The sequence below is a fragment of the Schistocerca piceifrons genome, chromosome X, assembly GCF_021461385.2.
Source record: "Schistocerca piceifrons isolate TAMUIC-IGC-003096 chromosome X, iqSchPice1.1, whole genome shotgun sequence".
NCBI lineage: Eukaryota > Metazoa > Arthropoda > Insecta > Orthoptera > Acrididae > Schistocerca > Schistocerca piceifrons.
In genome coordinates, this window is record NC_060149.1 from 844891902 (window position 1) to 845036080 (window position 144179).

Sequence of the window (144179 nt, forward strand, 5' to 3'; positions counted from 1 at the left end):
ATCACACGCATCCATGCCCAAACAAGATCCGAACCTGCGACCGTAGCCGTCGCTCGGCTCCAGACTGTAGCGCACGGCCTGCGAGAGTGGAAACTGTCATCAAGGCTAAGGGTGGGACAACACCATACTGAATTCCAGCATTGCCGATAGAGGGCCCCACGAACTTGTAATTAATTTTCAGCCAGGTGTCCAGATACTTTTGAACACATCGTGTAAGAAGGGTGAAAGAACGCACCCGAAAAATTACCTGCTAATACCGATTTGCTGCAGAACTCTTGAACATATTCTGAGTTCGAATACGATAAATGTTCTTGTGAGAGAAAAGCTTCTGTCAGCACATCAGCATTTACTTGAATGCATCACTCGTGCAATACTTAGCAGTTCTTTTCTCACATGATATCCTGTGAACCATGGATGAAGGGCCACTGGCAAATTCTATGTTCATAGACTGTTGGAAAGCATTTGACACGGTGCCCTATTGTATACTGTTAATGAAGATTCGAGCATGTGGAATAGGTTCCCAGATATGTGAGTGGCTCAAAAAATTTTAAGCAAAACAGCCCAGTACAAGGTGTTCGTTAGTGAGTGCTCATCAGAAATAAGTGTATCTTCAGGAATGCCCCAGGGAAAAACCATAGGGCATGGGGCAAATATGTAGCAGTATTTGAGAGAATTATGAACACCTTGAGACATGAATCTACGGGATTTTCTCCAGAGGAAATCCTGTTGGATGATAGAAATAAAAGTTTAGTGGAAGAGATAATCAAATTCCCCCCATGGATTGACTTTAGTATTGGTGTGAAAAAAGATCGTTTGCGAGAAGTAATGAAGCTAAAAGCCGATGCTCGCATACGTCGTCATGAAGCTGAAGCGCGTTTTGCTAAGTTTGCAATCGGAGACTTAGTACTTGTAAAAGCTCATGAGAAATCGAGCGAGATAGACAATGAAATCTCTAAATTTAAGTTTGTTTATTGTATGATAGCTCGGCTCTCAATCTCTGTGTACATCTGTCATCTGATGGACTGGATGGTCGGCAGTCTACGCCTATTTCCTGATGACGCAGTGGTGTACGGGAATATGCCACCGTTGAATGATTGTATGAGGCTACCAAAAGACTTAAACAGTATTTCTGTTCGGTTTGATGAATGACAGCTTGCGCTAAATGTAAAGGAATATAACTGAACGCAGATGAGTGCGAAAACAATATCTGGATGTTCGAATACAGCATTAGTAGCGTCCTGATTGACAGATGTTCAAATGTGTGTTAAATCTTATCGGACTTAGCTGCCAAGGTCATCAGTCCCTAAGCTTACACACTACTTGACCTAAATTATCCTAAGGACAAACACACACACACCCATGCCCGAGGGAGGACGCGAACCTCCGCCGGGACCAGCCGCACAGTCCATGACTGCAGCGCCCATACCGCTCGGCTAGTCCCGCGCGGCCCTGATTGACGCAATTGTGTCGATGAAATATCTACGCATATCACTGCAAATCGGTATGAAATGGAACAAGCATGTAAGGACGGTAGCAGGGAAGAGGAATCGTCGATTTCAGTTAATTGGGAGAGCTTTAGGAAAGCGTAAATCGACTATAAAGAAGACCACAAACAAAACACTAGTGCGACCTATTCTTGAATGTTTCTTGGGTGTTTGAGATCCCTAGCAGGTCAAATTAAAAGAAGACATTTAAATAATTCATAGACGTACTGACAGATCTATTATTGGTAGGTTCAATCAATATACAAGTGTTACAGGGAATACGAGGTTGAGTCAAATGAAAACCTTAAATTTGCAAAAACAAATCGAAATTTCGCACCGTTATCCTGTAAGTTGGTAATCATGCTACAAACAGCGTGCAGAATGGCCTGTAGGTGGCAGCATAGTGCAGATGCATACATACCGTCGCGGTATCAGTATGAAGATGGCCGTCCCACTTGCGACTTGCACCAGGGAAGAACAGCGTTCTGTTATTCGGGTTTTGCGTAGTGAACGTGTGAAACCTATTGAAATTCATCGACGAATGAGGGTTCAGTACGGTGATGCATGTTTGTCACAGCAGCAAGTCTACGAATGGAGTAGGAAGTTCGCAAATGGTGTGACTTCAGTGGAAAATGCTCCTCGTCCATGTCAGGCACAACGAGTTGGGACTCCACAGAACATTGCAGCAGTTGAAGACATAGTGAAGGAAAACCGCCGAGTGACACTGAATGACATTGCAGCATGTTTACAGATTAGTCATGGGTCAGCACACCACATTGTGCATGATGTGCTCCAGTTTCACAAAGTGTCTGCAAGATGGGTGCCACGGCAGCTGAGTCCTGAAATGAGAGAACGTAGTGTTGATGCTTGTGAAGAACTTCTTCGGCACTTTGAACGAGAAGGTGGTGGCTTCCTAGTAAGAATCGTTACTGGGGACGAAACCTGAGTTCACTTCCACCAACCGGAAACGAAGAGAGCGAGCAAGAAATGTCGCCATTCCTCATCACCAAACCAAAGAAGTTTCGAACAGAACCAGCAGCAAGGAATGTTATGCTGACTCTCTTTTGGGACGAAAAAGGTGTCATTTTGGAGCATTACATGCCTAGAGGGACCACTGTCACCAGATCTCCTAAAAAATCATCTGCAGCCTGCAATCAAAACAAAGCGACGTGTATTGCTGTCAGCCGATGTCCTTTTGCAGCATGACAATGCAAGGCCTGCCAGTACAACAGTTGCAACAATCTCAGACCTGCATTTTGAGTGCTTCCTCATGCACCATACTCACCAGACCTTGCCCCAAGCGATTTCCATATGTCTGGACCATTCAAAGACGCAATGGGAGGAAAGAAGTTCCGTTCTGATGAAGAGGTACGCCACGCGGTGTATGAGTGGTTGCGCGGACTACCAAAAGAAATTTTTTCTAAAGGAATTTATGCACTTTGTAAGCGCTGGAGGACTTGCGTTGAGCGTGGGTGAGATTATGTTGAAAAGTGATACAGCTTTGTACCACTTCTGCACAGTAAATAACATTTCAAAAAAATATTAAAGGTTTTCATTTGACTCACCCTCGTAGAAATGCGTTGTGAACTCTTAGTGATGTTAATATCTACAAAATTTTTCAACCTTGATGATGAGTTGAATTTAATTGTGGCGTGGCTCTAATCAGTTCTATCCCCAAAGTGAGGCATAGCTAGCCGGCCGGAGTGGCCGAGCGGTTCTAGGCGCTACGGTCTGGAACCGTGCGACCGCTACGGTCGCAGGTTCGAATCCTGCCTCGGGCATGGATGTGTGTGATGTCCTTAGGTTAGTTAGCCAGTGATGTCAAACGATCACTTCATTATCTTCGTTCAGTTTTAACAGCAAACTCTGGAGGTGAACCATAGAATTACAACGTACTGTACATTCTAGCCAAAAGTAACCGAAAGGGTATTTTAAACATTCAATGTAAGAAAAGGTTTCATACAGTACAGTTACGATCAGTTCCTGTGTATTTCCCACGATTACTGTTATTATGAAGGAAGTAAAAAGTGAACTGTAACACTGAAATGTAGCATTTCCGAATCAATTTCCATATAACACATTTTATTCCGCTAAGTGTATGAAATGTTTCCTTCATTTTTGGCTATACCTTTCTGTTACACTCTGTATTACGATCTCCACCTGAAAAGTCTCTGTAGCGTTAGGCACATCCAAAAAAATGTCCAAATGTGTGTGAAATCTTATGGGACTCAACTGCTAAGATCATCAGTCCCTTATCCTAAGGACAAACACACACACCCATGCCCGAGGGAGGACTCGAACCTCCGTCGGGACCAGCCGCACAGTTCATGACTGCAGCGCCTTAGACCTAGGCACATCCAATACTTATCATGTACTCCACCCTTTTCTCCTCTACGTATAGCTTTTTTCTGTACGGAAATTAAGTTCACTTCAAAATGAAATTTTCATCAGCACATCTCACAGCCGCGGAAACATTAGAGTAACAGTTTGGTAACGTTCAGTCTCGGTGTAACACTTTCCGTTTACAAGAGTGTATTATTTGGTTAGATGTGACTTGTGTAACATGAGGGTTTACGGCAAGCTGATTGCGAACTAAGTGGGCTGCACTGTTATGGGGAATGAGAGACAACCGTCTATAGAAGGATGCTCATTCTGAGACCTTACCCAGTGGGATTTATTAAGCGCGAGAAGGAAAACAGAAGACACAGCATTAAGGATAGTGCTTTGCTCGTTTCATATAAGGCTCGAAATACCAGTATCCAGAATCCCCTGTTCGCAAACATCTCTAGCAGCCGCTCCGAGTCCACATTTCGTGAATGCCTCCGAAAGAGACGCCCCACTGCTCGGCGACAGCAGAAGAAAAAACATTTCGGCCGAAATGAAAGTCTGAAAACTTCTGGGCTGCGGGATGGGGCAGGCGCTACACGAGACAAGGGCGGTGCGCAGCAGTACTCGTATTCCTTAGGCGGGACGGGACTCCTCGTGGCGGGTGACAATACGGCAGGTGAATCAGGGAGGCGGCTCGGCGTCTACCTGCCGTGAGTCAGCCGTGCTAATGCTCGCCTATTGCTAGCGGCCGTAACGATGCGTCACTTTACGAGCGGCGGCGCCGCTGGCGGCGTTTATTGTACGACTCTACTTCGCCTTCTGGCCCGGTCGCGAATGTTGCCGCTGCTAAGCACCTCCCTCATTACTCCGCCTGCGAGGATTTACACAAACAAAAATTTTCGCCCGGGGTTTAAGTTATTTGAAGACTCCCTGTCGGCAAATGTGTGGGGTTTTCTGCTGCCGTGCTTGAGGACTCGTAAAAGACTGTGTGGGGGTGAGAAATCGCTTTAAAAGCTGCTGGGCCCTGCCGCCAAGGCTGCTTGGCATCCTAGCCTGCCTTGCTCAGACATCTCTGAGGATAAATTACGCTCGCGTTTTCCAGCGCGAGTGCAACATAATTTTAAGTAGTGGGCGAGCAGTGAACAGAACTTAAGAGAGATCAAGTCTTCGGCCACAAGTTTACTATAAGAAAGAAATGTCCCCAATTACTGTACGTTATGTAGTAAAAATAAGAAAGAGATTGTTCGTGGACGATAGATCGATACTGTGGGTTGACAGCCATCTTTAGAAACAGATATCAACGAGCCGCCTGTGCGCCGCAAAAGTCATGTGCTCTCTGGAGTCCCCACGATTTAGTCCTTGGTTCATTGGATTTCTTCCTGTGTATCAATTATATTCCATACATACAAGTTGACGAAATCTAATTTTATCGAAATTCCATCCGCTAGAAGCAGTAGCACCACGCGCACAAAACCTTTGTCTTAAAATAAACCCTAAGACTTCACAGGTCATCCACATTCCACAACGGAAGATTATCTACGGAGTAATGCGTAAAACAGTTCCTCTTTTACTTCTTGTTGGTATCCATTTATTGTTCTGATCTTCTGTCCAAAGAGTGGTTTGATGCTCTAAGAGCTAGTATATCCAGTGCAGGCTTCTTCGTCCCTCAGTAACTACTGCAGGCTTTACCAGTTTGGAAAGACTTTTTGTATTCATGTCTTGTTCTTCTACGCGGCTTGCCCGACACACTCCACTTCATTGCGAAACTGACAATAGTTAGTGGTTCGGGAAGTGTTCTATCAGTCGACCCCTTCGTTTAGTCACGTTGTACCATAAATCTCTTTTCTTCCATTCAGTACCTCTTCGTTAGTTACTCGATAGGCCCATCCAATCTTCAGCAGTCTTCTGCAGTACCAAGTTTAGAAATCTTCTAATCTCTTATTGTCTGAACTGTTCATCGTCCACGTTTCACTTCCGTATAAGACTACACTCCAGACAAAATTCTCCCGAAAAAACTTCAAACACTCAAATTTACATTTGATGTCAACAAAATACCATTTTTTGAAAATATTTCCATTTAAGATCAAGCTTATCCATTACAGATGTTTTAGAATCCATGTCTGCACATCACTTTTTTAAAATAGTTATTTATTATTCCATGATCCGTTTTTCGAACCTTATCAGTCTCACCTCCAGATGGTTTTCCGGAAACTACACCTACATTTCAAGCATAATACTGGGTTTTGGCTTGCGACAGTATGGACGGATTTTTTTTGTTAATATCTATTGTGATGGCCACTTGGCACCACATCACACACTTTTACACAGTAAGTATGCGTATACACTGTGGTAGCGAAACTTTGTCAGCATCCAGAATGTGCTATACAACCGTTACTTGATGAGGTGGCAAGTGGCCATCACAATGGAAGCGAAAAAACCCGCCCATACTATCGCAAGCCAGCACCCCGCATTTTGCTTGAAATAGATATGTAACTTCCGGAAAACCATCTGAAGCTGAGCATGAAAAGCTTTTCAAACTGCTTCATGGAACAACAAATAATTATTCCATAAAAGGTGACGCGTTGCAGTTTTATGTATTTACATTGCTACCATTTGCACTGTTAAAAAGCCAGCAAACTGTCTTCGCATTATCTTGGATGGGCATCTAACTTAGGACTAACAATCAGTTGCACCACGCACGTAATCTTTCTCTTGCTTACATTTCATCTAGAAATTTTTTAAAGAGGAGATAAAGCTTTATCTCTTATCATCGCCGTAGTTTCCCTCTCAGCGTATTTCAGCTGTTTTCCTTCTGTCCAACAGGGAACCCATGTCTCTGGCACACTATGAATTATCCATCCCTTTCTGTTTCTCTTTTCCTCCTTCCATCTCATCTGACAAGCTTCTCGCTCTTCCTCTGACCAGTCAAATTCTTCTCCATATTGAGTCCTTATGTTTTGCTGCCATACACTTCCGTTAGATGATCATATTCACGGTCGACGAGAATGTAATGAGAAAAATGTGTAACACAATATTAATAAAAAAACATTTCTTGAATTACAAATATTCTTTATATTTCATTATTATTGGCATTATTTTTGTTATTAGTAACTCTATACGCTGCCCAGTCATATCATGTGACCACCAATCACAGCCGACCTGTGTGGCCGAGCGGTTCTAGGCGCTTTAGTCTGGAACCGCGCGAACGCAACGGTCGCAGGTTCGAATCCTGCCTCGGGCATGGATGTGTGTGATATCCTTAGGTTAGTTAGATTTAAGTAGTTGTAAGTTCTAGGGGACTGATGACCTCAGATGTTAAGTCCCATAGTGCTCAGAGCCATTTTTGCAGCTGATGTTCACCCTTATCACCCATGGTTGACCAAGTAACCTTGACGCCAGTTTTGGATATCGTCGTTTTGGCATGCACGGCATACATTAAATACGGTGACATGTGAACAGTTTACAGATTTAGCCGCTTCTGAAATGCTTGCACCATTTTCCCGGAAGCTAATGGTTCAAATGGCTCTGAGCACTATAGGACTTAACTTCTGAGGTCATCAGTCCCCTAGAACTTAGAACTACTTAAACCTAACTAACCTAAGGACATCACACACATCCATGCCCGAGGAAGGATTCGAACCTGCGACCGTAGTTGTCGCGCGGTTCCAGACTGTAGCGCCAAGAACCGCTGGGCCACTACGGCCGGCCCAGAAAGCTAGCCGGCCGAAGTGGCCGTGCGGTTAAAGGAGCTGCAGTCTGGAACCGCAAGACCGCTACGGTCGCAGCTTCGAATCCTGCCTCGGGCATGGATGTTTGTGATGTCCTTAGGTTAGTTAGGTTTAACTAGTTCTAACTTCTATGGGACTAATGATCTCAGCAGTTGAGTCCCATAGTGCTCAGAGCCATTTGAACCATTTGCACCCGAAAGCTATTGATCATGCCCTTTTCGACGTGAGGGTTGGTTCAAATGGCTCTGAGCACTATGGGACTTAACATCTATGGTCATGAGTCCCCTAGAACTTAGAACTAATTAAACCTAACTAACCTAAGGACATCACACACATCCATGCCCGAGGCAGGATTCGAACCTGCGACCGTAGCAGTTGCGCGGTTCCGGACTGAGCGCCTAGAACCGCTAGACCACCGCGGCCGGCCGACGTGAGGGAAACCACTGCGTTTTCACATTACGATAACGACAGCATATTTTTCGGCTTCCACCCGACACGCGTCATTCATCCTCCACTGCTGGTGCTACCACTGCCGTCTGCGAATGGTTATTTCACACTAATGTGACTGGACCGTGTATATTGGTCATGCACCGTATTTACCACAATGTTGATTCACTAAGGATGTCTGATCAGATGAAAGAACGCGAAAAAGTGCCTTAATCTTGAAAGACGAAATGAATGCATAAATAAATGAAGCGACGGACTCAAATCTGAGCGTAGTTTAATAAACAGTGATTTTTACCTATGTAACACAGAAATAATAGCTCCAATACCACTTAATCGGAAGATACGAATCATACTGCCAATCGAGGTTTCCTGAAGTACGCTTTTGGCGCTAGTAACTGTACACTCTACAGCTTCCCGTGCTGAAGTTCGGACTGAGGAAGGCTGGGTAAATAAATATTCGCAGAATTTACAGTAGGCGATCTGGGGAAAGCGTAAATCTGGATGCCCGGACGGAGACTTGAACCACCATCCATCTGAATGCGTGACGAAAGTCTTACCATCGTGCCACATCGTTCCGTTGACTGCGACGAAACATTTTATAGACAGATATTTGGAAAGTCTGGCTACTTATGGAGCTGCCCATATATGAAAAGTGTGATCAGTAGAACGCAGGTGTAGGGAAGAAGGAGTAAAGTACAACCAATTTGGAATCACGTGACGCTTTAATGAGCGTTGGTTTGATATAACACCTACCCTGGGAATACTGGAAATTACAAAAAAAGAAAAAGAAAAATTAATGACAGGATCCCTAGGCTTGATCGTTGGCTGGTCGAGTTTTATAAATTGGAAAACAAAATTAGATAATACAATATTAGAGTAAACGCATAAAGTGTCGAGTGTAATGTTTCGATAAGTTGTAGAAGCGATTATCTAGAGTAAGTTAGTTAATATCAACAAGTTCGTCTTTACGAACAGTTTCTTGATTCAATAGTACACATTATCAAACTACTGCTTGTTCCCCAATAGAACTGGGATTAGAGTTGCCAGATTTTGTAAAATAAAAAAAAGTCAAACTGACCATTCATTATTTGTGCAAATTATTTGTGCTAAACTAAAAAATTCATATATATCGCACAAGAAGCTACATAGCTCTTCTATATAATTAATTGAGGGCACATAATATTACTATTGTGGAAGTACACATATAAAGAACACAAAAAGTAAATGTATCTTTTTCAAGGACTAGTCAGTCAGATTCAGATTGATTCTAATTTATTTCGCTGCACTTCTGACACTTTTTAATAATTGAATAACACTTTCGTGGAAGAGTTTGTGATGGATCTTCTTCCCCAGCAAACGTTTTTAATTTCAAACTGATTTTCTAGTAAAGACTAAGGGATTAAGAACACACCCCGAACCACACTTGAATCAGACTGGAGACAATAGAGCAAGTAATGTAAATTACTATCGTTCGTTGTTGTTTCGATCTGGAAGCTCAGGCGCTGCCAACATTCAAGAAATTCAACATAACTAAAGAAATTACAACAAAGTCATCTTACAAAAATATAAATTTTGAAGTTGTACAATGGACGTTCAATAACCAAAGCAACACATTTTTTTGTTAAAGCAGATGGGTTTCATTCAGGATTACAATACACCATATTATTCCCCACTCACTTGGCTATCGTATTTTGTAATACAATATCCGTTCAATGAAACAGCCTTATGCTACCTTACTGTGAAGGTCTGTATGCTTGCGACGAAACATATTATAGACAGATATTTGGAAAGTCTGCCTATTGATGTCGAAACCACGTTTTGCTCCATCAATAACCGAAATTGGCCGAGAAAAAATGCGTTGCAGTACTTATTGAACACCTCTCCTATTTATTCCATAATATATAATCTATAACAGACGTCAGTAAAAAAAACAAAAAAAAACGAGAATTATTCACTCTGGGTGAAAAATAAACTGAGGAAGAAAATTTGGGTGAAGAAACGTTAGAATCCCTGCATAATGAATCGTGTGGTAACCGAAGCTGATGTATACAGACTGTCTACTTGCCCTTCCTTGCCGGCCGGGATGGCCGAGCGTTTCTAGGCGCTACAGTCTGGAACCGCGCGACCGCTGCGGTCGCAGGTTCGAATCCTCCCTCGGGCATGGATGTGTGTGACGTCCTTAGGTTAGTTAGGTTGAAGTAGTTCTAAGTTCTAGGGTACCGATGACCTTAGAAGTTAAGTCCCACAGTGCTCAGAGCCATTTGAGCCATTTTTTGCCGTTCCTTTGGTTACTGTCTATGACTGAGTTGGATTCTGGAGGAAGGAGGTTTCCTTCAGCCTGGAGCTAATTTTCTCTAGTCATCCTAAATGGGCTCTGGCTAGAACCTCCATTCCTGGCTTACAGGGAGAGTTTTTCACCATTACGGCCGTTGTTCCATTTCCTGTTGCAGAAAAAACTTTTGAAGTCCCCAAGGAGGCAGCACGTTACAGAAGCGTTCTAAGTAGTAGAAGGAAATTGCCAACGAGAATGCCTACATGCTACTCCAGATTTTCATTGAATGCACTTTCTAAAGGTTAAATAAATTCGTGGAGTGTTTTGTATCTCGCTCACTCGATGAGTCTGTCGGCAGCCCTTGTGGGGTTGCGGTGGCAGTTGTTGGTCCTCCGGGGCTGTGTTCGTGTTTTAACGTAGTTATCAATTCGGAAATTCGGAAGTCTGGAGTTTGCGACCTTTCGTGATCAACGAGGTTACATTTTCAGTACAAAAATCAAAGAAAGTATTCGAAATCCCGTTCCTGTGTGCGGACGTCGAATTCTGCTTAGCCAATTTCTTGTTTACCTTGACAGTGTTACGGATTAGTAAGCTCGGTAAAAAGAGGTGTCACAGCAGAGCGTGGATTAAAACTCTGGAGCAGTACGTCACGTAATTTATGAACCACATTGTCATGTGTACGTGAATTCTGGCTGCGCGCGAGTCTGATTTGGTGCGACGCTTCGTAAGCTCCTGGGAATGTACCAAAGGTACATTACAGGGTTTTTACAGCTCGCGCTTTAAAGGTACATGGCTTCTTTTTTCCGCTCCAGGTGATGGTGCTATCGTAAATTTAGCGACGGTGTTTTGGTAATGCTTGCCTGCTTGCTGAAGAACTGATATTCAAACGATTTTCCTGTCGGTTTCTACGGATTTTCAGTACTGGACTGGTTTCATTTAATAACTCTCATAAGAACATACCTGAAATCTACACAAGTGCGGACTATATACACTTGCTAGGGCAGAGTTCGTTCCTAAATTGTTTGCTGCAAAGCAAGTGAGAGTAGCACGCTTCCAGCTGCTCGAACGATGCCTCGACAAGAACGTTTAAGCAGTAGGGATATAGGTGGCAACGTTATTACCAGATCGCTGTTACACTATTAGTAGCATGCGATGCACTATTACCCGATTCAGTGTTAAATCCGTGTCATTTTACCGCCAGCAAAGTCTCCAAGCAAGGTTCATAACCTAGCACACAAAATTTTCTCAATGGCTCCACATTATTCTTGTTTAATTCCAATGATACGTTTAGTGATTTTTCTATTCTCTCGCTGCCAAATTTAAAATATTTTAATTGGTGTTACTTGTTTCGCAGAAACCAGATTTCTAAACGAATTGTTGGTATAAATTTTCAGTTTCTTAACTAAATCGATGTGAAAAGTGGTTTGACTGGTAACTTAAAGATATGTTTCATTTATTTGACCTTCGGGTCGGTCTGAATACCTGCGTTTCTTCAAAGAAACATTGTCAGGATTATTGGAACGCTTGAAAGGTTATAACAAGCTAAAATTGAAAGCTGGATTTGTACTCGGATCCCGTTATCTGCCTATAGTGGGCAGTACATTACTATCAAGGTTTACGAGCACTCCCAATGGACCAGCTCAATTTATTAATTTAGCACAAGCTCCTCTTCATATTTCCATACCAGCAATTGGACTATAAATTCGTTTGGATACTTCTTAAATGATGAAGTTGCTCTGTAGTATTAGAGGAACGTATGGAGTGAAATTACAGAACACAGCAACAAGATTGAATTATCGCTTTGTCTGAGACTCACACATTTTGAGAAAGCTTTTGACTCAAATAAATAAAGACTGTTCTGACAGGCTTAGACAAACGAATCATTAAATTAATCAATGTTAGTACGCTGTAAGGGACGACCAAAAATTTCCGTCCGAAGGGAACAATAACCCGTTGCTTCCATGTCAATGCTTATACACCCTTCTCCGAGGCGCGCTGTGTTGCATATACGCTGCAGCATTGCCCTCAGACTGAAAACTCTTCATCGACCCTGATAAAACGTGTACAGGCTGTATAACTGTGTCACATATTGCTACAGGAATTAGTACTAGCCAAAACCAATAGTTATAGTTCGGAAACGAATACCTGTTGAGATATGGGCCATTTTAATTGTGACGTATCGTGTGTCCTATACCACAAATTTCTTTATTGTGAAGAATTCGACAGTAAAACTCATATTAGGTCTTGATTTTTTGAAATATTACTGTGTTGTGCTATGCTTGAAGAAGAGGTTTGCACTGGTGAATTTGGAGGACGAAAAGATCAAATTAATATTCATGATGATACGGAACGAAAAGGAATAGTTGAAAGGAGCAGTAAGCTAGTTAGCCGGGAGATTGTGAGGGGGTTCAAATAGGTGATTTTATAACAGATGTGATCCCAGCTTCGATCGGAAGGAGTCATAAAATAGGTGACGTAGAGGATGACAAAGATGACAAAGAATGGGAAAATCTGTGGACCAGGGAAACGGAAGTGAAAGAGACAGAATACGGAGGATGCAATGCAGTAGAACAGAATTGTCTGCCATTTAATATTATTTTTAACTTGAGAGGATTCGTAGATGCATTGTTAAACACACCAGAAGTGGAAAATGAAATGAGCGAAAATGAGGAAGTTTCAGACACTGGAAAACGTTCAAATGTGCTACTGATAGGGACGGGAAGAAGAAGAAGAGCAACGAAGTGGAAGTATACGAGTATAGCGATTGTGGAGACGACCTTTTGGGGAACCTGTTCGACCGGATTAATTAGACAGTCAATACAAACCGAGAATTTTCAGTAAGGTGAAGGAACTTTGTGAGGTCGCTCTAAGCAAATGGTTTGTGTTGTCAATAAACCAGGAGCACATGGGAAAGGTTGGCTAAAGAGGAGATCGAATAAGAGAATTGTAGATTACTCACCTGTTACGCGTAAATATCACCAAGGTATGGTAAAATTATCACATTAGATGATAAGCACAAAAGCTGAGAACAGGAAGGAAAATCAGGGAGGACCGATAAGAGAGAAAATGGTTCAAATGGCTCCAAGCACTAAGGGACTTAACATCTGAAGTCATAAGTCACCTAGACTTAGAAATACTTAAACTTAACTAACCTAAGGAGATCACACACATCCATGCCCGAGGCAGGATTCGAGCCTGCGACCGTAGCAGCACCGCAGTTCCGGACTGAAGCGCCTAGAACCGCTCGATCACAGTAACCGGCAATGAGAGAGATTATGATTAATGTGAGCGAAAATGTTTTGCTACTATCACAGAAGCGGTCTAAAAAGAGCAGATATCTGGCCAACAAGTTCTTTTACGTGCTACATGGGCCTTACCGTGTACAAAAAATTGTTCATCACTACATCGTCGACTCAGAAACTTTACGAAGCCATAAATCAATCGTAAAATACCACATTTAGCATTAAAAATGTTTAAAGAATGAGAAGATTTGTACAAATGAGTAGAGACGTGACATACAGACTCAGGTCTCTTATAAGAAGATGTATTAATGACATAAAGTAGTTCCTGGCAAAAGTAAAATAGTTATGAGGTTGTGAAAAAGGGTTTTTGTATGCAACAAGACCAATTTTCTTGAGGAGAAGTCTTGATCACTTTGCAGGAAGTGCCGAGAAAAGAAGCATTACACAGATCAATGGCTATAGTTGCCCAATGATGCAGAAGTGCATATTGGTTGGAACTTAATTGTTTATATGTTCGCCAGATGTGACGGAGTGCTGGGCAAGAAGCCATGGAGCTTTTCGATTTGAATTTATGTGAATGATGATAAGAGTTTGAGTGTAGCAGACTTGAAGGAACATTGCGCTGTGGGGATATACCAGACGTGAAAGAAAGCTGAGTTTTGAGGATACAGTTGATGAGTAAAACAATTTACCTATTTAAATGCGTATTTACTAGTTTTATGAGAGTATGATGTGGTAATGTTTTGTGTATCTCCATGTACTGCTGACAGGATAGGCAGCTGAACTTTCGGATGAAGAGCACACATAAGAAAAGGAATAAGAGATTATAAGAGAATAAACTTGGCATGGCCTAGGAAGTAGGAAATCATTCAGCTACTATCAAAGATAGACAGACAACAAACCACTGTGACTGTGAAACAATATAATCAATGGCAAGGGTAAGAGTAAACTACCGAAAGAAACAACATGTAACATAAGAGATATTTGTGTTGCAATTTTCAAGTATGAATCGAGAACCATATTATGCTCGTGATTATGTTTCAGATCAGCTATAGCCATAATTTAGAAAAAGAAAATGAATTCGTAATGTGGGAGGTGATGAAACAACGCGAAATCTAACTATTCGGATGAAGCAAAGGAGAATAAACAGAAGACAGGCAATATAGTTAGATGTTAGAATGTGTAGGGTGGCCACAGCACGTTTGGGTTACAAGTAAACTATTGCCAGTGTGCTGGAAATTGCGAGTTGTCTGCTAGGTATCGGTAGACATCTCTGGGATAACCAGTAGCAAAGACGGGATAGGCAAAATAATGTGAACGGTGGTAGTAATGGGATGGTTGTCTCTGACGGTGAACAATGCAGGTAAGGTACGTATCGCGTTGGACTGTGCGTGTTCAGTACGGACTAGGCATCAGTGCAGTTTGTTTAAGAGTAGTGCAAACTTCGTATTTGCATTCAGAGACCGAGGTTGACGTGCAATGGAAGACTTAACAGATTTCCATAAAGAGCAGAGTGTGGGGGCCCAATTACTTGGAGAATCAGTAACCAAGACAGCCAACTTATTGAATGTTTCAAGAGCAATTATTTCAACACAAAACATGGAAAGACATCATTCTGTAAACATAATAGTGGGCGCAAATCAAAACTGAATGACACAGATAGTCCTACGCTAACACGAATTGCTACAACCAAAACAGAGCAGTGTAAAATATGGTGTCAGGAGCATGAATCCTGGACGGATGATGAGTGGAAACACATCATATGGTCCGATGAGTCAACGTTTTCGTTACTTCCAATATCAGACCGGGTTTACGTCTGGAGAACGGCGAAAGATGCCTATAATCCAGATTGCTTGATTCCAGCGGTTAAGCATGAAGGAGGAAGTTTGATGGTGTGGGCAGCCATATCATGGTATTCGGCTAATCTCATCATTACCCTCAAAGGTACTGTTACAGCCAACGATTATGTGAACATTTTAGGCGATTAGGTGCACCCGATGATTCAGATGCTGTGCGCAACAATGATGCTGTATTTCAGAACGATAATGCGCCCATTCACACAGTCAGGACAGTACAATCGTGCTATGAGGAGCATGAAACTCAATTGCAGCGTCTTCCCTCGCCAGCACAGTCCCCGGACTTAAACATTATCGAACCCTTGTGGGCGTACTGGAGAGCCGATTCTGGGGCATATTTCTACCTTTCTCGTCACCACAGGAGTTAGATATGGTTCTGATCGAAGAGTGGCATAACATACCACTGCAGACTATATAATCATTATATGCCAGTAATCCAAGAAGAATAGCAGCTGTATTACGGGCAAATGGGGGTTCAACCCCTTATTAATGAACCAATCCCATTGTAATTACAGTATTCACATTATTTTGCCTATCCCTTGTATGTGAATATAAATAACTGCAAGTAACTCACTAAAGGAGAGGATAAACCCCATTTGAGCTCCCAACTGAAGAACAAATGACTCTCTTGTTAAGAAAATGAAAAGATATGTTTGAAAATATTAAGTAAGTGTAATGTAATAATCACGGACGTACATAATGGAGGTGTTTAGGGGGGGCCTGGACACCCTCCTTACCTAACACAAAAAGCACCAATATTAACCAAAAATTCCCACTTTTTGAAAGCCAATCTCACAAAATAATAGTCATGCACTGCGCTTTTGACATAGCAACACACCGTGGAGGTACGATGCGACAAACCATAGCTGCGCACTCAAGCGGAGTGTGCCTGCTCCCGACACACACTAAGCGCGCAATGGTCTGATCTGTCACTTTGCTCTGTGTAGTCAACAAATAACAGCGAAAGTTCTCGCCGTAATATGTAAAGCAAGCTTAAAATAAGCGTTGTGTTTGCAAACACTATGAAATGGGCAAGTCAGAATCATTTTTAGGTTTCCTTTTTCTAAAAAGTGTGACCGTACCGTAATGAACTGGCTCTGCGTGGTACGAAAACCCGTCTTGAAGAAGCAGCGGGAGCGAACCCTTTTAGAAAACTAAGGATCAAGCGAAAACCGATTAGTCTCTCATTTACCATTGAGAAAAGGGTTATTTAACCCTGACTCGTAATTTTATAACGAAAACTTATTTCTCCATTATCTTTTCATCTGTAGTTTACAGGACTTTTTTTCAGTGGCAATGACTAATATTTGGAATGATATGCAGAATAGTAAAGTTTCGTTCGTTTCGTGTTTATAGTTTGGTTGCGGAAAACAGGCATACCATCGGGTTTTTGTATTACAGATAAGGACACACGAGTTCAGGCTTTAATTTTGTGTGTGTGTGTGTGTGTGTGTGTGTGTGTGTGTGTGTGTGTGTGTGTGTGCGTGTGTCGATGAGTATCAGCTCATTAGACCCTAATTATTATAAGCTAAGTAGCGAACCAATAGGCCTATCACTAAGTGAGTTACATTAATATATTTTCTTGTTCACTTCTGCGTTAGGATGAATGCGACGATTTGGTTTCAAGTTCAATAACTATTTATTTACTTATTTATGAATTCTCTGGTTTTTTAGCACCTTCGCTACAACTGCTCAATTTAAAACTGTTGAAATGTGTTGGTTCGGTGTTAATTAAATTTTAGTAGGTTATAGGCACATGTATTGGTAGCGTAAATCTCAACTTACAAAACTGGTCAATCGCCCAAAAAAAGTATTTATAACTTCCCTAAAGCAACTCTTTCTCATCCCACTTTAGCGGAAAGGGCGGGTCTGTTATGAAGCTCTCTTTCGTGGTAATCTAAAACTATAACCATCGCTACAGTAGAGCAAGACACCGAGTTTATAAAGAGTAATACTGAACAGTGGTTGTATAATGTTGGACCGTGTTGAAGCAGCTCCGTGTTTGCTGCACCAGAGGGGCTGAACCAAAATGTTGATTGTCTGTCATAAAGTTACAGAAACTTTTACGTTAAGTTATAGTCAGTCCAGCTTTTCTTTGCACATAAGCTGTGCGGTTTGCGGAGAGGGAAGATTCAGCAACTAACTACTGTGACAGAAATGATGCACGGCAGTAACAAAGCTTCTTTACGGTACGTTACGACAAACATGTTCACACGTCGTAGTTATTTCAGTGAATGTGAAATATAATTAAATTAAGGCCCAAGCACAAAATCAAACAATAAGTAGTTCACTCCATAATGGCTACTACAGCACTATTAAGTGTAGACTGGCAGCACTAGCACTCATCACAAAAACTTCCGAATTCTATCGGCGAGTTCCGAGCAGTGTTACGGTGCTCGGGACACAAGAAAAGTTAGGTAGACTATATCTACCGTATTGCTGGTAGATGGTACCACCGTTTAATCTTAAGCAATCTAGAAAGTAACTGTACGGATATCGCGTCGTTATCCAACTACGTTCTCTCTATAACGTGTGTTTTGAAGTATAGGAATTTCCAGCTTTGGTAGTACGAAGTTGTAAAAATTAAAACATCATGATAAACTGATGTTTAAAGAACAAAAAAGTATGACTGAACGTAACCCAGGAGTGAATAAATGAGTAAGAGAAGTAGAGACAAAGGTGGAAAAATGGGCCCCTGCTGGTATTATGGGCCCCCTACATATTTGGAAGTACAGGCCACTAATTCTAGCGGAGAGCACATGAACTACTAGAACTAGTTGCCAAACTTCACTGTAGAGTGCGCAGACGTAGTAACTGTCATGGTTTGTGAGTAGTTGTGCTGTGAATTGTTTCGCTGTCATCAAAAGTTTGAAAGGTTAGTGTTTACTTGAATAAAACTCAAATTTCTAACATATTATTAGCAAAACTAAGGTAAGGTACGTATTTGGCTTGTTGATGGGATGCCGTTTTACATTAATTAACGTCGGTTGCGAACCAAACTAATCGTAGGCAAAATCGTTTTTTCCAAGATGGCGAGGGTGGATATATGGGCCCCTTTTGCTGCTGGTATTATGGGCCCCGTAAAATCAATCAGCTTTTATGGGACCATTTACAAATATTTCTAATCTTTATGTTTCAGATGCCTCGAAGACATCTTGTACCCCCCAAAAAATCGAAACGGCAATCGTGGGACAAAGCAAATATGGCAAATGCTATTGCAGCTTTTAAAGAAAGAAAATGGGGTTAAAAAAAGCGGTTTAAGTGTACTGTGTCCGTCGTTCTACGCTCCAAAGGCTTTCACGAATCGATAAACCGGTCGAAGAAATAGTTAATATTAAATTGGGCCGTTCACCGGTTTTACCACAGGGACTTGAGGATGAACTGGTTAAATATCTTCTCATTATGGAATCCAAATTCTACGGCCTTACCACAAATGACGTCAGGCGCATGGCCTACCAGCTTTGCACAAGAAATAAAATCCCTCATCCATTTGTAAAGGGCGAAGTTGCTGGTCGGGCTTTTTTTTTTTTTTTTTTTTTTTGACCATTTTATGTCATGGCACAAAAATATTCTGTCTATTTTGAAGCCATCCGCAACTTCTATTTCACGTGCTAATGGGTTTAATAAACAAGCTGTCGACAATTTCTTCAATTTATTTGAAGCTGCGTTCAGTAGCTACAAATATCCTGCGGACAGAGTATTTAATGTGGACGAGTCAGGCCTTAGTGTCGTTCAAAGCAAAATTTCTCGTGTCATCGGCCTGAGGGGAAAAAGGCAAGTTGGTGCATTATCTGCGGCTGAAAGAGGATCACTTGTAACGTGTGTGTTCTGCATGAGCGCGTCTGGTACTTTCGTCCCACCAATGCTAATTTTCCCCAGGAAAAATATGACGGATACGCTGATGAAAGGGGCTCCGCCTGGCTCTATGGTTCAAATGGCTCTGAGCACTATGGGACTTAACTACTGGGGTCATCAGTCCCCTAGAACTTAGAACTACTTAAGCCTAACTAACCTAAGGACATCACACACATCCATGCCCGAGGTAGGATTCGAACCTGCGACCGTAGCAGTCGCGCGGTTCCGGACTGCGCGCCTAGAACCGCTAGACCACCGAGGCCGGCACCTGGCTCTATAGGAAGGTGTCATCCCTCTGGTTGGATTCAGAGCACCCTTTTCACTGATTGGTTAATCGATATTATCTCCAAAACAAAGCCATCAAAAGATGATCCTATTTTGCTTATTTTAGATGGCCACCATACCCACACAAAGAATATTGACGTAATTGACATAGCTCGTGAACACCACGTTACAATAGTTAGCTTGCCTCCGCACACTACACACAAGCTGCAACCACTAGATAGGAGCTTCATGGGACCCCTTAAGAATCATTATAGTGACTACGTAAGGCAATGGATGCTGCACAACAATAGGCCTCTTGGACCATACGATATTGCTGAGCTACTTGGGAATGCATTCCTGAAATGTCAAACAGCTGAAAAAGCCATTTCAGGGTTCAGAGTCACAGGAATTTTTCCTGTAAATCGAAAAGTGTTTAATGATATTGACTTTGCTCCCTCTGAAGATATTGACGTTCAAAGTATGACTGTGGATGCTCTGAAAGCCAGTAAAGGCGAACTCCTAAGGACAAGCCTTCAAGTCAATCAACTCAAGGCATTCATCCTGGCACATCATCGACATTAACTACACCATCTGCAAGAGACTTGGCAGAAGATGGGCCCTCAAGGTGGTCTTCCCAACAACTTTTTGGTCATGTTTCTCCTCATTGCCGATACCAAGACCAAAAAGAAAATTTACAAACAAAGGCCCTAAACCCATTACTTGTGCTGTTGTAACTTCTTCTCCTTATAAACGTGCTCTAGAAGAGGCAGAAGAAAATAAAAATAAGAAAACTGAGAAGAAACAAGATGGAGAAGAAGAGAGTAGTACAATGAAGAAAGGTGGCAATGAAAAACAATCAAATTCTAGAACAAGTAGAAGAAATAAGTTAGTGTATGAACATGAATCAGATGAAGAAGGTGAAGAGGAAAGTGTAGGTTTTGATTCGGGAGAATCTCTCCCAGACATTGAAGTTGGTGTTTCTGTCCCTGATGGTGACGACGCTGTATGTCTATTTTGTGAAGGGGTTTTTTCAAAGGACACAAAAGGTGATCTTTGGGTCCAGTGTATAGCCTGTGAGATGTGGGCTCACAATGAATGCGCTGGATGCGAAAAAGATGCTTATGTGTGTGACTATTGTAAATAGACTAGGCGTAGGCTGTGAAAATCATCCCACCAGTAGACGACTTAACAATGTTCAGAGTGAGTCTTTCTTTCATTATATACAAAAATTAAATAAAATTATTTTTTTCAAATTTTTGTTTCTTTTTATTTCAAACTACCTTGCGGCCCATATTACCAGCACAAATTCTTGACGCAACAAAATGCAGACTATCAGGAAAAAAATAAAATTTTGTTTCAAATATTAAAAAGTTGAACCAAAACATATCGTAAGTATTGCAGAACATACTAGAGAAATGTTTTATGCTAATTTCAGGCGATTATAATAAAAATAAAAGGTGTTATATAAAAAAAACGAAGTGGGGGCCCATTTATCCACCTTTACCTATATTAATGCTTTGTATTTTAAAGTCAATAAATGTGAATATGAATTAAGACAAGAATGGAGATTGTAATACTAATTTTAAAAGAATAATGAATGAGCTCATAAGACGGTACGCTAAATGAATACAGTGCGTTTAAGAAAATAAAATTCACCTTTCTTGCCAGCCAGAAAAGGATCAACCGTGTGGTGGCTTATTAGATTGATAAAGAATATGATAAATGATGCCAAATATGACACACAATTTCAATTACCTCTTTGAAAAAATTCTTTCATGCACTTACGCTGCAACGAGTTTTGAGTATAACTGCAGCCGAATAAATTTATAAAGAAAAGGATGGGGTAATGTTATAGGACTGTATTTCCAAATTGTCCCATAACTTACGTAAAACAAGAAAGAAAGAGTCAAATCGGAATAAGTTAGTCTCCACCGAATAATGAAATTTTAATCAGTACCACTGATTGCCAATACTTAACTATTTAGATTACAATTTCCTATGTTAAATTGTATGCACACCTAACTGAGAAGGCACTGTAAGAACAGGGTGGACTCCGCGGAGAACGAGAGAGGTGTTATAGGGCCATAAACTGCAGTTTGTCAGTCCCCCAGTTCTATTTCCCCCAGCTCTATTCCCAGAATCGTCCCTCACCAACCATGCTATGGGAAACGCCAAACAGGTATAGGGTAGGGAACAAAAGCTGAAAGATAGCTGCCCTGTACACAAGCGTGTGAAATCACACAGTGCAGATTACATTTCCAGGATTTTTGGGACAACGAAGTCTGTATTTCGCAAGCTGTATGGTTACGAGATGAGTACCGCTTGATGGTGGAGTCCCAGAAGAACTGTCATTGTGGATACAAACAGTGAGCTGTCAAAACTCGCCGAAAAACGCAGGCTGTTATAATAACGTCTTAGAAAACAGAAATTTTAGAACTACTTTGAAGATCGTAGCATGCTGACACCTCTCCCAGTTGCTGCCAGACTGAATGTTTAAGGAAATCTAGAAATGCAAATAATTTAGAAGTGGGGGTATGGCGTGAGCCTGTGATTACAGAGGTCTTACCGTAACAGTCAGTGCACGAAAACAGCCCGTGTGAGGGAGTAAGTTAAACACACTTGAGAGCAGCAAGACTAACAGGTTTTTAGCGGGTTAACCATCTAAACCAGGAATAAGATATGAGCAGCGTCTTGTATGTTACACACATCAAAAAACGTTTTGCAACTCCCCGGTTCCCAGAACTCCTGAAGATAAACGTTGACTGTGGGTATTGTATCACAGACAAGGTCCCTTTGACTGTTCAGAGATCTCACTAAACCCGCCCAAAGAAGTAAACAACGTTGCATGAGCAGCGCCTATTAGCGATCAGTTCCAGACGTTCCACCAGGACGGAGGTACACGGCTCGTGTTGTCTGTAGTTCAGCCATGCCTAGACGGTCAATACCGCGGTTCGATCGCGTCCACCTTGTGCCAGGAAGGGCTCTCAACAAAGGAAGTGTCCAGGCGTCTCGGAGTGAACCAAAGCGATGTTGTTCGTTCATGGGGGAGATACAGCGAGACAGAAACTATCGATAACATGCCTCGCTAAGGCCGCCGAAGGGCTACTACTGCAGTGAATGACCTCTACTTGGGCATTATGGCTCGGAGGAACCCTGACAGCAACGCCACCATGTTGAATAATGCTTTTCCTACAGCCGCAGGACGTCGTGTTACAACTCAAACTGTGCGCAATAGGCTGCATGATGCGCAACTTCACTACCGACGTCCATGGCAAGGTCCATCTTTGCAACCACGACACCATGCAGCGCGGTATACATGGGTCCAAAACATGACGAATGGACCGCTCAGGATTAGCATCATGTTCTCTTCAACGATGAGTGTCGCAGATGCCTTCAACCAGACAATCGTCGGAGACGTGTTTGAAGTCTACCCGATCAGGCTGAACGCGTTACCAGTAGACACACTGTCCAGCGAGTCAGCGAGGTGGAGGTTCCCTGCTGTTTTAGGGTGGCATTATGTGGTGCCGACGTTCCAGAACTCTCGGAACCAAGGTTGTGGTGTCACCGCCAGACACCACACTTGCTAGGTGGTAGCCTTTAAATCGGCCGCGGTCCGTTAGTATACGTCGGACCCGCGTGTCGCCACTATCAGTGATTGCAGACCGAGCGCCGCCACACGGCAGGTCTAGAGAGACTTCCTAGCACTCGCCCCAGTTGTACAGCCGACTTTGTTAGCGATGGTTCACTGACAAATTACGCTCTCATTTGCCGAGACGATAGTTAGCATAGCCTTCAGCTACGTAATTTGCTACGACCTAGCAAAGCGCCTTTACCAGTTACTATTAATGCTGTAAAACATGTACCGTCAAGAGCGATGTTCACCATTTACGGATTAAAGTTAAGTATTCCAACAGCTACGTCCTTTTTTGCTAAAGTCTAACTTCCTTGTCCTGTTCCAGAGCTCACGCCAGCCTGCGTGAGCTAAAACGCGTGCCTTTCGGCTTCCTCTCATAGTGGGATGGCTCTCTTGCCAATCCACAACAGAGGTGATACAAAACTTTTTTTGATGTGTGTATATTCCTACTGGTTGGCATTCACGAGAATTATTCTTCAACAAATCAAAATTATGCGACACTGAAAAATTCAAAGCGGAGAGTTTTCCATTTCGGAAATGCTCTGCAGTGAGTTACTTCTTGGGTAGAACTTTTCTCAGGCTGCAGTCTTGATAGGCCGTCTTCTCCACGGCGGACTTCCTGTACTAGACGACTTCTCCAGGCTTGTCTGGGACAAGAGGCTCCCATACGACTTTGATGAACTTAGACACAGACCTGAAGAGTTGTTGATAGATGCAGCCATTCCAGCCTCCACTTTCAGCTTATTAATAGGGTGAGATCCATGTGCAGAAGTGAATCGAACTGTATGAAACGACAAAATCATTTGTAATGATGAAACTTCCTGGCAGATTAAAACTGTGTGCCCGACCGAGACTCGAACTCGGGACCTTTGCCTTCCGCGGGCAAGTGCTCTACCATCTGAGCTACCAAAGCACGAGTCACGCCCGGTACTCACAGCTTTACTTCTGCCAGTACCTCGTCTCCTACCTTCGAAACTTTACAGAAGCTTTCCTGCGAACCTTGCAGAAACATCCCCTAGGCTGTGGCTAAGCCATGTCTCCACAATATGCTTTCTTTCAAGAGTGCTAGTTCTGCAAGGTTCGCAGGAGAGCTTCTGTAAAGTTTGGAAGGTAGGAGACGAGATACTGGCAGAATTAAAGCTGTGAGGACCGGGCGTGAGTCGTGCTTCGGTAGCTCAGATGGTAGAGCACTTGCCCAAGAAAGGCAAAGGTCCCGAGTTCGAGTCTCGGTCGGGCACACAGTTTTAATCTGCCAGGAAGTTTCATATCAGCGCACACTCCGCTGCAGAGTGAAAATCTCATTCTGGATTTGTAATGATGTTCAGTAATTTGAATCTTCATTCTGAAGACTTGTTTGCTGCGAAAGTTCAACATATTTCCAACTCCAGCTCTAGATACACATATCCTTCTGTTGTGTTTTCTATCTCTATGCACTATCCTTTGGCAATCATAGTACGGTTTCTCTGAATGCAAATGTTTTGTACGGATACGTGTTCCCCTGAATCGCATTCCAGATCCCTTGTCCAGTTTCGCCAAGGCATTAGCTTATTGCTTTCAATGAGTGTTAAACTATTTTGTATGAAACGAATTACGTATACGTAATAAACTGAGTTTTCTGAGATCTTTGTTTAATTTCTTAGTCTGATGAATTACTTTACTATTGTTTTTATGGGTGATGATTTACTTCTGGCAGATATAAAGGACAAAATTAAGATATTTAATTAAAGTTTCCACTTGAGATACTACACCCATGCAATAGGCTGGACTAAATAAAATCTGTAGGCTTATACCATCTACAGTGAAGGTAACAAAAATACCCATAGATCTATCATGGAGTATCTTTGACATCCATCTGTTGTAAACTCTTATAACATGTCCTAAGATCAAACATAATGAGGTATCTCAAACAGAGATGTGTACTCCATGCCAGCCAGCATGGATAGAAAAACATTGGGCATGGAAAACGCAACTCACGGTTTTCTCACTAGGTGTCCTGGAAACAATGGTTTAAGACAACCAGGTAAATTCAGTATTCCACACGAACGCTTATTAATGAAACTGCGATCATATGAAGTATGAAATCGAATTTGCGACTGGTCTGATGATATTTTGGTTGGAAGAAAGCAGCATAACCTCTTCAACGGAAAGTGATTGACAGTTGTAAAAGTAACTTCAGGTGTGCCCAGGGAATAACGTTGGGTCACTTGCTGTTCATCTTGTATATAAATGATCTCACCGACAACATTAAAAATAACAACAGAATTGTGGCACATGATTTATTTATCACTATAGAAGTATGGTGTGAAAAAATTTGTAGGATATACAGTTGGTTTTTCGTAATATTTCAGAAGAAGAAATTTTGCCAAGTTGCTCTAAATGTTCAATTATAAAAGTGTGTACATCAAAAGACGAAGAAATTAGCTTCTAGAGACTTCAGTGTCGATTAGTCAAAATCGGTATCAATTAAGTCGTCCGCGACTCGTGGTCTAGTGGCAAGTGTTGCTGCCTCTGGATCACGGGGACCCGGGATCGATTCCCGGCTGTATTGGGAATTTTCTCTGCCCGGAGACTGGGTGTTTGTGTTGTCCTCATCATTTCATCATCATCATCATTCGTGACAGTGGCTAAATTGGACTGAGTAAAAAAATAGGACTGTGTGAAAAACTTGAACGTTGTACGGGCGCTGATGACCGCGCAGTTGAACGCCCAACAAAACCAGACATAATCATCATCAATTAAGTCACTCAAATATCTGGGTGTAACGATTTGTAGGTATAGGAAATGGTGTGATCACATAGGCAATGTCTGAGGTTAAGTGGCTGGGAGGCGTGAGTTCATTGGCAAATTGTGCTGAGTCAGCAAAAGAGGCTGCTTAAAAAACACTAGTATGACCCATCCCAGAATACCGCTGAAGTGTGTGATCCATACCAAATAGGACTAAAAGGAGATACCGAACGTATACAAAGAAGTATCGCTGTTATTGTCATATCTTTGTTTCATGCATAAGGGAGTGATATAGAGATGCTGAGGTACTTGAACTGGAAGACGCGTGAATATAGACGCCGTTATGCCACAAAATGCTACCTACAAAATTCCGAGGACCATTGAGTAAGGAATCTACTAATATTACAACACCATCGCGAGAAAAAGACTACACTAATTACAGTGTGTACACAGACGTTTAAGCAAGCTTTTTATTCCCGCATACTAAACTAGAATGGAATGGGGAGAAGACCTAATAAAGGATGCAATAGGTTGTACAATCTGCCACACACTTCGCAGAGATCTGTACAGTATAGACATAAAAGCAGAAAGACCGTTCCATACCTTTATAACAAGAGATTTTAATGTCTCTAACAACCAGTGGTATATAATAAGATTGTTTTCATAAATAAGTGAGAACGTAAAATTACCAGATTTCGAGTTCGATAACAACCAAACGACGCAGTAATTCAATTTGAAACTAGAATACTCGAAGAAAGGCACGATGAAATATAGGAGTTTCTTCTTTACACAGATTGTGTATAATGTATTAGTGAGTTTAAAATGACAGAATTTTGTACTCGGAGCCAGGGTTGGTACAGCTGCGACGTACCCGCGCTATGATTAGCTGGTGGCTGATTAGGCGCTAGCCGCTGCCGGCTCAATGGGCTGCGCCTGCCAGTGCAATTCATCACTGCACAGCCCCTGCGGCCGGCCACCTGTAGGACAGTACAGCTCGCTGGCTTGCCTGCCACAGGTGCGGCTCTGCGCCGACACAATCTCCGAGATGGATGTCCCGGCGCAAACAAGGGCTCGGCTGCCTCCCCATCCTCCCCGTCTGGCCCCAGGGCTCAAGTAAAAACACTTTCGTAGATGACGGCAGCACTTCCTCGTCATGCACGGCGTGGGACAAACGTGACAGTTTAAATAAAATGATGCAGGTATAAGTTGCTTTTCACTTTGTCGTTAGAGTGATTGGTAATAAAACATCGTCCGTATGTTTACACACAAAGATACACAGATCAAATAAAGAAGGAAAATTACTGTCTTAAAAGTCGGTTGTTTGTTGGTAAGAGATCACTTCGCATTTTGGTCGTTAGCAGTAAAGGATATACAGAATGTTTAAAAAAAAAAGTGAAATATTCCAGCAGGAGGTAGTATCGATCGAAACTAGAAGAAAAGTTTCTATAGTGATATACGTGGAGACAGTTACGTGTCGTGTTGTGGGCTGTTGCACATGTGGCAAGCAATGCGTGCAATTCCATGGGGCAAAAATGGCTCAAATGGCTCTGAGCACTATGGGACTTAACATCTGAGGGCATCAGTCCTCTGGAACTTAGAACTACTTAAACCTAACTAACCTAAGGACATCACACACATCCATACCCGAGGCAGCAGCGCGGTTCCGGACTGAAGTGCCTAGATCCACTCGGCCACCGCGGCTGGCAACTCGATGGTGTAGGGGAATTCACAGTAGATGGAACAGTAAAATTCCAGAATACGCGCCTGCGGACACATGCATATTCTCGCACAGCCATGAAGGTGAGGCATCAGAATCTCCACAGTATCGATGTATGGACAGCGCCGGCCGGAGTGGCCGTGCGGTTCTAGGCGCTACAGTCTGGGGCCGCGAGACCGCTACGGTCGCAGGTTCGAATCCTGCCTCGGGCATGGATGTGTATGATGTCCTTAGGTTAGTTAGGTTTAAGTAGTTCTAAGTTCTAGGGGACTGATGACCTCAGAAGAGTCCCATAGTGCTCAGAGCCATTTTTTTTAATGTATGGACAGGAATTGTCAGTAACTGATTCATGGGCCATACACTTTACCAAACAAATTTACGGAACTGTGTATCACAGAGTTCATCGCGATGAACAACGATGCCCTTGGTGAAAGGTAACGACGGTGGTTTATGCACCACTCTGTCCAGTGCGACAGTACCACACCGCAACGTTTCGTGGGAGGTCTGGTGAGGAGATCGGGTAGCTGGCTGCTGAGACATTTAAACGTATTGGCGTGAGCCAAACCCGTCGATAATGTGCAAATGTTAAAGGGGCGTGTGACCAATTTATGTGACACATTCTGAATGGAGTCGGGTGTACTTGAAAAAAGAGCCTGATTTACTGCGAAAAAGGAATGAAGGGTGTGTCAGGATCTGTGGTAACCATATACTTCGCTACTTATAGAGTCTACTTCTACGTAACAGGCAGACGGAAATAAGAGGACAGATTAGCTCATATCTCAACGGAAGTGGTTTCAAGACATATCATTAAATAAAAAATTTTTCTGGTTTTGACCAATATTACCTCCTGGAGGGATATGTTACATTTTTCTTAAACGCTTCCTATCCAGCTTGAGACGTCCTCAGTCAGAAAATCACTAATACTTCAAAACATTTCAAGAGTTCTAAATGTGCTTTTTGAAAAGTAGAGTTTTTTTCTGTAAGTGTAGGACTCGCAACTCTCTTCATCAGTCGACGCAGAAAAGCAAGTACAGTTATTCTTCCTCAGTGAAACGATATGCTTATTTCAAGGGCATTCGACAACTTGTGGAACGAGGTTCAGAGTTTTGGATCATACGATCTACACATTCACAATGGCTCTGAGCACTATGGGACTTAACAGCTGTGGTCATCAGTCCCCTAGAACTTAGAACTACTTAAACCTAACTAACCTAAGGACATCACACACATCCATGCCCGAGGCAGGATTCGAACCTGCGACCGTAGCAGTCGCGCGGTTCCGGACTGAGCGCCTAGAACCGCTAGACCACCGCGGCCGGCTTAGACGTAGGAAAATACGGAAAAAATACAGGGTGAACCACCTGAAACTTGCTCTGCATATATTGCGGAAATGGACGGGGCTGTTGATGTGCTGTTTTCGCAGAATGGATTGGTAATCAAGGTCTCATATTGTTAGCCAATAAACAGATCGTAATAATACTTAGACAGCGTATTTTTTGGCAAACTAACAATTTTTTAAACTGAACATTGCCTATTGACATTGACAGACTAAAAGGAGGGTAAATTAAAATGTTAGCGGTGTTTTTTACAATAGTCCAGTGTGAGTCGTTTACGAGACATGGTATTGTGCTAGGCTTCCACACCGACACTTGTTTGTGCCATTCAGCCTGCGTAGTTGCTTGGTGTGATGTTCTTATATTTGCATGCAGTGTGCTTTTGTGTTCCTTAAGTGCATTGCGACTTGCTAGTCAGTTAGTGTGTGAGTCCATGCTGTAGGTCGTAAGTGGACGATGGGTAATACCAATCCAGAAAAACCCGACCTTCTCATGCTGCATGGAGAGTGTAGGAAGAATGCAGATCGTTCTTGTACGGTATATGCGGCAAGATATCCTAATAGATGTCAACCATCTCGGAAATTATTTATGAATCTCTTCAACCAGTCTTATTCCTGTTACACAGTGTGTAAGCCTCAACTAAATCTCTGAAGTGAAACTTCCTGGCGGATTAAAACTGTGTGCCCGACCGAGACTCGAACTCGGGACCTTTGCCTTTCGCGGGCAAGTGCTCTACCATATGAGCTACCGAAGCACGACTCACGCCCGATACTCACAGCTTTACGTCTGCCAGTATCTCGTCTCCTACCTTCCAAACTTTACAGAAGCTCTCCTGCGAACCTTGCAGAACTAGCACTCCTGAAAGAAAGGATACTTGCGGAGACATGGCTTAGCCACAGCCTGGGGGATGTTTCCAGAATGAGATTTTCACACAATACTTTTTAGCGGAACGCAGTCTGATTTTCAATAATCCCTACAAAAGAATGGCTCTGACTAGCAATAACCTATACCTTTCATGAATCACTTACCTCACAAAAATCTTCGTTACTCGACCTACTGCAATACAGCGAGCGCCAATACTGCTAGCTAAATAGAAGATTCTAACTACTGAAGGCACTAACTACTGATAGGCATAGTTAGCAAATGAAAGATTATGATGGAGAACAAACAATATATCTACCTTAATAGCGTTCAAAAGTCATAATATATATATATATATATATAATTTTGTGACATCCAATTAAAAAAATTTCCTATTTCTGACGTCCAGATCGTCCGCTCAAAACTCTGGCATCTCTCTCTCCACATCCACCATTGCTGGCTGTTCACATCCAACTGCCCAACACTACAATAGCGAATATTCTAACAATGCAAACCAGCCACAGACTGCACACAGCACAGTCAGTGATTATCATACAGAGCGCTACGTGGCGTTACCATCATAAAAACCTAAACAGCCTACTGAAACCAGGGGAACAATTGACCATGTCATTAGCCGTAGCTAAGTTACGATGGCGTGATGAAAAGTATTGCTTCCGAATTGTTTGTTCTGATCCCGATTTCGACTGAGGTATTAGTCGTTATGCAATATTACTCGGTCGACTTTCCCACTTTACTGACTCAAGTTGTAACCCTCTGTTGCCAGAGCGCTCCGAATTGTAGCGTGTAACATGACGGCGTTTCACATATTGTAACATCATCAGTGTGTGAGAAACGTCGTGCAGTAACATCACAGAAAACTGAAAGCACAAATTCGAAGAGTTCGTCCACACACAGAGCACCCCCTCCTTCACGAGCGCTGCCATATCTGCAGTAATCCGACGCGTTGGGTTCACTGTTATCGATCACCCTCCAAACTGACCCGACTTGGCGCCATACGATTTTCATCTGTCTCCAAAAGGTAAAGAACACCTTCGAGGACATCACTTTGATAGTGATGAAGCGGTGCAAGCAGAGGTGATGTGGCTCCGCGGAAAAAGCCAAACATTCCATAGTGACGATATCAAGAAACTGGTCTCTCGTAGGGGAGAAATGTGATCGTCGCCAGGGTAGTTATGCTGAGAAATAAATATCTAGACATTAGGAATAAATGTGTAGAATGTTAACTACGTCTGTTTTGTTTAAAAAGGCTTAAGAGTTTCCACTTCAAAATCCGGAGGCATTACTTTGCAGCACCACATTGTGATCCGTTTTTGTTTGTTTCAGGTTCCATTGACCCCACCGTACAAATTGAAAAACGTAGCACTATCTTGTCGCCCCGCCTTTCCGTGTCAACACTACCATCTACCGCATGCGGATTTTTCTATGCATGAAACTGAGAAACCCGTTTGCACACGTCGTGCAGGCGGTTCTCTGTTCGTTCTACCCTACCAAACAATGCTGCCTTTTTCATCCCGTCACCTTCCTCTTTTTGTTGCTCCGCTGTGGCGGCGCTTAAGGTGTTTCAGTTCGCATGTACCTGTGATTTTATTTTTTCGAATGAAGTATGTTCCTCTTCCAGACGAATAACTATATTTGCAGTTTCCTGAATCCATGATTCTCATTTCTTTGATGTATCGGTAGATACCTCTTTAAGGGGGGTTGGACGCGAAACGGGCCGACTTGGAGCAGGAGAGGCACCACAGGACATTTTAATTTACAGTGTCTATACTTTCACAAATAAATTCATAAAACTTTGTTAACATGACCAGGAAGGATTCAGGATTCATACTCAAAGCAGAGGAAATTCAAAAACATAACAAAACAAATTTTTTTTACATGTGAAATTTCATCATTTTTTCACTTGGTATTGGCTGCATTTGTTGCTGTGGGTACACTTTTCTTCATAAGAAAGAGAGGTTCTTCGACGAATTTTGCACAGCGTACAAACCATACTTACAGGTGTATGATGCTCAAGAATTTCCCAAATCTGTTAAAAACTGTGGTAAAAATTGAGATAATTAAGTATAAAATTCGAGTTTTCTCTAAATACGAAGTTTAAAACGTAACAGCCCGTTCATTTTTCGATACATTAAATAAATTCTAGAGTTTCATACACATGTAATTATGGTTTGTAAGCTGTGGAAAATTCATCAAAGAATCTTTCTTACTTATGAAGAAAAGTGTACCTATAGCAAAAAATGTAGCCAACAGTAAGCGAAAAAAATCATGAAATTTCACATTTAAAAAATATTATTTTTTCGTGTTTTTGAACTTCCACTGCTATGAGTGTGAATCCTGAATCCTTCCTGGTCATGCTGACAAAGCTTTATGAATTTATTTGTAAAAGCATAGACAGTGCAAATTACAATGTCCTGTGGTGCCTCTCCTTCTCGAAGTAGGCCCGTTTGACGTCCTATCGCCCTTAATGCACTCTAACACTTCCTAACGAAATAAGTCATTTTGATCAACAATCTCTTGACAAATAATAATATATTTTTTGTCAGTTTCTTCCTGCTCTAAGATTTTCATATTTCCTAAGTGTTCACTTAACTTTAGTGCATCCTGTTTTATTTGAGCTCTTTCTTCCCTACACTAGCGAATATCCTCTTCTAATCTAGAATACGTATTCGCCGTCTGAGTACTTAGACTACTTAACTCGGTTTTTGTATCAACCATCTGCTGATTAATTTGAGTTTTCAGACTATTAATCTGTTTATCGAGCTGACTACTTAATCGAATATTCTAATCGTCTACTTTCTGATTAAGTTCAGTTTCAAACAAATAGAGTCAATTACGAAACTAATTAAAATCAGTTTCCATGCCTGCGTTGTAATTCCCTATTTCCTGATTCAGTTCAGTTTCTAAACTGCAAAATCAGCTTTTAAACTACTAAGATCAGTTTCCATGCCAGCATTCGGCTGCCTATTTTCTGATTTAGATGTGTATTCGAACCTACATCCTGACTACCAAGGGGACCGCGCCTACACGTCATCACCGATTTCGTCCAATAATAGCAGTTTTGAAACTGTCTGATCAAATTTTTTACATGACCATAAAAATATACAACGCAGTGGCCCACCAGCTGCATGCATTTGGAGTGAATTATTTGAGTACTGTGCGACAGTAATCCTTCTTAATCTCTAAAAGTCTCGTCGTATAATAACAGTGGATTTGTTTGTCCTGCCCACAAGTGAGTTAACAGAGAAAATTTGTTCTCCTGCACGTAATCTTCATCACAACCGTCAAAAAGTTTTTGTAGAAGGCTGATAGAAGTTTCCCAGATTTGGATGGAATAATGACGACATTCCTATGTTTTGCTGCGTACTCATGCACCGTAGTTTGAATCTTCGGCCCAAAAGAATCAGTGTTCTCATGTAGGCACACGTAGGCAGTAATTTTCTAGGAACGTTTATAGTATATTGCGCTGTATAGGAGTGGGTAAATTTGTTCATGTCATGTCATTTCACGAGAATTATTACTGCACCCCGATGGTCCAGGGTTCGAATATAGGTCGATTGGTACTGGCAGCCTGAAAAGAGAACATACCGATGTAAACATTTTATTGTACGTCAGATCTAAAAGTGTATTTCGATTGATGTGACGAATGTTAATCGTCGACTTTTATGTTTCATCGGACTTTTTAATTACAATCCCTTCTTAGAACGTTATTTGCAGAGTCTTTGTGGACACTGTAACTACAGTCCTTTCTTGGGAATTTATTTGCAATTTTCGTTTACCTTTCTTTTCATGCTTTTTATGAAAATACAAATAAACAGAAATAAATAAATAAAGCCAGTAAATGAACTGAGGATTATTTCGGTTTATTAGTAGTGCAATTAACTTAAAAAAGAATTTTTTCCATCGAGTCTCGAACCAACGACCCTTGGATTACCTTTGTCTACTCTCTCTGCTACGACGTTCCTTGCCTAGGACCCACACTAACATAAAGGACATGTCGCGTCCGACCCGTACCAAACATGCTGTTGTTTCTTGCTAAACACTCAGCCATCTGAAGCGCCCACTTCTCTCACATTCACTTCTGGCTATACCATCTATGTATCATAAATTTAAAAGAAATTGGTAGTGACGAGTGGGAGCGATCCCCTTATAAGTTGGGTTTTTAGGTAAGTAATCTGTTGTATCACTAATGTAATTTTTTTTCTTATGGGACCAAACTGCTTAGGTAATCGGTCACTGATGTAATCACCAAAGGAAAGTCCTCCTCTTCAATCCTTTCTTCTGGCGTGATTGCTAATGTAGTCGCTGGCGAATGTGGGACACTTCTCCGTACCATTTCTAAATGAGTTCGACTGAGCGCAAGTCAATGGCTATCGCAGAATCTAATCGTCGCTCTCACGTTCTAACGGGTGTGCTCTTGCGGTTCTGAGCCAATAGGCGCAGTCATGACCACCATGCTCAGCGTTACAGTCCCTGTTTCCGATGTATAAATGTAACAGGAATTCATCTTTCAGTTAATCAGCCTTTCACTGAACTAAGTATTTGATTTAATCTTTTTGACCGTCTTCGGATTCCTGTTACACAGGGTGTAAGCCACAACTAAACGTGTGAAGTTTTCTGATAAGGAATTAGCAGATTCGGACGTCGAGAGACTGTTTTGAGTAAAAGCACTTTCGATTGCACTGGTAAAAATGTTAACTTCACCGAAAATTGTCAGGAATAAAGCCTATCTCGGGTATGGGCAGCGCAGTAAATTATATGTTGCTGAACTGCCAGATTTTTCGTAAATCACAAATAACCAACAAATATTTTACATTTTCTGCGGTAAACAGCAATCAAAAGATGAAAATAATCTCAGTAAATTCTTGAAAAATAAGTGATCACTGTATGCTTCTTAAATGAGAAGTCGAATAAAATTAATTTTCACTTCCCGTGGTCGCTATTAACACGTAGTATTCACACATAGATCTTGACAGTACCACGGTAGCAAGCATACTGTTAAATAATCTCTTTACATGTTAGTCAGATAACACAATGATATTGATTTATTTTTCAATTACAATTATATTTGTAAGTAATTCAGTTGCGGGCAGAGAGCAGCAGAGCATTAACAGACGTCGGCAGACTTCACCGCGCTGATCGTAGGTTAGTGCGTGGCAGTGGTCGGCCTATTATCTGTGGAGAAAGCGACGAAGGCGCTGCCGTCGGCGTATCGCGGTATTCTTTCTCACGATGAGAAACAAACAGAAACATAGATTTACGCACAAAAATTATCAATCAACATATTTAAATAAGAAACAAACTCAGAATCCGATAACTTAATAGTTATCGCGCCATTGTCTTATTTCGTTACCTGGGCGGTAAATATCCTGGTGTTGCTGACGCTAAATTTTTCGTATAACATTGTACAGGTTCAGTTTTGTAATACACTGTTTCTCAAATATGTTGATAGACGAAAAGCTACCTGTGTTAACAAAACTACAAAATAATCTTTTTAGTACTATCATGAACCGAAAATCTTGTTTTAATATCTTGAAACTGTTATCAAACATTATGGTTGCTCACGTTACGCGGAATAATATCCAGTCAACTTTTGTACGAAATCTCGAGCACAAAACATCACTTTATAGGAATAGATATTGCACTTGATGTCATTAGATGACTGTAAAGCCAAAGAGCAAAGGAAGAGGGAAGTAATCTACGTTTTTCTAACTGCATGTAACACAGCGTCAAAAGAAATATAACAGCTACGGAAGATGCCCTCAATGACTGTGATTAACCAGCAGTCAATTGTCAATACCCGTCTCCTATTATCGTGCATATGAAAAATTGTACATGGGTTTTTTGATTACTGGAAACCTAAAAAAGCCAGTTAGAACGGATATAAGGAAGTAAGATTAGTATTAGTCGACGATAATTTCACCAGAGACAGAGGACAGGCTTGGATTGGTGAAAAATTATAAAGGAAATCAGCCGATTCTTTTCAATAGAACCAACCCGTCATTTACCTTAAGCGAATTTCACAAAGCAGGGAAAAACCTGTATCTGAATGGCAGGGCGGGGATTTGAACCGGCGTCCTCCACAATGCGACTTCAAAGTCTGACCTCTTCGGTTGCGTTTATTTCCTACTGATCTTTCTTACACCATACTTTTAAAATTCTGCACACGCATAAGTCTAAGACATTACAAAGGAAGTGTTATGTCCACTTTTCACGAAATATCCTGTCAAACTATGAGTGGTTGTGCCATCTGGTATGAACTGGTGCATATAATGCTTGTAGGACATCTTGGAATGATCAGAAAGATAACTGACCTTCCTCCATAAACGCCCTGACGATGCGTGCAGTACGATGTATGGTCTCCTTAAATGCTCTGCGACCACCCCATCTATAAACCAATGGGAAACGGCGGCTGACGGCAACCAGCGAAAAGAATGTGATTAGAAGACTCGACAGAAGTTTCCTGGCGAGTTTATTTATATACAGGGTGAGTCACCTAACGTTACCGCTGGATATATTTCGTAAACCACATCAAATGCTGACGAACCGATTCCACAGACCGAACGTGAGGAGAGGGGCTAGTGTAATTGGTTAATACAAACCATACAAAAATGCATGGAAGTATGTTTTTTAACACAAACCTACGTCTTTTTTAAATGGAACCACGTTAGTTTTATTATCACATCTAAACATATAAACAAATACGTAATCAGTGCCGTTTGTTGCATTGTAAAATGTAAATTACATCCGGAGATATTGTAACCTAAAGTTGACGCTTGAGCACCACTCCTCCGCTGTTCGATCGTGTGTATCGGAGAGCACTGCAACATACATCGCGTTTCTACAGAATGATCTGCCAACGTTGCTCAAAAATGTCCCACTGGTAACGCGTCGACGTATGTGGTATCAGCATGATGGTGCACCTGCACATTCCGCAATTAACAGCAGGCTGACTCTTGACAGGATGTTCGACGGGCGTTTCATAGGACGTGGAGGACGCATAAATTGGCCAGCCCGTTCTCATGATCTTACACCTCTGGACTTCTTTCTGTGGGGTACGTTAAAGGAGAATGTGTACCGTGATGTGCCTACAACCCCAGAGGATATGAAACAACGTATTGTGGCAGCCTGCGGCGACATTACACCAGATGTACTGCGGCGTGTACGACATTCATTACGCCAGAGATTGCAATTGTGTGCAGCAAATGATGACCACCACATCGAACATCTATTGGCCTGACATGTCGGGACACACTCTATCCCACTGCGTAACTGAAAACGGAAACCACATGTGTACGTGTACCTCACCCCTCATGGTAATGTACATGTGCGTCAGTGAAAAAGACCAATAAAAAGGTGTTAGCATGTGGACGTAATGTGCTGTTCCAGTGTCTTCTGTACCTAAGGTCCATCACCTTTCCCTTTGGATCCCTATGTAATTCGGTGCTCTTAGATACACACGATCGAACAGCGGAGGAGTGGTACTCAAGCGTCACTTTAGGTTACAATATCTCCGGATGTAATTAACATTTTACAATGCAACAAACGGCACTGATTACGTATTTGTTTGTATGTTCAGATGTGCTAACAAAACTAACGGGGTTCCATTTAAAAAAAACGTAGGATGTGTTAAAAAACATACTTCCGTGCATTTTTTTTATGGTTTGTATTAACCAATTACACTAGCCCCTATCCTCACATTCGGTCTTTGGAATCGGTTCTTCAGTATTTGATGTGGTTTACGAAATATATCCAGCGGTAACGTTAGGTGACTCACCCTGTATTTCTTCTCTTTTTATGATTCTGTATCTCAATCAGTAAAAGCGGAACCCTTATACGACCACTTTGTTGTCTGTCCCTCTGTTTTTAAGTCTGTTAAGAAACCTTTTTCTCAGGAACGGATTGAGGTATGAAGCTGAAATTTATGTCAAATTCTAAAGGTTACGGTCCCTCGATGGCGAATTAAATTTAAACTTCGAAGTTGATGCAGTCAAAAGACAGGTCATTTATGTCACATATTTTGATATTCGCAAACTCACTCATAAAAACGTATGGATGAACTATCTTCAAGCTGAAATTTATATCAAATACTAAAGATTGCGGTCCATGCAGTCAAAAGATACGGCCATTAATGTCACGTATTTTGATATTCGCAGACTCGCTCATAAAAACCTTTAGATGAAGTATTTATACATATAATTAAGTTCTGATGGAACCCTCAGAGTCCAGACCCTACTGGCAGTTGTCAGGTTTTTTCTTCTTTAGTTACTATTTCCTATGTTATCCAAAGTATTTAAATTTGTAGGTATGTAAGAGATGCACGTGTGTATTTTATGTTGTGTGGTGTTCATTGGCGCAATGTGAAAGGTGGTTTTGGCGGACGAACTGGGCGGCTACTTGGTGGGAACGATAGGCAGTTAGTGGCTAGCCGTTGCACGGTACACGTCGACGGTGCCAAGGGAGGCAACTGGAAGCCGCTTTGCAAGGAATTTTGCCTCGGATGTGGATCTGGCTGTTGCATGGTACTCTCTGCAATAAGGAATGGCTCTAACACATGAAAAATCCGTCGCCAAGAAGAAATTGTATAGAGCATTCAAACATCAAGAGCCGTGAGTACAGTTAGCTTCCACGTCGCTTGCCACCACTACTTCGCCACCGCTCCATCAACGTCATGCATACAGATATGTATCAGACCATGGACCAGTTAATTTGTGTGAGTGTTTTTAATAATAATCCAAGTTCTATAAACCTGTGTTTAGTACCATAACTTTTATCCTGATCATGAACCTAAGCAGGATCCCCCTCCTAAGTGTTTATAAAACCGAGTATCCTGTTTCAAATGCACTATTATTGTTTATTTACCTTTGTCATATGTGCAAGGATTATTAAAAACGAAGCTGGTTAGAATTTTACTAAAATACTCTCGATTTATTGCAAAGTATCGTTTTGCAAAAATTCAGTGCCAGACTGTGTAAATATTACTGTCTAAAATACCTGCTTCACAGGTGATGTAAAAAGGCAAACAAGTTTCACCCATTTTAAACTAAATTTAGCTTTTATTACTATCATGAACGAATTTTTGAAGTTAATTGAGCTCAGTGTTGAATAATTTGCCTTGAAAAGTAAAAACATAGACTATTCCAAGTGAAGCTAAGAATTAAATTTAGTTGAATTGAATTTTGCTGCTGAAATAATCATATAGTTTGACTAGTGATGCAATATCAGTTTATGGGTCCCCACCACATTGTTCTCATATTGGAAAGATAATTGGAATATTACTGCTACTAAGGAAATCTGATACATTTCTATAAATAGGAGTATAAACAGTGTAATTGTGGTATTATTTATTTTTATTTGTGGTATTTGTATGTCAGTTAAGCCAGAACCCCCTCTGGCCAACCAAGCGAGGTGGCGCAGTGGTTAGACACTGGACTCGCATTCGAGGGGACGACGGTTCAATCCCGCGTCCGGCCATCCTGATTTAGGTTTTCCGTTATTTCCCTAAATCGCTCCAGGCAAATGCCGGGATGGTTCCTTTCAAAGGTCACGGCCGACTTCCTTCCCCGTCCTTCCCTAATCCGATGAGACCGATGACCTCGCTGTCTGGTCTCCTACCTCAAACCAACCAACCAACCCTCTGGCAAATTTTAGTTCTGCACTTCTTGTAGTAACATTTCAGAACTGATTCAAGTAAGAACCCTGAGTGTAGCTCTTATTAGTGTGAGTCTGGTACAAATTTTGCTTTCTATCATTACTAGTACGTGCAGTATTGGTGACTGCTGCTACACTCAGCTCAGAGTGCCCTGTGTCCATTTGTATCCTGTGTGCTATTCAAAGAGAATATTAATGAAAGGAACTTCAATAACTGATATTCAATTTTCTTAAACTTATATTTCCAAATTAATGTGCCTAATTAGGCTGGCGACCGTTTCTTTTTTTCATTCACATATGCATTTCATTTTCATTAAACCCCAAAGTTAGAGCCAGTTTAGTTTTTCTCTTAATTGCAATATATTCAAACTTACAGTCCGATACCTTTATCCGTTAGACACACACGAGGTCAGAATTTCAAAATCCTCTCACAGGGTAACATTATCTTGAGTAACGCCAGGCTAGTGTTATACACTACCTCAGCTCTCCTAACCATTCACGAGACAGTCCTTAGCTTTCAAAGCAGATGTCAATTCAAAATGTATTTGCCGAGCAAACCGGACAAATATGGGCTAAGGATAACTTCTTTATGTGACACGAAGACATATTAATTTTATGGAAGCAAAGAAAATAAACTTCAGATAAAGATGTTTGATTCATACACACATGTGACGAAATTGTACGATTATATTTATGGAACCAACAGGAAGGTTATGATGGACAACTGGTTTGCTTCTTGTGAAGTAGCTGAAAAACATTTGTCAATGGCTAGTACCTTACGTAAAAACAAAACAGAAATCCCAGAATCCCTGCTTGAGACCACGAATAAGCCAGTTTCTTCGTCTGCATCCATTAACAGGGAAGAAAACTAGTTAGAGTCATATATTCCAAAAGTATAAAACAATAAAACTATTGTTCTGATGCATCAGGTAGGTGAAGCAGATAAGGAGGCAAAGAAATCGAACATAGTACATTTCTACAATAATAACAATGGGGGTCGATGTATTTGGTTCACTATGCCACAGTAAGACCATATCACAAACAAAAAGATGCAGCCCTATGCGATATGTGTATGGTCTTCTAGATGCGTCAGGGATAAAGGGCTATGTACTGTATTTTCTAAAGTCATTGGCGTTTGGGCATGTCGAAGGAGAAATTAATGACAGACTCACGAAAACTAATTACCGAAAGTCCTTCACATAATAGTGGAACAGATTTTGACACATTTTGGGAAAGATATTCCAGGATCAGCAACACAATCAGAACCAATGTAAAAAAAAGTCTTGTTTTCTTTGCAATCGAAAAGAAGAGCGGAACAGTTCCTTTAAATGCTGCGTCTGTTCGAAACCAATGTTCAAGGCACATCGGAAAAACATTTGTCTAAGTTAGTACGACAATCTGGTTTGATAATGTTTTATGTATTCAAAATTTCATCGGACTTCGAATGAATTTTTAAAATCTTTATTTCCTCTTACATAATGAACTATTTTTTATTGCTAGTTCTTAGCTTCACATTTTTTACCAATACACACATTATTTGTCATACTCTGCGAAAACATACTTATTTGTTTCAATGATTCTTCTGATGTTTTATCATATGTTCTACTGCGTTTCGAAATGTTGTAATAAAAAGGTCAACATAATGCGAAAGATAAGTACAATCTCATATTTCCATAGTTGGCAACAATGATGTAATAAAATACATTGACACTTTAATTATTATTGACTTTGTTATATTGTAAAGCATTAACAATGTTTTGTTATAAATGTTGCATATTCCTTGTTTATTGGTTTATATTACTCAAGAATCTTTATTTTAACAGAAATAATTTAGAAAAAAGCCACCACATTTTTACCCCACCTTGCTACTAATGTCCCAGAATTTGAATCTTTTTATTCTAGGGTTAATAGCTGCGACGATAGCGTATATTTCGTGATGCGTTAAAAGACAAAATATTTTGCAACCAGTAATAAACTAACGGCATGCCACAAAAACAATTTTAGTTACCAAAAACTATCATATTTCATTAAATTTCGCATGTGTCGATGTCCGACATCAGCAATAGACGGTAACGAGACGTCGGCAAAATCGTTAAATAAACGTCGGACCAAGCACTCGGGACACAAACCAAAAGGCAATACACAGAGCTAAGTATTTATTTTAAACCCTATTTTCATCATATGATGTACAAATAAATGCATAAATCTTAAATATAAGTAATTTACAAATTTTCAATGACAATGTGTTGCACTGTGTTATTCAACAAACGCCTAACATGTTGGCTGTCTTAGAATCTTGTTTACACAGGGCACCTTCTCAGGCAGCATTCCTTCCTTGATGGGACAGAACAAAGCGTTGTATATGTTGTGTATAGATGAAAGTCTTAACAAGTTAGGATCTCTATAGTATATAAACACACATAAAATAGAAAGACCATTTGGAAGAACCTGGCAAATTAAAACAATAGGATTCTGTCTGCAGCCTCGACCTCTGACTGTCTCAATTCGTGTCCCAGCTAGCCATACTGTTAGTAGATTTACAGCGTACACTCCAGTGCAAAGAGAGAGCTCCGTATGGAAAACTCGGCGTGTTTTCCAATCATCTAACGACCATTAAGTTTTGGAAGAACTTTGTTCTTACTAGCGATGGACGTATATTTTTTTCTTTTGATAAATTATTATCTTTTACCTGTACTTATCGAAATAATATGGAAAACCGTTCGACCAGGTCATCGAAGTTAGCTCGAATGCTACTGTAAAAGCTGAAGTGTACTTCACTATGGCAAGGCATACTGATCAGGAATTTTCAAAGGAAGCTCGTTTTTTGGATTATTATGTCTCATATTCCTCCTTTGCATCGTGATTAAGGACTATCAGATATTGCTAAATTAAATTTAGGTCGAAACCGCAAATCTCTCCTCAGTAAGACGATTATAAATGACATGATATGTCTTATGCCACCTGAATTCTTCCTCCGTCAGCAATGACATGCTATTTCAACGGGACCTTCTCCCTCGTCTGAACCTGCCCAACCCTTCTCCTAACTTTCCGATGGTCGCAGTGGTTTGAGTTGCTGTTGACCTCTGAAGTGATTGCTGTTTACTGTGTGTCAACAAGCACAAAACCAACAGTAATCACTTGAGAAGTCAACAGCAGGTCAAACGAAAGCGAGCACCTGGAGGGACGAGCGGCCGTCTTGCATGGTGAGGATTTCTTTTCCTTTCTGAACAACAAAATACGTAAATTAGACTGCCGCGTCGGTTTTAGTACAGTGTTTAAGGTTTTGTTTGTGAGTGTTTTCAGTTTTCACGTAAAGATCTAAATTCATTATCCATGCTCCTTAATACATTACGACTGGATTTTATTTTGCCACAATATCATTCTGTATTTATCATCAGTCTACTTAATTTCTGGTTGACATGTAACATTATATGACAGAGTACTGGAAGGATAGGCGATTCGGCAGCGTTTTCCGGTGAGATGAAAGTATCTTCACTCTCATTTTTTACAATAAGGGCCTGCTTGAATCTGCTTCACTATATAAAATATAATGGATAAAGCTATGTAATTTTCATGAAATTCACTGATCCGTATTATCATGAGGCACACATTTTGCCTCTGATAGCGAGCACTCCATCATTTACCGATGTACGTCGTTATTAGTAAATTTAATTCCGTCGTTTGCGTTCATACTCAAAGCATTTCATGCAAATGGTTCAAATGGCTCTGAGCACTATGCGACTTAACTTCTGAGGTCATCAGTCGCCTAGAACTGAGAACTAATAAAACCTAACTAACCTAACGACATCACACACCTCCATGCCCGAGGCAGGATTCAAACCTGCGACCGTAGCGGTCGCTCGGCTCCAGACTGTAGCGCCTAGAACCGCACGGCCACTCCGGCCGGCGCATTTCATGCAAATTACGACGTTATCCTATTAGCTAAGTGACAGTAGGTTAGCAAAAAATGTAAGTGATGAAAAGTTCGAAAGCTATTTTAAGAAGCACGTGTTACAAAGCACAGTATACATCCTTAATTACTGTTTGCATTACAACCCCGAAGAATGCTCGTTGTTAATGTGGGTGTTATAGAATCATTACTCCTAGAACGTTCTAGATGACCAAACGTAAATTTGAAATTTCATTCCTTTCTGTGCCCAAGTGGAGAAATATTATTCTATAAATATGTATTATCTGCTGCAATATTTTTGCCTAATAATGTGACAGAATTTTTCACGATTCATCTAAAAAAGCAATCCATGAACAAATAAATTTGATATAGCTTCTTTTATATCTACTCTGCGCCCCTATCTTACACACAAGGTCAACTTCTCCGTGGAATTAATCTTTTTTAATGTGACGTAAGCGAAGAAGAGACGAAAAGGAATCCAGAGGTGTCCAGTCACCACCATCAATGGAGCGCGAAGCCTTGACGATGGCAGTCACTCGTGTTGACGAAACGCTGGAGAAATCGTCAAACAAGAGAGACAGAACCCGAGACAGAAGGCAGTGTGAAATTTGTCAACAAGTGGCCACGAAAGCCTTAACAATTTTGTACTCCTCCTATTACTCATACAATCAGGTAGTTGTACGCGCTGCTAAGAATCTGATAACTCCAGGATGAACGTCGGCTTTGCGGATAATTTAGTAGGTAATGAGGTAGCTGATGTGGACGGGAAGGAGCTGAACCGAATTAGGAGGTAAAGACAAAGGACGGCAGGGAGCAGGGGATGACGGCGAGCGGCCAGGTGCTAGCTCTGAGCTCTGGGAGAAGGGGAGCGTTTGCTGCGCTCAGGTGCGGCTATCGGCTGGGAAGATCCCCCGCCAGCATCCCCTCGGCCGCAGCCCTTCGCCCTCGCAGGTAGCTTGTTACTCGTCATTACTATGTTAATGGTGAGCCGCTGCGGTTCCGGGGTCGCCCAGTTTCGCAGGTGGCTCTCCCCTCCCCGGCACAGGTGCCCACCCGATAGCAAGCGAAATACGTTCAGGCCTGTTTGTGTAAGACACAAAGCGGATTTGCGTTGTGATGATAAAAAAGGAGGAAGAATATCGCTGGTATACGAGGAAATCGGAGACAATTCTCTCCTGCTCCAGTTGAATTGGTGAAGATATTGCCACCTTCGGGAATGGTATTGCACCCGCACATTTTGGGTCACCTCACACTTTTCGTTATTTAGCGTCAACTGCCACCTGCCACACCATACAGCAATCTTTTCTAAATCGCTTTGCAACTGATACTGGTCTTCGGATGACTTTACTGGACGGTAAATTACAGCATCATCTGCGAACAACCTAAGAAAACTGCTCAGATTGTCACCCAGGTCATTTATATAGATCAGGAACAGCAGAGGTCCCAGGACGCTTCCCTGGGGAACACCTGATATCACTTCAGTTTTACTCGATGATTTGCCGTCTATTACTACGAACTGCGACCTTCCTGACAGGAAATCACGAATCCAGTCGCACAACTGAGACGATACCCCATAGGCCCACAGCTTGATTAGAAGTAGCTTGTAAGGAACGGCGTCAAAAGCTTTCCGGAAATCTAGAAATACGGAATCAACTTGAGATCCCCTGCCGATAGCGGCCATTACTTCGTGCGAATAAAGAGCTAGCTGCGTTGCACAAGAACGATGTTTTCTGAAACCATACTGACTACGTATCAATAGATCGTTCCCTTCGAGGTGATTCATAATGTTTGAATACAGTATATGCTCCAAAACCCTACTGCAAACCGACGTCAATGATATAGGTCTGTAGTTCGATGCATTACTCCTACTACCCTTCTTAAACACTGGTGCGATCTGCGCAATTTTCCAATCTGTAGGTACAGATCTATCGGTGAACGAAAGGTTGTATATGATTGCTAAGTAGGGAGCTATTGTATCAGCGTACTCTGAAATGAACCTAATGGGTATACAATCTGGACCTGAAGACTTGCCCGTATCAAGCGATTTGAGTTGCTTCGCAACCCCTAAGGTATCTACTTTTAAGAAACTCATGCTAGCAGCTGTTCGTGTTTCAAATTCTGGAATATTCCATTCGTCTTCCCTGGTGAAGAAATTTTGGAAAACTGCGTTCAATAACTCCGCTTTAGCGGCACAGTCGTCGGTAACAGTACCATCGCCACTGCGCAGCGAAGGTATTGACTGCGTCTTGCCGCTTGTGTACTTTAAATACGACCAGAATTTCTTCGGATTTTCTACCAAATTTCGAGACAGTGCGAAAATATTTCGTTGATCCCAACCTACATAGGTAGTGTGGTGTCACCGCCAGACACCACACTTGCTAGGTGGTAGCCTTTAAATCGGCCGCGGTCCGTTAGTATACGTCGGACCCGCGTGTCGCCAATATCAGTGATTGCAGACCGAGCGCCGCCACACGGCAGGTCTAGAGAGACTTCCTAGCACTCGCCCCAGTTGTACAGCCGACTTTGCTAGGAAAGGTTCACTGACAATTACGCTCTAATTTGCCGAAACGATAGTTAGCATAGCCTTCAGCTACGTCATTTGCTACGACCTAGCAAGGCGCCATTACCAGTGTATATTGAAATGGAGATTATATCTGTACAAGAGCGATGTACACCGATTATGGATTAAAGTTAAGTATTACAAGATTTTCGTACTTTATTGCAATTCTCAAGACATTGTCCTGTTCCAGACCTCACGCCGGTCTGCGTGTATTTAAACGCGTGCATTTCGGCCTCCTCTAGCAACACGGTGTTGGCTCTTCTGCCAACACTTCAGGTAGGAATGATAATCAAAATAAAATAAGAGAAATCAGAGCTCGAACAGAAAGGTTTAGGTGTTCGTTTTTCCCGCGCGCTGTTCGGGAGTGGAATGGTAGGGAGATAGTATGGTTGTGGTTCGATGAACCCTCTGCCAAGCACTTAAATGTGAATTGCAGAGTAATCATGTAGATGTAGATTGTGTAGGAGATAATCAGACATTACATATTGGAACAGTGACCAACATAACCAGAAAAAGATACATGCTTTAGTCTGTCGCAATTTTATTTGGTCTGATGACTATCGGTTTTGGTACCAGGTAACATCATCGGGCCAACCTACTATTAAAAACACTACACTATATATTTAAAATATTCCTTAGGAATCATGGATCAGTGTTGTGGAGTTTCGCGGTCTTCTCCTAATACTAAGAGCTATCGATGTAGTCTCCCATGAGTACCACGAATACACTTTGCATACGAGGAGTGATAATGATGGCCGTGGCACGCTGCTGAACTGCTACACGATGTAGAGGAAGCGCGACGCGGCTGCTCCGAGAGCGTCTTCCTACAGATGGCCGCTGTTGGGGAAACTGGAAATGCGGACAAAGATTGTCAACTGACGGTTTTTTAGTAATGGTTCAAATGGCTCTGAGCACTATGGGACTTAACTTCTGAGGTCATCAGTCCCATAGAACTTAGAACTACTTAAACCTAACTAACCTAAGGACATCACACACATCCATGCCCGAGGCAGGATTCGAACCTGCGACCGTAGCGGTCGCGCGGTTCCAGACTCTAGCGCCTAGAACCGCTCGACAACTCCGGCCGGCTTTTGAGTAATACATAGCCCCTTTGCGTCACTTCTCTCTATGGATGCTGGATACATTTGCTATATAAATAATTTTAGCACTCAGTAAATAATACTATTAAGTTTGATTAGAACAGTTCTCAGTCAGATCAATATTTTATAGTGTAACGCACTGTATGAAATCCATGGATGAACGTGTAATAACTTAAATGTGCATTCTACTGTTAATATTTTATTATAGAGGTGATTATTTAACTTATTATGTTTTATTATTTATGTCGTTACCTTTGATGTTTTATGCTACTTTATTTTTAGATATAGTTTATACCGTGACTTTCTTAAAAGGTGAAAACAACCTGTGTTCATAGGGGTCAGTCTCATCACTTCTGGCGAAAAATTTGGTCTTTTTAAAGCGTACCATCGACCTTAACGTTTAGCATAACGAGATTTACGTCAGTGGGCCAATCTTAGAGGCTGGCTTATTTTAAGGTTTCACTTTGTACCGTATGTTAGGTATTATATGTATTTTCTGAACGTTTCGTACAGAATGCTTGAAATGAGCAGTGTGATGTTTATGATCGTAAGATAACCTGATGATCCTACTTGGTAACGAAACAGGCAGTCATTAGACGCAATAAAAGCGCAGTTACACACTAAAGCAAATAATTTTTTTTCTAATCAGTTATTACCTTTGATACTAATAGAAACACGGAGAAAGAATATATGTGAGTACAAAGGAAATACAAAATAATTGTTATAGACACTTCACTACAATACTGTAGTTATGGAATTTGAAATATTCTACGTAAAATTTATTACATGAGACTGATCTACAACCGCATCCTGGGATGACACAATGAGTCGTACGTGTTCTCAGTATACATATTCGAAACCCGTAAATTATTACGTTCTTGTTGGAAAACAAGAGTCTCTCATAAACCTTCACGGATTCAGAAAAAACCAATCACGTGGAGCACATTATCTTCTAGTCATACTTGACATACTACAAACAATAAATGTCGGTCAACAGGTCGTTTCCGTTTTGCTAGATATCCGAAAGACATCCGACACTCTACCACATCGTGGACTACTAGTGAAGATGCGATGAGGCGGGTTATCGTCGTAGATATGTGGTTGGCTTGATCATTATTTGACTGGCAGAATCTAGTACGTTACAATGGAAGGTGAATGTAAAATAATGCCCGTAACAGAAAAAGAATATTTTACTACAACGTGAGTGATGTACATCTTGACAATGTCAAGCTATATAAATACGTAAAGATAGCGACGTGAAATGTTCAATATCAGTATTAGGAAATGTGAATGGAAAACTTCGGCATTGGAAGGGTTCTGGGTAAACGCATTGGATCTGTAGAGGAAACTGCATACAAGAGGCTAGTGCGGTCAATAATCTAAAGATTAGAGTTTGTATCAAGTAAGGATGACAACAGATTTGGAACGAATTCAAAGGCACACCTCTAAGGTAGTGTAATAAGAATGCTCATGGAACTTAAATGGAAGTCTTTGAAAGAAATACGAGGTAGTTCTAACGAAACGCTGTTGGGTAAATCGTGTATTATAGAAAGACATTTATGCTGAGACCATTGTATACCTCGTTTGAGGGACGTGAGAATAACGTAAAATAGATTACAGAGGTCAGCGTACGATTAGATAAGAAAATCGATAATATTGGTACACAACGTCATGCGCTAGAAAGTGGCTTGCGGAGTATATTTGAAGATATTGATGTACTTCGAAAGAACAGGACATAAATTTCATCCCAGAAAGAACATTATGTTCTTTCTTTACTTTACATCAGAATACATCATTCAACACGAAAATGGATGATTTCATCCCGGAGGGCTCTTAAATTCTAATATCCCTTCTTAACTTTCTTGCCATCCTTCATCACGCACACACACTAGAAGAGGGATCGTTAATTCTGACAACTTTGTAAAATATCTTGCAACGTGACCACGGCACAGGGTGACGGCTGTCTTTTCCAAATGGCCGTAACGGACCATGAAGCTTTGCCCACACTGAAAACGTCTGTTTTAATGATAGTTTAGGTTAAGATGCATGATGAAGAACTGGGAAGTCTCGAAGTCTTTCCGTGATAGCCAGGAAACCTTAAACGTGGCTAGAGTCTAGAGTCAAAACAAATGTGTAGTACACATATGGGACTCACTTTTCCTTCTTTACATCTTTATAGTATTTCTTTTCATTACGTTCTACTTAATCGTATATGTTACGTTATGACGAGCATCTTCTATTGCTGCAATCATTTTCGTGGTCATAAATCGTACTAGGATAGGTTTAATGGTGAATTACATTGTATGTTAAACGTTCTGCAATAGAGACCCAAAAGGAAAGACAACAATTATTAAATAGGCACCACTAACGTAATTATGGTTGGAGTACTGGCTCAGCTTAGGTTTACAGTTGGGTAGAAACCACGGGTACTCTTGTGAAGAAACAGTCCAGTACACGCTAGAACTGATCTAAGGATACCGTATGAAATCAAAAAGAGCGTGATTTGAATTGAAATCACAGTGTTTTGAAGTTCAAGTCCATTCTTCTAATAGTTCAGAAATTTCGGCAGAAAAAGCTGATGTAACCACAAACGTACACATAGATGTCTGTAGGTGATTCATGTGCTGAATATTACGTTTTGAGTTACTTTAGTGACTGCCGAACGAGGAAGCAACTTACTAATAAAACACTGCTTTCATTTTACAAAAAATAATGGCTTAAGTTTTAGTCTGCCCATGCAATGTGATTTTTTACAAATTAGTTCAGAAAAATTTTAATTCTATTCTTCCAAGTCCATGGTAGATAATGTTCCTGACGACTGTTGAAACTGATTAGGAAGTCCTTCCTGATTATCTTGACTGAGTGACAATATGTTCATTCATTGTGAAATTATTTATTCCTATTTATGCATTTCTGAAGTGTTTTCCAGAGAAGACAATGCTCCTCGCCAGTAGACATCTAAAGTTACTAAGAAAGTACGCATGACAGAGGATTTGACGGCTGGAAATCAATAATTACAGCAATCAGTCACTTTAATAGTTTTATTATGCAATCACGACAAACGTCGATATAACCAAATTTGCTACCACTCGACTTACGGTGTACACTTATAAGTCGCGTTTGTCAAAAAGGACGGTGGTTCATTTCTACGAATAGTGAAACATTTGCTGGCATGTAACTTCTCTAAAAGCGCAGTGAATGAATATGAAAGTGGCTGGTGACTTCCAGTAATGAAACATTTCCCATAGTCGCAGTTTTTCACCATCATACCCAGAAATATACGGCTAACGCAATAATTTTTCGTGGTGGTTGGTTTGATATACTAATTTTAGACACCTGGTTGTATGGAACTGCACTTCCTGCTTGCGGAGCCAAAGATTGATGGCATAATCTTTGTCGAAATGTGTGGCCGAAAGATCGACGCGAACTAAATTTGTGTCTACTATTAATGTGTCCACACGACATTACACCCTTTGATACGATTTCTCTTACGGCTACGAGTGCCCGAAAGCAGCTGAGTAAACGCGTGCGTTTTGCTGTTTGTGTTAATTCAAATAACGTTGAAACATGCCTACGAATGTGAGAAGCCTCTGAAAGGAGAGGCGAATTTTCATACGACATCTGGGCTAGGTGCACTGAAGCGATGTTATATCGCAGCATAGACTTATGGAACGCGAAAACTTACGTGTTTAGCGGTAAGTTTGGCATTGTCTGAATATGGTACGTCGTACCAAATCGTCAAAAACGTACATTTTAGTGTATATAATGGGGTGCGAAATTTCAAACGAAGGCTTAAGGAGCGTATCCACTCATAATTAACCTTACAAGGGAGGAGGAAGCCTCACGAGACCACAGAACTGAGTTGTATCCGACGCTAAGCGAATGCAAAACTTGACAAGTACGGGAAATTTCATGCTTTACCACCCATCTCGTTGGAATATAACGCTGTAGGGCGCAGTAGTTTGAGATGGGATACGAACGCAAAGACAATCTTTTGACAAAAATCTGAATTCAAATGAACGTTAAAGCTACAGTAAGACAACAGTGATAAGGCAAGTGAAAGAAAACAGTTCGCACTTAACAAACTGCAGAAAGAAAATTGTAAATCGGAAGTAGAATTCGATTCACCGATATTAACATAGCCGCGACGGTATTTAAGGGAACAAAAACTTCATCTGTAAAGCACCGTCAGCGTAGCAAGTAGTCACTCGAACTACGGTTAATTTGATAATAATATAAAAATGATGTGCAAATCACTATAGACGTGTAGAATAGCAATGGTTAACCTCAGTCGAGTAACTTCACATGACGAGTTTCAGGAATTACAGTAGTACTTGGGTACACCAGACATCGACTTTTTCCAAGAAGTAGCAGCTCCTGCAATCCTACAGTCCTGAACAGTGGGTGTCGGTAATGAAGCACGAACTTCCATCTTACATAAACGTGACATTCTGTGCACTCCAAACGCCATCTACCTGTCTAAGAGTGGAGCAACACGGAGACTTCGAGATTTACGAAAAATCTAAATCTATGGCCAAACAAGACAGATGGAATTTTCATAAATGGGAAATTACAGAGGTTTTTAGTAATTTTCGAACGCCGATGAATGTGGGACTCGATTTTAACTGCGTTTTAGCCAGTAAGGAGCAAATTTCGAAAATTGCTGTGAACAATTGTGAAATGGTGTCTCTAGTGACGTTCCAGGCCGTCATCGATGTAGATGGTCGTCACATTGAACAACGTGTGCAATATGAAATGCAGACATGGTACGCAATTAATAAAGGTTGCCCTCTCGCTTTGAAATGTGTTTATTTCAATGGTTTACTCGTTGTTTATCTTCCCGTGTCCTTACAAATGTTCCTAAAAGATTCATTGTCATACGATTACACATTTCTCGTGGGGTCCTCTCAACTAGAGAAAGTTTGATTAACCTTTGCCCAATGCAGTGGAAAAAAAGAAGAAAAGAAACCGCACCACGAAGGAATTATACGAATGGATCGAAGTATTCTGTAAATGTTATGTACTTCTACAGACAGACAAATGATTAAAATTTCAGAAAAAAAACTGGATGATTTATACACGAGGAAGATCTTCACAAACTGTGCAAGTCAATAACGCAGTTCCCTACAGCCAGCTATGGATTTTGACGATCTAATGCGACAACTGGATTGAATATGAGGTGATATGTGTCAGGAGAAATCCAACAACTCTCTCAATACGCACCAAGCCGAATAATTGCTTGCGTAAGGACAAGAGGTGGACCAACGCGTTATTCACTTGTTTAGTTTGTAAGGTTCTTTCCCTTGAATAAATTATCCAGTTTTTCTGAAATTGCAATGAATTATTTGTCTGTACATGTACATAAAATTTACTGATTTCCGTCACATTTGGATTATTCCTTCGTAGAACGCCGTATTTTTTTCTTTTTGCGTATAGAAGGACCTTGTGACAAAAGTGATGAGACAGTGTACGCCGAGCCCTAATCTGCATGAACCACACGGAATGTAACATTTTATTAAAGGTTTACACGGTCATGGTGCCTGCTCGTTTATCTTCACTCGAAAAACTCTATTGTAAATACAGCTTTCGGAGCTGTGATAGGCACCTAAGGAATCACGTGTAATATAAGCCTCAAGTATAGAACGTAGGCTAAATAACACAAAACCAAAATAGTCAACATGTGAAAACGTTTCGCGAAGCAGGTGAATTAGTGGGAAAAACAACAAAAGAGTACTATTCTTAGCTTTACGTCAAATTTAAGAAGATGCCGCGCACATCCCGCAGAGCTTAACATTAATCTGTTTGGAGGCAAAAGGAACTAGTATTGCAGCCGGCCGCGGTGGCCATGCGGTTCTAGGCGCTTCAGTCCGGAACCGCGGGACTGCTACGGTCGCAGGTTCGAATCCTGCCTCGGGCATGGATATGTGTGATGTCCTTAGGTAAGTTAGGTTTAAGTAGTTCTAAGTTCTAGGGGACTGATGACCTAAGATGTTAAGTCCCATAGTGCTCAGAGCCATTTGAACTAGTATTACGCGGCTGCCAGAGACATGGCAGGCTCCTTCTAGCAGTCAGCTTCTATCTGTTGCACTCTACGGGTATATTAGCTTGCGTATTTTGTATACATTAATATCTTTATTATTGTATTATAAGAGTTAAGAATTTTAAAAAAATACCATTGTTTAGGGAATTTTCAATGCAATGAGTCACCTTCGTTTGAGAAATGATAGGGCTTGTATCCATAATGCAGTAAATAAAAATAGAAATATATATTTAAGTATACCTAACAGAATTTCGTACTGCTTCCAGTTACGCTAAGCAGATGGATAGGAAGTATTACATACAGCCTTATTTTACCATAATATATGTTAACTTTAATGTCTCACCTAAGGGCGCTGAAGCATGGATGAATGAGTTTTAGAGGATGGACCTACAATATACACGTACATAAATAGTCCCATTCTCAGACAATGAGCGTCGGTGGAGCAGAAGCGGGAATCCTGCACCGTCGCTCGTAGTGGAGGTGGTCTGCCGCTGCCTTCCTCCGATCTGTTACGAAGTATCAAGTGAGTATCGGTGTGTGAAGTGTGTTTGTAGAGTATAGTGTTGGGTTTTGTATTGTTAAGGATGAAGTGAAGGGAGAGGGTGAAACCCGGTGCCGGCAGAAAGCCTTCTCATCTCGATGAGCCCCTAGGAGGCCGAGAAATTTAAAGTCACCATCCGACGGACGGATCACGACAACAGTGTCCCACGGTCTCACGTCATGAACCGCTGAGGAGGGGTTTGAAATTTAATACAGAACATTGGCGAAAGGACTGAATCAAAGATGTTACGCCACCATCACTCCTTCCGTCACCGACTAAACATTGCCAGTAAAAAATTCATCCACCACCAAGATTTGAACCGGTTTACTCTGAGTCGAGCTAGGGAGGCGGGGACCTAGAATATCAGTGCAAAAATTACTTAAACCCTTTACAGCACGCTTTCAAAAACGCTCCGAGAAGTAAAGTATTTTACCAGTACAAATTGACAATAAATACAGATATCTCTTTCGAGAAGGTCTGAGAGCAATCAGTAACTAGTTGCTGACTGGTCCCGTATACCGGAGAGATGTACCAACGGAATAACAGCGCGGTATTCGAAAACGCTGCAAGCTCGTCTATTACGGATTTCAGAGCTATGATGCTTTTAATCGTGTATTGTAGGTTATGTACTCGAGCTTTGAAAAGTAGAGTTCGAAACGTCTCTCCACACATTTTCGGTCCCCATCACCGTAGTGCCATCCTACGTCTATCTCTGATGGAAGTTTTGGCCACTTAAAGGGGATTGTCGCCTTAGCACTGAACGATGACATTCTCTTAGACACAGTTATTGTTGACTTTGAAAAGACCTATACTGTGTAAGCTATAGTAATGCATCGTTCCGTTCAACATTATGTAGCATTACACCAGGATGAAACGTAGCCAATCCTTTGCCAGTTACGTATCTATCCAAAGATCTATTAGACGGGACTGCCCACTGTCAGAGCCCCTTATGAGATGCTTCCACCAACACTATAGTGGAATTCGTGTTCAGTTTTGTGAAGCTAGTACTGCAAGTATATGCAGACGACTCCACTGTCATTCTCACACGTGAAGAACGTATTGCAGTGGCTAAGCAGATGCGAAAGGCTTTCTGCGTTAATAAATTCATGCGGACAAGAATCAACACATTACAGCAGTCTATCCTACAACTAAAAAGACGGAAGAGCTTATTTTATCTGCCGCATTGTGGTACATCTGGAATACGAACACTCTTAAAGTACCCTTCAAGACCACTGTAACCCCATTACCGAAAGATGAACTATCGTCGCGCAGTACAGATCAGTATGCTAAAGTATACCTATGCCGTACTTATAAACACTTAGTGTAAAACATTATAACGATAACCAAATGATTTTATCAAAGATTCATACCTCTGGATACACAGCCGTCCGTCATACCGTCATGTGTGCGGGACGTTCAACCAGTAATGCAACACATTTTTTTCCGGAACCAGGTTGATTCCATTCATGATTCCAGTACACCATATTATTCCCCGCTCTCTCAGCTACAAACCCCTATTTTTCAATAAAACCTCCGTTCAATGCGACGGTCTTACGTCGCCTTACTAATAGGGCCAGTATGCCCTGCAGGGTTTCACTCTACTGGTCAACGTCAGAGCCAGCGTCTTGGTGCATCAATGATCTCATCATCCACGTACTGCTTCCCGCGGAGTGCATCCTCTATCGGACCAAACAGACGGAAGTCTAAAGTTGCGAGATCTTGGGTTTAGAGCGGATGAGGAAGATAGTCCACTGAAGATTTGTGACCTCTACTTTGGTGTGCAGACTTGTGTGAGGCCTTGCGTTGTCGTGGAATAGGAGAAGATCGTTTGCGTTTTTGTGGTGACGAACACGCTACAGTCGTGTCTTCAGTTTCCTGAGGATACCGGAATACACTTAAGAGTTGATCCTTGCACAATGAGGCAGAGTATTAAAAAATAATAATCCCTTCAGAGTCCCTGACTTTACCGGGTCAGGATGCGACTCCCGTCTTCTTCTTCCGAGAAGAGGTGCTGTGGCGCGACTGAGTGGATTGCCATTTTGTTTCTCGGTAGAAACATCTGTGACGACATTCGGCAAAAAAAATTTATCACGATCAGTCCCGCAACGCGCTAGAAATTCTGCACAGATGGTCCTTCGTTGCTCTTTATGGTCTTCTGTTAGGTGGTGCGGAACGTAGTGGGGGTCCAAATGGTTCAAATGGCTCTGAGCACTATGGAACTCAACATCTGAGGTCATCAGTACCTTAGAACTTAGAACTATTTAAGCCCAACCAACCTAAGGACACACACATCCATGCCCGAGGAAGGATTCGAACCTGCACGCCGTAGCGGTCGCGCGGTCCCAGACTGAAGCGCCTAGAACCGCTCTGCAGCCGGCGTAGTGGGTGTATACGTTTGAGTACCCCTACTGGTGGACGAGACTGTCAGCACATCAAACAGAGGTGTCTAGTTGAGCAGCGACGTGTTTGATTGTGACCCGTAAATCACCTCGAATGAGAGTGGCCGCATGTTGCAACATTGTAGGGGTCACAGCTGTGTGCGGCCAGCCAGCAGGCCGGAGATCGAACAGGTTTTCAGAATCTTACGATGATGACAAACTCCTCGCCCAACGACTCACCGTGCTTTTGTTCACTCCCATGTCTCCGCAGACATTCTGCAAACGCCTATGAAGATCTGTGATGCTCTGGTTTTCCGCCGAAAGACAGCTCTCACCATTTTGAAGGTTATGTATAACTCCACTACATATCGGAACACAATGAAACTACAGGGGGCAGAAGCGGGAATATTCCACGATGTCCCACAAGTTCCACATTTTTCAACCGAAACTGGCCGAGAAAAAAACGTATTGAAGAAGGAGAAAAGCACCCGCTTGCTTTTGGAGCCAAATCCATTTGAGAGAAGTGTCAGGTCATGGCAACGACTGTTAACCCTGTTGCCTGAGTGTATCAGTACAAAAAATGGAAATGCCCAGCGAAAGGTGACCAGAACAGACACAACCGCGCCCTACGCATTTCCACTGGTCATCCGGCTGCTCTCGTATGTCATATACCGTTATCCCTTCCTAATCTCCAGCTCAATAGCTATGTATCGATCGTCTAACAAATTACATATTATGTGATTGCGACTCTCATCTAGACGTCCAGAATTATGATGTCCATCTCGCAGAAAAACACTGACAAATTCAAATGAAACTGTTTCTGAATCTACAATTTTCTACGACGTACCTTGGTCTTTATACACCAGGGTAGTCAGAACCAGTCTAAAAAGCTTGTAAGGATGTTTTAGGGCTGGTTTTGCTGAGAAATAATTGTTAAGAAGAAAATTCGGTACCCTGTATCGTTTCCGATTTAATTAGCATTGAAGTCAACCAATCAGGTCGTTGATGCTCAAATGGAGTAGCCTGCCAGAAACGGTGTTGCCAAACGTGCTTTTCGTTTGCTTTCCTCAAAGCGAATAAGAGAGGGTAACAAAAACTGGACATGGCTCAGCAGCAAGGCTCGAACCAGAGCGAACGACTGAGGAGATTCGCCCATTATCTTCTACGCTATGAGAAAAAGTGAGAATATTTGTGTCTGGCAGGCTCGCTGAAGTGACATACGCGGTGCGCTATAATTCACTTCCTGTTGCGCAAGCGTATACTGATATCGCGCGGCAGCAGGATGTTGTGGGCTTGATAACAGCAGCTGCATGAATAACGTTTGTCACCAGGCGGCGTCAGTTGCCGAGCAGCCGCACGAGCAGCAGTATGGAGCCACAGAGATGCCGCGTTGCTACAGGAGGAGCAGGCGTTCAAGCCACACAATTTATAAAGCTGTAGACAACATTGACACTAATGTTCATAATGTTAGTGGGCAGGTGTTTTTGCATGGCCCTTCCGTTTTTCTAATTAAATTGGAAACTGCGGAACGTATCGAATATTTTCCTTAACATTTATTGTCGGCACAATCTACCCTGCATCACCTTTCTAAGATTTTCAGACTGTTTCTGACTCCCCTGTATATTTGTGAGAAGGCAGTTATTATTTTGTTGCTACAATTGTTTGCCTTATTTATCTCATGCTAGGAAGCTAGCGTTGAGTACGATGCGACGCTGAATTAAGTGCGCCGCGCGGGATTAGCCGAGTGGTCTGAGGCACTGCAGTCATGGACTGTGCGGTCGATCCCGGCGGAGGTTCGAGACATCCCTCGGGCATGGGTGTTTGTGTTTGCCCGTAGGATGATTTAGATTAAGTAGTGTGTAAGCTTAGGAACTGATGACCTTAGCAGTTAAGTCCCATACCATTTCACCCACAGTTTTGTCTTTGAATTAAGTGCGGTTGGACACCATTGCTAAGAAGACAAACTTCTCAGGAAGACCATTATTTCGCTCAATTTACTCTCGAAATGCTAGTGTCGATTAAGGCAAAATAGAGGAAACCACGCAAGAATCGTATGTGCTTGCTGTACTAATTATCTTACACCCCAGGTGTAATTTTTAGGAGGTTATCCAAGTTCGTTTAGGAAAACGCCTTGCTGGTCACCTATCTTCGCTTCAAAAAACAGGGTATATAACTAGCTAAAATATGGAAACACACAGAACCTAGTTTGCACGATTCACAGACCGATATTACACATGATTTTTCTCCTTAAATGATGACTATGGTATCCGGCCACAAAGCGAATACAAATGAGGGCCAAATCATGAAATATCGGAACCAAACAAAACACGAACCCGGGTCATGGGAGAAGCGCAACTAGAAGAAGATGAAGAATAAGAAGAGGAAGAAGGAAACAAGATTTGCTGTACTTTGGTTTCTTCTATTCGCGTAGCCGGCCTCGCGGTTTTAGGCGCTTCAGTCTGGAACCCCGCGACCGCTACGGTCGCAGGTTCGAATCCTGCCTCGGGCACAGATGTGTGTGATGTCCGTAGGTTAGTTAGGTTTAAGTAGTTCTGAGTTCTAGGGAACTTATGACCTCAGATGTTAAGTCCCATAGTGCTCAGGGCCATTTGAACCAATTTTTTTTTCTATTCGCGTATGGGACGAGAGAAAAACACCTTTCTAGCAGTGGACCTGCACTGCAATTTTTCAGTAAGTACGAAGTATTTCTGTGAATATTATTAGTTGATCTGTGTGTCTTATAGGCCGACTAATCATGAAAATATATGCGACGCAAAATTTGAATACGTTGTTCTTAGCTATTTTTATAGACGTTTGTCAGTAATTTATTATTTATGTGACGCAGAATCGTTTGTAGCGGCAAGCAGATGTTCGTCCAGGAGGCGAGACTGGCAGCGACAGCTGTGACTAAGTTAGCAGCGGTGTGTCATGACTACACGTGCGACCGCATCGTAAAAACTTCCGTTACGCGTCGCTACTAGTGGCTGAGGCGGCAGGTAAAATTAGCTAACTGACGGAGACGACAGCCGATACTAGCGAGCGGCAGGTTGCCTCTGCGGGCTCGCATCGTGTACTTATTTCACTGGCTGTCTGCATTGTTTAAGGAAAACATATGAGGAGTCCTTATTTCTGGCTGCCACAACACTCGTGTACTTATTTCACTGTCTGTCTGCATGTTTAAAGAAAATATATAAAGAGGTCTTATTTCTGGATGCCACAACACTCGTGGCAGCACGATGTAAAAATTAAACACAGAAAGAAAAATAAGGAATACGTGTCATTTTGGAATAGATTATTAGTGACGGGAATGTTCTAAAACAATGTTAACAGGATGTCTTCCACATCACTGTTTGCTCATAGTGCCATATTACACTACTGGCCATTAAAATTGCTACACCACAAAGGTGACGTGCTAGAGACGCGAAATTTAAGTGACAGGAAGAAGATGCTGAGATATGCAAACAATTAGCTGTCCAGAGCATTCACACAAGGTTGGCGCCGGTCGCGACACCTACAACGTGCTGACACGAGGAAAGTTTCCAACCGATTTCTCATACACAAACAGCAGTGGACCGGCGTTGCCTGATGAAACGTTGTTGTGATGCCTCGTGTAAGGAGGAGAAATGCGTACCATCACGTTTCCGACGTCGATAATGGTCGGATTGTAGTCTATCGCGATTCCGGTTTATCGTATCGCGACATTGCTGCCCGCGTTGGTCGAGATCCAATGGCTGTTAGCAGAATATGGAATCGGTGGGTTTAGGAGGGTAATACGGAACGCCGTGCTGGATCCAAACGGCCTCGTATCACTAGCAGTCGAGATGACAGCCATCTTCTCCGCATGGCTGTAACGGATCGTGTAGCCACGTCTCGATCCCTGAGTCAACAGATGGGGACGTTTGCAAGACAAAAACCATCTGCACGAACAGTTCGACGACTTTTACAGCAGCATGGACTATCACCTCGGAGACCATGTCTGCGGTTACCCTTGACGCTGCATCACAGACAAGAGCGCCAGCGATGGTGTACTCATTGACGAACCTGTGTGCACGAATGGCAAAACGTTGTTTTTTCGGATAAATCCAGGTTCTGTTTACAGCATCATGATGGTCACATCCGTGTGTTTGGATACATCGTGGTGAACGCACATTGGAAGCGTGTATTCGTCATCGCCATACTGGCGTATAAACCGGCGTGATGGTATGGGGTGCCATTGGTTACACGTCTCGGTCACCTCTTGTTCGCATTGACGGCACTTTGAACAGTGGACGTTACATTTATTTATTTATTTAGTTATTGTTCCGTGGGACCAAATTAAGGAGAAGTCTCCATGGTCATGTAACGAGTCAATACATGAAATTATAACGCGATATTAGAAACATTTCAGATGTGTTAGGAACCGTGGCTCTATTCTTCATTCGATCCCTGCGAAACCCTACATTTCAGCAGGATAATGCACGACTGCACGTTGCAGGCCCTGTACGGGCCTTTCTGGATATAGCAAATGTTCGACTTCTGCCCTGGCCATCACATTCTCGAGATCTCTCACCAACTGATAACGTCTGGTCAATGGTGGCCGAGCAACTGGCTCGTCACAATACGCCTGTCTCTATTCTTGATGAACTGTGGTATCGTGTTGAAGCAGCATGGGCAGCTGTACCTGTACACGCCATCCAAGCTCTGTTTGACTCAATGACCAGACGTATCAAGGCCGTTATTACGGCCAGAGATGGTTGTTCTGGGTACTGATTTCTCAGGATCTATGCACCCAAATTGCGTGAAAATGTAATCACATGTCAGTTCTAGTATAATATATTTGTCCAATGAATACCCGTTTATTATCTGCATTTCTTCTTGGTGTAGCAATTTTAATGGCCAGTAGTGTAGTACAGAGGGGTCACACTATGAAGGAAACTAATGTAATAGTTTCTAGTTTTCTGCTCTGTAGTAATTTTATAATATTTCTCAGCAAACCAAAACATTACAGAAAGCTGACTCTAGGATCTTCAGATTAATATTGTATCTTGGAGAAGCTGAGCCAGTAAATACTTTTTATGTATAAAACACAAAAAATTACTACGACTTTTAATCTCTTCTTAGTTCGGTCAGCTGCTGATCGAGACTTCTCAAGCTTGGAGCTGGCTCTAGATGTTTGCTACTGCGAAAAAGGCACGTCCTGAAATGAAGAAGGAAATTTCACTGTTGCTTCGTCATGCGTAATTAGCACATAATTACCTTTTGTAAAGAAAACCGGAACTCAGATTGACAGGGGTGGAAGAGTAAAAAATGCGTCTTTGTTGAAAGAAAAATCGCAGCATTTACCTGACGTTTCTTAGTGAAATACTGAGTATACTATTTTAGGGACGGTGATCTAAGTAATAATCTATTTTGTGACTATTGTGCTGCTAGTTAGAACTGTTGTGACTTGGCAATACAGCCAAGCCACTATGAGAGGAAGCCGAAAGGCACGCGTTTAAGCTCACGCAGGCTGGCGTGAGGTCTGGAACAGTTAGAGGAATAGAGACTAGCAAAAAAGGTACGTAGCTTCTGGAATACTTAACTTTAATCCATAATTGGTGAACATCGGTCTGACGGTACATGCATCACAAGATAAATAGCAAATCATAATGGGGCCTTGCTAGGTCGTAGCAAATAACGTAGCTGAAGGCTATGCTAACTATCGTCTCGGCAAATGAGAGCGTAATTTGTCAGTGAACCATCGCTAGCAAAGTCGGCTGTACAACTGGGGCGAGTGCTAGGAAGTCTCTCTAGACCTGCCGTGTGGCGGCGCTCGGTCTGCAATCACTGATAGTGGCGACACGCGGGTCCGACGGGCTAACGGACCGCGGCCGATTTAAAGGCTACCACCTAGCAAGTGTGGTGTCTGGCGGTGACACCACAAGAACAGAGTTACTTCATGCATCGCACTACTTTGGTTACACGGTTTTCAAAGAAACTGGGAGGGGGATTAGAGAAAGCACAGTCATCTTACTACCGCTGGTAATGGACTTTCTGCGGTATCGTCCCTATCCGATCGGCCACGCTTTCAAATATGGGCGTCACCAGATACGTCACTGAATTCCATACAGCCACCACCGCGACACCAGTGCGCTGCCACGAACGACTACGCCACTGCCAATGAGATGCAGGCGTCTCCTCTCCGGCGCTCCAGAGGTGGATGTTCATCCACTGGTCCCATTTTATGTGTTTACCAATCGAATGACATTTACAGACTTCCATAGTGGCCAGGGCTCGACATCTTCTGAATACACCTTGAAGAGTGACAGCCGGCCGCTGTGGCCGATAGGTTCTAGGCGCTTCAGTCTGGAACCGCGCTGCTGCTACGGTCGCAGTTTCGAATCCTGCCTCGGGCATGGATGTGTGTGATATCCTTAGGTTAGTTAGGTTTAAGCAGTTCTAAGTTCTAGGGGACTGATGATCTCAGATGTTAAGTCCCATAGTGCTCAGAGCCATTTGAAGAGTGACAGAGTCATTAAACGTTTGTCTGTAAATGTTTCAACATGCAAATCGAATGTAAGCTGCTGACGCTGAAATCCAGCAACACAGTTATGTATTACTTTTACTGTTTGATATTAGATGTGGAATAAATTAATATCTACATTCTCTGTTCATGAACAGCAGCTATTGCTCGCTCCTGTTTCCACTAAAGAACCTCATAGCGTGCAAACATAACACTTTGATTAGACATTTTTTTTACGATTTTTGTAAGAACAAACAGACTGAATGCCTTGGCATTTGACCTCCTTCCTTGCTGGACAACGTTGCCTTACAGAAGTTGACACGCAGATACGCAGTTAATAATTAAGAAAAAATAAATAAATGAAACGCCGCTTTATTCGATAAGAGAAAGAATATGGGTGAATATTGTAGGATCTGAGAAGGGAGGTTTATGTTCAGTACAAACTGTATGCTTCCCTTCTATTCATATTGGTTCGTAATGGTGGATGTGACAGAAGCACGAAAGTTTTGCAGATCAAAATGTCTTTGCCCTTAAGACGTAGATTTCAAAATTAACAGTACAGAAGCAAACGTTTAGCTTCGAGGAGCTGTATCATGAGAGAGGCTAAGAGCAGATTCTAAACTGTATCCTATATGCCGTAGTGTCGCGAGATTATTAGAGGCTATCTTTGACTGTAATCGCCGGTCCGATGACACCTAAAATTACAGTTTAATAAGGTGCGTTATTTGTTGCAGTATGTGTTTTTTCTGTTACTTCAAATCCTGCATTCTTTCCTGTTTGCTGTGACGAATGAACGCAAGATAAAGTGCTACAAATTGGAAGTCGGATCGCACTGTATATAGCCAATCGCTAGCCACCACACGCCGAAGGTTGATCGATTGATTGATTTTGGGGAGGGGACCAAACAGCGAGGTCATCGGTCCCATCGGGTTAGGGAAGGATGGGGAAGGAAGTCGGCCGTGCCCTTTCGAAGGAACCATCACGGCATTTGCCTGGAGCGATTTAGGTAAATCACGGAAAAACTACATCAGGATAGCCGGACGCGGATTTGATCCGTCGTCCTTCCAAACGCGAGTCCAGTGTGCTAACCACTGCCCCACCTCGCTCGGTCGCGCCGAAGGCATTGTCCTCATTTTCTCCGTGAAAATTATTCATTGAATTTTCTATCGTGTTACTGATTTTGAGGCATACATTTTGTTCTGAAGTTATGGAGGTGTTACTAACTATGCAGCAACTTTACTACATGTGAGTAAATACGATAAACTTTCGAAGAGAGCTGGAGATATTATTTCTGGTGCAATAATGTATATTCTATTACAAAAGTAGTGGGAGAATTTCTTAATGTTCCAACGAAGTGTATCATATGTTTTCCACTATTAATGGTTGAGTTCAAGTTTAGTCTACATGCGAGAAATTGAAGATTTATAATTTTGAACAATATACTGAAGATTAGATGATGGGTAGATCACATAACGAATGAGGAGGTATTGAATAGAATTGGAGAGAAATTTGTGGCACAACTTGACTATAAGAAGGGCTCGGTAGGTAGGGCATATTCTGAGGCATCAAGGGATCACCAATTTAATATTGTAGGGCAGTGTGGAGGGTAAAAATCGTAGAGGGTGACCAAGAGATGAATACAGTAACCAGATTCAGAAGGATGTAGGTTGCAGTAGGTACTGGGAGATGAAGAACCAGGCACAGAATAGAGTAGCATGGAGAGCTGCATCAAACCAGTCTCTGGACTGAAGACCACCACAACAACAACAGAAATTTCTGTCGTACTGCTCAGGAGCCACTGTTACTTTTGCTTTACTTGATGACGGTATACCAAGAAAATTGTCAAGATTCGTCATCCTTGTCTAATTCTTTCAGCATTTTGGTCGTTTCTCGCCGGCCGCGGTGGTCTAGCGGTTCTAGGCGCTCAGTCCGGAGCCGCGCGACTGCTACGGTCGCAGGTTCGAATCCTGCCTCGGGAATGGATGTGTGTGATGTCCTTAGGTTAGTTAGGTTTAAGTAGTTCTAAGTTCTAGAGGACTGATGACCATAGATGTTAAGTCCCATAGTGCTCAGAGCCATTGGAACCATTTTTTGGTCGTTTCTCATGCAATAAAGCGCTGCACATGTACCTTGAAACTTGGTTATCAAATGAGACGAAGAAGGAACAACCGCTCAAGGCGGAAATCGTGAACTGTGATGAAGATCAGGACGCGGTCATAGCGAGAGTGACTCGATAGTTAAGCAACTGAGACCACACTTTCAAAGATCACTTCAAATCATGTTACACGGATTCCTAGGTGGTTCCTTCTGTAAGAACACTGTCTTTCCATTCTCTCCGCATTCTTCCAACACGCCAGCAACCTATATACACTGCCGCAGAGAAAAGTACACCCTTTTGGAGGCTTCCATTTCACTCAATATTTAGAGTTGCAACAGTGCATATCCAGTACATTTACAGATCAAGAGCAAAAGCGGTTCCGTAGTACTAGGTGTCGACCCATGCTGAAACACCATTATTAGTACGTGATGTAGCCTCCACGGGCGGCAAAGCAGGCGCTGACTCTAGCATCCAGTTGATCTTACAGATGGCGAATACTATCCTAGGATACGATATTCCACGCCTGCTCGACCTGTTCATGTAGTTCTGTAAGGGTTGTTGGTCGACAAGCCGCCCGAGTCACTTCTCGTCCCATTTTATGCGACACGTGCTCGATTTTGGACAAGTCCGGAGATTGTGTTGGTGAGGGAAGTTGCTGCACGTCTTGCGGAGCACGTTGAGTTTCAGTGGCAGTGTGTGGGAGAGCGTTATCCCTTTGGAACACGTCATCTCCCTCTTGCAAGAACGGCAAAAGAACGGGTCTAACAACATTTTGCACGTAGCGAGCGCTGGTAAGCGTCCCCTCTAGAAATACCAAAGTTGAGCGAGGGTTGTAACTTATCGCACCCCAGGTCCAATGCGTCTTGGAAAAATGCACTTTACGATAATCAGGTATACGTCGTGTCAAACCCGTATGGAAGAAAGCTTCCTGATATACACTCCTGGAAATGGAAAAAAGAACACATTGACACCGGTGTGTCAGACCCACCATACTTGCTCCGGACACTGCGAGAGGGCTGTACAAGCAATGATCACACGCACGGCACAGCGGACACACCAGGAACCGCGGTGTTGGCCGTCGAATGGCGCTAGCTGCGCAGCATTTGTGCACCGCCGCCGTCAGTGTCAGCCAGTTTGCCATGGCATACGGAGCTCCATCGCAGTCTTTAACACTGGTAGCATGCCGCGACAGCGTGGACGTGAACCGTATGTGCAGTTGACGGACTTTGAGCGAGGGCGTATAGTGGGCATGCGGGAGGCCGGGTGGACGTACCGCCGAATTGCTCAGCACGTGGGGCGTGAGGTCTCCACAGTACATCGATGTTGTCGCCAGTGGTCGGTGGAAGGTGCACGTGCCCGTTGACCTGGGACCGGACCGCAGCGACGCACGGATGCACGCCAAGACCGTAGGATCCTACGCAGTGCCGTAGGGGACCGCACCGCCACTTCCCAGCAAATTAGGAACACTGTTGCTCCTGGGGTATCGGCGAGGACCATTCGCAACCGTCTCCATGAAGCTGGGCTACGGTCCCGCACACCGTTAGGCCGTCTTCCGCTCACGCCCCAACATCGTGCAGCCCGCCTCCAGTGGTGTCGCGACAGGCGTGAATGGAGGGACGAATGGAGACGTGTCGTCTTCAGCGATGAGAGTCGCTTCTGCCTTGGTGCCAATGATGGTCGTATGCGTGTTTGGCACCGTGCAGGGGAGCGCCACAATCAGCACTGCATACGACCAAGGCACACAGGGCCAACACCCGGCATCATGGTGTGGGGAGCGATCTCCTACACTGGCCGTACACCACTGGTGATCGTCGAGGGGACACTGAATAGTGCACGGTACATCCAAACCGTCATCGAACCCATCGTTCTACCATTCCTAGACCGGCAAGGGAACTTGCTGTTCCAACAGGACAATGCACGTCCGCATGTATCCCGTGCCACCCAACGTGCTCTAGAAGGTGTAAGTCAACTACCCTGGCCAGCAAGATCTCCGGATCTGTCCCCCATTGAGCATGTTTGGGACTGGATGAAGTGTCATCTCACGCGGTCTGCACGTCCAGCACGAACGCTGGTCCAGCTGAGGCGCCAGGTGGAAATGGCATGGCAAGCCGTTCCACAGGACTACATCTAGCATCTCTACGATCGTCTCCATGGGAGAATAGCAGCCTGCATTGCTGCGAAAGGTGGATATACACTGTACTAGTGCCGACATTGTGCATGCTCTGTTGCCTGTGTCATTGTGCCTGTGGTTCTGTCAGTGTGATCATATGATGTATCTGACCCCAGGAATGTGTCAATAAAGTTTCCCCTTCCTGGGACAATGAATTCACGGTGTTCTTATTTCAATTTCCAGGAGTGTAGATTTATCAGAAGAATTCACGTGCGACCAAGTTGTGAATATCTTTCGACCTTCTGAAACCGTTATCTAGTTCGTTTAATGGAACAGACCTATAAGGGTGAAAGCAAAACTGTTCTTTCCTTCGCGAATTTGTTTAGTCAGTGAAGGAACATCACAGACATTCCGAAGTGGGACGTTACAAATCAGGCGTAGCGTACTGCGAAGAGCCTTAATCTTAAAATTAAGAGAAACTATTTTGTAGTTCCAATACAAGTCAAGTATCAAATTACTTCCTCTCAACATATGTTGTTGTTGTTGTGGTCTTCAGTCCTGAGACTGGTTTGATGCAGCTCTCCATGCTACTTTATCCTGTGCAAGCTTCTTCATCTCCCAGTACCTATTGCAACCTACATCCTTCTGAATCTGCTTAGTGTATTCATCTCTTGGTCTCCCCCTATGATTTTTACCCTCCACGCTGCCCTCCAATACTAAATTGGTGATCCCTTGATGCCTCAGAACATGTCCTACCAACCGATCCCTTCTTCTGGTCAAGTTGTGCCACAAACTTCTCTTCTCCCCAATCCTATTCAATACTTCCTCATTAGTTATGTGATCTACCCATCTAATCTTCAGCATTCTTCTGTAGCACCACATTTCAAAAGCTTCTATTCTCTTCTTGTCCAAACTATTTACCGTCCATGTTTCACTTCCATACATGGCTACACTCCATACAAATACTTTCAGAAATAACTTCCTGACACTTAAATCTATACTCGATGTTAACAAATTTCTCTTCTTGAGAAACGCTTTCCTTGCCATTGCCAGTCTACATTTTATATCCTCTCTACTTCGTCCATCATCAGTTATTTTGCTCCCCAAATAGCAAAACTCCTTTACTACTTTAAGTGTCTCATTTCCTAATCTAATACCCTCAGCATCACCCGACTTAACTCGACTACATTCCATTATCCTCGTTTTGCTTTTGTTGATGTTCAACTTATATCCTCCCTTCATGACACCATCCATTCCGTTCAACTGCTCTTCCAGGTCCTTTGCTGTCTCTGACAGAATTACAATGTCATCGGCGAACCTCAAAGTTTTTATTTCTTCTCCATGGATTTTAATACTTACTCCAAATTTTTCTGTTGTTTCCTTTACTGCTTGCTCAATATACAGATTGAATAACATCGGGGAGAGGCTACAACCCTGTATTACTCCCTTCCCAACCACTGCTTCCCTTTCATGTCCCTCAACTCTTATAACTGCCATCTGGTTTCTGTACAAGTTGTAAATAGCCTTTCGCTCCCTGTATTTTACCCCTGCCACCTTTAGAATTTGAAAGAGAGTATTCCAGTCAACATTGTCAAAAGCTTTCTCTAAGTCTACAAATGCTAGAAACGTAGGTTTGCCTTTCCTTAATCTTTCTTCTAAGATAAGTCGTAAGGTCAGTATTGCCTCACGTGTTCCAGTATTTCTACGGAATCCAAACTGATCTTCCCCGAGGTCGGCTTCTACTAGTTTTTCCACTCGTCTGTAAAGAATTCGTGTTAGTATTTTGCAGCTGTGGTTTATTAAACTGATTGTTCGGTAATTTTCACATCTGTCAACACCTGCTTTCTTTGGGATTGGAATTATTATATTCTTCTTGAAGTCTGAGGGTATTTCGCCTGTTTCATACATCTTGCTCACCAGATGGTAGAGTTTTGTCAGGACTGCCTCTCCCAAGGCCGTCAGTAGTTCCAATGGAATGTTGTCTACTCCGGGGCCTTGTTTCGACTCAGGTCCTTCAGTGCTCTGTCAAACTCTTCACGCAGTATCGTATCTCCCACTTCATCTTCATCTACATCCTCTTCCATTTCCCTAATATTGTCCTCAAGTGCATCGCCCTTGTATAGACCCTCTATATACTCCTTCCACCTTTCTGCTTTCCCTTCTTTGCTTAGAACTGGGTTTCCATCTGAGCTCTTGATGTTCATACATGTGGTTGTCTTATCTCCAAAGGTCTCTTTAATTTTCCTGTAGGCAGTATCTATCTTACCCCTAGTGAGATAAGCCTCTACATCCTTACATTTGTCCTCTAGCCATCCCTGCTTAGCCATTTTGCACTTCCTGTCGATCTCATTTTTGAGACGTTTGTATTCCATTTTGCCTGCTTCATTTACTGCATTTTTATATTTTCTCCTTTCATCAATTAAATTCAATATTTCTTCTGTTACCCAAGGATTTCTACTAACCCTCTTCTTTTTACCTACTTGATCGTCTGCTGCCTTCACTACTTCATCCCTCAGAGCTACCCATTCTTCTTCTACTGTATTTCTTTCCCCCATTGCTTTCAATTGTTCCCTTATGCTCTCCCTGAAACTCTGTACAACCTCTGGTTCTTTCAGTCTATCCAGGTCCCATCTCCTTAAATTCCCACCTTTTTGCAGTTTCTTCAGTTTTAATCTACAGGTCATAACCAATAGATTGTGGTCAGAGTCCACATCTGCCCCTGGAAATGTCTTACAATTTAAAACCTGGTTCCTAAATCTCTGTCTTACCATTATATAATCTATCTGATACCTTTTAGTATCTCCAGGGTTCTTCCATGTATACAACCTTCTATCATGATTCTTAAACCAAGTGTTAGCTATGATTAAGTTGTGCTCTGTGCAAAATTCTATCAGGCGGCTTCCTCTTTCATTTCTTAGCCCCAATCCATATTCACCTACTACGTTTCCTTCTCTCCCTTTTCCTACACTCGAATTCCAGTCACCCATGACTATTAAATTTTCGTCTCCCTTCACTATCTGAATAATTTCTTTTATTTCATCATACATTTCTTCAATTTCTTCGTCATCTGCAGAGCTAGTTGGCATATAAACTTGTACTACTGTAGTAGGTGTGGGCTTCGTATCTATCTTGGCCACAATAATGCGTTCACTATGCTGTTTGTAGTAGCTTACCCGCATTCCTATTTTCCTATTCATTATTAAACCTACTCCTGCATTACCCCTATTTGACTTTGTGTTTATAACCCTGTAGTCACCTGACCAGAAGTCTTGTTCCTCCTGCCACCGAACTTCACTAATTGCCACAATATCTAACTTTAACCTATCCATTTCCCTTTTTAAATTTTCTAACCTACCTGCTCGATTAAGGGATCTGACATTCCACGCTCCGATCCGTAGAACGCCAGTTTTCTTTCTCCTGATAACGACATCCTCTTGAGTAGTCCCCGCCCGGAGATCCGAATGGGGGACTATTTTACCTCCGGAATATTTTACCCAAGAGGACGCCATCATCATTTAATCATACAGTAAAGCTGCATGCCCTCGGGAAAAATTACGGCCGTAGTTTCCCCTTGCTTTCAGCCGTTCGCAGTACCAGCACAGCAAGGCCGTTTTGGTTATTGTTACAAGGCCAGATCAGTTAATCATCCAGACTGTTGCCCTTGCAACTACTGAAAAGGCTGCTGCCCCTCTTCAGGAACCACACGTTTGTCTGGCCTCTCAACAGATACCCCTCCGTTGTGGTTGTACCTACGGTACGGCTATCTGTATCGCTGAGGCACGCAAGCCTCCCCACCAACGGCAAGGTCCATGGTTCATGGGGGGGTCTCAACATATATCTTGTGTAATAACCAGCTGCGACAAATTAGAGTGGTGTACCTCCCGTACGTGGAATACAGTGATGGGCAATGACAGTTGTACACTATGTCTCCAAAGCTACACATCGTACGGTGACTTTTGAAGTTCAGTTGCGATTGGATATTCCTTCGTTCGCTGTACAGACCGAGAATGCTAAGAAAGTACAAACTGCCCGAAAGCGGCGGAGTGCGGTAATATCCACAATGCTACACTGGCGACCAACAAAATTGTAGTAGCAGAAAGAGTAGCAAATAATAGAATTTTAGTTGTTGTGCGTGTACGTTATATTAAGAAGAAAACACGATTAAATTTGTAGGTGTTTTCTCTATTATCGGGATGCCCTTCGAGCAGTACAGGGCTTCAATAACACCTAGTGTGGCGAGTGATACCGTGATAGCCTCATAACAAATCATGAGTAGATGTTTTCGTGGGTGTGAAACAGGAGAACGTACTGGCCTTCTGATGCGTAGCAGGTCAGGACATCGGGCGTCCATTTAACTTCTATTACAAAACGGGACATTTTAAAAAGCTTGGAGAAAAAACTGGGACAATTAAGCAAAATAAAGGAACACAACTAGTATTGACAAAACGTAATGGACATAAAAGTTTACTTTTGCATCATACACTCAGATGATCCCAAATGAAATTCTGTTTTACTGTCACCGTAATTTTAAGTTTTATGTATTTTATGAAGAAGTATATTTTCGTCTGAACACTCATTCGATTTTTCCTTAGCTTAACGTGATTCACAATGTCATACCTCCACCATGTCTAATAACAAAGTTTGATTTGCACAACGTACATGCAGTGGCGTTGTAGCAATGCTAGAATTACTTTCGGGGGAGGCCGAACAGGTACTACAAGACACACTACATATTAGATCACTTCATTAAAACTCGAACAAGATGGAGCAATTAACTTGGGAACAATCCGGGTGTATTGTGTCCCTCATAAAAATAAAGAGAGGGGATGAATTTCTAATGCTTGTACTTAATTATTCGAAAGCTGTTTGTTCGGAAGCGGGATACATCACAGTGACCACAGCAGTAGCATAATAAATAAAGATATATCATCAGGAGTTCAAGCAGTAATTAGCCTTCTTGTCAAGAAATTTAGATTGCAAGAGTCGACTTATGACAAATGCAAGTGTGCATGTATTGGCGTTTGGATGGCGCGCAATTGACACGCTTCCCAACGTTATTAACATTTCAGACAGGTGCAATTTCTGAACACATCATTAGTAGTAGGATCTTTACCAGATTCTTGCGAAATAAAGGTACAAACGACATTAAATATTACCATTATTATTCGCAAGATTATAAGTAATCAAGAAATGCGTCCTTACGTGATGGCGGACAGAACAAGAAACGTGACAAGGAGGAGGCTATACGTGTCTTAATTATTTTTTAAGTTACGGAACGAAATTAAAGCAACGATTTTAAACAGTAACAGGTATAACTGGATCTTTGACTTACAACAACAGATTATTTATTATGACAGGAATGTCGCCACTGTGTAATTCTTACTATCACCGAACAGTAAAACTTATCGCTTGGTTCGATACAGAGCTATTCTCATATCTCAGTGTACAGTTGGCTATAGCTTTGATACACGGTTCTGGCTCCTAATACAGCTCGCACTGCAGAATCAGAAGTAAGACGACGCTGTCGTCGTTAGCGATGATTAACGAGTGGAGTGAGCGACGCTGCGCTCTGACGTAAGTAAGCATCCAGCAGCGGTGGCGTGTGGAACCTCTTGATATCCTGTCTATCCTGACGTCATCCATTCGCTGCTGTGTCAAGCAGCGATTGTCCTTACGTATGGTTCCCTCGTGTAGTACCAACACTAACAAGGAGCCTCGTTCTTCGGACGACACTTTTTCCAGAGATAAAAGTAAATTTGTCGTGTCGTCTACTGTGGGAGTCACCACAGACAGAAACAAACAAGGAGAGAAGTTGCGATGGCCGGTGGCAGGAATCGAAAATCATTTGCGCCTAACACTTTCAGATTAATAGAATACTTTATTTCTAAATTGGAAACAAACATAACTTAACTTCTCGTTATGAAGTGGCTTCTTGTCCTCCTACATGAAATTACATTTACTCCGCATTACTACTCGCAGAACACAGGCTAAGTATCGTCTTCTGTTGCTCAGTACTGATGCTCTCTAAGTCGCTGTGCGAACTGGGTACTACCAGCGATGAGCGGCTGTTTAAGTCAGCGTTGACTGGGAGGGGAGGGGGGGGGGAGGTGCTGGACTGTAAACTGTCTTCCTGGAGCAGTGGCGCTGCCCGCTCTTTCCATTGGTGCACAGGGTCTTCTCGATGCCGTTTCGTGGCGCTGCGCTGGTCAGTGTGAAGTCGATTTTTTAGGACTGCACAAAACTCGCTTTTTATATTGCAGTTAAGATTACACTTCTGTCTTGACATGATGATTGGAAGAAGTATCGGTACAACCAACAGTGCAAACCGTTTAACAGCAAATAAAATGAGATTGTAGAACAAGTTGTACAACTGGGCACTTCCTAGCGTGTACATTAAACATCCAGTAACGTAAAATACTTTAGCCAAGCGGAATTACAAAAAAAGGACATTTCAACATCACCAAAGAACTTGCAGAACAGTGGGACATTTTAGGAAAAAACAGGACTGTCTCGGAAAAAACGGGACGAACGGACGCCCTAACATAACAACACTGCCAGCAAACTATCTTGCATTATCTTGATGGTGGACGCCACGGAGACCTCGAAAATAAGGCACAGCCACCAGCCTTGAAACCTCAGAGAATCAAAGGCCGTTGCCTAAGTATCGGCTATGCGAACCATAGTTGCTCGTCTTGTGCACCCAATGGCGTCCCCTACCTTCACGCCAGATGCTAGACCAATTTGACGATGACGAATGCCGTTCACCTCGGAGCTTCCATACACGTATGTGAAGCTGTAAGCAGAAACGGGACTTGACGTAGTGTCACTCTGTGCGGGGTTGCCAGTGGGCTCACCACGACCGGCGCTTCTCTGCTGGCGTGTCAACGGAAGCCGCAACAGTGGTCTCCGTGCAGACAGTCTGTGTCGTACTGTACTTGTGGATTCTTATCTGGCTGCAAACAACGCCATGTCCTGACTCACGGTATTCTCTTTGACATAACACCTGGAGAGCGGGCGGCCGCCGCACAGTCTACGTCTGCGCTTATCGCGACGTGGGACAAAGAACCTGACCCCTTCGAAAATTCCTTAAGTCTGGCTGTCTCTACAATATGGCAATTATATAGTCTGCAGCAGTTTCTGGAGGAAGACATATCCTCTGTTCGGACTGTTCCGCGACGTCTCTGCCGTGGTCAGCCGGCCGGGCTGGCCGAGCGGTTCTAGGCGCTACAGTCTGGAACCGCGCGAACACTACTGTCGCAGGTTCGAATCCTGCCTCGGGCATGGATGTGTGTGATGTCCTTAGGTTACTTAGGTTTAAATAGTTCTAAGTTCTAGGGGACTGATGACCTCAGAAGTTAAGTCCTCTAGCGCTCAGAGCCATTTGAACCATTTTTTTTTCTGGCGTGGTCTAGTGGTAAAATGCGTGCCGTATAAAACAAATAAAGTAATGCAAAGATACTAGGCAATGCCTAAATTTTTACAGCACCTTTCGTCTGAACGCTGAATTCAAGAAAATAGTGATAGCGCAGTTACAATGTATTGCACTTTCTGACACGCCAGTGGGTAACAGTTCCACCCAGCAACATTTTCTCGGCTGACTGCCTGCTCCTGAACGCCTGTTGGGGTTCCATTTGCCGACACTTGCCAGCGACTTAGGCGGCCGCAGCACTGCGTTCACTCGCCCTTCGCTGAAAGTGCCAACTACTGCTCATCGCTCCGGATAATATAAAATTCTTTACTGTTGTCGAATGATGTTCCACGAAAAATGTATACGATTTGCATTTGACACTCGACAGCAACGCACCCGGACGACCCATTTTAATAAGACGAGTATTGTACTCCACTAACTCGCAAAACATGGGTATAGATCAGAATTACTTTTATACACTCCTGGAAATTGAAATAAGAACACCGTGAATTCATTGTCCCAGGAAGGGGAAACTTTATTGACACATTCCTGGGGTCAGATACATCACATGATCACACTGACAGAACCACAGGCGCATAGACACAGGCAACAGAGCATGCACAATGTCGGCACTAGTACAGTGTATATCCACCTTTCGCAGCAATGCAGGCTGCTATTCTCCCATGGAGACGATCGTAGAGATGCTGGATGTAGTCCTGTGGAACGGCTTGCCATGCCATTTCCACCTGGCGCCTCAGTTGGACCAGCGTTCGTGCTGGACGTGCAGACAGCGTGAGACGACGCTTCATCCAGTCCCAAACATGCTCAATGGGGGACAGATCCGGAGATCTTGCTGGCCAGGGTAGTTGACTTACACCTTCTAGAGCACGTTGGGTGGCACGGGATACATGCGAACGTGCATTGTCCTGTTGGAACAGCATGTCCCCTTGCCGGTCTAGGAATGGTAGAACGATGGGTTCGATGACGGTTTGGATGTACCGTGCACTATTCAGTGTCCCCTCGACGATCACCAGTGGTGTACGGCCAGTGTAGGAGATCGCTCCCCACACCATGATGCCGGGTGTTGGCCCTGTGTGCCTCGGTCGTATGCAGTCCTGATTGTGGCGCTCACCTGCACGGCGCCAAACACGCATACGACCATCATTGGCACCAAGGCAGAAGCGACTCTCATCGCTGAAGACGACACGTCTCCATTCGTCCCTCCATTCACGCCTGTCGCGACACCACTGGAGGCGGGCTGCACGATGTTGGGGCGTGAGCGGAAGACGGCCTAACGGTGTGCGGGACCGTAGCCCAGCTTCATGGAGACGGTTGCGAATGGTCCTCGCCGATACCCCAGGAGCAACAGTGTCTCTAATTTGCTGGGAAGTGGCGGTGCGGTCCCCTACGGCATTGCGTAGGATCCTACGGTCTTGGCGTGCATCCGTGCGTCGCTGCGGTCCGGTCCCAGGTCGACGGGCACGTGCACCTTCCGCCGACCACTGGCGACAACATCGATGTACTGTGGAGACCTCACGCCCCACGTGTTGAGCAATTCGGCGGTACGTCCACCCGGCCTCCCGCATGCCCACTATACGCCCTCGCTCAAAGTCCGTCAACTGCACATACGGTTCACGTCCACGCTGTCGCGGCATGCTACCAGTGTTAAAGACTGCGATGGAGCTCCGTATGCCACGGCAAACTGGCCGACACTGACGGCGGCGGTGCACAAATGCTGCGCAGCTAGCGCCATTCGACGGCCAACACCGCGGTTCCTGGTGTGCCCGCTGTGCCGTGCGTGTGATCATTGCTTGTACAACCCTCTCGCAGTGCCCGGAGCAAGTATGGTGGGTCTGACACACCGGTGTCAATGTGTTCTTTTTTCCATTTCCAGGAGTGTAGTTTGTGATCGAAGTAAAATACCACACTGTCCGTACCAGATAGGGTTGATAGAAGAGATAGAGAAGATCCAACGGAGAGCAGCGCGCTTCGTTACAGGATCATTTAGTAATCGCGAAAGCGCTACTGAGATGATAGATAGACTCCAGTGGAAGACTCTGCAGGAGAGACGCTCAGTAGCTCGGTACGGGCTTTTGTTAAAGTTTCGAGAACATATCTTCACTGAAGAGTCAAGCAGTATATTGCTCCCTCCTTCGTATATCTCGTGAAGAGACCATGAGGATAAAATCAGAGAGATTAGAACCCACACAGAAGCATACCGACAATCCTTCTTTCCACGAACAATACGAGACTGGAATAGAAGGGAGAACCGATAGAGATACTCAGGGTACCCTCCGCCACACACTGTCAGGCGGCTTGCGGAGTATGGATGTAGATGTAGATGTAGATTTAATGTTACTATCAATCCTTTATATCTCGTTTCTTTACTTTCAGATGCTCATCTTCATGCAATTTTTTTGTCTACAATTCGATTTTTGACTCCCTAAGGTAAATATATGTGATTAACTGCTTGAATACCTCTCAGTGCATGCTTTGTAGGAATGGAAACGTACTGCACATTTTGAGGTCCACGAATGAATACGCACAGAGCTTAATGCTGAATTAAAGTGATAATTAAGGTATCCATTTGGATTTAAACCACCAAAATTGATCATTTTTGTAGCTACCCAGAGTGGAAGAAAATTGTTAATGCCGGTGTCAACAAACATCTACAGGCGTGTCTAATTACTGTTACAGAGGAACTGTAACAGTCTGTATGTTCACTTCAGAACTGTCCCCCTGTGATGTGGGTCGTACGTGACTAACTAAAATTCCTATCGTTGACGGTCGATTCAATTCAGAGACGTTTCTATACTTAAACAGCTCGGTAATCGCAAAGCAGACAACTATGGCCATTAATACAGCTTACTGAGTTGAACTTGAGAGAAGATTAACTGTATTAAGGCTTCCTTCAAACTTCGTAAAAAAGAACTTCTTTTAACAATTTGCAGCTACATTAATCCTCGGCTGACACTCTGCGGTGAAGTACACCCTAAGTTCACTTTTCATTAATTTTAGATATATTGGCCTGCGAAACTCGTGTTTATGGCGCCATCTGTTATGAGTTCGATAGCGCCAGTACTGCTGACGCCAGAGGCATCACACTGAAAGCGTCGATTTGTCTACGGCTGCTGTCCACAGTCGACTAGAGTTGCCTGTACGCCAGTGTGTCAAGTTAAGGTCGAGTGTGTGAAATTTAAGTGCATTTTATTTCCTGTATATCTTGGATCAGAGTGAGAATTAAAGTGAGTATACTGTGCTTTATCATGAGTAACATTTTGTACGATAGATAATGTTTTATTCAAATAATTAGAGTGCGTATAATCAGCAAACTCGATATAAATCCGAGGAGTTGACTGAGGTGGGTGAAAATCGTTACCTGCAACAAGTGCATGAGTTAAAGATATGTAAATTTGATTGACGTTCTTTAATTTCGTTGTTATGAACACATTTCTTCTATTTTCTTATCAAAATCGTATGAATATTGCATTTAAACAGTAAAAACTTTACATATTTTAATAGAATTTTCACTTTTTGACAATATTCCTCCATTTTATTTTCTACAATTAATGTTCTTTCTTAGATAGTTCAGTAATATACTATTTCTTTCTTGTATTACTATATCTCGAAAAACTCATTTACATCTTTAGCCATTTATAAAAAGACATAAAAAAGTTATGAATATTTTTTAAAGGTAATCAGTTCAGTATTTATGTTTTAATTTTTGTTCTTATTTGTTGGTTATATGAACCACATAAACTAGCATATGAACCACAAAAACTAAGTTTTTAAGTAGATATAACAAGATTTTAAGTAATAATCTTCAGCAGATTATTTATTGTAGCAATTGCTACTGCTGTGATGCGACCCTCGCAACTAACGCCACAGAAGAGTGCCACTTAAAGGTTAAGTTAAGCGGAAAATAAGAACCTACAATGAACCAGTCTCCATTGCGATTGGAACTAACAGCTTACACTGCTGCTGAGTCGGAAGACGTACAGGGCCACTGAGCTAAAGAAATGTTGTCAGTAGTAGGTGTCTCACATTGCGATAATTGGTCGCTGAACACCATAATTCATCGACAAAGAGAAGAACAGTTGTTACATATGTAAAGAGCGTCATTCCTGGCGTCCAACAGCTAAATTTTCAATCTCAGTTTTTCATCTTACATGAGGATCATATGGCATGACTCATCGAAATAGGGAGGGAAGGGTAGGTGAATTTATCGAGACAGTTCAGAACCACACACGGAAGTAAATGTACTGTCACAGGAATGTTAAATATTTGCTATAATCTTGCCTGTTCTTAGCTGTGCTGGCACAGCTTTGCAAAAAAACGCTTGCGTGCTCGTCTTAATTGGTTTTCAGAGCAGGCGCACGCGTTTGGTTTTCATGCAGTGTTATCTCCTTATAGTTTCAAACGTCACCTTTTAGGCTATCTGTGTATTTAAGGCATTCAATGAGATTTAATACAGTATTCCCCATTTTTGTAGCTTTCCGGAGTGGAAGTAGACTGTTAACTCCGATGTTATGTAATTTCAGCCTAGGCATACCAAAGCTAGTGATAGTTTGCTCGTGCAGCATACGGCATGTGAAACATTGAGGTATTTTCCATAACGATTAGAATTTCTCCAAAATATAAACGAATAAAATACTCTCACTGACATGTAACAATGAAAGCGTATTTCATTGGATTAAAAAGTAATATCAATTCAACTGTGCTCCATACGCCACGAAACAGTAAGGCATCAAACACTCTGAAGCTTGAAATCGACTATATATAAAGTTTGAATTATTTATAAGTATCTCAATATTAAATGGTTGTTAGATAAATTGTATGAAATTACATTACGTACGTACAGAATGCAGTTTAGTTGTAGATGTACTGCATTCGCTGGCAAATTATAATAAATAATCAGCAAACAGCTGCATGAAAGAAATTTTATTTCCTTAAACGGTTTCAGGCAGTGCCTCTTCAGAAGCTTATAACTGTCGCTTTATTAACCTTCTGAAGAAGGGCACTAAGTGGATGAAACAGGTTTGGTTGCTGATTATTTCGACATATACAATTACAGTTGCTGAAGATGTATAAAATAGTGCAAACTGTAATGTAGCTATACTTCTAGATAGTACTAGTATTTCCAGCTGCTGGGTGTGTATGGCAGAGGTACTTTGTAAATCCAATAATATCTTTGTTCCGCTGTTACTACCCTTTAAGTGCACTGACTTTTTTTGTAATTTTGTGCGTCATGTGTTAGTTGTTTCTATATATTACGGTTCCTGTACTAATTTGTACAGGATGACAATTATTGAACTATATGAAAAAAACCTAAATGAGTTACAAACTGCAGCGTGCATACATTTTATTCAACATGTAAACGTGACTACTGATATTGGGGTTTAGGTTATGACATGTTCGATATGCTTGCCATCATTGGCGATGATGTGGCTCGGACGAATAGCGAAATTCTTCAAGACCCGCTGAAGTGTCGGTACATCAGTGCTGTCGAAGACCTTCTGAATGGCTGATTTCAGCTCAGCAATGGTTTTTTGGTTATTGCTGTAAACATTGTTTGTAATATGACCCCCACAAAAAGGAGTCGCATGTGTCCAGATCCGGAGAATATGGCGGCCAATGGAGGCCGACGCCAGTGGTCTCGTGTTACCCCAGAGCCAGAATGCGGTCCCCAAAGCGCTCCTCCAGGACATCAAACAGTCTCCTGCTTCGATGAGCTCTAGCTCCGTCTCGCGTGAACCACATCTTGTCGAAATCAGTGTCACTTTGAATAATGGGGATGAAATCATCTTCGAAAACCTTCACGCACCGTTCGGTGGTTACCGTAACCATTGGGAATATCGCACCGATTTTTCCGTGACTGCACGCTGCACACCACACAGTCACCCGTTGAAGATGAAGAGATTCTCCATCTCGAAATGCGGATTCTCAGTCCCCCAAATACATCAGTTTCGCTTATTGAAGAACCCATCCAAATAAAAGTGAGCTTCGTCGCTAAACCAAATGATGCATGCGCATTCCCATCATGCCCCGCGACCAACCGAGCTGCTTCAACGTCCTAACACAAATCATTCAGAAGTTATGACGATTTTATTTCGTATAGTCCAACGATTGTCACCCTGTATGTGACTGAAGCATAATAATCATTTACTTGTAATTAGCGCTGACGTGTTACAGATAAGCACCTTTTCATATGCATTTTGATACTATAACTAACGTCGTCTAATGCCCAAGATTGTTTCCATTATACCACGTAGCACTGCCTGATATACACTCCTGGAAATTGAAATAAGAACACCGTGAATTCATTGTCCCAGGAAGGGGAAACTTTATTGACACATTCCTGGGGTCAGATACATCACATGATCACACTGACAGAACCACAGGCACATAGACACAGGTAACAGAGAATGCACAATGTCGGCACTAGTACAGTGTATATCCACCTTTCGCAGCAATGCAGGCTGCTATTCTCCCATGGAGACGATCGTAGAGATGCTGGATGTAGTCCTGTGGAACGGCTTGCCATGCCATTTCCACCTGGCGCCTCAGTTGGACCACCGTTCGTGCTGTACGTGCAGACCGCGTGAGACGACGCTTCATCCAGTCCCAAACATGCTCAATGGGGGACAGATCCGGAGATCTTGCTGGCCAGGGTAGTTGACTTACACCTTCTAGAGCACGTTGGGTGGCACGGGATACATGCGGACGTGCATTGTCCTGTTGGAACAGCAAGTTCCCTTGCCGGTCTAGGAATGGTAGAACGATGGGTTCGATGACGGTTTGGATGTACCGTGCACTATTCAGTGTCCCCTCGACGATCACCAGTGGTGTACGGCCAGTGTAGGAGATCGCTCCCCACACCATGATGCCGGGTGTTGGCCCTGTGTGCCTCGGTCGTATGCAGTCCTGATTGTGGCGCTCACCTGCACGGCGCCAAACACGCATACGACCATCATTGGCACCAAGGCAGAAGCGACTCTCATCGCTGAAGACGACACGTCTCCATTCGTCCCTCCATTCACGCCTGTCGCAACACCACTGGAGGCGGGCTGCACGATGTTGGGGCGTGTGCGGAAGACGGCCTAACGGTGTGCGGGACCGTAGCCCAGCTTCATGGAGACGGTTGCGAATGGTCCTCGCCGATACCCCAGGAGCAACAGTGTCCCTAATTTGCTGGGAACTGGCGGTGCGGTCCCCTACGGCACTGCGTAGGATCCTACGGTCTTGGCGTGCATCCGTGCGTCGCTGCGGTCCGGTCCCAGGTCGACGGGCACGTGCACCTTCCGCCGACCACTGGCGACAACATCGATGTACTGTGGAGACCTCACGCCCCACGTGTTGAGCAATTCGGCGGTACGTCCACCCGGCCTCCCGCATGCCCACTATACGCCCTCGCTCGAAGTCCGTCAACTGCACATACGGTTCACGTCCACGCTGTCGCGGCATGCTACCAGTGTTAAAGACTGCGATGGAGCTCCGTATGCCACGGCAAACTGGCTGACACTGACGGCGGCGGTGCACAAATGCTGCGCAGCTAGCGCCATTCGACGGCCAACACCGCGGTTCCTGGTGTGTCCGCTGTGCCGTGCGTGTGATCATTGCTTGTACAGCCCTCTCGCAGTGTCCGGAGCAAGTATGGTGGGTCTGACACACCGGTGTCAATGTGTTCTTTTTTCCATTTCCAGGAGTGTAGTTTGGGTGCTGATGTTGCAATGAATTGATTACACGGAACAGCGTACTGCGTAACGATGTTAAAGACGTAACACTCAGCTTCACTGCTTCACTGTTATGTACATTTCTCCACTTCGCCTTAAACTGTGCTGTTATGTCACAGATAGGCTAAATGTGTCATGATGAGTTAAAAATTAAGAAAAAATGTTGGTGGCGAAGACAAATCTATAATCATTAGTGCCAATATGGTCGCAGAGCCCTTCAAAGATCTCTTGTCTATTTTACACATACTGAATAACTCTGGGGATATTATTTATTCACTAATAATAGGAAAATGTTTACAGAATTCTTTGCTGACAGTAACAGCTTGTATAAACTGCAAGACAGAACGGGAAATGTGTTAGGCCAATTTCTTAGGATGTATTTGATTCCGTGTTAGTGAGGCAAACGGTGCATCATGTAGTCTATTTCATTTAACTTTTCTTTTAGCTGAGAGAGTGAGCTGTTTTTGAACTTATTGGTTCCTTTTTCCTGTTCGTCTGCAACGATGAAAAGGTTATCGCGTAAAGATTTTGGAGTTTTAAGATTATCGTGGGCAGTACTAGAAGGAATGAGCATGCTGTAGGCTGCAGGGCAGTAGAGTGGTACAGAGGTCGGTTATGGGAATGCAGTGGAAGCTGGAGCTTGTACAGCTACTTTTTCTTTTCCGGGCACAGAGTTGGTGCCAGTGCCGGCCTCGAAACTGTGTGTGTGTGTGTGTGTGTGTGTGTGTGTGTGTGTGTGTGTGTGTGTGCGTGTGTGTTGAGAAGTAACTAGACAAGCGCTGCCTCTTAGAAAATGAATTTTTCCGTCTTCGAATATGCAAGTCATTCAAAGATCACGAAAAACGGTGCATCTGACCTGTAATGTTTCAGTTGTGTTTGCACTTTTGCTCTGAATGGAGTCTTCCATTGAAGTTCAGAATGTTATGCGGGAAGACATCATCCATACACTGTGTCGAAGGATGAAATACTCGAAAGCCTTGGAGCAAGTCGGACACATATGGCAGAGTCAGTAGGTCTTGAGATGGAGATGAGAATACAACATGCTATGATGTCTTAATATGGCTGAATTTCTGGTAATGTCTACTAAATGTCATAACTTCTACGATGTCACAACAATCCATAGCACAACCCCAATGAATAAAACGGAAATTCCGTCAACATTTCCTGACAAGTCCATCAGTACCGACCGGCTGCCATGTCATCCTCCACCAAAGGCACCATTGGATGCGGTACAATCAAAGCGTGTGGTCAGCACACCACTCTTCCGGCCGATGTCAGTTTTCGTGACCTTTAGCCGCTACTACTCGATGAAGTAGCTCCTCAGTTGTCATCAAGATGTTGAGTGCACTTCGTTCCAGTCCTCCCAGGAAGGAGAAATTCCTAGCAGTACACGAAATAGTAGCGGGGTGCTCCACACGGCAATCAGCCACACTAACCACTCACGTACTGAGACAGACGATATAAATTAGTAAATTATGTTATTCCACACTAATTATTTCTGGCAACATCAATAGATCCGGCACAGTTGGGCATCGAATCGAACTGAACTTGAAAGCTTTAATGACAGACACAGGTACGTTATTTCTTCTTGCTTCTGCTGTATACGGCATCTAGTCAGATGTAGTGGTTGGCGATTGATGACATGTCAGTCTCTCGATTACCAATGACAGGTACGTTCATTGGATGGGAAATGTGGATAGCCTACTTACCACGTCAAGTTCCGAATAACTCGCTTCATCTAGATAGGTCACGGTAACATGGGCAACATGTCATAATCTGTTAGCTTGTTCACAAGCTACCATTATGGAGACCTCAATGGTAGGGCACACGTCAGAAATGTGAAGACTACTGCCTAGATTTCTATGTACATGAGTTACAGGTAATCATGTTGTGTGCCCGGTGGCAACCCATACCATCATGCCAAGGTGCTAGACTTGTATAAGGGGCGTAATTAGTCTATGTTGAATTTTGTGCCATTTTATACACAGGGAAATTGTTCTGTATCAGAGGGATAAGGGAAATCTGGAAGTATTGCACTGTATCATCGATGATGTCACAAGGGGAGTGGGAGGTGTAAACTGGTAACAACGCATGTGGCGCTCGAACTTGAGTAGCTATACTACTCAGGTCGCTAAATGAGAAGAATCCATTTTTTACAGAAATCCTTTTTGGTGCGTTCTGGGTATGACATAACATCAGAATACCAGAAACAAACTCCGTACAACAAAATGTATCAAGCCGTGGTTCTGCCACTGTCAGTAGAGTTCTACATGAAATGATATTTCCGCTCGTGAGTACGAGTGGCCTTTGAGAGGCGGATAAGAAGGCGAGTTCTTATTTCGTGGCCAGCTGATTCATCTGAACTGAAAACATTTTGTTTGTTCTTATAACGTCGTGTGAGAAATCGTATGGGCGAGACTTCTAATAGATTGACTGACGTAGATTCCCTGGTAAGAATTCTCATTGTACACACATATGACACGGGACTTGGAACTGAAATATCCAAAAAGGGAAACTCGCTTGTATAAATATGTGAGCCTTACATTAATAAATGATGCTTTTGTATCTTAAGACAACAAAACAAAATTCGAGTATGGTCCAGACTGCCTACAAGATTCACTAATTATTAAATCTAGCTGTCTTCACGCTGTAGTCTATAATGTTCAGCTTATACGCTGTCATGCTAGTTGCGATACATCAATTGCTTTGACAAGAATAACTGCCATGTTAGCTGACGCTGAAGAGACCTTTGACCGAGTAGCCGCGGAATTACACAGCATTTATCTTCTTACTTCCCTCTGACAACACAGCGGCGCGTGCAGTGAAGCGTCAGAACGTTGTGGCGTAACGCGGAAGACCGTCGGCAGAAACTGCCAGTCATGGCACGCCAAAAAGAGAAAAGAGAAAAGGGACCAGAGAGTGTTCTCTCTGCACAGTGAGTGTGCATTTCAGTCGCTAAGCAGAATGTGGGCGTGTGAGTTTTCCAGTCCTGTCTGTCTCCTGAGGCAGCGTAACGGTGCTGGGCGTTGTCGTGAGTGAGATGATGGCAACGGTCCAGCGCTCGCCTCTACCAGTGACCCTGCTTGCCGATGTTGCCTCCCATGCGCCAGGACACGATAATGCATCGTGGCGGCAGCTCCACACAAACTATGCGGACAAAGTCTGCAGGCACAAATGCTGTACGTTTCAAACACTCTCGCCATGTAAATACTAGTGCGTTTCACTCTGTGGCTCACCATTAATTGTCAACAAAGATATAATGATACCTTGTATTAAACGAAATTTGTGAATGTGAAAGGGAACAGTACCACCCGACATTGAAAATAGGTACAACATTCTTCGTTATTCTTGTCATAACAACATATTTTTTGTAATGATAACTCAATTTCACTTAATACACCGAAGCCGGATACCAGTGTAGAAAAGAAGGATAATTTATTTATTTAATTGACCACATGTGCACTCCCACAAAATAAATCCCTACATCCACTTTGGTGACAAATCCACCATCCTATCCAGAAAGTGCACTGTAGTGTTAGATAATTACGAGACCTGACTGCTTGATGCCACAGTATGAGCAAGGCATGTGGGTGTCTCTCAAATGAATTCAAGATTTCTTGGGTGCGAAGGCGCAACATGTTTTCTTAGATCGAGAGTCATGTAAATGTAAGTCGAGATGCGCCCGAGGGAGGTGTATAGGGACCCTTAATGTAATTACCTGTCAGTTAATTTTGATAGGAATCTGAGACTTTTTGCAGATAATGCAGTTATCTATTGAGAAGTACTGTCTGAAGAATGCTGTACAGATATCCAGTCAGATCTTGATAATATTTCAAAGTTGAGGAGAGACTGATAACTTGTTTTAAAGTGAAACTGTGCACTTCAGAAAACGCAAAATGGCAGCATCACATAATTCCAAAAGCATCAAGCCACAACTGGTATTAGAAAATTTACACCGACAATTGCGTTCATTGGTGCGATAGGCGGTAAATGCAGCCAGTCTACAAACGACCCTGATTATGAAACACTCATCTGATTATCCTATAATTTTACTCAAGTGACAGGTACCTATACCAGGTAAGAATAATAGGGGATATTGATGGTATACAAATAAGGGTATCACGATTGGTTACAGGTTTGTTTGACTCCCAGGAAAGTGTCACGGAAATGCTAAAAAACTGAACTAACTGACGCTCGAACACAGAAAGCCAGCTTTAGAAGCGTAAAGAACAATTGCTAAGTAAGGAATCTATGGAAATACTGGACTGATCTGTGTATCGCTCCCGTAGAGATCTAGAAGACACGATTAGACTAGTTACAGCATGCTCGGAGATACTGAAGCAGTCACTCTTCCCACGCTCCATACGCCAAAGGAGCGGGAACACTGGCTAGTAGGCCCGTATAGAACAGATTGAAGTATCCTCTGCGAAGGAGCTTACAGTAATTTACAGAGTTTCGATGTCGATGTACATGTAAAAATTAATATAATCTTCGAAGAAAGTGTTCCATTTTGTTATTTATTTGTTTTCACTTTTTATTTATTTATTGATCTACTTCACCTGGCAAGATTAGGGCTATCAAGCCCTCTCTTACTACGAGTCTTGGATTCTACATATTTTATATAACATATCTGGTTTCAGTTACATATATACTGAAGGTAAAATCTGTATTCATTCACCATAAAGCATTGTGAACACGAGTTGCTGGATCTGTTATGAAGCCGACGATTTACTTGATTCTGAAGATGATTGCTGGGATTCAGGCACTAGCTTTGATTGGGTCAGTCCTAAAAATTCCCATGATATTCTTAGAGCCAATATTCAGATGTAAATGCTACATGGATATCAGTGTTATAGTATTTACAAAGAAAAGATCTGATTTTAAATTATTAACATAAAGCCAACAAAAATCTCAGCCACGCAGTCCAATTTGAGTGTCTTGCACCTCGTCTCCAGCATTTTGCGCTACTGTTGCTACTGAGATGATAGGGGAGTGCTTTGTACTTACATACGGTCGATAGGGGATATTCTCCATTGGACTGCTTCCCGTCAGTCCTGAGTGCCTCCTATATAGTCATCCCCCACACCCTCACGTTCGCTTTACGTTCGTTCCTACGCATCCTGATGACTTCAGAACAGATAGCTCACCTCGTCGACATTTGGAGCCCTTGTGATCACTGGCGGTCCGCTCTGGACCGCCTGACGTGTGTATAGGAAAATCGCTCTCAATTTATCGGCACTGCTGACGTGTCACGAGCAGCAGTGGCAAATAGAGGCTAACTAAAACATCGAATATCGTACAGGCAACTAAAATACATTTATTCATTGGACAAATATATTATACTAGAACTGACATGTGATTACATTTTGACGCAATTTGGGTGCATAGATCCTGAGAAATCAGTACCCAGAACAACCACCTCTGGCACTAATAACGGCCTTCACACGTCTGGGCATTGAGTCAAACAGAGCTTGGATGGCGTGTACAGGTACAGCTGCCCATGCTGCTTCAACACGATACCACAGTTCCTCAAGAGTAGTGACTGGAGTATTGTGAGGAGCCAGTTGCTCCGCCACCATTGACCAGACGTTTTCAGTTGGTGAGCGATCTGGAGAATGTGCTGGCCAGGGCCGCAGTCAAACATTTTCTGTATCCAGAAAGAACCGTACAGGACCTGCAACATGGGGTCGTGCATTATCCTGCTGAAATGTAGGGTTTCGCAGGGATCGAATGAAGGGCGGAGCCACGGGTCGTAACACATCTGAAATGTAACCTCCACTGTTCACAGGGCCGTCAATGTGAACAAGAGGTGATGGAGACGTGTAACCAATGGCACCCCGTACCATCACGCCGGGTGATGACGGATACACGCTTCCAATGTGCGTTCACCACGATGTCGCCAAACACGGATGCGGCCATCATGATGCTGTAGACGGAACCTGGATTCATCCGAAGAAATGACGTTTTGCCATTCGTGCACCCAGGTTCGTCGTTGAGTACACCATCGCAGGCGCTCCTGTCAGTGATGCAGCGTCAAGAGTAACCGCAGCCATGGTCTCCGAGCTGATAGTCCATGCTGCTGCAAACGTCGTCGAACTGTTCGTGCAGATGGTTGTTGTCTTACAAACGTCCCCATCTGTTGACTCAAAGATCGAGATGTGGCTGCACGTACCGTTACAGCCATGCGGATAAGATGTCTGTTTTCTCGACTGCTAGTGATACGAGGCCGTTGGGATCAAATGGTTCAAATGGCTCTGAGCACTATGGGACTTAACATCTATGGTCATCAGTCACCTAGAACTTAGAACTACTTAAACCTAACTAACCTTAGGACATCACACAACACCCAGTCATCACGAGGCAGAGAAAATCCCTGACCCCGCCGGGAATCGAACCCGTTGGGATCCAGCCGATTCCATATTCTGCTAACAGTTATTGGAATTCGATTAACGCGAGCAGCAATGTCGCGATACCATAAACCACAATCGCGATAGGCTACAATCCGACCTTTATCAAAGTCGGAAACGTGATGGTAAGCATTTCTTCTCCTTACACGAGGCATCACAACAACGTTTCACCAGGCAACGCCGGTCAACTGCTGTTTGTGTATGAGAAATCGGTTGTAAACTTTCCTCATGTCAGCACGTCGTAGGTGTCGCCACCGGTTCCAACCTTGTGAGAATGCTCTGAAAAGCTAATCATTTGCATATCACAGCATCTTCTTCCTGTCGGTTAAATTTCTTGTCTGTAGCACGTCATCTTCGTGGTGTAGCAATTTTAATGGTCAGTAGTGTATTTTTAAAGACACTTGCGTTAGTTTTCCATCGGCCGAAGGTAATGACACGCCACCAAACAAGGAAATACAGCCCCGCAACATTATACCTGCATCACCCAGTTTCATTGTTGCAACTACACAGCCGGGTCTTCCCTGTCCTCCAAACGACAGGAAGTGCATTGTCTGAACCACAAGAAGCAACATCACTGATTTTTGTTGTGATCTATCATTCTAGTCAGCTGTTACATATCTCCACAATACGATTCATTGTCCGATTGAACATAGACATTAGCACTGTATCGTCCAAAGACTGCTTCCGTATTCTGATAACCCACGTTAAATAATACTGAAAAATTTGTTGTTTTGTTTTGGAAAACTGGAAATAAGTATCTGTGGCCAGATACAGTTAAGCGTTTTGCATTGTCTACAGAGAAATGGTTGAAAATAACGCTTTGTTACAAATCCAGGTCCAAGTTTATTCATATACTAATCTGACCTATTAGTTACGTGCCAGAAAGAAAAGCATTTATTTTCATTCCCGAAACTGAAAAATATACAAGGAAGTTTTATAGTGGCTTAATTTAATTTCACTTTATTATGTTCCTCTTACAATGGATTTTCGTCACAAAAATATGTGTAGATATACTGTACGTTCGGGAAGTCGCTGTGAATTGGACTACGGACTACGGATGCAGATTACGTTGGAAGTTCGAAACAAAGGGGGCTGAAAACAAGTGGACAGAACTCTTGTTTCAGAAATACCCTGTTGCTTTTAATTCGTTCAATTGTTGCATAACATTTACATGTTTGGATCAGTTGGTGCAAGGTACTGAATGCAATGTGTAGAGTTTATATGTTCAATTTGTTTTTAAATAATGGTGCTTTCAACTGAGGAACGTATTTTTCTTGTTGAACATGTGTTCAGACAAAGCGACTAATACACAGCTTTAGTGCAGTAGCCATTTTCTGAAAAATTTCTAGAGACAGCTGTACCTCATCGTAATGCGATTCGTCGACTTACCGATAAACATAAAGAGACAGGCTCGGTGTTAGATGCCGAACGAACTGTGAGCTCACAAAACTAAACGAATAGAGGCTGTTGAGTATTTATTACTTTATGCAGCAGAGCCCAGAAAATCATTGCGTAAAATGGCATAAGAGAAAGTTATAGGGCTAACAACCGCGTGTAAAGCGGTTAGACAAACAGTGAAATTCTTCCCGTTTGAGGTGACAGCAGTGGAAGAATTGAAAGATGTGGATCATATAAAGCGAATCCGTTACTGCAAATGGTTTGCATATTTTGTTGAGAGGAATATCATTGGTATTCTTGATGTCACCACCTATACGGCAGCTTTATTCCATATCTCTGGTCACGTTAACACAGAAAACGTACGATTACAGTCAACGGAGGCTCCTCGTGGTGTGTTTGAAACACCACTGCATGAGCATAAATTTAGAGTGTGAGTAGTAGTATCCAGATGGCGCGTTATGGAATATTTTTTAAGGAACCGTGGATAATGAAAATTATTGTTTAATGAGCCACTATTTCGTTAGCAAGCTGTAAGAAAGCAACTACTTATGGTTTCAACAATATGGCGCTACTGCGGACACAGGTAACAACAATATGCGCATTCTGGATAAGTTTTTTTCAGGAACGTGGCGCCTGAAGAAAGTTACGCCCCCTCAAGCATCGGACCTTACTCCAGCAGACATATTTCTTTGGGGAGCAGCAAAATCTATAGTGTGTCGCAATCAACCACGCTTTGTGAAATAAAAACTGAAATAAATGCGGACGTACATATCACAAACATCTCTGCAGAATGTGTTTTCTAATCATATTAAGCCGATTCAGGTGCTTGTATGTAACCCCTCGTGGATGTCATATCCAACATAAGTTGTAACAAAAATGTTACGAACATCCTGGATAAGAACAAGACGCTGCTGGCTATTAAAATTCCAGCATTCTGAAGATTATATGCAATGAAAGTAAAATTAACATGAAGGCTACTGCATGCTTGGTTATGCATTTCAGCAGAAACGCACAAAGCAGATAGAAGTAACGCCATGTACATTACGTATGTAAGGAAATCCCAGTTGACTCATGGTTCTTTGGGAGAAGCTTGTATTATGCCTCGTGTAAGCAGGCGGGGTGTTTACCAGCTTGTGTCCGAATTCGATAGCAACAGGATCGTGGTCTATCGAGACTACACTTTATCGTTCAACAATATTGCTACTCGCCCTGTTTAGGATTCCACGACTGCCATGCCAAATTGGAATCGATGGGTTCGGGAGGACCACAGTCAGTACCATGCGGTAGCAGCGACATCACGTGGGTAGCACCCCAGACGACAGCTTTACTGTTCCCTCTTCCTTGCAGGATCGCACTGCCACATTCGTACCTTGAGTCCAGAAATGGGCTTGTTTGTAACAAGAGAAGTACCATACGTATGGAGCACTGAGGACAACCGTTTAAACAGGAGTAGAAGTGCGTCATCTTGTCAGACTAGTTCCACTTCTACATACAGCATCAAAATGATGGTATCCGCGTGTGGAAACTCCGAGGAGAACAAACGTTACCATGTTGCATTCGTCATTGTGGAAGGCTGTTGTTCTAAGTAAAATTTAGCACGAAATGCAAAACAGCCAAGATGGTTCATTGCTCTGTTGGTGTGAAACTAAAAAATTCGAGATGGCGGATCTGTGGAATACAAGTGCGTCCCTATGACACTGGAATTCAATATGGTGAGACATTATGACAACCTGGGAATACGAGCATAGTCCTATGATATCAAATGAAAGGTGGCGATACAAGATGGCGACCTGTTAATACGAGTTCAATCCTCTGATGACAGAATCCATGGTGACGATTCAAGACAGTGACCTGTTGTATGTAGTCCTATGACATCAGAACCCAAAATGGCGGTGCAAGATAGCATCCTGATAGTATAAGTGCAGCCCTATGATGTCTGAACCCAAGACGAGGAAATACAGTCCCGCACCATTATACCTCCACCACCCAGTTTCATTGTTGTCATCGGGTCTTCCCTTTCCTCCAAACGGCAGTAAGTGCGTTGTTTGAACCACCAGGAGCAACACCACTGATTTTTGTGGTGATCTGTCATTCTGGTCAGCTCTTAGGTATCTCCACACTACGACATTGCCAGTTAAACTGACGTTTCATGACATCTTTTTGACCTAGCAACAGACTGAATGTGAAGTCTACCTGAGATTGCTAATGTGTGAACTACTAAGACCATCTCTCCAACTGCCGGTCTGTTTATGTCCATTGGGCTATATGTACATTGGAATAAGACATGTTACAACTTACAAGTGTTATTTACATTAAATATATCAATACATCTTTTGCATGTTGTTGATATCCAGATTTGTATTTCGTGAACTGGGAAAATAAATCACTATCATTGTGACACTGTCATTCTCATTTTGTACATCAACCCTATTCATAACTGCAATATTTAATGTATAAAATAACTTTTATATGTTTTAAATTCAGCTTGTATTGCACTTAAAACAGTCAGAGCACAAATACACTTACATATGCAGCTATAGCCACGCGGGATTAGCCGAGTGGTCTGGGCGCTGCTGTCATGGACTGCGCGGCTGGTCCCGGCGGAGGTTCGAGTCCTCCCTCGGGCATGGGTGTGTGTGTTTGTCCTTAGGATAATGTAGGTTAAGTAGTGTGTAAGCTTAGGGACTGATGAACTTAGCAGTTAAGTCCCATAAGATTTCACACACATTTGAACATTTTTTGTACCTGTAAACTCGGCTTGTATGAAGTTCCTGTTCATAGGTCCTGGTTAGCGTAAATGCACACACTTACACACTTGTATAAATCCCTCCTCCTCTTCCTGAACTTTATGTTCCTACATATATTTGATAACATCATCAACGAGCGTTTTCACATATGTTCACCATAGACTGACTGTCGCTGTAGGGAAGTAGAGGGGCAACAGGGGTGACACCCCACATTGTATTGTTTCAAAATTTATTCAAGATGGCTCATCCAAGATGGTGGCCATAGAAGTGGCAATGACACAGTGACATCATGGCGAGAAGTTCAAATTTTGGCATGAAAATAGGTCAGTTTGGATACCTCCATTAAACTAATTCCCCTCCCCTCTCTATCGTCACCACCCTCTCTTCCCCTCTCCCCATCAGGAATTGGTGGGAAAAGGACTCAGTCTCTGCTGGGCTGCCAGACATGACAGGCGAAAGCCTTTACTTTGTATGCATTACTCCCCTCCCCTCCCTATCTGAAAATTGGTGGGAAAGGACTCAATCTATGCTGGGCTTCCAGATAGGATGAATGTGAGTATACATTGTTTATTTAAACAATTTGAGTTGTCATAGACAGTAGCTCCATTCAGTGTGTTCACCATGAGGTCCAGAGTCCAATTGACCCAGTTCACAACACTGCCACCAGAGGGCACTGTTGGTCCTCCCCCTTTCCCCTGCCATGACGTAATCCAAGATGGAGGTCAGGGGAAAAATTGTGGGAAAAAGACTCACTGTGTGTCTATCTTCTCTACTGGGAGGATGCACGTAATTGTTTACTGTGTTCAGTGGATGAGATTTCTGTGCAGGAGAAGGAGTTCAACTGGTATTTTAGCTGTAACCATGCATATGAGGACCGTATCGATATCAACGACATTTTGTGAACATGAATACGCTTCATCAAATAATGAAGATGACGCAGGATAGGATTAAGTTACACTTTGTAACTCATGTCGATAAATGTGTGTGCTGTAACTGTGGATCATTCGGTAAAAGTCAGACCAGTCTTCCGAAGCACAAGAGGCAAGACATTAACTCCGGTGAGCGTGGTGCCTGGCCCCAGAAGCCACGCGCCAGCTTACAGCATGGGCACGCGATAGCCGCAGGCGCGTCTCCGTACTTCCTGTCGCGTTTGAAATACCAGCAGCCTTCCTCCTTCCAATCCCTGAGCAAGGATATCGTCTGTCATTGAACACGAACTAGTTCAGGAGTTATCACATCTAGTATTACGGAATATTAGCACACACATAACTTGAAGATGTCACAGGAACTAAATGTAGCCCTGCACAAAGAGAGAGAGAGAGAGAGAGAGAGAGAGAGAGAGAGCTTTGCAGATGACTTTAAAATATTTAAACAAGTATACGTTTTATTCCCAGGAATACCACAACCGCCACAAACTCTCAAAAGTTGGCGGCACACTTGTGGAACCGTCCCCGAGACACTTCGCGCGCTTTTGTGGGAAATATCACAACCTCCCCTTGATTTTCATCACGAGCTGCTTCGCAAGTTACTAAATCCAACTGCATATGTCTCTAAATATACTTTCAGAAAAAGATCGCTGCACAACAGTATGCTTCAATTTTGCGATGTATACCGCCACACTCAAACACGGACTCTAAAACATCGATGCACACTTGTGAAATCTCCCTGAGACACTTCAGTCGCTTCTGTGGGAAACAGATTGCAAGACCAGTATCAACTGCGAAATTTGATTTTACACGCCAAAACGACGATATGTGGAACTCAAAATAAATATCTCTGTAACTATAAACAGGACGCTCACCACTTTTCGAGTTTTAGCTGCTTGTTTGAACGCACTGCCACACACAGAGAGAAATTTCTGAGTTCTACGACTGCTGCGGTGTTCATCACTTTTCTGAAACGATGAGTGGGCTTAGTTTTATACGCTGCTGCTGGAGTCAGGGAGGTTATTTTCCTCACTTCTCGAGAGGCACACACTGGTGGCAAAAAAAAAAAAAAAAAAAAAAAAAAAAGAACATGTTCAGATGTGTGTGAAATCTTATGGGACTTAGCTGCTAAGGTCATCGGTCCCTAAGCTTACACACTACTTAACCTAAATTATCCTAAGGACAAACAAACACACACCCATGCCCGATGGAGGACTCGAACCTCCGCCGGGACCAGCCGCACAGTTCATGCATGACTGCAGCGCCCTTGACCGCTCTGCGAATCCCGCGCGGCGGTGGCTAAGCAGCGACAGGAAAATCAGAACAATTAGCCAAACAGAATTCGAAGCACTGTCCTACAGACGAAAAAAATGTCTCGAATTTTCGGTGAATTTTCGATTTCCTACAGCCGCTGGTCTGGAGATGCTCTAAAACAACAATGGCGGGTGAGGAACAGCATCCAAGCTGACCAAAGCAGAGGAGGATGGTCTGCATGGACAGGTCTCTGAACACTTGAACGAAGAAGATATCACGTGACTCTCAGACGACACAATATTTTTTGTAGATACCTTACCCCGACTTGCTCGAACCACTCTGTAGAAACTCCTATGCCCCGCACAAAGGATGTCATATGACTCTCTGACGTCATGGAACTTCTTGTGAATGGAGCATTCTGATTGTTTCTTACTGAACTTACCCGACAAAATGCTGCTGCTCCTGGTCTGGGAGCACTGTCCGTCATTTTCGGCTGACGGACATATTGTGGGACTTCCACTGGCAAAACTATTTTGTGCAGTTCGAGTCATACACCTGTCATATTGGACTGACAGTTAAACAATACAAAAGTAATCTATAGATCATGAAACGCAGAAACTATCGCCGAAGACACATCCTCAATTACACTGCTCTGCAACTGTCGGTGAAAGCTGGAACATGTCAGCGTGAAGCCGATCTCCAACCGGCCTATACCACCACATACCATATCGATGTAGTAAACACAATCCGTACCCTGCACCATACAAAATCATTACTTCTGCGTCCTGTATAGGGCTATCGAACATCAGACATTCGTAGATACCAGCGAAGAAAGTCAGATACCGCAAAAAAAAAAAAAAAAAAAACATAAGCACGTGCACCATATATAGTCCTCAGAGCACTACATATTACCCGCTACGTCGGTCGGTACTTGTACTGTAGTACAAAGGCTGGGCTGTTTCTCCCTGGCACAAAGGCATAACTGTTTTCGGCCCCGATCTGTTTGCTTGCTGTCATACTTTCTGCAGCCGTCTCCAGACTCAAGGATTACAAGAATATATGTATTTTCACATGGTTTGCCAGAATAAATCACTTCATTTACGTGATAGTTCTCGATATCAGAATATATCGCTCCATTTACGTAATAGTTCTCGTTATCAGGCAGATAGCAGTAACGTAACGGTCGCTTGCACAGTATAATTCCGAAGATAAAGAGTGGAACCTGAAACTTTATCGAGGTGGAACGTGCGGCAAACCACTGAGTAACTACTAACTTATCCGGTCTGGGAAGATCTTTATGTGAAAACTTGAAAAAATAGAGGAAACTGGTAGTTCCACTCGTATTTTTTTACAAATACCGATGTCAATGACATAACAGATTACAGATAATCCTTATACTTTGCAAAGTGAACTAAGGTGTTTCTCATGTCTAGAGAACCAGCAAACATCTCTCCCACCAGTATTTCACCATCTCGATGCACAGAACACACACCACAATCGATGTACTCTCAACCAAATAAGGACGAGAAATATATAGAAGCAGTCAGCCGGACAATTTACGAGGGAGGGAAGAACAATTCAGCGCAAACACACGCCCATATTGAATCTTCTAGAATTTCCATAGAGAACAGCCGCAATCACGAATGCTGCCCAACACATACTGGACACTGTTAGATCAGCTGCATTCTCGTATTCCATCCCGTCCAGTTCGGACAGCTCCCACAATAAGCTGGAAATGGCAACCGTTCCAGCCACAGGCTACCACCGCAAAGTAGACCTGGGAAACCAGCCACATATATTTTATCTCTGTACTTACAATTAAATATTACGCGAGCAGCCTCAATCTGACTACATTCGACAAAGAGCGAAGTGTTGGAAACATCTCCTCCTGACGACGGTGGCTCTGGAAATATGAAAATCCGTGCTATTCACATGACTGGACATAATTTTCCACGTAAAAAAATCTTTCACTCGCGTTACGGGTATCGCGATTTTCCACGTTAAATCCATACATTTCTTATGACAGAAGAAAGTCATTTTCTTTGCTCATGTCGGACCACACACATACGTTATAAGCCTGCAGATCACGGCGAATCTATCACACATCTCCCACTAACCCACTAAGTATAATACTTCGCCAGTAACTGAATGAATGCTGGTGACATGTCTCATTTGTTTTTCTTGCGAGTAGTGCCAGTGTGTCTTAGGAAGAAAGACGTAATCATCTTATAAGTGACCAGTTATTAAAAAAAAATAAAAAATAAAAGGACGATGGCAACGACACTGTTACCGTCAGCATGCATACAAAGCGATCTTGGTTCTACTGGCGCACACAGGTATTGCTAACGATATTAATGTTAAAAACTTATTAAGCCTTAGAAATCAAAATATGGTATTGTTTCCCAATTAAGTGGTTTTCCACACAAATACCGCGAAATTGAATACAGATGGTGATCGCCGGGTTGTGTATTAACTGACCGAAAGTGCGACAGTACATCGCCGGCGGAGTAACCTCATAACAAAATCACTGAATTTAGAAAGTGATTCGGCTAAGGAGCCTGGTATGAAACCGGTATTTCCAAAGTCCCTCATGTTGCCACTAGATATTTCTCCAGTTTTTGTAACACGTTATATCCCGATACGATGTCAGAGGTTATGCGATACATCCACTGGGTTATAGGCGAGGGAGGATGATGGTTGACTGAGGATGCTTATGTAGAGTACATGATGTGGTATGCGACGAATCACTTTAAGAAAATGCAGCGCTACATTGAGGTCGTAAGGAATACACTCAATACACTGGCTTTCAAGATCTATAATGTTACGCTTTCCAGTAGAAATGCTGTATGCAATTTAAAATCAAGTCTTTCCATTCAACCACACACTTGCTTTGGATCCTATGGAAATGTCTTTTAATGATCACGGGCACTAGTGAATCATATTCGTGACACTCTCATACCTCGAATCGAGTCACCCTTTTGGAACCTATGTGCTATAGTATTCCTCCAGCATGGTTTTTAGACAGTTCCTCTACATTTTAACTGTTCCTCAGTCTCTGACCCGCCCTCCCTGCAGCTTTGTGTATGTAATCGTTCCAATTTAAGTCGGAACCGCGCACATGTGGTACTGCAGTCCCCGTGTATAGATCTGCCTGACAGATGTCCTGTTTACGTATTTAGAGGCAGCATGATGTGTAATTTCACATGTCAAACACCGCTGTTATGCGAATGTCTCTTTCCTTGTAAAAGGAATTCTCCATTACAAAAGATCATTTTATACAGAACTGATGCGAGTACATATAATTTCTGAACCGTGATCGGATGTGAACAATGGGCGCTATACACCTCTGTAAAGCTATATTGTGCGTGTATCACAAAGAATCGATGTTTTCGTTGGTGTGCAAGATAGTAGTTTCTTCATTTTATAGTTTGTCGGCATAGTTTATCGCAGAGAAACTGGGAACATGTATGTATGTCATGTGCTGAAAAGATATTTCTTACATTGGAATATTAAGAGCGTTACATTCCACACGACTAATAGGTCGGAAATCGCACCAAACTAACATTATAGCTTGTTTTAAGCCCAGAATTGTGTAGCCTTAGGAGAGCACGTTTTAAATTCTCTCTTACCAGTGCCTTCTTGGTAATGACCCAAGATACTAGAACAGTACTTTAGAATTGAAAGCACAGTTGATTTACGTAAAATGCCTCAAACTCCATCTATCAGGAGCTCCATCATGCATAAAAACCAAACATTTTCTTCTTCTTAACCGTCTGTTATATCATTACAACACTTTCATATCCTCTATACATTGATAAGCGGTGCTAACATCCTCGACATGCGCGCATCTGGAGAGATTTTGCGTTCTTGGATGGGTGCTGGGAGTAAGATTGGTATGAAACAGCAGTTAGTTACGGACTTGACCCACTCTGCTCCTTCTCGGGATGTGGAATGTAGTGGTCTACTTCTGACCAGCTACAGATTAAATCGGTGGTAGAGTTGCAGGGAGGGTTGGTCAAAGACAATGCAAAGATATCTTCCAATTTCTAACATTATCCTAAGAATGCAAGGATGCTATTGACTCCCATCTGCATAGGAAAAGATGGGCAATCGTAATCGTAAATTACACCCTATAACCGATGTGCTAGAAATATGTAGGAAGCTGTGTGGTATACTTTGGTATACATGTGTTCGAGAATTGACAATGAATGGGCGTGCTGCACAGTCACCTCTCTACATTCGTAATCTAGTATATGGTACTCGCAAAGTAGTGGAGGGGTGGTTTAGCGATGATACAGAAACTGACAAGCATGCTGTCATGTCACTGGTAGGCGTTGACATTACGGAAAAACTGGTAAATTGCTAAAATTGATCGCAATATCGACTGTGATGTTTATTACAGTACATCGAAGATGTCTTTCCCATCCCATCCGTCCATTGGTACGATGTTGATTATCACATACTGACTGACTGAAATCGCTTATTTGAGGTAGAGAAAGAGTCTTGGTGGAGGAACAACAGCTTCCGGGAATGGTTAGCACAAAGCAGTGATCGCATACATGACTGCAACATGAGGAATCAACTGAAACGGAACATCGAGCCATCAGCTATCATGTCACTGTGAAAGGTGAGTTTAGATGAAGAGGTCGTCAATAACCTTTGGATAGCTGTTTGGGAACGCTCCACAATGCCACAAAACTCTTCCAGGTTCCAGACATTGTGATTGCCTTTTATTTAAAATTATCCTGTGTGTGTGTGTGTGTGTGATGGGAGCAGCAGCATAATTTATACCTTGTGGTGTCCAGTTTTCTGTGATAGTAAATGGATATAAACACGTTAATGCCAGTTTAGAACCCGACACAGACCTCGAATTCATGGTGGATAACATAAAATGTATGGTGGTGTACAAAGCTGTAGTCATATGCTACTTAGGCATGTTACAGAAGAAAAACCAATGTATCAAATAATAACACAAGGACCTACTCTTGCTACTGATAGTTTGTGGGATATGGTCCTCCTACAGTACAGATGATAAAAATTTACTGTGGTCTGTGTAGGCAACTTCGAGCACTGAGTGGACCAATACCTTTATGTTTAATAGGATCGTCACATATGCTCAGTGTCAACATTCAGACGACATCTCATATATATGGGAAGAGAGGATCAAGATAAAATCTTATTGAGTTATCTTTTAAATGACATTAGCGGAGATTTTATAGTTCATAGTTTTTATCTCTGTTTAATGGTACAAAACATCGATGACAGACAGAATGTTTGGGTGAGAGACATGAATGCACCCTGAGGGAAGCAGATCTCCTTCGGACTGCTGTACCTACATCTAGTTTTGGAGACGCCCTGCAACGTAGTAGCAAAATCCACATTCTTCCCTCAGTTCCCATATTGTCTTTTATACCTCCTCGTGATGCAGGAGCAAGCTTCGTTTTGGTGCTGACCCACACATCGCACACGGTTGATGGAGCTACGGCAACTTCTTCCCATTTCCCACTGAATGGTCAAAACACGATCCTGTCACAGTAACTCAGCTCATCCTGTTTCCACACAGGTTGCAGAAGGTGTTAGGTATAGCGCTCTCCGGCTTCTGCTCAATTACGACTCCAATTGGAACGATCACATGCACAAAGCTGCAGAGACCGAAGAACAGTTATAAAATGCAGGGGAATGGTCTAAAAACCATGCTGGAGTTTTACTACAGCAGATAGGTTCGGAAAGGGCGACTCGCTACGAGATATCAGAGTGTCACGAATATAATTCACTAGTGGCTGTAATCATTCAAAGACACGTCCATAACATCCCTCGCATGTGTATGGTTGAATGGAAAGACTTCATTCAAAACCGCAGACAGCATTTCTACCAGAAAGTGTAACATTATAGGTCAGAAAAGCCAGCGTATTTTTTACATATCTTACTACCTCAATCTAGCATTGCATTTTTTTAAAAGTGGTTCGTCGCATAGCAGACCATCTACTGTACATGATCATCCTCCGTAGCCTAAAACCCAATGCATATATCACAGAACCGCTGACATGGCGTCGGGATAGAATATGTTTAAAATGTTGGAGAAAGGCCTAGCGGCTGCATGTGAGAGTTGCAAATACCGGCTTCATACCATATTCCTTGGCCGAATAACTTTCTAAATTTGGTGATTTTATTATGAGCTTATACCACCGACGATGTATACCCGCTATTTGGATATATTAATACACACCTCAGCGATGACTGTCTATATTCAGTGTTGCGGTATTTGTGTGGAAAACCGCTTAATTGGGAAGCTATGCCATATTTAGAATTCTAAAATTTATATAATTTTTAACATGGACATCGTTAGCGATACTTGTGTGCACCAGTAGAACCAAGCCCGCTTTTTATGCATGCAGACAGTAACATTGTCGCCGAAACCGTGTTTGTTAATAGTTAATCGCTTATGGAACGATTACACTTCTCTTCCTAAGAGACACTGGTACTAGTGGCAAGAGAAACAAATGAGACCTGTCCATCCATCGCAGGTTTCCGTTCAGTTGTTAGGTGTCACCAGCATTCAGTTACTGGCGAAGTACTATCCTTAGTAGGGGATGTGTGATAGATTCGCTTTGAACTAGAGGCTTATAAAGTATGTGAGTGTTCTGGCATGTACAAAGAAAATGACTATGTTCTGTCATAAGGAAGGTATGTATCTGATGTGGAAAATTGCGATACCTGTAAGGGGAATGAAAGCTTTTTTACGTGGAAAATTATGTCCAGTCATCAGATTTATATTTCCAGAGCCACCGTCGTCAAGGGGGGGGGGCGGAGGGGGGAAGGATATTTCCAGTACCTCGCTCAATGTCAAAAGTCGTGGGATCGAGGCTGCAATCATAATATTTAATTCAAAGTACAGTGATAAAATATATATGGCTGGTTTCCTTCGACGATTCTGTAAGACGTGCGGGAGCGTGCATTGCAGCGGTAGCCTGTGGCCGAAACGACTGAAATTTCCAGATTATTGCAGGAGCCATCCGAACTGGACGGGCTGGAGTACAAGAATGCAGCTGACCTAACCATATTGCCCTCTAAGCTGGTGAAAAGCGAACTACTACTCGGTATGTGTTGGGCAGACTTTCGTATTCGGTGTGTTCTCTATGGAAATTCGAGAAGATTCATTATGGGCGTATGTTTGCGCTGAATTGTTCTAACCCTCCCACGTAAATTGTCCGATTGACTGCTTCTACGTACTTCTCGTCCTTATTTGGTTCAAATGGCTCTGAGCACTATGCGACTTAGCTTCTGTGGTCATCATTCGCCTTGAGCTTAGAACTAATTACACCTAGCTAACCTAAGGACATCACGCACATCCATGCCCGAGGCAGGATTCGAACCTGTGACCGTAGCGGTCGCTCGGGTCCAGACTGTAGCGCCTAGAACCGCACAGCCACTCCGGCCGGCCGTCTTTATTTGGTTGAGAGTACATCGATTTTGGTGTGTTTACAGTGCATCGAGCTGGTGAAAGCCGGGTGGAAGAGATGTTTGCTGGTTCTCTAGACATGAGAAACACCTTAGTTCACTTTGTAAAGTAGAAGAATTATTTGGAATCTGTTATATCACTGACATCGCTATTTGTAAGAAAAATCCGAATCGAACTCTCAGTTTCCTCTATCTTTTCAATTTTTCATACACAGATATTCGCAGTTGAGATAAGTTACTAGTTACTCAGTGGTTTACAGCATGTTCCACCTCGATAAGTTTCGAGTTTCTAGAGATATAATTTCCACTCTTTATCCCCGGGATTTTACCGTGAAAGCGATCGGTGGCATAATACTCTGTGCTTGATACCGAGAACTATCACGTAAATGCCGGCCGCTGTGGCAGAACGGTTCTAGGTGCTTCAGTGCGGAATCGCGCTGCTGCTACGGTCGCAGGTTCGAATCCTGCCTCGGGCATGGATGTGTGTGATGTACTTAGGTTAGTTAGGTGTAAGTAGTTATAAGTCTAGGAGACTGGTGACCTCAGATGTTAAGTTCCATAGAACTTAGAGCCATTTTATCGCGTAAATGGCATGAGATATTCTGGCAAACTATGTGAAAATCCATATATTCTTGCAATCCCAGAGCCTGGAGACGGCTGCAGAAAGCATGGCAGCAAGCAAGCAGGTCGGGGCCGGAAACAGTAATGCCTTTGTGCCAGGAGAAGCCAGCCCAGCCTTTGTACAACAGTTCAGAGAGTGACCATGGTCCACTGAGGGCGCTCTGATCGCGTGGTTGGTTGGTTGGTTGGTTTGAAGATTAAAGGGACCAAACTGCAAAGGTCATCGGTCCCTCTGATCGCGTGTCACACAAGCGTGTGCAGGGGAAGTTAACATGTGACCGTTGTCTGTGGTGGATGACACCAACCGATGTTGCGGGTAATATCTAGTGCTGCGAGGAGTATATACGGTCCATGTGCTTCCGTTTTTTTTTTCCTTTTTTCTTTTTTTTGGGATCTGTATGTCTTCGCCGTATGTATACATATGTCTGGTGGTCGATAGCTATGTACAGGATGTAGAAATGATGTGCAGGATACGGATTGTGTTTACTATATCGATATGGAATATGGTGATATAGCGAAGTTGGAGATCGGCATCACGCTGAAATGTTGAAGCTTTCCTCGACAGCAGCAGAGCAATGTAATTGAGGTAATGTCTTTGGCGATAGTTTCTATATGTTGTGATCTGTAGACCACTTCTGCAGTGTTTAACTGTCAGTCCAATATGACTGCTACATTTTTTTTCGAACTGCAGAAAATAGCTACGCCACTGAAAGTCTCGTAATTTTCCCGTCAGCAGAAAATGGCGGACAGTGCTTCCAAAGCGGCAACAACAGCAGTTTGGCAGGTAAAATCAGTAATAACCAATCGGAGTGCTCCATTCACAAGAAGTTCCATGACGTCAGTGAGTCAAATGACATTCCTTGTGCGCTGCAGTCATGGACTGTGCGGCTGGTCCCGGCGGCGGTTCGAGTCCTCCCTCGGGCATGGGTGTGTGTGTTCGTCCTTAGGATAATTTAGGTTAAGTAGTGTGTAAGCTTAGGGAATGATGACCTTAGCAGTTAAGTCCCATAAGATTTCACACACATTTGGACCTTTATACATTCCTTGTGTAGGGCACAGGAGCCTTTACTGACTGGTTCATACAAGTTAGGGGCAAGGTATCTGCGGAAAGTTCTGTGACGTCTGAGAGTCACGTGACGTCTTCTTTCTTCGAGTGTTCAGAGACCTGTCCAAGCAGAGCGTCCTCCTCTGGTTTGGACAGGCAGGATGCTATCCTTCACGCGCCATTGTTGCTTTAGAACATCTCCAGACCAGCAGCTGTAAGACATCGATTATTCACCGAAAATTCGAGCCATTTTTTTCTTCTGTAGCACAATACTTCTAATTCTGTTTGGATAATTGTTCTGATTTTCCCGTCTGTGCTTAGCCACCAGTATGTCCTTCGAGAAGTGGTGAAAATCACGTCCCTAACTAGCAGCAGTGTATAAAACTAAACCCACTCCCCGTTTCAGAAAAGCGATGAACGCCAGAGCAGCTACAGGACTCATAAATTTTTCTGTCTATGGCAGTGTCTTCAAACAAGCTGGTAAAACTCGAAAAGTGGTGAGCATCCTGGTTGGAGTTATAGAGGTATTTATTTCGAGTTCCTGACATCGTCGTTTTGGCATGTAAAATCAGATATTGCAGATGACATCGGTTTGGGTACCTGTTTCCCACAATAGCCTGTGAGAGTTCGCTGGAAGGTTTCACAAGTGTGCGTCAATCTCTTTAGCGTCTGTATTTGAGTGTGGTGGTGTACATCGCAAAACTGATGCAAACTACTGTGCAGAGATCTTTTTTTTTAAAAGCTTGTTTAGAGACAGTTGGGTTTAGTAACTTCTGTTACACCTCCTGCTCAAAGACAAGGATATTTCCCACAAAAGCGCGAAGTGTCTGAGGGGTGGTTTCACCAGTGTGCTGCGATATTTTCAGAGTTTGTGTTCAAGTGCGTCGGCGGCGATATTCCTCGGAATAAAACATGTAATTGGTTAAATATTCCGGTGTCATCTGCAAAGCTCTCTCTCTCTCTCTCTCTCTCTCTCTCTCTTTGTGCAGTGCTACATTTAGTTCCTGTGACGTCTTCAGGCTATGTATGTGACAATATTCCGTAACACCAGACGTAATAAATCCCGAAGCACCTCATGTTCAACAACCAAGGGTATCCGTGCACCGGGGATGGGAAGGAGTAAGGCTGCGGGTATTTCCAACGCAACAGGAAGTATACGACCGCTCCTGCAGTTACCTCATGTCCGTCCCATAAGCCAGCGTGTGGCGTCTGGGACAGTGGGCACGCTCAACGGAGTTAATGTCTTGCCTCTTGTGCTTCAAAAGACTGACTGGACTTTTATTAAATAATCTATTGTTCCGGCACACGCATTTATCGGCATGAGTTGCGAAGTGTAACTTAGCTCCATCCTGCTGCACCTTCGTTATGTGATGAAGCGTATTCGTCTTCACCAAATATCACTGATATCGACACAGTCCTCAGATGTTTCATTACAGCTAATATACCCGATAAAATCCTCCTTCTCTGGCACAGACATATCAGCCATTGACACAGTAAACGATTATGTCTGTCCCCCAGTCGAGCAGCCAACCAAAGACTAAGTCCTTTTCCCGCCAGTTTTTCCCTGACCACCACCCTGAATTACGTCACAGAAGGGGAGAGGGGGAGGGAAAACAGTGCCCTCTGGTGGCAGTGTTTTGAAGTAGGTCAGTTGGATTTCGGACCTCATGGTGAACATACTGGAAGGCGCTACTGTCTATGGCAACTGAAATTGCTTACATAAACAATGCATCCGTCCATCCTATCCAGCAGCACAGCATCCTGAGTCCTTTGTCCACCAATTTCCAGATGGTGGAGGGAATGGGAGCAATGCATACAAAAAAAAAAAAAAAAAAAAAAAGCTTGTGCCCATCCTATCTGGCAGCCCAGCACAGACCGAGCCCTTTTCCTGCAAATTTATATATGGGGGAGGGGTGGGGAGGGGAGGGACGAGGGGGTTACATTATTGGAGTTAGCCCAATTTCCCTATTTTCCTGCCAGAATTTGAAGTTCTCGCTGTGTGGTCACTGTGATGTTCGCTGCGATGTTGCTACATCTATGTCCGCCATCTTAGATCTGCCATATTGAATAAATTTGGCAACAATGCAAGGTGGGGTGGCACACCTGTTGCCCCGCTACTTGGGGATCCATATTGCAGCATACAAGTTGCAGAGGTTCGAGCCACTTGGACACTTTAAACATGAACAGATTTCGGTCTTGTGGTTTTAACTTCATCAAATCACCCACAAACATACTGACGATGGAATCATTGTTGTTACCAAAGAGAATGATATCTGTTGCAAATGGTTTGTATTTGGTGGTATTCATGTCCTCGAAGTATTTTAGCTTGCTGTTGATAGCACTCCATATCACTAAACTGCACCTACCAGATTTTCTTTGTTACTATTATAACTTCGGAGTGCATGTCAGGTGCGAAACCAACATTAACACACTTCATCCCATTGGCAGCCAACAGATAAGTTGTGCTGAACGACAACATTCTGAAATGATTTATCTGAGGTTCGATGAGAGATGTAGGTGTTGGATATACAGGAAGCTCAAAGTCTGGAAACAGTTCTCTATCCTCTTTCGATATACCAGGCACTACATCAGAGATTTTGTCTGTAGTTATAGTGGAAACTCAAAGTCAGGAAACAGTTCTGCGTGATGACTTGATTCCCACTTCATAGTGACAGCAGCTGCATCAGGGAGCAGATCTGTATGATGGTTTGATTTCTGCTGCTGCTCAGATGTATTGGGCACTGTATCGTCTACATCAGGAGCTGTTTGTGCTGAGGGTGAAATAAAATAGAACATGGAAAAACAAATACACACATAATGAATATTAATAAACATTGAGAGGATTCGGTTAGTACAGGATGATCAATCCTTAATGCAAACACCTAGAAGGGGACAGAGTTGTCAGGGAGTATATTTCCCCTCCACTGCAAGGCCTTTGTTTGTGTAGAAATCTTGTACAAGTAGCATGTGTTTGTTAGCAGCTGCAATACACTGTACTGAGTGAAATGGCGAAATACATATGTTCTGTTCACCAAAGAGTATTCACATATGATTCATGTATGTGTTCAGAAAGAGCATGTGCAGTAAGGAGATTATTTGACGAGGAATATCCTGACCTTCAGGTTTCTAGTCGGAGTGCAACTTGTTTATTAATAAATAAATTTCGTTCAGTGGAAAGTATTATTAACAGAAACATAGACAACCACATACAGTAATCACAGAAAAAACTTTCAGTAACATCAGGAGAGCCTTCATCTCCTAGAAAATCAGTTCAACATCTTTTTCAACAAACAGGAATTTTTTGTGGCCCTGTTCAAACGGCTACAAAGTTACTGAAGTTACAGCCCCATAAATTAACTTTAGTGCAAGAACTTAAATCAAGTGGCAATGGAAAATAGTTGCAGTTTTGTGAATGGATTTTGAATAATTTGTATTACAGAGAAATTGACCCACAATTAATATTTTGTTTTTGGACAAATCATGGTTCCACCTAAGTGGATACGTTATTTTGAAAAGTAACGATTACTGAAGTTCAGAAAAGCCCAACGTAGTACATGAGGCCTCCCTGCATGATCGAAAATTAGGAGTGTTAGTGGTGAGAAAATGGTAGGTCCTATTTCATCTAGGCTATAATTAGCGGCAACAGATATGTGGAAAACATTTTGCGACCTACTTTGGACAATGAACTGCGAGAATATGGGCTCTCGTGACCTTTCATCAAGACTCAATGATGGCATATACAACCAACCTCTCATTACAGGAAATTCGTGATAAATTTCAAGATATAGTTGTCACTAACAACATATGACCTCCTCCACTTTAACCCCTTGCTGTTTGTATTTCTGTGGGAATTAAAACAGAAAGTGTACAGATCAAACCCACGGACTTTAGATGAAGTTAAATCAACATTTCTCAGCAAATTGCTGCCATTTCTCATAGGAAATGCAGAGTATAATGAGCAAATTCCCAAAGAATGTGTGAGAAATGCTTTAAAAATAAAGGGAGGTGGTTCCAGCATCTTGTGTAAATTTATTTTGCATTTCATGTTTTTATGTTATGTTCGTTAGAAATAACATGCACGACAAACCGTAATGTATTTACTGCAGACGTCCCACCACTCACACCGCCGGCACAGCAGCTGGCCTCTCTGGCCGGCCGCATGCCACAAAAGCGGTTTTGTTAACTATTGATCACCCTATGCTTATGTCGAGCAGTACTAGTCTGTTTTTCCTGTCTGGAAGTGGTAGATCTCTGATGATGTTTCATGATGATGGTCAACTATTCACTATGGTATACAGAGCACAAGTTTCATGTGCACTCAGTGCCTAGTAAGTCTGGACACAGGATGAGTAGTGAGTGTATGTAACTGCAGTCCCACAAAAATTGGAATAACTATTTTGGGCTGGCAATGTTGTAAGCTGTACCTATATCCTCAAATCCTCCATCTTTAGACACCATCTTGGTTTCTCGTATCACAGATGATTTCATAAACTGCTGTCGGTATTGCCTTCTTCGGTTCTAAACTTAGAACGAAGCAGACTGCACCTGAACCCTCAGAATCGTCATTTTGGTTTTCTCAAGACGTACACTGCACTATGGTAACATTGCTTGTAGTCTTGGAACAAGTACTAAGAGCTATGGGACGATTTATTACCATGTAAGGGCAACATGTTACAATGTTGGAGCACATGTTTTACAGCTTTTGGCCAAATTTTCTATAGTTTTTGAGGAATTTGTTGGAATTTGATGGTGATCTGGTACAGTTTCGGGGCAAGCTGTTGCAGTTTTAGGGCAATTGTTTCAGTGTGGGACATTTTTGGTGCAGTTTTCTACAACTTTGAAGGGAGATTTTGTTATAATTTTTGCTGAAACATGGGGTAACAGTTACAATTTATGGGCTTTTTATTTCAGTTTTGGTGGTATTTTGTTACAATTTTGCGTGTAGATGTATCGGGAGACGTCGTATAGTCTCTATTGTTCACTGCTCGTATTGTTCAATTCCCCTGCCATAGTCCTGCTTCATATAAAATATTCTAAGTCCAAACTTCATCCAAACTATTTAAGAAAAGCCTACATAAAATAAGATACCCTTAACCCTGAACAGCTCTAAGTTCAATGGTTGTTAGAACTATTTCACTACTGTCAAACATACCTCAATGACCCACAGGCTAGCAGGCTTGTAGAATAACTTCATGTCCGCACACATGCGTATTTCACATCACATCTCTTGCCATCCGCTATCATGAGCAGAAAATATGTACACCAAAAGTACCCTTGTTCGAGGAATCATACAAGCATTTGTCTGAAAATGATTTAGAAAACCTAGGAAAGTGTTTATACTCACAAACAGAAGTTCCTCTATCGACAAATCCATCACAAACATAAGATTCATTTACATATCGCTCACACTTTAGGTTCCGCAATTGTTCCAATTACAAATCCACTGGAAAGTTAGATATAAAACATTTACAATTTAAGTGAGGAATAGTTTATAAATTCAATTAAATGAATTACTAGCCTGGATATCATAACACTTTCTATTTATAGAAAGGATGATTTGAACTTGCCGTTTTGACTACATCGATATCAAGTTTTCATCACACCTGATACCAATGTCAGTTAAAGATTAATTTTGTTCATAGCAGAAGTTTAGCAGCTGCACAAGATTCTTTCATCAAAGATAAAAAGTCAGTCATGAGTTGTCAGAACTCATCCACGGCAAGTGAACTAAATGAAGACTTTTGTGGAGCTGCCTACTTGAAAAAAATGAAGTAAAATGCTGACATGCATAATAAAGTGCATGATTGTTGCAGTACAGATAAATGACAATACGTTTTATGAATCTACTACTACTACAGCTAACTGGAAATCTGCTTGAATCTATAGAAAGGAATCTACTGCTGTTTCCTTACTGAACTCACTTTTCATGCTGCTGTTTGAATATATGGAATGAATGTTCTACAACAACAACAGGCTATAGCACTCTCCCAACTGCACCACAATGACCACAGATCTTTTTTAACTGTTGTAGGGCATTGTCTCATACAAAAATCCTTATAATTGACTATGGTATAGCACACAGTCATTCTATGGTTGTTTGTGGTTCCCTCTTGTTAATGTCTTAACCATCAATCCGTCTGTTCTGAGTGCATCATGGTGGGTGATCTGATGTGGTTGATTGCCTCTGTTGGTGAAATTTGCGACTGTGTATTGGGGCTCTCAACTGTGTGGTGCTTTTTTTAAAATAATAAATACGCAGTTGTACATATCCTTTCCCAGAAGTGTTGACAGTGGTTTAAGCATAGCAAAAGTGGACTTAAACTTAGGCAAGTGAACTGTAACATCATAGAAGCGACAAAAAACGGCGATGTTTGAATTTTCCATGATTTTAAGTTTGAGGTGTATGATCTGACAACCATACAGCCTGCACTTGTATTCCATAGGTCGCCATACTAGATTGATAATAGTGTCACCTCATCTACCAATACAACCAGGTGAGTCCTCGTATTCGTTGATCTCTGTCGTGGATTCTAACGTCATAATGGTGGGCTCGTATTTCCAGGTCGCCATCTTTGACCGTCATTTCGATTTCTGACGTCATAGGTCTGTACTCATATTCCAAAGGTCTTTCATCTCGAATTTATTGACTTTCACACACTCAAGACAGTGCCCAGCCTTCGATTTTTCGAATTTGTCACTGACTTATACTTAGGACAATATAAAGACTTCCAAAGTTATGTCACAAGAGCTATTTTGAATTTTACAACTTTTCTTAGTTTTCTGAGTTTTATACTTTCTTATAGATAAGTTAGCCTACTTCAGAATGGTGTTGGAAAGCCAGAAATGTTGCGTGACATCATACACAATGTGTAGGGGTTGAGGAAGGGGAAGATGAGGAGGAATATGGCAAGAATGCTCAAACCCACATAGCTATACTACTGATGTGAAATAGTCTTAAGGGCTTGCTCAGTTAACTGATGGGATGTGTCTACTCGTGTTACCAGAGAACCCGATTTTTAGAGGTATCATGATCTGTCCCACATAAGCCTTATGTGACGCACCACATTTCTTCACTTTTGGGCACAGCTAACAATTCAAAGTAATGTGTATATTCATTTCAAAAATTAGAAGGATTTATATTTTCAGCAAATTAGATAAAGAGGCTGTATTGTCACACCTCAAAAAGCAACTCGAACCATTTGGCACTGGAGAGCAGGATGTAGAAGAAACCTGGCACTGGTTTAGAAGAACATATATACCTAACAGAAATGTTCATGATGGGAGGGACCAGCCATGGTCCACAGTCACTATAAAGAAACTTCTAAGGGAGCAAAGACTACAGCATAATGGGTATAAAACAAAGCATAAGGCTAGAGATAGTGAGACACTGAGAAAAACGCGTTTGGCAGTCAAGAGGAGTACACGAGAAGCCTTCAATGACCACCCTGGCAGAATGTCATGAAAGGGACACTCAAAGAACCAAATCAGTTCTTGTCATATGCAGAGTCTGCTAGTGGTACAAAAGTTAATGTCAAAACACTAATTCACGAGACAGGGACAAAAAATGAGGGTAGCAAGGCAAAAGCAGAGACGCAGAACTTGGTTTGAAACGTTACTTTAGAAATGGAATGACAGAGTTATTACTCTAATTTAACTCTCGAACCGATGCAAAGATGAGTGATATAGCTTCTTTGTGTCAAGAGCTGTGGCAGCTCATGTGTAAGAGCACAAGAGCACGTGAACACCCAAACTTTTGACGCCTTGTGGATTTATTGTTTATTTTTCTTTTAATGCTGTTAAACGTAATGTAGATGTGGTAATCTTAAATACACGGCACTAAACCCACCTCGCTGTGCCACACTGCTCCTCTGGACTAGCTGACACTTGGCATCAGCGTCGTGAGCACGCCTTCAGTTGTGTTCGTTTTAAGGAGATTTTGCACATGCCCTACTGGCGTGACGTAATTGCCAGATGGGCCAAATACATGCGGATTTGGTAAACAAAGTGCACGGTCCACGGGATGCACAGCTACACCTTACTGCTTAACTACAAGTTTATATCAGTACCACACTAGGTTAGGTGGTAGCATACTGCAGCAGACTTTTTTCCCCGTTCGCGTGGCGTAAATCCCGCTAGACGGTAGCACATTCCTCAGATATGCCAATTCACTCACTATATAGTACAATTAGAATGGACATCAGTATACTTTAAAGTTAAACTGATAGAAAAACCTATTTTGTGGGTGTCTGAATGAGATACAGTATATTAAATTTTGGATTTTATCATACAGTAATCCATTTGAGGCGCTGAGAACCATAAAGCACCTCATCGTCGATTATGAGACTAGCGTTTACTTATGCTTGCGATATCTGTTGATCTTATGGTGAGTCAGGTTTATCTGTACTGTAGGCCCACATTGTTTGTCTCATTGGTTTCTCTGATATTCACTTAAATGTGTGTTCGGAGACAGTGTGCTTTTGGCAATTAACGATATCAGTGCCTCATTTGTGTTCTAGTCTAGTAATCTTGTTGGTAGATAGTACTCCTAGAACTTAATATTTCCGCAAACGGTTGTACTCTAGTAAATTGACGTTGTTGGTAGATTGTATTACTCGAATTTAAGCAGTTCCACAAATGGCAGTATACATACAAGGGCAGCAAGAATGAACGCAGGTTTGCTTGACCAGTATGAGAGCGTCACAGAGATGCTGAAGAAATTGAACTGGCATTCACGTGAATATAACGCAGACTATCCTGCAATCTCTATCTACAAAGTTTCAAAAACCAGGTTTACAACATGACTTTGACATTACAATAATATCCCTATTTTACTCAGTATACTCTGTAGGAATTGCGAAGATGAGATTAATGCTCAATGAGACATTTAAACATGCATCCCGAGCTTATAAGTGGATTGAACAGAAAGAAGCCCTAATCACCGGGATAATGGAAGTACCCTCTGTCATTCACTTCATATTGTTTTGCTGAGTATGGACGTAGGCAACGGCCTCGTCGCAGTGGATACACCGGTTCCCGTAAGATCACCGAGGTTAAGCGCTGTCGGGCGTGGTCGGCAATTGGATGAGTGACTATCCAGGCCACCATGCGCTGTTGCCATTTTTCGGGGTGCACTCAGCCTCGTGGTGCGAGTTGAGGAGCTACTCGACCGAATAGTAGAGGCTTCGGTCAAGAATACCGTCATAACGACCAGGAGGGCTGTGTGCTGACCCCACGCCCCTCCTATCCGCATCCTCCCTTGAGGATGACACGGCGGTAGGATGGTCCCGGTAGGCCACTCGTGGCCTGACGACGGAGTGCTTAGTGCATAGTGAGTATGGACTTAGATGTAGGTGTAAATGTAAAGGTCGTGATCAGCGCATGCCGAAATTACACGTTTCGGAAACACTTAGCCGAAAGGTTTCCATAGTCGTATTATCAACACCACTCGGCTGTTTTCTCATCATTGTTTCACCTTTTTCCCCACACTTGCCAACTGACTGGCTACGACTTCTCTTGACGCGCCAGCCCAGTGGTCTGCTTCAAGTGTTTGTTTTTAGACAGAAACAAAACGCTGGAGGTAGGTGACTTTTGGGTCTGTGCACAACGCTTTCGACATTTTCAGTTCATTTAGTCAGTGAAAATACGACTATTAAGTACGAGGCCATGCTGCAAGGTATTGCCTCCGAATTTTTTATACTGTTCTCAATATCGCTTACCAGACCACACACGAGCGCTGCTGCATCTGCAACAGGTCGATGCCTTAGGTTCATTGTCGCCGATGATCATCCATACAGTCCCAACTTGGCCCCATCCGAGCTTCATCTGTTTTCAAAACCTGAAGAACACGTCCAAGACGTTCATTTCTACAGTGATGAAGCGGTGAAAGCAGAGGTGCTCCGTCAATAAAATCAAACGTTCGACAGGGACGGTATCAGCAAAGTAGTCTCTCATCAGGAGAAATGGGTACGTCGTCAGGGTGACTATGTTGAGAAATAAATATGAAGAATAAAGATTTAGAATAAATAATGTCCTTTTTATTTAATAAGCTGTATGAATTTTCACGTGAAAAATTCGGAGGTTTTACTTTTGAGAACACCCTTGTAGATTCTTCTTGATCAGTTGGTAAGATGGCAGATTTATTGATATTTAAATGTGCACCAATCTCCCTCTGAAATTCTTCTAGGATGCGCTTCGCCGCATCTACATCTGGAACAGTTGTTAAGGAGCACGCTAACATCGTCAGCATATGATCGGACCAAGATTTTGTGCGATAAAACTAGAACCCAGGCAGGCTGTGATGTAGTTCGTGCAACAAGGGAAGTTTTCCTTTTAAAAATGACGAAAGGAAAACGATACTTAGTTTTTGTAGGTGTTCTATTAAACCACAAACTAATGAGCCAATGAAACAACTGATACTGCTTACTTCTAATAATCTCTTGTTGTGTCCTGCCTACTCGTCGTATATGGAGTGCCTAGAAAATCTGCTTTCTCGGATCGCTATGTAACAATTCAAACAAATCGTATTATGGAATTTTTATTGAAGTAAGATAAATGACAATACTTAACTTTGAGAATTTACAATGGTGTGTCGCAGGCAATGGCCGACAGAAAAAAATGAGAAAATCTCTTCAGTATACACAACTCCTAATACAAGTGGAACAATACAGTTCGTAAGTTTCTGCTGTGGAGCTCGTAGAACGGCTAATGTTCAACTGGCCCGTGGCCAGGGGGCGAGGCGCTAATGTCTTCTTCGCGTAGAGGCCGCTGCTGTCTCGGTGTCGTCCTAGAGAGCGGTCGGTCAGCGTTCTATTGGCTGACGTCTCCTTCCCAGCTCTCTCTGCTCGACCGTTCCCGACCATCGTGCCGGAGCTTCACTTTTACGCCCGAACATCTCCTTTTATAGAATGACGAAGCAATTCGCTGTGCATCTTGAGTGCTGTCTTCAAACCGTCAAAAAAGACAGCTAACTATTCACAGTGGAAACAGACACTTGTTACAAAACATGCTTGCTCTGCATCACACGTCACCGTAGCGACACTTGCTTCACCCACACCCGGCACCGCCGTTTAAAATCAGCCAAATTAAAATGTGTGCGTACTGTTTGTAATTTACTTGATTGCTGGACTCCTAACTCCTGAACTGTCAGAAACTGAACTGACAGTGCTTTGTGTCTGATCACTGCACTAGTAATAATACTACTAATAATAATAACAATAATAATAGTAATAGAGTGTAGACCCTATAATAGTGTAGTGGTCGTTACGTTGTTACTGTTATGCTGTGCTGTCAATTTGTTTTTTCTTTGTAATGGAGTGAATAATGAAGCATTTTCGTATCTGTTGTGGGAACGACCAACAACTCGAAGAAGGCATTTTCATGAGATACTTTAACATTTGTTACTTACACGTCTCAATTTTGGTGTCGTATATTAATGGTACCAAGTATGTGTGTACTGACTGGACTATGCGAGGAAGATGTTGTTCACACAGTCATTTCACAATCTGTATCCACCACCGCATTTTGTCATGGATTAATGCTAGCATTTGGGAAAAATATAATTATTATTGGTAACTTATATAATCAGGATTAAGATCCTATGAAATAGCGACCACAGTAATGGTCTTTCAAAAATGATTTAGTATCGCGACCGAACCCTTTTGTTTTTGCCCCTCAGAAAACTGTATTTTACCCCTCGGAGGGAGGGGGGATAATTACCACTTAGGTTGTGAACCACTGGCGCAGGGCGTCATCGAAAAAGGGCAGCCTTGCTTAATTCACCTCGTAAGTGGGACGTAAATCGATAGGGTGTTGTTTATTACGAATATCGTGTGGGTTTCCCTTACACAGTTGTTGACAATATGCACAAGGTCGTAACTTAAATCCAACGTTACCATCACTTCGCTAACAGAGATCATAAGCATTTTCAAATCTGAGGCGGGATATGGCCATGGGAGGGTTTGCCATCAAGATGAGTGTCACGAGAGCTCTGTACAGCGCCAAAATGTTTGGCACTGACCGGCCTCTGATCGCACTCATTTGATATCTTCCAAAGACAGCGCTTAAAAGTGTACGTAATCGTGCACGAAGAACGCGTTTAATAAATCTAAAATCCACGTGGAACAGAGTTATGGGCCGAAATTATTTGATAGTTTTAGTTTTTATTTATTTAGATATTAAAACAGTTATCTCCTCCATGAAATCAGGGGTTATATCTCCGTAATCCCATCACATATTATGTGACAGTACTTGATGTAAAACTCCACAGGTAGCCCGTCCGGCCAGGAGATTTATTTCTCGGCACGACGTTAAGTGCACTGCAAAGTTCGTTATTGGTGAAAGAAGGCACCTAGTCCTGATTTCGTCTTCCGTTATTTGTGTAAGGTGGGGGGGCCTATGTGAGACTATTCCACCACTTTTCGTTTGCTATCCCTGCACTATCGTAAAATGCAGCGAAGTGGCTCGTAATGTAGGTTTTAACGTCCCTTTGTCGAATGTAAGAAGTGCCGTCGTCGTCTTGTAACTTATCTGTAACCTACCTGCGCCGCTCGTTGTGGCTTAGCGGTTCTAGGCGCTTCAGTCCGGAACTGCGCTGCTGGTCGCAGGTTCGAATCCTGCCTCGGGCATGGATGTGTGTGCTGTCCTTAGGTTAGTCAGGTGTAAGTAGTTCTAAGTCTAGGGGACTGATGACCTCAGATGTTAAGTCCCATAGTGCTCAGAGCTAAGCTCCCTGCGCGTCACCTCTAACCGTTCCACAAACTGATAAGCAGACGTCTTTTATTGAGGCAAGTTGGTGAAACTGTTTGCATCAGTCTGGTGGCCGGCGACGGATAGTCCCATTACGGTTGTTATTTTGGCTTGTGTACGCCGTATCTGTGTTATGTTATTCGACAGCTGATTGTGGACTTCTTGTTCTCGGAAAGTGAGGCAGTAAAATTCCTTGGGTTCTTTCTCCCGCGTGCTCGGTTTTCGAGTAATGATGATTTTCCTCTTAGCATAAATCGTTCACTATTCAACCCCCGTAAGATACTTGGGTCTGTGGGAGGCAACATTTTGCCACACTTTCATATTACATTCTAAGATTTCGTCGTATAGGAAGCAACAGCTGAACTGCCATCGATCTGAGCCTCTGTGTTGAATGAACATATGGCAGGCCATATGATCGGTAAAGTTGACAGGTTAATTTTCGCAGCTCCCCATGCCTGCTAAAAGATCTAGCTGAACATAATTTCGATCAACCCAAATGAGTATAGTCGAAAAAAATGGTTCAAATGGCTCTGAGCACTATGGGACTTAACATCTATGGTCATCAGTCCCCTAGAACTTAGAACTACTTAAACCTAACTAACCTAAGGACATCACACAACACCCAGTCATTACGAGGCAGAGAAAATCCCTGACCCCGGAATATAGTCGACTTCGTCTGGATGGGAGTTGGGAGTTGCACCATGTGTCTACTAACTGTGGTTCTGTTGTTGAGGTTTGCAACCTGTGACTGAAGTTAAAATTCGGCGTCTGGTCGTTGTGACACAAACAACACTTACAAAATGAATTAGTGTATTGTCACGCCGTTGCCGGTATCAAGTCCAAATCGTAAGGCACGGTCACCATTGAAGTACAACGCCTAGAACTGAAAGCATGTTTGTTACTAAGACCAACGTATAGCCATAAAAGAACTGGTGTCCTAGACGGAGGGCGCACCTATCTGTATGAACATCGAACATTCCAGAATGCTGGTGTTTAGGCAGACGTGGAATTTTGCACGACATACAAACATTAAAAACATGTGATATTTCAAAACCTCCACAAAATGTTAAATAGCAAATAACAAATAAACCAAATAATTTCTGATGGTCGGAAACGAAGTGGCGACCTGCAGCACGCCAACCAGCGACGCTAACCTCTACGCCATACTAGTTGCATCCCAGTTACCTCAGCGACCCACTGGTTCAGAATCATTCACTGGAGCTGAATTGAGCATCCTGGAGATAGATCCTGGCAGTGGCAGGTCCGGCGGATCCTCACACTCTGATCTTACTGTTACATCCTTTTGACTACTATGAGCATCAAAGGTAACCACTCCTATCGAAGTTTTGCGATCGACGAGTCGGTCTTCAATTCCCTTGAACCTCCCATCGTCGCTCTCCGCCTCTGGACTGTAGTAGGTCTTCATACAGAGGACATAAACGACGTCTCTGCGTTTTTGTCTTCGTAATGAAGAGTTGTAATCCTGGCCTTAATGTGTGATGTCGAAGCGACGAAGGATACGATATCACTCGAAGTAAGACTTCAGTAACTTCTCCGATAGTTCCACTTTACACTTGGGAGTAAAAATCGATTCCAAGTCTCCCAGACTGTATCACTGGCCGGTGCCTGGCGTTCTAGAGCTCTCAGTCATTCTCCTGGGAGTCCAGTGTCTATATGTGAGTAGGCTGCCTTGGTTCTTTGTTCATGGTGATGAGGTGTCTTACGTAGTAACCCTGAGTACCGTCCGGCTCAAAAGGGAACAGTGCATCCATTGTCGTTTCGACCTCGTGACTGTGGAGCAGTAAGAAAGTTGCCAAGCCTGTTCTGTCTTGCTTTACATTCCTGTTCGCGAGTGCCTTGGCCGGCAATACTGTATCCTAATCTCTCCAAAAAATGGCTCTGAGCACTATGGGACTCAACTGCTGTGGTCATAAGTCCCCTAGAACTTAGAACTACTTAAACCGAACTAACCTAAGGACAGCACACACATCCATGCCCGAGGCAGGATTCGAACCTGCGACCGTAGCGGTCGTGCGGTTCCAGACTGTAGCGCCTTTAACCGCTCGGCCACTCCGGCCGGCCCAAATCTCTCCATTCGACACCATCGTGCATTGAGAGTATACCTGCCAACGTCTTACTAAAGCGTTCTTTGAGTCCATTCGTCTGTTTATGGTAGGTAGTTGTCATCCTGCGAGTGATGTTGCAACGTGAAGTTATCTCGGATGCCAGTGTCGACTGGAAAACATTTCCACCATCAGAGCTAATTACCATGTTCCAAAACGATGTGTTTTTTATTGAAATTAAAAAATTCCTGAGACGCGGTCGTTGTTAAGCATCGTTCGTGCGAAACTCAGCTACCGTTTTCTTACGTAATATCCTGCGAACCTTGGGTGAAAGACAACAGGCAGATTCCATATCCCTAAATTTTCGAAAATCATTTGACACTGTACCCCACTGTAGACTGTTAACGAAGGTACGAGCATGCGGAATGGGTTTCCAGAAATGTGAGTGGCTCGAAGACTTCTTCAGTAACAAACCCCAGTACGTTGTCATCGACGCCGAGTGTCCATCAGAGTCAAGGCTATCGTCAGTTGTACCCCAGGGAAGTTGATACCACCGTTTTTATTTTCTGTATACATAAATGAGCTGCCGGACAGGTTGAGCAGCAATCTACGAGTGTCTGCTGATGATACTGTAGTGTACGGAAGGTGTCGTCGTTGAGGAGGATACAGGATTACTGAAACCAAATTTCTAGTTCGTGCGATGAATGACAGCTGTAGAAAAAATGCAAGTAATGAGTGGGAAAAACAAACCCGTAAATTCGAATACAGCATTAGCAGTGTGCTGCTTGACACATTCAGGTCATCTACATATCTACGCGTAACGTTACAAAGTGATATGAAATGGAAAGAGCTACACTGAAGCGCCAAAGAAACTGGTATAGGCATGCATATTGAAATACACAGATATGTAAACAGACAGAATACGGCACTGCGATCGGCAACGCCTATATGAGGCAAGAAGTGTCTTGCGTAGTTGTTAGGTCTGTTACTGCTGCTAAAATGGCAGGTTATCAAGATTAAAGTGAGTTCGAACGTGACACTATAGTCGGCCCACGAGTGATGGGACACAGTACCTCCGAGGTAGCGATGAAATGGGGATTTTCCCGTACGACCATTTCATGAGTGTACCCTGAATATCAGGAATCCGATAAAACATCAAATCTCCGACATCGCTGTGGTCGGAAAAAGATCCTTCAAGAACGGGACACTCGCTTCCCGCGCCGGGGTTCCCGGGTTCGATTCCCGGTGAGGTCAGGGATTTTCTCTGCCTCGTGATGACTGGGTGTTGTGTGTTGTCCTTAGGTTAGTTAGGTTTAAGTAGTTCTAAGTTCTAGGGGACTAATGACCATAGATGTTAAGTCCCATAGTGCTCAGAGCCAAGAACGGAACCAAAGACCACTGAAGAGAATCGTTCAGCGTGACAGAAGTGCAATCTTTCTGCAAATTGCTACAGATTTCAATACTGGGCCATCAACAAGTGTCAGCGTGCGAACCATTCAACGAAACATCATCGATATGGGCTTTCGGAGCCGAAGGCCCGCTCGTGTCCCCTTGATGACTGCACAACACAAAGCTTTACGCCTCCCCTGGGCCCGTCATTGGACTGAACTGGAAACATGTTGCCTAGTCGGACGAGTCTCGTTTCAAATTTTATCGAGTGGATGGGCGTGTACGGGTATGGAGACAACGTCACAGGTCCATGGACCCAGTATGTCAGCAGGGGACTGTTCAAGCTGGTGGAGGCTCTGTAATGGTGTGGGGTGTGTGCAGTTGGTGTAAAAAGGGGCCCCTGATACGTCTAGATACGACTCTGACAGGTGACACGTACATAAACATCCTATCTGATCACCTGCAGCCATTCATGTCCATTGTGCATTCCGACGGACTTGGCCAATTCCAGCAGTACAGTGAGACACCCCACACTTCCAGAATTGCTAAAGAGTGGTTCCAGGAATACTCTTCTGAGTTTAAACACTTCCGCCGGCCATCAAACTTCCCAAACATGAACGTTATTGGGCCTAGCCGCAAATTGTTGCAACGTGCTGTTCAGAAGAGACCTCCAACCCCTCGTACTCTTTACTCGGTTTATGGACAGTCCTGCGGGATTCATGGTGTCAATTCCCTCCAGCATTACTTCAGACAGCAGTCGAGTCCATGCCACTTCTGCTTGCTCGTGGGGGCCCTACGCGATATTGGGCAGGTATACCAGTTTCTTTGGGTCTTCAGTGAAGTGAGGATTGTAGCAGAGAAGGTGAATGATCGACTTCGGTTTACTGAGAAAATTTTACGTATGTGTGGTTCATCTATAAAGGAGCCCACATATAGGACACTACTGCGACCCATCGTTTGTGATCACCACCACGTCGGATTAAAGCAAAACATCAGAGTCATGATGCTAGGTTTATTACCGGTATGTTCGAACATCACACCAGTACACTATATAGTCACATTAATGAGACCATCTGTTTAAAGTCCGAATAACTAGTTTTGCAGCGCGGGTCGCTAAGAAACATGCGGGAAAAGAGTCAGTGAGGTTATGGAAGCTACGGACAGGAATATAGAGCCATGCTGAATCCCGTGCCGAGACCACTTGCACTAGAGTTCTTTGTTAATATTCATGGCGCAAACAGCCCTCTGTGACACGTCGTATTATCCTGCTGGTAGATGACATCGTGCTGAGGAGAAGCAAATTGCATGTAGAGATGGACATCGATCCCAAGGATAGATGCATACTTGTCGTGAACAACTGTTCTTTCCAGAATGACGAGCTCACCCAGCGAATCCTATGAAAACATCCGTCAGGCCATAACACTTCCTCAACCTGCCTGGTCTCTTTGCTTTCAGACCAACGCACCATGGCCGTCTGTTCGAAGTAGCATGAACGTGATTCATCTGAAACGGCCAGTTGCGGTACTGGCTCGCAGATTCCAGTCTTTGTCGCCAATGGACAGCAGTCAGCATGGGTACATGAACCAGGCGCCTGCTGCAGAGGTCCATATACAGCATCATTCGCTGAACGGTCGTTGAGGAGACGCTGTCGGTAGCCCCTTGGTTCATCTGGGTAGTCATTTGCTCAACAGTTGACGTCAATTCGACCGTATACGAGTATATGTCCACAGACGTCGTTCAACCACCATATGTATGACCCGTGGTGCACCAGAGCTGCCTCGGCGCCAGTTTTGGATAGCACCAGTTTGCCATGCACGATATACTTTAACCACGACAGTAGGCGAACAGTTTGCAAACTTCGAATATGCTTCCACTCAGGGCCCGAAAGCCAGTAATCATATACTGTTGGACGTGAGATAAATCGCTCCGTTTTCGCATTTCGACAACGACTGCGTTTTCATTCCGCGACCCCCCCATCCCCCCAAGCACCATTCATATGCTCTCCACTGTTATTGCTACCACCGCCAGTCAGTGAGTCCGCGAGTAGTTATTACACGTTCACGTCGAACGTTGGCGGTGGTCGCGTTAAGTGTCTTGACCGTGTGTTACGCTGGTGCTTCGGGAACTCAAATGGGAGTCTTTGGAGGGAATGTGACGTTGTTTTAGGGAAAACTACTGGGAAAATTTAGAGAACTGGCATTTGAAGCTAGCTGCTGAACGATTCTGTTGTCCCCAACATATATTTCGCATAAGATCCGTGAAAATAAGAGAAATTAAGGCTTGTATCGACACATATACGGGGTGTTACGGAAAGGTACGGCCAAACTTTCAGGAAACATTCCTCGCACACAAAAAAAGACAAGATGTTGTGTGGACATGTGTCCGGAAACGCTTAATTTCCATGTTAGAGCTCATTTTAGATTCGTCAGTATGTACTGTGCTTCCTCGATTCACCGCCAGTTGGCCCAATTGAAGGAAGGTAATGTTGACTTCGGTGCTTGTGTTCACATGCGACTCATTGCTCTACAGTACTAGCATCAAGCACATCAGTACGTAGCATCAACAGGTTAGTGTTCATCACGAACGTGGTTTTGCAGTCAGTGCAATGTTTACAAATGCGGAGTTGGCAGATGCCCATTTCATGTACGGATTAGCACGGGGCAATAGCCGTGGCGCGGTACGTTTGTATCGAGACAGATTTCCAGAACGAAGGTGTCCCGACAGGAAGATGTTCGAAGCAATTGATCGGAGCACGGAACATTCCAGCCTATGACTAGTGACGGGAAGACCTAGAACGACGAGGACACCTGCAATGGACGAGGCAATTCTTCGTGCAGTTGACGATAACCCTAATGTCAGCGTCAGAGACGTTGCTGCTGTACAAGGTTACGTTGACCATGTCACTGTATGGAGAGTGCTACGGGAGAACCAGTTGTTTCCGTACCGCGTACAGCGTGTGCAGGCACTATCAGCAGCTGATTGGCCTCCACGGGTACACTTCTGCGAATGGTTCATCCAAAAATGTGACAATCCTCATTTCAGTGCAAATGTCCTCTCTACGGATGAGGCTTCACTCCAACGTGATCAAATTGTAAATTTTCACAATCAACATGTGTGGGCTGACGAGAATCCGCACGCAATTGTGCAATCACGTCATCAACACAGATTTTCTGTGAACGTTTGGGCAGGCATTGTTGGTGATGTCTTGACTGGGCCCCATGTTCTTCCACCTACGCTCAATGGAGCACGTTATCATGATTTCATACGTGATACTGTACCTGTGCTGCTAGAACATGTGCCTTTACACGTACGACACAACATGTGGTTCATGCACAATGGAGCTCCTGCACATTGCAGTAAAAGTGTTCGTACGTTTCTCAACAACAGATTCGGTGACCGATGGATTGGTAGAGGCGGACCAATTCCATGGCCTCCACGCTCTCCTGACCTCAACCCTCTTGACCTTCATTTATGGAGGCATTTGAAAGCTCTTGTCTACGCAACCCCGGTACCAAATGTACAGACTCTTCGTGCTCGTATCGTGGACGGCTGTGATACAATACGCCATTCTCCAGGGCTGCATCAGCGCATCAGGGATTCCATGCGACGGAGGGTGGATGCGTGTATCGTTGCTAACGGAGGACATTTTGAACATTTCCTGTAACAAAGTGTTTGAAGTCACGCTGGTACGTTCTGTTGCTGTGTGTTTCCATTCCATGATTAATGTGATTTGAAGAGAAGTAATAAAATGAGCTCTAACATGGAAAGTAAGCGTTTCCGGACACATGTCCACATAACATATTTTCTTTCTATGTGTGTGAGGAATGTTTCCTGAAAGTTTGGCCGTACCTTTTTGTAACACCCTGTAGACAGTCGTTTCTCCCGCACTTTGTCTGCGAGTGTATCAGGAAAGGAAATGACGAGTGGTTGGTGATACGGGGTACCATCGTCCACGCGCCGTACTGTGGCTTCGGAGTATGTATGTAGATGCAGTCTGACGTAGTGTCTAACATATCGGTAGTGACCTGGTCAGGGATACCTGTGAATAATTAGATCTAGAATCTTCACAAACTGCAAGTGATCAGATGTTGAAGCGTCGTGGAAATGTTTCAGGATCTCTGGCCGCAAATGAGCTGGCATGATGGACAACCATTTCCGCTCCATCGGATCATAGTTCCTCTTACACAGTGTCCCATTTATTAGATGGAATCTTCCTTGATCTACTCCTCGTACTTCGGCTTGGGAAATATCTGAAAATTGACGTAGAATGGCTATAACTCGCACACGTTTCTCCTAAGTAAGGCCAGATCTTATTGGCAGTTCGATTGCAGCTTCCTCTCCTTTGTTGTCTGTAGGGTAGCAGAGCACGATTCTTCATCGATGACAGTAAGCCGCCCTTTCTGGACTGGTTCGGCTGTCCCTACGCACATACCTATAGGGACGAATTTTGGTTACTCGAGACAGTTAGTGATCCAAAGTTCTCCTCGACCACCTATAACGCTTTTCTTATGGTACTTACCGGCAGCCGATTTCTTATATGAGCCCGAATATTCTTTGCAAGTGACAACGTCTTTGGAGGCAAACAACCACCACAGAAATCTTTGTTATGAGTCTTGTTTGGAATAGATTCGTCAACATGGAGCTCTGATCTTCCACAGCACTGCAATGTTTTCTCATTGCTTGTCGGTGCATCTCACAAGCTGCCGAACAGGATCAGTCACTCCGACTGTTTAAGAATTACGTTGGGATGGGCTGGCCTCGTAATCTGAAATCATTAACAGATGCAGTACTACGCAAATACTATATGCAACAAAACAGCCTCTCTCTTCAGAATGGAGTAATTTTATTGCATACTGAATAATGACCGTTTTTCCGTCCGCAATCTGCTTCGACACGAGCAGAACCTGCACTGCCAATCTTTACCTTGTTCTGTGTTTAACCTCGCTTTAGCACATCTAAGACGAGCTCAGTGCAATGCACGTAAATTATAATCACAGATGAAAATACTGTCATACTTGATATTTAAACAAAAAAAAAAAAAAAAAAGACGGGACCTGCTTCACAATGGAACACCATCACACTGAGGAAAACGAATTAGGAATGCTGACATTATATTTTTTTTTAATTGTCTTCATTGTGCCATTTAAGGCGACTTTGACGTAAGCGACCTGCACTGGTTCCTCTCGCGTTGTTCACTGTATACAGAACGTAAAATTTCATGACGGATTTGCGATTTCAGTCTTACCACTAGAGCGAATCTGTAATCATAGCCTGCAAAAATGAAAGTATCACAGATCCAAGGGAACTGCCAATCGTTACCACGAAAGAAATGTTCAGAACGTCGATACCTTTGTGTTAAGACAACGTAGACCATGTCAGCGAAAATTTTGGAGGATGGCATTGCGTTAGCGGAAGCTCTACATAATACGCTTACGTTTGTGAAAGGACACTCCACAGAGTACAGGGAGTTACCACCTATACAGGGAGCTATCCTACAGGAATAATCCAAGTAACTTTTATGAATGAAAGTGTATATTACAGCAAACGAAATAATAAATTGTATCAATGTGTTTTCGCCATGAAAACGTTTAGGAATTATACAGAAAGAAAATCTTATTACAGTAATTCTTCTATCGCACTATCTAAAATCGCACCTATCACAGGCTCTATCTTTTCAGCATTTTTTCCCTTAGAAAGCAGAACTTAATGATGAAAAGTAAACATCATTTTCGTTTTTGTGATATTAATATGAACATAAAACGAAGAGCATAAATTTTCAATAGCTTGGTTATCAAGCGCATTAACTCCTCATAGACTGCAGTTATTGGTTTGTGTTTTGTCAGTCGAGTCTGATACGCAATACGAATTTCTGCTTCTTTGTATTCTGTCGGTTCATAATATAGCTTTTTTTGCGCTATTCACTGGCTGCCTGTTTTACACTCGCGGAAAAATACGCTTTCCACTTCGCCATTGATGTCATTTTAGCGCAATAAAAACTTGAACAATGGAGGCGACTGTATGTCGCAATCCAGCGGCCATGAAAGCCAACCAATACAAGCATTCATTGACGCTAAGCCAACAGTTTACCGTACTCGCCACGTGTCGACCATGCTCCTACTGTTCCACAGAGTCCTTCTTTTATTTCTTCTGTTTCTGTACAGTTGCCCCTGACTTTCTTTTTCTAGCTTACCTGGACATTTACCAAAGTTAAGTTCAGAGGGACAAGAGCTTCATACGAAATTTACTGTTTGATTAAAACTTTGTGTCGGATCAACAGTCGAAAACGGAACCTTTGCATTTCAGGAGCAAATGCGCAGTTATCTTGTATACCTCAGACGGCTGACCATTGTCGCAGGGGAAGAAAGGTGCCGGGTTCGAGTCCCAATTCAACACACTTCTTTCGGGAAGTTTCATATCAGCGAACCAATCCGCTAGAGAGTGAAAATTCCTTCTGGGAGGGGCTTTATAATTTATTACGTAAAATAAAGGTTTTTCAGAGTGAAAGTGTTTTCTGCTTTTTTCTGTCACGAAAGTTCTAAATTTGTGGCAGGCTGGGGGGTCGAAAGAGGAGGTGATGCTTATCACGAAAAGCTGCCTTAACAAATTAGACGTTTTTTTCTTTATTTGTTTATTATTTTTTCAAAAATTTATACATCCATCTTCCGATACGCTCTCACCTTCATTCGTCTTTTCCGTTCTGGCCAAAGCCACCATCGGTATCGGAATCTGAACAACATAAAATGAATAATTTAAGACACTTTCTCGGTGAACGATATGAAAATCGCTTCAAGTGTAATTAAGTGTTGTAGACAAGAAATGCTGCGTGTGTTTTGTGTTTTGGATGAGAACCTACATTCGCAAGTGCATTCCGTTGCACTTGCCGAAATCTGGTGCAGCTGGTCCTCTATTATGAATTTAATAGTGAATACAAGGTACAACTACAGGTTTTCCCAGCCGGAAACCTTGCAAAGTTCTCCTAATTTTAAGAGACAGTTTCTTTCTTATTTACTTAGACAAACACTGTCTGAGTTCGCCATAAAAATTCATATACCACTGAATCAATTTTTTAAACTATTTTCTTCCTTTGTTATTGACTCCTTATATTAAAATCTGAGTAGCTGAAAAACGATTTGTCGAAGTACTCGTTTCTGAGAGGTGCTGAATTAGTTAGATCCCGCCTGACAAACGACAGCAAACACGTCGTTACACTGAAACAGAGGATGACACAGAAAAGGTCGAAATAACGTCTTTTTCCTAAATTGTTTCATAGGAGAAGATCGCACTGTAGTTCGTCCTTTAATTCGTCACACGAACGATAAAATTACCCATATCTAAACAACAGCCCAAGGGATAGAAAAGCAGCTGAAATCGTTCAACAGATGTAAAGCCACTGGACCTGACGGCATATCAGTTCGATTCTACTCAGAGTATGCGAAAGAACACACCCCTCTCCTAGTAGCAGCATACGTCTCTAGAGGAGCGATATGTTGCTAATGATTGGAAAAAAGCACAGATCACTCACGTTTTCAAGGAGTATCGTCGAACAGATGCACTAAACTGTAGACCTATATCTCTGACGACGGTCTGTTGTAGAACTTTGTATCATGCCTTGTGCTCGCGACTTATGTCATTACAGGGGACCAAAAATCTGCTCTGTGGGAATCAACATAGGCTCCGAAAACAAGGACTGTATGAAACCCATCTCGCTCTGTACGTCCGTGAGACCCAGAAAGCATTAGATACGGGCGTTCAGGTACATAATACTGTGTTCCATTACTTCCGGAAGGCTCTTAATAGTGTTCCGCGCTGCCACCTAATGAAAAAAAAATTGGAGCAGACGTAGTGTAAAACAAACTGTGTGACTGGATTGAAGAGTTTCTAGAAAACAGAGCGCAGCATGCCATTCTGAAACCCGAGATGTCTCCAGCCGTAAAAGCAACTTCGATCGTGCCACAGGGGAGGGTGTATAGGCTCATCATTTCTCACAATATGTAAGAGTGATCAAGCAGACGAAATGGGAAGGTCCATGATGCTTTCCGCGGATGATGCTGTTTTGTACCGAGAAGTAGAAAATTGTAGCGAAATGCAATAAGATCTGCAGTGGATCTACGCATGCTGCGGGGAATAGCAATTCACCCTCAAAATAAACAAACGTAATGTACTGCGTATATATAGAGAGAAAGACCCGGTATTGTATGATTATACGATTGCAGAACAATCACTGGAAGCAATTACTTTTCTACAGAGAGACCTGAAGAAGTGAAACGACCTCATAAATTAATCGCGGGTATGACAGATGCCAGACTGAAACTCATTGGAAAAATCCTCAGGAAATATACACCATCAACAAAGGAAGTAGCATATAAAATAGTTGTGTGACCAATACTTGAATATTGCTCATCTTCCTGAGATCAGAACCAGATCGGATTGATTGCGGAAATAGAGAAGATCGAAAGAAGAGCATCACGTTTTGTTACACGTTCATTTAGTGAGCGCAAAAGCGTCACGTAGATACTCAGTCAACTCCAGTGGCATATGCTGCACTGTATGGTCTGTGGCTAAAATTCCGAGAGCGCGTGTTTCTAGAGGAGTCAATCAATATATTTTTTCCTCCGAAGTATATCTCTCGTAATGACACAGAAGAAACAGTTTGAGATATTAGGGTCCACACGAGTAGTACAGGAAGAGGAGGAAGTGACGGTGGTACCCTCCGCCACAAACCGTGAGATGGGTTGCAGAGTACAGCTTAAGATTTAGATATTAATATTAAGTGGAGCATTACTCTGAGCCTATTGTTCAGTATAGTGTCAACCTTAGATACGTTATTAAAGGTTAGCTGTAGTCTAGTGACACTAATTTTGCATCACTTGTTGTATTGTTCTAAGAACGGACATTACATAACTACTTCTTATCTTGAGCGTGGCGGCAGCATCCTAGATTGAGTTCCATTTCAAGACCTTGAGAAAGCTGCAACAGGTCCAGATACATTTCTCTGGTAAAATTGAAAAGTAATGCCGTATTCTTGGTATCAACACTTTTTATGTTTAGTTCACTCGTTACAAATTTCAAACTTAGTATTTCAGCGCAGCTTAGGAACACTTTTATGCTTACTTCGTCTTGATGTTCAAATAAATACTAATTGCGCAGTACCTCATCTTTCTAAGAGCTTACGATGTAAAATTATTAATCACGTAATGGACCGACTCTGAACAACAAAGAACTTTGGTGGAATCCTAATGCATTGCGTAATTATGGAAAAACATAAATTGGATATTTCACATCCAAAAGACGGCATAAACATAACAGAAAGTAAAGTGGTATCTCAAGTTTCGGTAATTTCAAGAAGTTACGGTAATCATGGGCAATGGCAATGGACGTGTGATCTCACAGACCAGTTACATGCTAAATGAAAAAGACACATATCTACATATTAACTAGCTGAGTACCTGGCGATGCCCAGGTATGTACTTACTCTAATTTTCTATTAGTCCAATTTCTCCTTTCTCTGTTCATCTCATCCTTCACTCCCTCTCCGTACATCTCCTCTGCCCCCCCCCCCCCCCCCCGCCCTCTCACTCTCTCTGACTATCCAACTGCTCTCCCAACCTCCCCTTCTTCATCTCCTCCTCTTTCCTTTCTCTGTCCATCTCCTCCTCCCCCCCCCCCCTCTCTGCGTCCGTTTCCCATCTAGTTCTCTCTCTCCGTTTTCCTCTCACCTTTCTCTCTTCATCGCCTCCTCCCACCTATGTGTGTTCAACTTTTCCTTCCCTACCCCCACTGTCTGTCCACATTCTCCTCCCTATTCTCTCTCCCCTTTGATAGAGTAGGCTCGTCTCAAATATATTTCCCATATATTTAAAATATTTCACACGCAATTGTACACATATTTTGCCCATATCTGATGTGAATTTCACTCTGCAGTTTCATTTTCAAGCAGCTTAATGTTTATGACGTAGTATCTCTTGAACTATATGTGATACAGAAAAACAATTTGTAGGTGCATTCAGTGGTATATGCGACTACTGTATACGAAGTATGTTGTGAATGGAGTTGGTAGTAACGAAGTAATAAATTAAAATCTCGTGAACGATACGAAAGTTTTTCATATACCTCAGTGTTTGTGATGGCATATATCCTGAACTACGCGTCGCACACTGATATATTTTTTCAGGTAGATTCAGTGCCATATGTGGTTACTTTCTGCGAAAAGCGTTGAGAATAGAGTTAATAGCAAGGAAGTAATAAATTTAAAAGTCTTGCATGATGCGGCCGCTTGTCTTGAATCTAAGTGATAGTAAAGTCATATCTCCTGAGCTATGAGTCAGATATGATATAATTTTATGGTAAATTCACTAGCATATATGAATAATGTCTGAAAATGTGTCGCAAATAGTTAGTAGTAAAGAAGAAGTAAATTAAAACGTCATGCTTCATGCGACAGTTTTACTGCATAAACGGCGACAGTGCAGTAAGCGACAAACTTTCTTTCTTTCATCATTTTGTGGAGATTGCCACCGAGAAGAAATTTCTTAACATTTTGAAATTATGTGAAAAGTTTCTTCCAAGTCACTACATAATCTCTCAAATATTGAATGAATAAAGTGTGGCTGTGAATGAGTCGTGGGCTACAATACTTTCTCACGTGCCATCTGTTAGTAACAGGGCAAAGTTGATACGATCACAGTTAGCATTGTTGCCATATTTCCTCCCACTCCTCCAGAACAGTACAGTGTTCTGGTGGTAGATGTGGCAATGTTGCAATTTATGAGTAATTATGCAAATTAATCAGTTCAATTACAGAAATGAAAATTCCCCCACGCCTCCTCCCTACCAATCCCTCCCTCTGCTGCAATGCACTATTGACAGGAATTTGGAATTTTTGGGAAAATTTCGAATTTTGGAGAGATATTATAAAAATGGTTTGAATAAAAAAAAACAGGAATGTCTTCATCCCAAAGCTGTACTGACATCCCACCCACACCCGAGAACTGGAGGAGGAAATCAAAATGGCAGGTGTCCGTTCTGGGATTCGAACCCAGGTGCTTTTGGGGCAGAAAGCCCAAGTGCATCCCTCTACACACAGGGAAACGGTCAGTCTCTACCCAGCTTAAGGAGGGGGAGGTTAGTATGCTTTATTTATTTTGGTTGGGAAACTGGTGTGAGGACTGGTTCTAATTACATAATTAATCATAAAGATCGATCCTAATAACACATCGATATATGTATATAGAGCTACACAAGGCACGTGTAAATTCGCAATACAGCTCGAAAATTGACATTGTCATACTACTGATGTTACTCTACTGGAAAAACATCACAATACCACCAAAAATTAGTGACAGATGTACTATAAATAAATAGTAAATCAACAAAGGATAACCCCTTCGCCTAAAAGTCGAAATGAATCTGTCTGCTCCATTTCCTAATTGGCGGGAAAAAGGCGGGAGTGGAGGTATTAATTTTATTTTTGGTGGGACATGTGTTCAACTGACAAGACGATGATGTTGGGGAGAGGAGTTTCATAAGTGTACTATCTGCAAGCATACAGCTGATGACTGTGTCTATAGCCTCCTACAAGAGCAATGGAAGGAGGTGATGTGGGTGAGCGTAGGGGGAATACTTTTCAGCGAATAAAGGTGATACAGCGGGATGGACTGAGGACGCATTTCACAACTCATAGAGATTATTGCCTGTGCTGGAGCTGTTCGTGTTTCTGAAATGGCCGGCCAAACCACAGTGCAGGAGCTGGCTTCTCGCACCCACTGCCATCCCTTTCTACCAACTGAGTGTGTGTTTCACTGTTAAGCATCGGAGTTCACTACAGGCGCCTCTCACTGCATTGCTCGACAAATACTCTGCAGCCCTGTCGCTCAAAATTCAAATAAATGGTGCTCTCTTTATTTCTCGACAACTTCGTCCTATTCCACTGCCCCCAAGAGGTCTTCTTGGTGTAGCTGCTGGGTAACTTGTACACTGATACATAGAAAAAAGGGACAGAGTAGAAAACCATCACTGAAGTGTAGGAAGGCCACTACATGCAACCACATCTGATGGAAAATTCTGCACTGTTCAAATTACTCATCGATATTCTCGTGAAAAAAACACGGGCACTGATAAACAACGGCTCATAATGCAACACGTATACTGGTAACTGAGAAAAATCATTGTAGTAACACAACTACCACAGAAAACCAATCCCAAACGATCACACCCGGAGAGAGGAATGACAGCTGCATGTGTGTTTCCGTCGATGTGCTGTGGTGGACTAACTAGCTAGAGCCAGTCTTACTTCCCTTCCTACTGCCCTTATCCCTCACTCTCCTCGCCATAGATAGGGTACAGGCAAGTTCTATCCTGCCGCTGATGCTACACAAAGAGATCAGTTTCATGGCAGTGATATACTGTTTCCAGTCTGTGGAAATCAGTCACAGATGGATAAAGGACTCAAGAACTAGACATTTACTTCAAACCATTAAACGTATTTCTCGGAAAGTGTGCCCCCCCTCCCTCTACCCCATGGAACAACAATAAAATTCTGGAGAAAGCTCCAGAACGCTTTCTCTAAAGCCTGCTACCGCCAGGCACTGCCATCCACCGTCCAAACCTGATTTCCATAACTGAGAACACAGTCTTTCGCCAGTGGCATTGTTTCCAGCCGAGCATGTGGCTGTGGGCAGCCAAAGCTATGGATGCCGGCAAAATGTACACATTTATAATAGGCCTTGGCTCCAAGGGACACACAACAAATCGAGATAAATGACCGCTATCCTGAAGAAAGTCGACCGTGTGTGGCCTTTGTTAAAGTGTAGCTCGTAAGGCGTGCATCACGTCGCCAGTAGCAGCCCTAGCAAGTCCACGCCGCTCTGAGAGACAAATTATCTCAGTGTAATAACTGTATTTAACATGAATGCTCCTCTTATAAACGGGCATCTATTACAAAAAAAAAAAATTAAGACGGTAATAAATATCCTGCTTCCATGAAAATAGGTGCAGTCACTTTCCTCTTAGTTTTATGAGCAAAATTGGTATGTTTTTTTATGTACGACTGCTGGATACAGTTCACCTCTCTCTCTCTCTCTTTCTCTCTCTCCCTCCCTCCCCAAGCAGGAATCTGTTATTTTATGACATCCAATGATGTGAAAAAGAAAACTATAAAACTGCCGTCCATTACAGATATATAAAAACTGCAGAGGTCGGAGCTATATAGAAATTCATCCGACAGATATATTAACTTTATCTGACATCTCCTATCCATGTCCACCCTGCATAAATTTTAAATAACTTTCATTATTGTGCTGCAGAAACTACCAATAACTGCACATTTTTCAAATGGTTCAAATGGCTCTGAGCACTATGGGACTCAACTGCTGAGGTTATTAGTCCCCTAGAACTTAGAACTAGTTAAACTTAACTAACCTAAGGACATCACAAACATCCACGCCCGAGGCAGGATTCGAACCTGCGACCGTAGCGGTCTTGCGGTTCCAGACTGCAGCGCCTTTAACCGCACGGCCACTTCGGCCGGCTTGCACATTTTTCTCATTATTAAGAAACCTTCATTGGAGGAAAGTAAAAGAGGGAACTTCAACTCTAAATAAATAAAATCATTCAATCTAGTGAAACATCTATGTTAATTGCCAGAGTTGGATCGTTTGCTTCAACTTGTCTTTGAACACTTGCTTCCTCAGAACTTTCTGTACATTCCTTACCCCATTCTTGTTCGAATCAGTTTGTAGACACTTCTACATCCCAGCACAAAAGATGTCTTGTGAATTAATAAAGAATTATGATCGTACTTGGTACAGATCACGATATTGCACCAACAATTAAGCCCTCCAAAGTGCCACTACATATCGCAAAATACGGAAAGACCCTTATTCAATTACGCTGCTCTCCCACTGAGGACAGGGGATTGAATATTAGAGCGTGAAACTGATCTCCAAACATGTCGATGTAGTAAACACACAATTCGTATCCTGCGCCAAACAAAATCAGCCCTTTTACATCATTCGTACATACACCAAGAGCACAGACAGCACCATATATACTCCTCGCAGCACTAGATATTTCCCTGCAAGGTTCGGTAGCCATCCACTCCCGACAGGTGACTAGAGCGCCTTCAGCGGACCGAAGTCATTCTCAGAACTGTTCTACAAATTCGGACTCGTTCCCCCTTGGCACAAACGCACTACTTTTTATGTCCAGACGTGCTTGCTTGCTTGCTTTTCTACACCCATCTCCAGACTCTGGGATTACAAAAACACATGTATTTTCGCATATTTGCCATGATATTATACCATTTTCGCGGTACTTCTCGATATCAAGCTCACAGCAGTACCCTATCTATCGCCTGCGCAACATAATTCCGAAGATATAGACCGGAAATTATTTCTCTACAAACCCGAAACTGTTGCACTTATCCAGTCTGTGAAGACCTTTAGGTGAGAACATGAAACAAATAGAGGAAACTGATATTTCCACTGGCGAATACCTATGTCCATTATGTAACAGATTCCAAATCATCCCTATAATTTACAAAATCAACTAATGTGTTTCTCATATCTAGAGAAGAAGCAAACATGTCTTTGACCTGCTAGATGCACACACCACAATCCATGTTCCTTCAACTAAGTAAAGGCACGAAATTTGCAGTAGCAGTCAACTGAACAGTTTACATGGGAGGGAATAATGGTCCAGCGGAAATACACGTCCCTATTCAATCTTCTCAAATTTCCACTCGATCATGAAAGCTACCCAACACATACTAAGTATTACTTCGCTATTCTGCCGCCTAGAGGACGACAAAGTTAACTGAGCTACATTCCTGCATTCCATAAGGCCTTTGCATTCGGACAGCTCCTGCCGTTAATGGGAAACGTGAATCATTCCTACACAGAGCACTGGTGCTGAAGGCCAAGCACGCATAGACAGAACTATCCTACGAAATCGTTCACATACATATTTTATCCCTGTACTCACAACTAAATGTTACCATTGCGGTCTGAGTTGAATGACACCCGACAGTGAGCGAAGTATTGGAAATACACCCTGCTGACGGCTGTGGCTCTGGAAATAGAAATATCGGTACCCATTATTATGACTAAACATACTCTTACCTTATTATCGCAGTACTCCACGTCAAATCCATACCCTTCTTATGACTGGACATAGTCATTTCCTTTGCACATGTCGGAACACAAACACATACTTTATAAACCTGATGCTCAAATGCGAACCTATCACGCAACCACTACTACTGAGTATAATAATTCGTCAATAACTGATCCCTGGCGATACGAAATAATACTGAGAGAAAACCAACCATGGATGGACATGTCTCATAAGTTTTTCTTGTGACTGCTACCACCGTGGCTTAGAAAGAGAGGTTTAATCGTCCTACGAACCGCCAGGTGTTAAAATACCCGATCCCAACAACTACTGTATGTTACTGTCACAAGCATTCTTGGGTCTACGGGTATCCCTGTTAAACCTATATCCGCTTTACAAATCGAGGTACGACATTGTCTCTGAATGACGAGGTTTTTTGTCCAGACAAATACAGTGATGGCGATTGCTGGAGTGTATAGTATCAGACCAACAGTGCACTTACAGGTCGCCAATGGAACAACCTCGTAATAAAATTACCCAATTTAAAAAGGCTGAGAAACGTGGTATCAAACCGGTATTTGCGAATCCCTCACGCCACCGCAGATAGATATTTCTACAGTATTTGTAATGCATTCTGTCTCAATCCCATGTCAGAGGTTCGGTGATGTGCCCACTGGGCTATAGGCGATGGTTGATTGAGAAGGGTCACAAACAGTGGATGGTGTGCTGATTGAGGTCATAAGAAATGTAGACTAACTTTTCATATCTCTAATGCTACGCTATCTGCTAGAAATGCTGTCTGTGATTTGGAATCAAGTCTTTCCATTCAATCACATACCTGCATTCGATCCTATGGAGAAGTCATTTAATGATTACAGCCACAAGTGAATCATATTTCTGGCACTCTCATATCCAAACTGAGTCACCTTTGTCGAACCTATCTGCTGCAGTAAAATTCCAACGAGGTTTTAGTCACTCCCTACGCATCCTGCGTCTGCTCCATTTCAACAGCTTTGCGCATGTAACCGTTCCAATTTAAGTCAAAACTGGGTAGAATTTGGAGAAAGCCATATCCATCACCTCATGCAACCCGTGTAGAAACAGAGCGACCTGAATTAGTGCAAAAGGATGGTGTTTTGACCATTCTGTGGAAATGGGCGCATTGAGACGCATCTCCAAACTAGATACAGATACTACAGATCCGCGTCCATGCACATCTATCTCCCCAACATGCTATCTTCGTTATTCTGCACCATCTCCATCACAGATAAAATATGAACTATAAAAGCTCAACTAACTTCATCAGATAGAGAACTAGATAAGATTTTTAATGAATGTCTCTCCTCCCATATGTCGAAATCAAATATCGCACGTATGCAGGCATCGAGCACATGTGACAATCCTATTAAATCTACAGGTATTGATCAACTGCACAGACCAGTTGAAATCTCCATCACCTGTAGTATAGGAGTACGATTGTATCCTGTGGACGATACTGTAAGTCGCAAGAGATGACCCCCCCCCCCTATGGCCCTGTCTCGTTGTTTGAAACATTATTTTCTAACACACTTTGTACACTGCCAAACATTTTATTTTTATGTCACGACTTCGAGGTCTGTGTCAGTTTATAAACTGATATTAAGATGTTCTGATCCACAGCCTCTCACAGACAACAAGGACATCACTCAAAAGTACAGTTATCCAAGACATTGCACTGAGACGCAATTGACGTCATTCAAGATGGCTGCTGTGACGTCAGCTGATGACACGAGTACCATTACCCAAGATGGCGGGAAAGTGCCACACCCCCTGGCAAGCGCCCCTGGCGAGAAGTTTGAATTTAGGAGGGAGGATAGGTCAACTGGGCTACCTCTACATTTAAATTCATCTGTCACAGTTACGGAATAGCTGGTGGCTCTGCACTCCATTTCAGCTGATTTCTCGTATTGCACTCACGTACACGATCACTTTTTCGGGGCTAGCGAACACCAGAAGGTGTCACACATCCACAAAACTCTTTCCCCAACTGAAACAAGCGTTGTCAGTCAATCATTATGTGGTAAACAACAGCCTATCAGTGGATGGATGGGATGGAAAAGGCACTGGTGCTGTAATAATAAGCATCGCAGTTGATAGCATGAACAATTTTAGCAATTTTACAGTAATTTCAACACCGGTCAATGATGTGATAGCATGTTTCCCCAATTTCAGTATCATAGCTAAACCGCCCCTTCTTTACTTTGCGAGTATCATTTCGAATTTAGATGACTGTGCAGTATGTCCATTCATTGTTAATTGTCAAGCACATAAATCATCAAAGTATACCGGACAGCTTTCTACATATTTCTAACACCTCGAGCATAGTACATAATTTAAGATCTATCACTATGCGGATGGGAGTTATAGAACATTCTTGCAGTCTTAGGATAAAATTAGAGACTGAATTGTCTCCCCACACTGTCTTTGACCAGCCCACCCTACAGCACTGTTAACGATTTAATCTGCAGCTGACAAGAAATATACCGCTACATTCCACGACTCATGAATGAATGGAGCTTGCCGAGTCCCCACCCATCCAAAATGCACCCATATCGAGGACGTTAGCACCCCTTATCGGTGTATAGTAACAGATTTGAAAGTGTTGAGATAAAATAGCACGGGATTAAGAAGAACAAGAAACGGATGATTTACCGAGTAAAGTGGCGCAGTGGTTAGACACTGGACTCGCATTCGGGAGGACGACGGTTCAATCCCGCATCCGGCCGTCCTGATTTAGGTTTTCCGTGATTTCCCTAAATCGCTCCAGGCAAATGCCGGGATGGTTCCTTTCAAAGGGCACGGCCAACTTCCTTCCCCGTCCTTCGCTAATCCGATGAGACCGATGACCTCGCTGTCTGGTCTCCTTCCCCAAACAACCCAACCCAACAGATGATTTTTATGCATGATGGAGCTCCAGACGGATGGAGTTCGAAACATTTTACGTAAATCAACTATGGTATCAACTCTAAAGTATGGTTCTAGACCCAGGATCAGTACCTGGAAGGTATTGGTAAGAAAGAACATAAACATCTGCACTCCTAAGGCTACAACGTTCCGCACTTAAAATCGGCTATAATATTAGATTGCTTGAGTTTACGAATTGTCAGTTGTGTGGAACGCTGCGCTGTTAATATTCCAATGTAAGAAATATATTTCCAGCCCATGACACGCATCCTCCTTGCAGGTTTCTGTACGATAAACTATGGTAACAATCTGTAAAACACTGGCTCTGTGTGATACATGGACAATATAGCTTTCGAGTGTTGTATACCGTCCACTATCCACATCAGATCACGGTTCAGAAATTATACTACGCCCACATCATTTCTATTAAAATGATTGTTGATAATTTGTAATACCCCTTACAAGGAAACAGATAAATGCATAGCAGTGGTGTCCGACACTTGAAATTACAAGTCTTGGCGCCTCTAACTCTGTAAACAGCGCATCTGTCAAGCAGATGTATACATGGGGATTGTAGTGCCTCATAAGCACCTATCGCTAACTCAGTTATGAAACTGAAGTATCGATTTTACACTTAACAGGTGACAGGGGAATGGAGTACATCATTCGTTCATTTAGAGAAATGTGTCACGGTTCATCACACGTGACATGGAAGTCCTCTGATGACCGAGAGGTATACTGCTAACGATTGCAAGAAGACAGTGCTCTAAGACCCACACAAAACAAGTGGTTGTATATGAGTCGAACACTGGCTATGCCATGCGACTGATGAATCCTGACAGATCAGCAGAAGAAATGGTCCAATGACCTGCGCCAACATCCCTCTCTAGAATGCATTATCAGAGGGCCATTAAAACGTATATCATCACAGCTCCATCTCAATCGACCACCTCATCTATTTGGTGTTATCCTTTAACACAGATGCAAGTAAGTTTATAAGCAGATGGTTCTCTGTCTTCCTGAAAAGCGTCAATTACTGTAGTCAACTCGTGTGTATCGCTGTTACCTCAATAGACGTACAGTTGAATGCCGCCTCAACGGAAGAAAAAGTGACTGTTTACTTGCTTTAGTTCACTTCCGTGTCGACGTTTTCCCAGATTCCTCTTGCTGTCGCATACTCACCCCCATGTGCAAACTGTTCTGCGCCAAGCAGAAAACATGCAAGTGCTTCCTCAGTTTCCCCACATTTCATCGTATTTTCTCTCAATATATTCTTATTTTCCTCAATTCTGTCGATTTTAATGTCACTTCTACACATACGATCATGACATGACCTCTCGCTCCATGTTTTAAAACTGCTTGTAAATGTAGTACAGCTACCAATACCTAGCGCTAATTCACTATTTTTTCTGATAAGGAGGTGTAGTATAGCACTGTACTCGCTTGTATCCAGTCATCTCTACATTTGCGGAGCCCTTGCTCTGTTTTCTGTATGTCTACGCATGTTTGTGTGTCGCGGATGGCTCCCAGGACCCGCAGTAGACCCGAGGTAGCGTTCGAGTGTGGATCTGCTGCGTGTTATATCTGGAGTGATGCTGGTGTGCGAATCCACAATACACCAATTCCAGGATAGGGTTTGAAGGTGGATCCGCCACGCACAATGTATGGAGCAACGTTAGAATGCAGATCCACAATATACCACATCTGAGTTAGCGTTCGAGTGTGGATCTGCTGTCACTCATTCGCCACAGTGGCATTAGGACATCTCCAGACCTGCAGCTGTAGGATACAGAAAATTTGGGACATTTTCTCTTCTGTATGACAGTGCTCCGAATTATGTTTCCATAATTGTTCTGATTTCCCCCCTGTCTGTTCTTGGACACTGGTCTCTTTCCAAACAACAAGAACGCTTTAATTATTAATGGTGTTTTCGTATGAGTGCACAGGCTTTTTAGTGGTGTGGACGTTTAACGTTTCTGAGACTTATATTGACAGCAGGACGAACATTTCGCCACAAAGCATTAGCTGTGCTGGGTACGAGTGCACACTAGACACATTTCACAAGCTCCATTAGGATCGTGAGGAACAGTGTACCCTGTGATATTCTGAAACGATTTCTACAGCGTCTGTGGGGTGAGTCGTTTGGCAATTAGGCCTTCACTGGACCGCAGGTAGAGAGAGAGGGTTCACATACCAACAGCAGTGGACACACATGCGTGCGCGCCCCAAAGGATGACTTGGCTTCTATTTAGACAGATAGACATGTGATGTCAGTATAACAGCTGAAGAACTTTCACATGCTGTCGCCAGCGCCCCTGCACTAGCTCGCGGTGGCTGGCCTTGTGGGGCGAATTGAGGATCTGTGATAGTTGCGGTTGATGATAGTTCGGAAGTGTTTCTTACATGTACTGAGTGTTTGTGCACTGGATTGTTTCTGGCAGTTTAAGCGGTGTGAGCGTTAGTCATGCATTATGGTTTGAGAATTTATTAGGTATTTTGGTGTTTGTTGCATTATTTTGTAAATGGGTATGCAGTGCATGATTTCGAAAGTTGACAATTACTAAGCGTGTTTGTCGTGTCTTTTAGATGGAGTTGACACGTGCACGCCCTTGGAGCATCTGCATTGTGCAAATAGGTATTCACTCCCGTCCACTTGCATCAGCAATGGTGCCTAGGTGATCATGTATATCAAGAGGAATTTCTCAGGTGCCAAGTATGAAATGGGTGCCACAATCTCATGCTTCCGGGTACCTGTGCATGGTTTGACAGCTGCCGGTTCATCTCGACTTCTGGGAGCGTGTGCGGTAGTGACCTGTGCAGTCCAGGGAACAGGGGGCAGTGCACATTGTTTGCGCATGTGGATTGTGTCTGTTGAATTATTTTGCGAGCAGATCTGTAGGCTGTGCTATGCATTACTTGGACAGTTTATGAATTGATTTTGTGTCTGCACATCAGTGTACTGCATTATTTAGACAGAGTTTGCATGTCTGTAGGCCTAATGAAATTATTTTGGTAATCTATGAGTTGTTTGCATGTCTGTATGGCAATATTTAGCAGTAGTTTACAGGTCTGTGGGCTGTGTGGTGTGAGCCCAAGCACATCAGGGCGAGTGTTTTGTATCAGTGTGATAAACATACTATCTCAAATCGGTCCCTAAATAAATTGTTCCAAAATAAATAAAGTATACTCCACCCTTACTCTCTCCAGCAGCCTAGCACAGCCTGAGTCATTTTCCCCTCCAGACAGCCATCTTGGGTTATGTCACAGAAAGAATGACATCACCCTCTGGTGGCAGTACCTTCTACTAGGTCAGTTGGACTCTAGATCTTTTGGTGGAGACATTTCCTGCAAAATAAAGACTTATGTCCAGCACAGGCAGAGTCCTTTTCCTGCCATTTTCCCCCAACCCAGACCGCCATTTTGGGTTACATCACAGAACAGACGACAGTGCCCCCTGGTAGCAGTACTGTCTACTAGACCAGATGGTCTCCAGACCTCATGGCGACTACACTTGATGGTGGTAGTGCCTATAATTGTTTAACTAAGTATTGCATGCAAAATAAAGACTTATGTCCACCACAATTTGAGTCCTCTTCCCACCATTTCCAAGGACGAGATTGCGGTCAGGTGACTTAGGTTAGTGGAGGTAGCCCACGTGCCCTTTCTTTGCCGCTATTTTCTTAGGTTAGTAGAAAGCCCAAGTGACCTTTCTTTATTGCCAAAATTCAAACTTAACGCCAATCCCTAGGAAGAGGTGGCAGTCAGGTGACTTAGGTTACTGGAGGTAACCCAACTGCCCTTTCTTTCCCAACATTATCTTAGGTAAGTAGAGGTAGCCCAATTGAACTATCTTCCCTCCAAAATTTAGTCTTTCTCGCCAGTGGGGCGTGGCAGGGGAGCGTGTCAGGGGTGCATGGCACTTTCTCGCCATCTTGGATATAGGTTCTTGTGTCATCAGCAGACATGATGGCCAATATCTTGGATGACGTCATGGCCTCCATCTTGGATGACATAATGCACTGTTGCCAAGTCTGCACACCAGCATCTTGGATGAAGTCATTGCCGCTATCTTGGATACATCTGGCAACAATGCAGAGTGGCGCTGAACTCTCTTTGCACCAATACTGACTTGAGCTTTTTCACTGGTTAAATGGCAATCGTCATGTGCTTCCATGAATACTATTCACTGATGAAATCTCGTTTACATGGAATGGACTCAGCTACACACGCAACAATCATCGATGGTATGCAGAAAATCAATGTCTGGTGCACCATGATCGGTAAAGTGTTGGTAGATCCAGTTATTTTTGAAGAGCGAAGAACAGCAGAGAAGTAATTAGATATTTTGAAAATTCGTCTGTTGAACATCTTGAAGACTTTTCTTTTGTCACGCAGCCTGCAATGTATCTCAGCATGACGGAACCCCTCCGCTTTTTACCAAACATGAGAGTCAACATCTTAACCTCATTTGCCCTAATCGCTGGATTGGTCGCCGTAGTTCAGTTAATTCGCCACACGATCGCAAGATCTTATGCCACTATATTTTTGTTTAAGGAGTCGGCTGAAGACCGAGGTGTACAAAAAAAGGTGAATACGAGAGATGATCTGCTAGGTCGCATGACAGACACTGCTGTCCTCACTAGGGAATGTACAGACACACTCACCGCGCGTCCATTACGTTCGCAGGTTCGAATCCTGCCTCGGGCATGGCTGTGTGTGATGTCCTTAGGTTAGTTAGGTTTAAGTAGTCCTAAGTTCTAGGGGACTGATGACCTCAGAAGTTAAGTCCCATAGTGCTCAGAGCCATTTGAACCATTTTTGAACAGACACACTCAGATGAGCAACACATTATGTTCTTCCGAGACACATATGCACTGTAGTCGACGGTGGGATGTTCGTACATATATTTGGAACTGTACAACATCTGTAATGTGACGTGTAGGATCATGTCCACATATGTATGTGTTAAAAATACCAAGTTTGCTATTGATAGTTCGGAAAACGCATGGTGTAATGTTTACTAGCTGTTGTACATGTGTGCATGTGTAAATCTGACCATGTATTGGATAATATAGAGAATAAATATCAATCTTCATTAAACGTGTTCTGTCTCGGAAACTATTCGGAATGGGGTCTTTGACTATACGAAATTTTTTGACTGAAACGACTGTTGTTTTCATATCCCTGAATAATGACCATTCCTCTAGGGACACCCTGTGTAATGGATTTTTTTCCTATCTGTAACGTCGTTAACTTAACAACAGCATCTCTGAAATAAATTTATAAGAAAAAGAATTTAGTATCAGCATATTTTGTTTATCACTTTGTATACACCCTTGTGTAACATTTTTCCTTTCCATTTTGTGCACAACACCGTCATTAAACGGAAGCTTTATGAAGGAATTCGTCGCAGACGCTGTGCCAAACTGTTTTACACGCAGCAACTTGTAACTAACAGCCTTTCAATGTTTATCTTTTGGTTTGAGCGAGACTTGTACACTTATTCAAAATGACCTAAAGTATCGTAAACACCGCTTCATCTGGATTCCACTTCCGCAGGCCGTGGAGATGGATGTGCAGTGCCAAAATACGGACTTTTACTGGCGTAATTTCCTTAATTAACTTAGATAAATACCGAAATAATTCCATAGATAGGCTCCCGCCACATTCATATTCCGTTCTCCTCAAACAAGTTAGGTTAAACTCTAACCTTTGATTTAACATTCCTCATTTGCTTGATTTCGTTATTTGTAACAAATTGTCTTCTGATGCCAGTTTTGCAGACTGATATAGTCTACTACACGACTGACTACAGTGAGCATACTAGTATGATATTCTATTTCTTTCCATTCGAATTCATTACAAAAGAAAATTCCGTCTTATTTTTCGTAAGCATTTTTCGAAGTATGATACGGCAGGGTTGTTCCGCCCGAGAATTATCAGCGACTGTATCTTTATAAGTGCAAACTAGCAAAGAGAATTTTAACTTTACACAGAGATAAAGACAAATCTTAATCAGTTGGCTAAACAGCTTTAAATCCTGTTAGCGGAATAAGAGCAGAAAACATTATCGTTAAGGCATTTTCCGTCCGCTGAGTAAGTGCGACACGCAATTAGCTCCACCAGATGCTCTATCCATAAAGGCGAATTCATTAACAATTTCCTTTAAATATAACATGGTTCATCGTTCTTTTTTATATCGTACTCCTCTAAAGAATACATATCTATATTTTGAAGAAAAAGCTAACCTCTGGAATCCAATAAATATCTAGAAGATTGAATTACCTATCTGCTACCTCCTC